This window comes from Pteropus medius, unplaced genomic scaffold, assembly GCF_902729225.1.
Source record: "Pteropus medius unplaced genomic scaffold, Ma_sr-lr_union100, whole genome shotgun sequence".
NCBI lineage: Eukaryota > Metazoa > Chordata > Mammalia > Chiroptera > Pteropodidae > Pteropus > Pteropus medius.
Window position 1 is genome coordinate 11,045,736 of NW_024340692.1, and position 144,179 is coordinate 11,189,914.

Sequence of the window (144,179 nt, forward strand, 5' to 3'; positions counted from 1 at the left end):
CAAAGTTATCATGAGCATGTCTTACTTTCAAACACAAAAATGTATGTAACAATAAAAATAAAAATCTAGTTTTGATCACTTTTCTGACATAATTTACTCAAATTTAACTAGTATTTAAACTGAGTTGGGAGAAGGAAGGAGGCCATACTTATGGGCCTTGGGTGGGTGCAGAGCATTTGTCTTTGCTATCAGGCAAGGCCGAGAGATGCAGTTGGCAAAAAAACCAGGAACCCTTTTTACATCAGACAGTTTCTTACATACATAGACAGCAATGGCAAGATCAGCAAAGGTGCCAGCTCCCTGTGTCTCAAAACAAAAAAAAGTCAGATAACAATGCAACACAGGAAATGGAAAGCTCTGATTCTGAGGGGCCAATTTCATACTAAGCTGTTTGAGTATTTCACGCTAAGCAGTTTTATATCATACAGTTATACTCCAAAGTGTGAGGAAGAAGAGTTTCGAGGCAGAAACCCTTACATCTCACTAGAATCCAGGAGGCAATGAGAAATTGTCTCATAACAGCTTCCAGGGAAGATAAAGAGGAGGGTGAGAAGTTGCCTTGTAGTAGTTCCTCACAAGCTTTCCTTTCTCTCAGAGGATTTGCGGGCATTTTACCCAGTCTTAGATCAGCTGAGGTTAAGTCTTGTCTATGTGGCCTGTATGGATACATGCAAGGACACCTGCACTAAGCATTATGCCTACAACTCTAGCTCCTAACCTTTTATATCTTCAATCAAGAGCTCGTTTTAGAAACATTTGATATCCTACTTCTACAAATACTTTCAATTTATCCTAGGCAATGCAGATACATTTAAATTAAGAGCAGTTGCTATACTCTGGGAATAGAATGAGGCTAAAGGAAATCAGATCAGGTTCACAAAGTTGATCTTATTCTGTTGTCTCCAGTGGAGGCTGTTAACTCCTGGAGTCAACAGCTACTGGGAGGTCTCTGAGAGTTCTTAGATTAAGATTCCCCATTGGCCAGTGATCAAGTTGGGGATGACAGTCTGCATTAAATTGGCCAGAAGTTCCACATCCCTACGGCCATTCTTCAGTAGTCAGGACTTAATCCAGTCTGCAGTTTCCTGACACTTTCAAATTTTGTGCTCTCGCTTCTGAGTCACTGGCACCTACATTTTATTAATGTATTTATTATTCAGACTTCAACAGATTTATTATTTTTTGAAAGGAATGCATTTTGAGGAGAAAAAACTTGGAACAGAGAGTGTGGTTTCTGTATCCTGAATGAACCTCAAATGATACATAACTTTGGAGAGCTGAGCCTCTATCAAACCCAGTTGTACTCCAGGAAAACAGGAGCGACGCCAGAAACATGGCAGAGTGAGAGATGTTCCTGGATCTCTCCCCTTGAAACAACAATAAGCTGAACATCTAAAACTCAACAAAAAACACCCAAACTGCACACCAGCACGTCTGAGCATGGGATCTGCTCATAAGAGCTACCACAGCCGGGCAGTGGACTGGGAGAAACAAAGAAGCTGACTTTCTCAGCTGCTGGAGCTCCCTGTAAGAGGAGGGGGAGGTGTGGTGAGTTCCCTGAACAGCCCTGACTGGGAGTACTGCGAGATCCACGCAGCCAGTGGCAAAGCCCAATCATCAGGGCAGGAGGCAGAGAAACAAGGACAACAGAGAAACGACAGTTGATTTTTACCAGCCGTGGCTGCAAAACGAAGGCTGAGCCACAGCCCCCATTCCCCAACCCATAGCGCCCCTCCCTCTATACCCTCCGAGACAGAATGCCATGGAGCCTCAGGGGAATCTGAACAAATGCTACCAAAACTGTCGCTAACACCAAACAGGAACTGAGATTGAGGGTAGCGAGCATGATTAAACATCTAGAAGAAAAGAAAAAGACATTATTAAGACTGTATATAAAGCAGAGATCCAAGAGGCTTAGATGCCACCTACTGGAAACCAAAAGAAAAACACCTTCTTTGCAACAGGCTAGGGACCATTATATAATAAATCTTCTTTCTGGAAAAACAATCAGAATACACTTCCATAATGCCCAGTCAGAGAAACAGTCCATTAAACACTATGAATAACCAAGGTGACAAGGCATCTCAGAAAGAAAGAGAAAAATCTCTAGAAAATAAGCTTACCGACATAGAAATATATGACTTAAATGACAGAGAATTCAGGATGGTACTTCTGGAAAAACTCAGTGAGATCTGAAATGAGTCATATCAACAATTTCAGGAACTGAAAAAACAACTAGATGAGCAGAATGAGTTCTTTAGCAAGGAAAATGAAACCCCCAAAAAGGACCGAATAGACCTTCTGGAGATAAAGAACAAACACACTGCAAGAACTGAAAACTGAAATAGCAGGCTTGGGAAATAGAGTTGACCAAATGGAGAAAAGGATCAGTGATATCGAAGACAGAAATCTAGAAATAAATCAGGAGAAGAGAGAAAAAGAAAAATGAAAAATAATGAAAGAGATATACAAGAACTAGCTGATACCATCAGGAGAGGAAACATAAGAATAATAGGCATTCTCGAAGGGGAGGAAAAGGAGCAGGGACTAGAAAACATTTTCAGATAAATAGCTGATGAGAATTTCACAAATCTAAGGAATGAGCTAGAGCTTGGAATTCAAGAAGTCAATAGAACACCCAATTATCTCAACCCAAAAAGGCCTTCGCCAAGACACATTGTATTAAAATGATCAAAAATCAATGACAAAGATAGAATTCTCAGGGCAGCCAGGGAAAGAAGACGGTAACCTATAAAAGAAAACCCATTAGATTATCATCAGACTTCTCAGCACAAACCTTACAAGCCAGAAAGGAGTGGAATCAAATATTCAAACTATTAAATGAAAGGAACTACTAACTAAGAATAATGTATCCGGCTAAGCTCTCCTTAGATATAAGGGAGAAATAAAGACCTTTCCAGACATACAAAAACTGAGGGAGTTCTCCACTATGAGGCCTGCACTACAGTAAATACTGAAAGGGATCAGCTTACCTAATACAAAATGACTAAAAACATTACATAATTAGGAGTAAAGTGACTAGTAGGCTGATAGAAGCAGAGGAGTGCAACCCTTACTAGGAATGGGGCATTATAAGCTTAAAAATAAGAAGAGATTTACTATAACAAGATTGTAATGAATGTTCAGCGTACATAGGGATAAATTGAGATAACAATGACTGAAAAGGGGAAGATTCAAAGATTCAAATTCTCAAAGGGGAATAGAGATAAGGCACACGCAGAAGAAAATGAATGACTGTATATATATATAACTATCCTTTACATATCCGTAATGGTAACCACACAAAAAGATTCAGAACCAAAGTGTATAACATAAAACAAGAAAGACCAGAGGGAAAACCTACAAAAGCCAACCAAAATAAAGAAAACAGAAATACATGGACAAGGAAGCAATGGAAACACCGAGCTACCAGAAAGCAAAAGATAAAATGGCTGTAAGAAGACCTCATATTTCAATAATCACCCTAAATGTAAATGGACTGAACTCATCAATAAAAAGGCACAGAGTAGTAGAATGGATCAAAAAACAAAACCCGACCATATGCTGCCTCCAGGAGACACATCTTCGTTCCAAAGACAAATGCAGACTCAAAGTGAAAGGGTAAAAAATGATATTTCAAGCAAATGGCATTCATAGAAAAGCAAGAGTAACGGTACTAATATCAAATGAAATAGACTTCAAAATAAAAAATGTAAAGAAAGATACTGAGAGACACTTCATAATGATAAAGGGAATCATGCACCAAGAAGACATAACATTTATTAATATCTATGCTCCCAATTAAGGAGCCCCAAAATATGTAAAGCAATTACTAACAGAACTGAAGGGAGAAACAGACCAAAACATATCATAGTAGGGAACCTAAATACCCTGCTGTTGGATATGGACAGATCATCCAAACAGAAAATCAATAAGGAAATAACATCCTCAAATGATACATTAGACCAACTGGACATAATTGACATTTACAGAGCCTTTCATCCCAAAAGAGCTGCTTATACATTCTTCTCTAGTGCACATGGAACATGCTCAAGGATTGACCACATACTAGGACACAGAGACAGCCTCAACAAATATAAGAGGGCTGAAATCATACCAACCATATTCTCTGATCATAATGCTTGAAACTAGAGATCTACTGCAAAAAGAAAGCAGGAAGAACCACAAAAACGTGGAGATTAAACAACATACTACTGAAGAATAACCGAGTCAGAGAAGAAATAAAAAGATCAAGAGATACATAGAAACGAATGATAATGATAGTACAACATATCAAAACTTTTGAGACACGGCAAAAGCGGTCATAAGAGGAAAGTTCACATCATTACAGGCCTACCTCCAAAAACAAGAACGAGCCCAAATAAACAACCTAACACTTCATCTTTAAAAACTAGAAAAGGAAGAACAAATGAAGCCTAAAGTCAGCAGAAGGAAAGAAATAATCAAAATTAGAGCAGAAATAAATGCAATTGAAAACAAACAAACAAACAAAACAATAGAAAAAATAAATGCAACAAAGAGCTGGTTCTTTGAAAAGGTTAATAAAATCAATAAACCCCTGGCTAGATTCACTAAAGAAAAAAGAGAAAGGACACAAATAAACAAAATCAGAGATGAAAGAGGGGAAATTACAACTGACATTACAGAAATACAAAAGATCATACAAGAATACTATGAAAAAGTATATAACACCAAATTAAATAACCAAGAAGAAATGGACCAGTACTTTGAAAAATACAATTTTCCTAGAGTGAATCAAGAAGAACTGGAAAATATAAATATTGATCAGCAGTATGGAAACCAAAACAATCATTAAACACCTACCAAAAAGTAAAGTCCAGGACCAGATGGGTTCACCAGTGAATTCTACCAAACATTCAAAGACAATTTAATACCTATTCTCCTCAAACTCTTCCCAAAAATTGAAGAGGAGGCAATACTTCCCAACTCATTTTATGAGGTCAATATTACTCTGATACCAAAACTTGGTAAAGATAACACAAAAAAGAAAAGTACAGACCAATATCTCTCATAAATACAGATGCAAAAATCCTAAGTAAGATACCAGCGAACTGAACACAGCAACATATTAGAAAGATTATACACTATGATCAAGTGGGCTTCATCCCAGAGGCACAGGGATGGTTCAACATACACAAATCTATTATGATATACCAGATAAATAAATTAAAAAATAAGAATCACATGATCATATCAATAGATGCACAAAAAGACTTCAACAAGATACAGCACCCATTTATGATCAAGACACTTAACAAAATTGGTATAGAAGAAAAATACCTTAATATAATAAAGGCCATATATGACAAGCCCTCAGCCAACATTATACTTAATGGTGAAAAACTAAAAACCTTCCAAGATCAGGAACAAGGCAAGGCTGTCCACTATCACCACTGTTATTCAATATAACATTGGAGGTCCTAACAAGTGCAGTCAGGTAAGAGAAAGATATAAAAGGCATCTAAATAGGAAACAAAGAAGTCAAACTGTTACTATCTGTGGATGACATGATTCTCTATATAGAAAACCCTAACGACTCCACAAGAATAATAAGCAAATACAGTAAAATTTCTGGATACAAAATCAATGTTCAAAATCCATTGAACATTTGAAAATCCAATGTTCAAAATCCAATGTTCAAAATCAATGTGCAAAATCATAACGAAGTGTCAAAAAAAGAAGTGGAAAAAATAATTCCTTTTGCAATTGCAACAAAAAGAATAAAATATCTAGGACTAAATCTAATGAAACATGTGAAGGACCTATATAATGAAAACTACAAGACCCTATTAAAAGAAATCAAAGAAGATACAAAGAAATGGAAAGATATTCCATGTTCTTGGATTGGAAGAATCAACATAGTTAAAATGACCTTATTACCTAAAGCATTATACAGATTTAATGCAAGCCCCATGAAAATTCGATTGGTATTTTTTAAAGAAATGTAACATTCCTAGGTGGCTGTGGAATGTTCGTTCCTTGCATGCCTGTACCACCCTAGAACACTTCCCATCTTCTGATATATGGGCAACACTAGGAGCACTTTAGAGTTGTCATTTCACATCCATGATCATTATCATCATTATCCATAATTACCAAAATCTAGCAAGCTTGGCTAAGCAGCAATAGAAACACAATATTAGAGTCTCTCATCCCCAGGCTCTTCATTGCTGCTTACAAACCCCAGTTGCCCATTTACATAACCTATCTGCCAAGACAAGCAGGTAGAGTGCCCTCGACTAAGTGCCCCCGAGTTCACTTGCTACTTGTCTATGTAGTTAGCACTCTTGGTCTTAAGTGATGAAATCACTAGAGTTATTTTTAGGCCCAGTCCTGACTTATAGATCAATTGCTATGCCCTGTAGTAGTGTACCCAGGTGGCTACGGTCCTTACCTGGGAAGTTCAGGTCAAATTAGCTTGAAGATTCCATTGATGTTTATCCACCAAGAGTCCTTTTCCATAGGCATCCACATGGGTCATAAACAGAGAGCACTGGTCTTGTGTAATCTTCTGCCAGGCACCAGATGATACCGCTAGCCCATGGCCCAATGCCACAAGTCAATGAAAATGGAACAAGGTACATTTAGGGTGGCATTTTTAGAGCAAGCACCACAAATCATAACTATGCCCAACGAGCAGTTATCCATTTACATTTTTATTTATTTTTAATTTTTTAAATTTCTTTTTAGGCCAGGCAACCCTTGGTTGACCTCAGAGATCGTAAGGACCTTGTCAGCTTACAATCCCTTATTTTTTACGCTTACAGCACCTGGTCTTCCTAGGTGGTCTTCCATCTAAATACTAGCCAGGCCCGACCCTGCTTAACTTCTGAGATCAGATAGGATCGGGCATGTTCAAGGTAGCATGGCCGTACACGCATTTATATTTTTAAACAATTTTTTTCTGTTTATATTTTTAAACAATTTTTTTAGAGTTGCACAGCTGCAGCATCCCAGTAGCTTCCCAAGACCACCCCCAAGATCCTGTGATTTACTAGGACGAACAACATTTGGCATATAGTTGCACTCATAGCTAAAATTACATCAAAAGGATACAAAACAAAGTGAGCAAAGGGAAAAGGCACATAGAGCAAAGTCTAGAGAAACCATGTAAAATGTCTACCAGGGAAGCTCATTAGAGACTCAGTGCCCAAGGTTTTTACAGGGGACTGGTCATGTAGATAGCCTCTGCCTAACACATACCAAAATTTCAGACTTCCAGGAGGAAAGCAGGTATTTGGAATAAACAACATCGGTTGTGCAGTTTAGGTATAATGAGCTACTCTTAACAGTTCTGTGAATTGTAGGAATGCTCCCCAAATTACAGTTCCCAGAATCCAGCCAAAGGCCAGTCTTGTAGGCAGAACTTTCTAAGGATAAGCAGGCTCTTGGACCTTGGCCAGGGCATCTTTACAGCAAAAATATTATCAGTAGGACCTCATGCAGCAGGCTGACAACATTCTGCAGTATTGATCTCAGCTATGCCCTTTAGGGGTCCTTTACTTGGTCAGTTAAAACAAATTCTATTAACTATACAGATTTAAGAAAGCTGGGTAGCTTTATTCTTAAGTTTCTGTATTAATATTTTGTTTGTTTTTTTGTTTTGTTTACCTGATCCAAGACAACAGTTAAGTTGAAGCTAACCAGAAAGTCTTCTAGGACTGAGGCACATAGTCAGGGCATACAGATGAGAAATGCGATCTCAAAGGTTACACATGGTACCCATAGAAACAAAGGGCTTACAATGGGCAGGACATACATTGGGCAGGCAGTACAGGTTGACAGGGCCCCCAGTGTGGCCTTCTGCTCTGGGGCCTCCCACCCTAGGTTCTCAGTCCAAATCATGCAGTTCAGGTCTTGGCTTCAGAGGGACCACCTGAGACAGTTTCAAAGAGTTTTGTCTATAACATCAGTTCAACAGTTTCACAAGTATGGAGACATCTGTAGGTGTTCTGCAGCAAAGTGCTAGTGTTGGGGTCACCCCCTGCCATCTCAGGGTCAATGCTGGTTAGGTTTGAGTCTAGCTCAGCAACCAGTTTGAATTCAAAGAGCTCACAGGTTGAACGGGCACACAGTGAGCTTTCCTTTAGGCAGAGGGCAAGGCTTCTAAGAATAGTTCTGAAATCAAAGATTATTAATGCCCTTTCCCCTCCCCTATTCTCAGGTGGTAGGGTTTTGTTTTTTTCCATCATTACAAAATCAGTTGTGTCCCACTCAGCAATCATAAGTTAACATTTTTTCAATCATCCCCTACTATCATCTAGACCTTTTGTCTAAAAGGGTTGTATGCAAGAGGCATAAAAGCATTTTCACTGAAAAAATTTTTTGTATAATTTAATTAGAAAGATAAATCATATTCAGAATTGGTCAGAATGAAATCTGAAATTTTAAAATAAATTTTAATGGATTTACATAACCTCCCATCCCTTTTGTCCTGATCATTTATCCAGAGAGCAGCCTAGAAAAGATCAATCCCTGTCTGAGGACTGCTGTGTTTAATAATCAGACTGCCTTACTAAGGTGTGTATACCAGGAAAAAGATGGAGGAAGAGTCAGGCCATCAGATCACTGTTGCAAACTGTAACTAAACTGGAAAACTAGACACAAGTCAACAATAGGGAGTCAGCCCTGAGATAGGGCCCAGAGTCTGAACTGTCAGCACCCCTTTGGAGGGGTCACACTCCCTATGATGTGCCTTTCCCCAACTTGCAAATTTTGCAGGAATCATAAGTTAGGACTACTGTCAGTCTCTGTATCAGAAATATACTGACAATCAGAAGCTCAATTTCAGACGGTCCCATCAGAAATTAGTCCTTTTCTGTTCTGTGGGCATTTGTTGGTGACTCAGATGGTCTAGCCAGCACCCATGATGTTTTCACAACTTGGCCCACAGAAAGATGTCCTAATTCTGCAATTGTCCTAGAGTCTGAGTTTTGTTTTTTGAGATTTTAGTTTAGCACAGCTAATGTTAAGGGTGAAATAGCCCATAACAGAAAGTATCAGCTTAACGTCAGGTCTAGCAATTAAAGATCAGGATTCCAAAAAAGCCAGTGGCTTTTCTTCAGCAGCAGCAAAGCCTAGATGCTGCAAGGCCAGACCGCCATGTTCCAAGTCCAACTGACAAGCAAGGCTTTTTAAAATCCTTTTTATCTTGTCAGTCTTAAACTTCAAATAGATCCACTCAAATATATGCACATCAGGCTGGCAAATCATTAGCCTTTATGGGTCAGACATCTGATTTTACAAAAGCTCATTAGCACCTAAAGTGTGTTTTGTAAAACTCTAAAAGTGTATTTCCATCTGGAGAATACCTCTTTTTTCATGCTGTTTCCTTTTTCCAGAGGTTCCAAAAGGCAAAAAGGATAACAAATGTCATAAGTTACAGAGATTTATTTTGTTTTTACACTCAAAAAATTTAAGTTTCAACCCACTTACCAGTGGCAAAAACTAATTATTTGTATGTCTCACTAAAACTTTTTCTTTGCAGCTTTCCATGATTGGGATGATCCCGTCAGCATTTATGAAGTTATAAGCATATAACATTTTACATTAATTTTTATCCTACATCCAAAAGGAATAGTCAAAAAACTCAAAGCCATTGCCCTTTCTCTGCCTTTTAAATGGAAATCCACTTGACCCTTTACCAATAAATTTAACACTTACAAGGTTAACGGTATAGCTACCAAGGAGGATGCTCAGCTGGAATGTAGGTGGGGGTGGGGTGGGGTGGGGTGGAGGTAGGGCTACTGTAGCAGTGATAGCAACTAGGCTGAAGAATGGTTGGAGTGGTTTTCTCCCCCTCCTTTTTCTCTCTGGTTTGCTTTGCTCCAGTCCTGGGAAGTGATCTAACATTCTTTCCCTCCACTTGGAGGAAAGAGCAATACAAACTTCTAATATTTTTGGCCCCCTCCAAGCTTACCTCTGGGGATTTTGGGGCCTTTCTATTTTCACTGGAGGAGAGAACAATACAAAAAGGCATCACAAGGCTGCACTTTCCCCCCTCACCTTAGCTGGTACCGCCAAAAACAGCCAGAAGATGCAGGAAGCCAACTCTCTGGGAGTTGGAGCTATCATTTTCAAATTCCATAGGTAACTTCTACCTCTCATAAAAGACTGCTTGTTTCATACCGGAGATGACTCCATAGCCAGCCAAGCACTAAAATTTTGTCATCCCTTACTCTTTCATCCTTACTTTTCCCAAGCAATGCTTTTGCCATATTTCAGTGAGTCACAGTTAGGCTAGCAAATCCCACTCTGACACTAACTGAGTGTTCAGTTGGCAGATAACACTTCTGAGACCAACTTAAGACCACCACCTGCCCCTAAGTTTGATGGTTCACTAGGGTGACAACATTCAGCATATAGTTGTACTCACAACCAAGATTTATTACACTGAAAAAATATAAAACAGACAAAAAAGTCACATGGGGCGAAGTCTGGAAGAAATCAGACAAAAGCTTCCAAAACTCCTCTCCCAATAGAGTCATACAGGACACAAGTTGTGACAACACATGGGAAAAGTTGTCTACCAAGGAAGCTCATTAGAGACTCAGTGCCCAAGGTTTTTACAGGGGACTGGCCATGTAGGTACCCTGTGCCTAACACATACCAAAATTCCAGACTCCCAAAAGAAAAGCAGGTATTCAGCATAAACTACACTGGCTGTGCAAACAGTTTAGGTACAATAAGCCACTCTTGTCAATTCTGTGAATGGTGGGAACTGTTCCCAAATCGCAGTTCCCACCAGCCAAAGGCCAGCCTCGTAAAGAGAACTTTCTAAGGATAAGCAAGCTCAGACCTGCTATGTTAATTCTTTCCTATACAACCCTACTGGCCTTTAATTTAGCTGGTACATCCATGAACCAGGTTCAGGAATCCTCAGTAACCTCAGTGTACCCAGGCCCCCAAGAAGCCTACAGTAATGGCATAGACTCTTCATCTGAAATAGCCACAGCTTAGTGGTGACTATATAGCTATGAGATTCCATTAAAGCCCAGTTTGGTAGATTGAATAAATAGTCCTCAGCTATTTCTAGGTTCTAATCCCTGTAACATGTGAATGTTACTTTATGTGGTAAGAGGGACTTTGAAGATGTGATTAAGTTAAGGATCTTGAAGTGGAGAGATTACCCTGGATTATTCATGTGGGCTCTTAACACAATCACAAGTGTCATTATAAGAAAGAGACCAGAGGGAGATTTGGCTATAGAAGGAGATGTAATGATGGAAGCAAGAGATCGGAATGATGTGGGGAAGTAGTCACAAACCAAGGAACAAGGAGCTCCTCCAGAAACTGGAAAGGCAAGGAAACTGATTCTCCCTTAGAGCCTCTGGAAGTAGTGCAGCCCTACCAAAACCTTGATTTCAGTCTATTGAACCCATTTTGGACTTCTGGATTTCAGAACTATAAGACAATAAATTTTTGTTGTTTCAAGCCACTAAGTTTGTGCTGATTTTTTACAGCAACATTAAGAAAGTAATACATCTAGGTTACTTCTTTCCTGAATATACCATTTCCATTTGATAATGCATGCTTGCTGGGAAATATCCACTTTGCTAGTGTTTTCATTTTTGACTCATTCCAGAATGGGCATGTCAGAGTATAACATCATGTGCTGTTAGTTAGTTAGCCTATCAGTGTCCAGCATTCAATAACAAGCCAATAATTACCCCTCATATGGAGTATACCAGGCAGTAATGTCAGGCAAACACTGTGTCCAAAATCCTAGTTGGCACCACTGCCTAGTGCCACAGGCTCCAGTCTACATAAATGTCAATCACTGACACTTATAGCTTAAAAGTCTCATTAGAACTAACTGCTCCAAATAGGAGGGCAGTTTGGATAGTTTCCTTACGTATCTTCTTTCTACTAGCTCTTTAATCAGTATAGTGATCTCCTCATCCTTTCTCCTCCCTTCACTTGGCTTCCTCTACTGTTCTACTGGTATCACATAACTGAGATGAAAGATCCAAGTGGGCTCCTAGTTATGTATTCATCCCACTGGGAACATTCCAACATTCCTTACAATCAAGAGAAGTATATTACACATACACATGAGTTCTCACAATATATTCAGAGGTATCAGTTACAACTGCTTGGGTATGTGAACTGCTCACCAAATAACATATAATACAGATAAGTTTCAAGGGCCACAATGGTATGACCTCTTTTACTGTAGATAAGCAGGTCAACTTTTTGCAGGAGTTACAAGTCTGTCAGGACATGGTAGCTTTGTAAGGAACACAGTCCTTTAGTTGGTAAGAGGCATCATTTTTTCTTTGACAGCTGGAAGGCTTCAGTGTGGTAAATTCATCCATAAAGTCTTCAACTTTACTTGGCAGGAAGACTCTGAATTTTGTCAGAGTTTATTAGTCATACCTGCTAGAAAGCATCTGATAACATCACAACTTTTGTCAACCAACAGACATTATTTACACAGCAAAAATGGACATCAAAAAATTTTGCTCTAACACTTTATAAGCATTCATATTACAAGAAAGTAATATACCATTTAAATTATACATTTTTCACAATGGTACATTTAACTGGTTCAAAGCTCTCACTCACTAGCTATTCTCTCTTTACTGTAAGTTTGGCTCAAACTCTATAAGCTGAATTCAGACACCTTTTAAAGAAACACAGACCAAGGAGTTTAACACAGGCACTTCAAGAGTTACAATAGCTGCCCAGAGACCATGTCATCTCCTCAGGGTGTTCAGGGCAGGGCAGAGGAAGTCAGCTGTAGCAGAAGAAAAGCTTCTTTTCTGAAAGCAGTAGAGGTCAGGGTAAGAGGGAGGGAGAGATCAGGGGGTATGGCAGGAGCAGCTCCACAACAGTAAGCAGAGGTTTGCACTTACTTTCAGATTTAAGTGGCTGTCTGTTCATTTTCCACAAACGAACAACTAAGGGCACAATTCAGGAAGCTGGCTTCAATCCTACCTCTATAAGCCTCCAAATATTCACTAACAAGAAACATACACAATCAGATCCCAGGGAGTCTTCTCATATCACTTAACTCAACCCACACAATTAACAGGTATGACAGTAGGAGAAGCCTACTTCCTCTTGTCCACCGCTTAGGTAAAAGCAGGCACTACCAGATACCAAGGATTCTTATCATAGCCTTTAACCTGGTTCATGTGGCTGTCCTTCTTCCAAAAAGACTTCCTAACCTTACCAGCTCCAGGTTGGATGCCAAATTTGTCAAGAAAGGCTGACAGAGTAACAAGGTATTAGGACATCAGGGAAATGGCATGGAACAGTGCCCCCACTGAACAGCAAAAATGAATTTTAATTTTTAATTTGATTTAAACATTGCTTTTAGTCTGATGACACCACCAATAGTGCAGAAAGTGCTCTGGAGGTATGTTTGAAGCAGTACTCACCTGCGCTCTTCTTCAGTTCTAGAGGCTCCAGGACAGCCAATAGTGCTTTGTCAACTACGTACTTTCTTTACATTTTTCCGTGTGAATGCAGAATGCTCCACATATTGGACAACCTTCCGGTCACAGACCAGCATTTCAGCAGTCTGTGGGGTGAGAGGTTTCACTGTGTCCTTGACAAGTTTCTGAGATCAATTTTGGTTTCAACAAACAAGTAGTCATCAAACAATGGTGAATTATCTCAGGTACCCACTTTTCTTTCACATTTTCAAATGAGGGCAGAAGACCACTAAAAAATAGACTATATCTGTATATAACTGAGGGCTTGTTTTATCAAATTTTTCTTGTTCTGCAGGATCAAAAAGTCCAAGAGTATATGGTTCTCACCAATAACTGGCTGCACAGTTGTCAGAAACCACTAAACATATTTCAGACATTAATTTGTTTGTTGTTTGTTGTATAGGATATCAAGACATATCTTACCAACAGCACCATCACTCACAATTATCTGCATTGCTGAAATATTTTTTAATCCACTTGAAATATTCCAAATTTAATTATGATTTCACCTTCACCACCTGACTTTAAGACCTGCACTGTGTCTTATCAGCCTGAAGAGTGCCTAGTAGAAAAGGAAGTGGAGGAAGGGTTTAGGCCTGGGAAGCTCTCATAGCAGAGAGAGTGGACCAAACTGAACCAATGATGGTGGTGGGTAGCACGTGCCAGGAATCACTGCAGAAAAAGTCTTATATAGCAGGAAGGGTAAAGGTGAGCTGGCAGCTCACTCCACCACACGGACAGTTGCAACAGGAATGGAGGACACGGGTGGAAACTGCTCTACTGGCCCCCGCCTTCCCTAGCTGCTGATGCCTCCAATATCCACTGTGGAAGAAGTGTCCTCAGACTGTCCCAAGGTTCTTCCTTAGGCCTCCACCCCACCCACCCGAATAGCGATTTTCTGGGTGGACATGTCAGGACCCCAGCTAAAAGATTAGTGGACTATTGTACAGGCAATGACAGACGGCTGTCAGTTACAAAAAACATTCCCCCTGGGAGTCAGCGGTCTCCGTGCGTCACATGAGTTTACAGAGGCCACAAAAGGTACAGAAGAGTGTATCACTTGACTGTCAACCGCTGCGACCCTGGACACTCGGAGCCACCTGTACCTCTATGGCGTAGAGGGTTCCAGTAATATTCCTCCCTCCAACTCCATCCTTTACACTTCACCTAAGCAAGCTCCACCTTCTCATAATTTTCCGCCCCGAGTCCTGGGAAGTCCAAGTTCTCGCACGGTGAGGAAAAGCCACGAGGAGAAGGGAGGAATGGAACTAAAGAGGGCTGTGGGACGAGCCTCCGGTTGGGCTGGACCTGACAAATCCACGTGGCTACCCAGGCCTATGGGAGTCCGGCAGCGTGGTGACATCAGAGACAGCGCCATCAGAGCTCACGCTGTGGGCGTAGTGCTGATGCGCAGTGGCGCAGGGTCCGACGCTGAGTATCTTTTCGTCCTATGGCGTCCTACAGGCTATCGTCTTACCCCTCTGGTCTGCTTCCTCTAGGTTCTGCCAACCCTTACCAGGGGCCTTGTAGCATCCGCCGCGCTTGTTTGTGAAATTGCCTTGTTTTTGTGGTACCTACGTGGTAGTGCAGAAGCATACGCTCTGCTCAGGTAGATGGCGCTTTTACATGGAGAACTGGACGAGGCTCGGATGGGAAATGGGGGCTGGAAGTTTGCCAGGAACACGGAGACTGGATGCCTGTCGGCCTGAATTGGCAGTACTAGATCTGTGGGTGCCTCCTGCTCCTAAATGATTTACCAGAGCCCGCTTTCAGCAACCTGTTGTAGCTGAACATTAAGCTCTGCCCATCTAAGGTGTCCAAAAGACCTGTACAGACCTTAAACTTTGGTGCTGACCAATGAATGGAAGAGTTCAGCAGGACTGAAAGAATTCTTTAAACAGTTTGCACTGTTGCAGCTTCATCTCCCTGGGGCTTTAACTTAAAGTAGTTCATGCTAAGAATATTAGATGACTTCATATATTAATCAGCGGATTTGGGCTGAGACTAATTGCTTAGTCATTTTAAGTTATGTTACACATCGATTGGTGTGTCCTTTTTCAGTGTTTCAATACTCTTGGTTTCAGCTTCTTTAGTAACTGAAGGCCTTGATGATCTCCAGTCCCAGGCAAGTGTTCTTAATAGTTTTTACATGTTTACTTTGTTGGAAGGACACTGTGGAAATAAAAATTAAGCCAAAGATAATTGGAATATTGGGAGTAAAAAGTAAGGTTTACTCTCTACTCTTCCCACACCTACAAAACTTCTGAGATGTGCCCTACCTGTGTGCTTAATTGGGTGTTTTATTAATAAGGTGTATGGAGACTTCCATCTTATTAGGAGTTAAGGTGATATGGTAGAATTGCTAACATTTATAGAGATTATTATTTGCCAAGCACTGTTCTAGGTGCTCTGCAGCTATTAGCATCTTTTATCCCCAGTGAAGTATTACCTAGTGAAGTAGGTACTATTTATGATTCCCATTTTACAGAAAAATTGTCCCATGGTGAGGTTAATTTACTCAAAGTTTCAGAGAGCTGGGGTCTGCCCTCTTAACTAGTATTTACTCTTGGTATAATGGGAGATTGGACTGGAAATTTGAAGGTCTACATTCCAGACCCATTTCTTGTATTTACCAGTTGTGTGATTTTTCTAAGTTAAAATTACTTAACAAAGTATAACTGAGTCTCAGTTTATTCACCTGAAAAATGAGGGTGCTATGCTAGTCCTGTTGACCTGAGTTGTTATACACATCGAATAGTGTTTTTTTAAATGAGAGCATTTCCAAAGGTGTAAAACACTATATGATATATAACAAATGTTATATTGTACTTGTTTCACAGTCTTGACGATTGAAGTAGGTGAATTAGGAGACTGACTAAATATGACCCAGACAACTGTATTATGTCCCCAAAGTAGAATTACCTTTAATTGTAATTAAAATTAACAATATTGTTGTCTGATAGAATGATTTATTTAGTTCTGATAATGAACTACAGTTGCAGGATAGCTGTGATCCTTCTGAAACCTATTATGTAGATGAATTACCTTTGAAATTACTTTAGGGACACTAACTACTTGTAAAAAATGAATTCCTCAGTTGCTGATAATAGTAATGATATAGCAAGTTACAGGTTCAAGTCCAATTTTCCTTTGCATTCTGGAAAATATAGACATTAAATAACTAATAATAAAAATAAATCATTAAAAAATGATTCCTTATTAAAAATATTTTGCATTTATGTAATCCAATAAATTCTTTTTCTTAAGCCAGTTTTTATTGGGGTTTCCATCTGTATCCAAAGGAGTTGTAACAGTTATACTGAACTATGTCTATGACCAGTCTCTGCTCTACCTAGCTTAGAATTGTGAATGCTAACCCCAGCTGACATGGAAAGTGCTCTGTATCTAGCAGATGCTCATTATTTTATTTTTTTAAGTTTACTGGGGTAACATTGGTTAATACAATTATAAAATTTTCAGGTGTACTATATAATTTGACATCTATATATTCTATTGTGTGATTACCAGAGTCCAGTTTCATTCAGCTACCATATATTTGATCTAGCAGGTACTCATTAAATGACAGCTGTTCACGAGCTAGGAAAGGTGTCTTCTTAGCATGCAAATACTTGTGTAAATTTTACAGGAGAGTAACAAATTTTAATATTCTGCCTTTAGTTAATATATTTTAACCTCATTAGATTCTTTGAAGAAATGACTCTGTAGATTTCCTCTTTTGCTCCTTTTTAGAGGCTGGCTGTTGTGTTTCTGAGCATATAGCTTTGTATTTCTTGTGTTCTGACGGATTCTGAGTAGGTATTACCATGGCAGGTTACAGTAATTTGGGCTGACTCACTATGTGAGACTGTGTGCTTCATATTTTATTATCAGCAAAAAAAAAAATAAATAAATAACTGCATATGACCTCTGGAAGAATGGTGGGGTACATGATGTAAAACATCACTATCTTCCTTTATATTACAATTTTGATTTTCCCTGTGTCTTCCCTTGATGATCAAGAGTAGAGATGATCAAGATTTTTTTCCCTGCTTTTATTGGGATGTTGGGGTAGTTAAGGAACCAAGATAGATTTTTAAAATTCTGCTTTTGATGTGAAGAGATTCTCTTCATTAGCTTCACAATATTGTACATACAATTATATTACAGAACCAGTGCCTTTAACTTCTAAATACATTCAAGGATCACTGTCAAAGTCCAACACATCATGATAGTTTTTGATGTTTTCAGAAAAATAGAACTCTTTGACACTCTTTGGTTTGGTAAAAATTTTTGCCTGTGAGGAATCTCCTTTCAGCCCCATTTAACCACTAGCTTCCATATTTTGGGGATATGATTCACTGAGGTTACTATTAGAACATTTTCATTGTAGTTATGCCAAGACAGACCAAACACTTAGCTGGAAATATTTTTTTAGTTCCAGGATATTTGTTTTCCAACTATATGCCAAAGCTCTTTTACTTTTTTCCATTAAGATATAATTGACATATAATAGTGTATCGATTTAAGGTATACAACATGATTTAATGTATGTATATATTATGAAATGATTACCTCACTTATTGTTATTGTTATTGTCAAGATGGTTTTCCATAATCCCACGGCATGCAAAATATGCTTGTTCATCCTTGTGAGTATGCAGGAATAAATGCTCAGAAATAACGACTATACTGTAGATACTGAGAAGAGTATTTTGTATATACCAAAACTTATTAATGAGGTTAAACGTTAAGACTAACATCTTAAATAAATGCATTTATGCGGGCTCATAAAAGCTCTATGAAGCTCAAGATTTTTTGTTTCCTATTCATATAAATAGTTTCTTAGGTGAACAGAAGTGCAATAAGAAATCCATAGAGCTCTATTTGCTCATGATCCAAATTATCCCTTAAAAACTGCTGCTTTGACTGTAAACTTCCATGTTCTTCATGATTTGAGTGATGACGAATTAAGCTGTATATTTAAAGTAACCCAATGATTTCAATTGGGGAAATTTAGGATTATTTATCAAGCCCTTTAAAATAGGAATACAAAAATTACCATGAATGAATGAGTCTGGTGAATCATAAAATCTTCTGAAATGTGTAATTCTTAATGTAAAAATTAAAGTTTTTTTAAGTATAATTTAATAAGTGTTAAGCATTTTTTATATGCTCTTGTATGATGGCTCTTCAAGTATTTAGATAATGTAAAAAAGCCTTTTTAAAACCAATCACCTACAACAGGTGATGGATAGCCATCTTTCTGCCACAAGAGACCTGTTTAATCTTTGGACCTAGCCACCCACTCTTCCTGGTATTTCCCAGCTCAATATTTATGCTTATATTGTCACTTTATCTTAATAGGTGTCTTCTTTGCTCCTCTTGCTGTCTAGAATGTCTACCTCAGGGGGATTCTATTAACATTCTTCCCTTTCTACCAGCTCTTGCTTACCATTCACTCTCTCTCCACTGCAACATACCAACTAATATTTGTTTTTCCCAAACCTCACTCATGTACATCTGGAAAAGGACTCCATTCTCTGAGGTGCAGAAGAAAGAAGGTCCCAATGACTGCCCTCCCAAGGCTGGCAGTTGGGGAAGCTTGGCCAGGGCTGTTGGCAAAGTTCTCAGTTCTCCATATGGGCTTATTTGGGCTTCTTTGCAGCAACAACTGACATCCAAGCAGGAGCATCCAGAGAACAGACTGAGGTAATCTTCAAATGCCAAACCTATTCTTTTGCTATAAAGATCAGATATGACTTGTTTGGTTCAGAAGTACATGATGCCAAGATAGCACAAAGAGAAAAATACTGTTTCATAAAATTGCTAAATCTAAACACCAAAGGAAAATTTATACCTGATTTGGGAACGTTTTAACAAAACAGAATGAGGAAAGAATGCTAACAAACCTCTACTTTGTAAAGGAGATGGTCAATTAGTTCCTTTGGACTTAAGAAGGATTGGTAATCAAAGACCACGAGGAAAGGACAGTCTGAGCTGGAGCACTAAAAGGTCTGAAAAAGATGGGGTCAGTTTAATGTGAACAGTCTTAAGGGCCAAAGGGACAATTCATTTTTACAGGTAGAAGGGTATGTAATACCTTAAGCCTGAGAGAGAGCCTACCATAAAGGAGAGGTGGAAAAAGGCACATAGGTTTCCACAAAGGAGGAAAGATCCTGAACCACCAGTTGGCGGTGTAGGTCCTCCTGGTGGTGAGATATTCTGGCTTGTGTATACTGTAGAAAGTACTGGCCCCAGGAGCTAAAAATGGAAAAGCTGACAGCAGAGCCTGGGGAACATCTTGCGGGAACTCTCTGGGGATGGTGATTTCTTAAAAAATAAATAAATAAATAAGGGGGGGTGCGTTTAGGGGTAAGGGACAGGGCTGGGTCTGGCACCTAGTGACTTCCGCAGACACCACCGCTGCGCTGGGCAGGATCGCCAACTCTGGTCCTCCAGAGAGCTGCGAGTCTGGGGATCAAAAATCCAGCAGAGCCGGGTGGGTTATGTGTCCGCAGTTTGCTCAACGTGACGGCGAGTATACCGCAAAGAACGCGAATATGTGAGAAAACGTCCTAGTCCCAGTGGTCTTGGGAGCTTTGGGCTGTCTGGTCCCAAACCCTCCACCAGCAAGCACTAGGCGCTGAAAAGTACGGTTATTTAGGCTCAAGTGTCCCAGTCTCAGAGCGGAAAGTAGAGGGACAAAGATAGCGCCATTTTAGAGGTTATCCCATCTAGCTGGCAGTCGATTGCCTGCGCAGGCGCACAAAGACATGGATGCCAACTATCTGATTGGTTTTTAGAACGTCACGTGACCCGCTGGGGTAAAGGCGCCTCATATTACTCTGCACACACCCGAGACAGTGAGCACCAGTAGGCTGAGCCCTAGCGAGTCATGTGGATCAAATGACTGGGGGTGACGTCTAGGTTCTTCCGGCCCAGTGAGCACCAGTAGGCTGGGCCCTAGCAAGTCACGTGTACCAAATGACTGTAGATATCTAGGTTCTTCTCCGGCCCAGTGAGGACCAGTAGGCTGGGCACTGGGGCAAGTGCGTTGCTGCGTGAATCAAATGACCTTGGGGGGGACACGTTCAGGGTTCTTCCGGGCCCAGTGAGCACCAGTAGGTTGGCACTAGCACACAAAATGTAAAATAAATACGAGTGACGCTCAGGTTCTTCCGGCCCAGTGAGACCAGTAGGCTGGCACCAGCAAGTCACGAATCAAATGACCTGGGGTGACGTCTGTAGGTTCTTCCGGCCCAGTGCGCACCAGTAGGCTGGGCCCTAGCAAGTCGCGTGTACCAAATGCCTGCGGGTGACGCTTAGGTTCTTCCGGTCCAGTGAGGACCAGTAGGCTGGGCCCTAACGAGCCACGCGAATCAAATGACTACGGGTGACGCCTAGGTTCTTCTGGCCCCACTCCGCGCAGCGCCTGAGCTAAAGCCACAGGTTCAAAGTTTCCTGCTGCTCTGAAGCTGGATTGATCCAGTCCCCACAGAACGCGGAGATATTTGGGCAGTCAGGAGGCACTGATGCCCAGTCACTGGCGGCATTCCTTTGTGGACGGACCTGCGGAGTCAGGGTGCTCCACTCGTTAATGGGTGTCCACGCCCAAGCACGGGGCTTTCCGGAGTGGTGATGTCAGAGGCGCGACCTTGGGCTGGCCTGGATCTAAGAGGTCGAGTCGTGTAGCAGGTCTCCCTCAACCTCGAGCCTCTGTAGCCTTCGTTAAGTGAGAAGGTCCTGGGTGGGCTTAAGTATACTTGTTTGGAACCCTTTCAAGGGGGCAGTGAAGCAATGACTGTTGTAAAATTCAGGGAGAACAAGTGTGGTGTTTTGGAGGCACCTGAGTGTGGCATGCTCTGTCCACGCAAGTGCAAACCTTCAAAAGGGGAAACAACAAAAACTTCCTGAGGAGCACTTGGACCAAGCCCATTTGGGGCTGAAATTGAGAAAATTGGAAATGCAGGTGCACCCTGGTTCCATTCACCATATCAAAGTCAGGTTGTTGCTGCCTTCGTTTTTACTCTTAAACATCAGGCTTTCAAAGTGTCAAATTTAGGTCTTTTGGTGCTGCCAGAGGTAGGCACAATGTGCAAATGTTCAGCAAAGGTAAAATGAATTTTGACTGCCTGAAAATGTCTCAATTGACACACCCCTCGGGACTTTCTTCTGTTGTTTACAACTAAGAAAAATAAGCCCAATCTTAATGCTAGTTATACTATATATTGGTGAAAAGACCTGATTTCAATGCTACGAAACTAATTTCAGTTTTTTTGGAAAACCTCTGTGGACTATAGTCCCAGATGTCTTATTGGTTTTGAGGGGGCACAATGAGGATAAAATGAACATGATATTTATTCATGGTTGTAAGGTAAAATACTCTTTACATACTCACAAAACTTTTGAATTTGCCCTATGCAAGCACACAATTGAGTATATTCTTAATAAACCTGTAAAATATCAGGCTTCTAATTTTCCTTAGGAGGCAAGGTGATATGAGTGATTACAATAAGAGCAATGAATAATAAACATAATGATCCGGCACGGATAAATTGTCTATAATTACTGTCTCAGTGACTCATCTCCCAATTTACCCTCAAAGCCATTTCACTAGGTTTTTCCCTCCATCAATTCATAAGATCACTTTCTTCTCCCTGGCATACTTTCTTTACTTGACTTCCAGGACACCTGTTCTCTTGGTTTTCTCCTACTTCACTTGCTGCTCTTTCTCAGTATTTTTTTCTTTTTTCTTTTGCTAATTCTAATATGCAGCTGTTCAGGTGTTCTGGTGATGGACTGTTGATGCTTGGAGAAGTAATAAAATTAAGACACATAATTCATAAGCTATTTTTTATTCCATATTCTTACCCCACTTAAGTAAAATTACTAATTATGTTGTTATAATTAAGATTTTAATACTATTTAGGTTCTATTGACAGTAATAATCTAAATCAGGTCAGCAGATTATAGCCAGGGGCCTCCAGATTTCCTTTTGGGATCGTCAAAAGAAGGGCAGAAATCGTCCCCTAATACCCCTTTATATATGACTACAAATATATTATAGTTTGTTAAATTAAAAATAAATGTGTTGTCTACGGCCATGCCACTCTGAACAAGCCCGATCCCACCTGATCTTGGAAGCTAAGTAGGGTCGGGCCTGGTTAGTACTTGGATGGGAGACCACCTAGGAATACCAGGTGCTCTAGGTGTAAAAAATAAAAAATAAGAGATTGTAAGCTAACAAGTTCCTTGCAATCTATGAGGTCAACCAAGTGTTGCCTCGCCTAAAAAAATGAAAAAAAAAAATGTGTTATGGGAGATGAACACACAATGTAAATATATATATGCCTTACTGTTAAAATGTACCGCTGAAACTTATCAGACTTTGTTAACCGATGTCATCATAAAAATAAATTAATTAAAAAAAATTTTTTTTAATTAAATGTGTTTAAGGTGTCAATAACTATTGCCCATTTGCCAACTTAAAGTATATATACACAGATATATCTATATACAGATACATTTTCAAAAGTGACATCATGAAACTTGAATTCATAAAAATGTATGAAATATGAAGAATTTGTTTCTGAACATTTTGCCTGAATATATTTGTGGAATGTTGCCACAAAGATAACTTGATGGTATGGTGTCTGATGCTGCATATTTTATGAATTAAATTATTTTAAAGTCAAGTTTAGAAAAGTACATTTTAGGATCAGAAAGAGAAATCTAACTCTGGGTTAATTAGAATAAACCACAGGCAAGGAATGGATATGAAGCTAAGCCCCAAAGCCAGACTTCCAAAGGGGAAAATATTAGGATTTCAGGATCTTACCAGCTTTGAAGGTGGTAGAGCAATAGACAGAAGCCTGGTTCCTTGAATGAATGCATGGTGCAGAGCCATCACCAATCCATGATAGACTGTGAAATGAACAATAAATAATAAACCTTTATTGTGTTGAGCCCCTTAAAATTTGGGATTATTTGCAACAGTAGTTTGCCTGAATATCACATAATTATTATAAACCTTACAGCATTATTGTGAGGATTAAAGAAAAATAATCTTGCCTAAGGAAAGAAGCTCGGGTTCTAAAAAGATGGGTATCAAATCAATGCCCTCTTTTTTTCCTTAAGTGATTCATTAATGAATCATATTGCTTCTCTAAAATATTTATTCCAAACCAGGGAATTTTGTTAAGTACTTGTCAAATTTCAAAAGGTGATTAAATACATTATATAATGAACCTAGGAAATGTAATATTTTGCTCTAATTAAAAAAATAATTGTTTTTTTCTGTAATAATGAATATAGTTTTTACACAAGGCAAAACTGGAATTTGGTGGGCATAGCATATTTAAGTGATTCCATGCAAGCATCTGGATTGCTGAAATAATATGGAATAGCTAAAGGTTTAAGTAAATGTAAAACATGGGGTTTCAGTTGAAATGTTTTACAACTGAAGTGAAAAACAATGTATTCTAAAATTGTGGGTTTTTTGGTAATCAAATTGTCTTAAAATTTGATACTAACAATAAAACATCAATAAAACCGGTCCTTGAAAAAGAGAACCACAGGAGTAGTAAGTCAGGAGGTATTCCCAGAAATGAATATGAGGTGGCAGATTTTTGACAAGATTGGGTCAATAACCACTTTTTTCCTCCCTCTCGTGACAAAACCCAAACCAAGTCTTTTCCAAAAGTGGAATCTCTTACCCAGGGCATTCTGCTTCCCCAGGGGCCCTCCCACTTGCCTCTAGTTTAGCAGTTACTAACCTAGAAAATGAAACATCTGTAAAGGCTTCTGGAGAGAGAAGATTAAATAAAAAATAGAAATAACAAACTAACATGCAAGCTTCTCACTCCATTATATGTTACTTTCCTTTTAAAAGAATAAACAGTGATTCCATCTTTGTAGTGATGAAGAGGGTGGAGCAGGGGGACTAAAGACCTCGTTACACTGTTCATAATAACAAAAGTTTTTTTCAGCCTTTTTTTCTTCTTTTTAAAAGATCTCTCTACTCTCTGCCTATTTTTCTTTCATTCATGCCTTCGACAAGCATTTACCAAGTGTACAACTTATTACATGTATCAGTCTGTCACTGAGGGTGGGAGATGAGAAAACGAATTTGGATAAGGTCAAAACACAGTCTCAGAGGGGAAATAAGACAGTGATGTAAATGTCAGAGCAAAGTACAATTTATGGCATGCACATTTTTGGTAGCACAGCACAAATGAAATCTTATCAAATGGCATTTTATCATCTTATATTGGGTTAAGCAGGAAAAGGAGGCAAACTAATGTATTTGAATGCTTACCATATGACAGGCAGCAGGATGGGTACTTTACAAAGCCTGTACCATAATAGGGTAGTTAATAGGTTTTACTCATTTTTTGAGATGAGGAATCTGTATTTTAGGAAGAAAAAAAGGCCAGGAGAATATGCATATTAGGTTACTGTTTGTGTAAAAAAAGAAAGTAGGAAAATAAGCCTATTTGTATTTCCTTGGTTACCAGTTGTCTTTGGAGTGCACTGGGAAATAAACAAAAAGGTTGCAAGGGTATGAGACAGATTTTTCAGTATATACTTTTTTACATTTCAAGTTTTGAATCATACGAATATAAAACCTTTTACCAAACTTCAGTTTAAAATAGATTGGATTTTTTAAAAATCACTAAAGCTCTTACCCTTAGTAGCAGAAGTTTTGAGAACAATTCCTTAAAATTAAGTTTGCTTAACTATGAAGGAAAAGCAGGAGGTCCATTTATAACAACTGATCATGTGATAAAGTGCATTGAATGCTTTATTCCATGGTTCAGAGTGAAAGCAGAACACTGTTTTGAACTGCAGACAAACAGCATTTGTAAAGGGCTACCAACATGTTCACTGGTCAGATAAATCATGTATTTGACCTTTAAACCTCAAATAGAGGTGCCATTCACTCATTCATTCATTCAATAAGAACGTATTCCAGAGTGTGCTAGACTGGTTCACAAAATGTTTTTTTCAACAAGTTAAACCTACATAAAAGACAAATAGGCAGCTATTTGTTTAAAAATTTTCTTAAAAGTATTACTTACTCATGACATTTGAAATGATCAAACAGCCTCATCTGTATTTGCTAAAACAGAAATTTCGCCGTTGCATGTCTGAAGTGAAGACAACTTCACTTTGAAATGGTCTTGCCGCTAATAAAAATATTCTTGTTCTTGTAAGGAGGATCACGTGTGAATTGTTTGGTTGAGAATGACAAGGTAGTACATGGAGAAAAATATGTCCTAATGAAACAGCGAACGTAGTAACCACAGAAAAATGTTTTTGTGATTTTTGAAGTATGTGTTTCAACAAGAGTAGCCAGGGAAAATTATGTCAAAAATGAGAGGAGCGGAGGGAGAATGCTAGATACAGAAGCAAGGGTCTAACAGCGATGGATAGTTTTACTACCCTGAGGTGGGGATGGAAATCAGGGACGAGGAGGAAAGTATTTCTTGAATTGGGTATTTCTTGAATTTATCTTTTATATTCCCATATAGACCATGGGGCAGGTCCAGCACCGGTGGAAGGTCAGTTTTGAGGTTAAGCCTGGGGTGGGGATGTACAGGCTACCAGGCAGAAATCCAGAAAGAAGTAGCATAAGGCCCCGAGAAACCTTAGCGGAGAGGGAGGCTATGATTTGCCTAAGGGTAGGAATACGCTTGTGGAATGCCTGAGGCGTCTGGGATGCAGGCTCACGCCCAAGAGGGCCTAAGGCAGAGGGAAGGTGATGGAAACTAGGCCGCATTGTGCGTCACTAGCATGCGCGCTCCTTACTCTACCTCCGGATCTCTCGAGAGCTTCAGACGAATTACTAAATCAGGTGTGCCGTCCGACCTGTGGCGCCCACCCTTCCTCCCACCCTCTGTGTGGCAAATGTGACAATCTCAGCAGATGTGAACGAAAAATTGTCCCGGCTACCCTGACCGCCAGTTCCGGGATTACCTTCTCCCTTAGAGCCCAAGAGAGGCAGACAGCTGGGCGCGAGTCTCTGCACCCCGGAGGAAAAAATGGAAGTGGGGTTTGGGAGACTTAATGCAGGATGCAGTCGTGTGTTGTACATGCTGTATCTGCACACGCCAAGGGACAGGGACCAAGGCGGTTAGGGAGGTAGAGCGGCAGTGAAAACACACACGCAACCGAGAATGATACCCTCAAGGGATAGGTCGCGCGCGACGCGCTAGTCACGTGACACCTCGGGGCGGGGCCTGGCGGAAGACTGTAGTAGTACTTAGTGAGTCATGTGAGCCTCTGATAAACTACAGGCCTGGGGACGGGTGCCATTATCCTTGTGGCACCTCGACTGGCGCCATTTTCTCGCATTTTCTTTTTCTCCGATACAGAGGGTAAAGGTGTTTGAACAGGCGGGAGGAACAGCAGCCCAGGGCACCTCCGCACAGATGCACTAGCCCCTGAGAGTATCCACGCGTGTCCTACAATGCAGTAGGCTCCGCTGAGGTCCTGTTGGGCGGTGCCACGTGGTACGTCCGAACACTGCTTCCGGGGGAAGGGGCTTTGGGGGGCCCGCTGCCCTCAGATTGCTGACGCCGCATATTCCCTGGCTAGTAGAGATCTTGTGGGCGTTTCTGTGCTCTGAGGCCTCTGCAGTCCGATTCCTGGCGTGGAGAAATCTAGGGAAATTAAAAAACAAAATAATTTAAAAACAAATTGAAAGAGTGAGTAGAACAACTTTTCATAAAGAAAACACGTACTATGTGCTTTGAACTATTACTTTGAACAACTTTTCATAAAGAAAACACGTACTATGTACTATTGCTTTGAACATAAGATAGCAGATATAAGTCCTTGATCTCATGGAGCTCACCGCCAATCCAAAGAGCTAGATTTTCAAGAATAACCAAAGAGCTATTATTTAACTGAAATCGTGCTAAGTGCAGGCATGACAAAGTACAGGGTGTTAGGAAAGCATAAAACGTAAGACCTAACTTAGTTTGGAAAGTTTGGGTAGGTTTCAGAGAATAAATCACAAATTAATCAGAGACCTGAAGGATAAGAAGGAATTGCTCAGGTGAAAAGTGGAGTAAACCTTGTGAGCAAAGAGGACATTATGCACAAAGGGCAAAGGTCCTGGGAACAAAGCTCTGCGATTTGTAGGAACTGGAAAACAAAAACAAAACTGCTACTGCAGCATTATGAGCAAGAGGAGAGTTGCCAAGATGAGTCTGGAGAGACAGACAAAACCCAGGTCATACAGGCTTCGTGGGCAACGTTAAAGAGTCATAACTTCATCTTAATATTAAGGAGAATTATTAGAAGTTTTTAAGATAGAGATTTTACCTTATTTTTGTTTTTATAATGGAGTATCACATTAGCTGCAAATGGAAGATGAATATGGGCACAAGTAGAAATGAAGATTCCAGTTGGGAGATGATTGTAGAAGTCCAACAAAAGACGAAGGCATTTTGAACTATAGTATGATAGCAGAGACATAAAAAAAGCATATACATTCACAAAACACTCAGGAAATAGGAACCTTGGGATGTGGAGATGGCTTAGATGTAGTAAGTAGATTGATAGAACTGCTCAGCTTTTCTGAAGAAATCTAAGGTTCTTCTTCTCCCAGGAAAACAAAGCTTTATATTCTCTTTTTGGAATAAAGCTTTACTCTTCAGAAGGTGGTATACATTGAAAGTTTGGTCAGTATGAAACTTTACAGAGGCAAACCCAGAGAGTTAAGGGGGAGAGGGAAATTTCTGTAAAAGGAGCTAAGTAAAAACTGTCTAGTTTTGGAGGTTCTTAGGTAAACTAGAGAAGTTCCATTTGGAGACCTGCTTCCTGGACTGAGCCCCTAGCTGTGCTCTCACATGGCTTACCTTGCCCTTCACTAACTTCAAGTGTCACCCTGGTTTCTGGGATCTAGCCTCCCATGGTATGGACTTCACATGAGCCAGACACTTCCCTTCCTTTGGATTGAGCTCTATCTAGTTCTGGCCTCTGAGTCTAAAGCATGGTGCATGCTCTCCCATGATTAGACAAGATTTTGTTTCTTGATTAATAGCTGCCAATTCTTGAACATCCACTCCTTGACATCCACTTTACTTTGCATAGAAGCTACATTATTTCATTTAACCCTAACAACTCTGAGGAAGAAGCATTATCACCTTTTCCACCTTAAAAATGAGTAAAATGTAGAAAGTGAGGGTCAAGTAGTTTAAATGCCAAGCCCATGTTCACAATTCCTGTAATTGGAAGATCTGGGTTTCCAACACTGGCTCGCCCCACTCCAGAACCCTGACTTTTGTGAGGTGCTGTCTTTGGTTTAGTTTCTTTGCTTCATTTCAGATTCTTACTTCTGCCTGTGTTTGGAAGCCCAGTCTTGAAATATTCGTTGGTCTTATAATGGTTTCCTTTCTATAAGCATGTGGTTTGTCATTCTTTACTTTAGACTCCATCTGATTCTTTCTAACTTTGCCATAATGGTACACAGAAAGGGCCAGAGCCCCACCTCTGAGAAAGCAATTTCTGTCAACTTCATTTGGAACATTGAGGACAAGAGGATTAATTCTAGGACAACTTTGGTGCTTAGTAAAATCAATCATTTGTTCTTTCCCTGTTACTTCTTTGGCTGCACTCCTTGTTTTCTGCAAGACTCTTGATTAAAGTCACTTTCCATTTTCTCTGCTTATCTTCCTTTGAATGTTAAACACAGAGATATATGTTAAGTTTAAGTATGCAGTTGTTTACCCAGCATTATCTTGTATTGGTAAAAATCTGAAACACAATGTCCATATTGAGTCTGGTTAAATAAAATATGATTGTCCATAAAATGGAACTTAATGCAACCATTAAAAAATTACAGAACAATAATTCTGTCATGTAAAACTGTTACCAATATATCTCGGTTTAAAAAAAAAAACTGCATGTTTAGTTGCTGCTTTAAAAATTATATACACATGCTTTCAAATATACATTTAAAACTTTAGATATACATCAAATATTAAGAAAGTTTGATTAGATTTTAGAGATCATTCTCACTTTTTAATTGTTTCCCCTTTTTCAAAAAACTTTCAACATTGAACACAAACTTATTTTTTAATTAAAAGTTATTAAAAATAACACCTCCATGATTTCTACAACAATGTAGACTATTATTTGGTTTTAATTCTCATAAAGACAAGGATGTAGGGTGCTTTTGGGTAGGTTAGTATTTTATTTATTGACCATTTCTCTTTAAATCGCTATCATCTAGTTCAGTTCTTAAAAGCTGAATCAGTTGATTTGCACTTAGCATCTATTGTTTCTAACTTAGATATTTGAAAGTAGTCATTCAGGTCTCAATGGTACAATTTATTTCAAGAACATTAATATGCAGAGGGTGTGGTGTTTATTTAGTGTAGTGGTTCTCAAGCAGGGACACCGTAGGAGTTTATGAGGATATTAACCAGAATTTGTGGGCTGTTTCTAGGATTTTCAAAAATTAACAGGTACTGGGATATAGATGAAAAAGCACAGTTTGACATTGATAGACATGAGTTTAAATTGTGATTCCTTTCTCAAAAAAGAAGACAGGTTAAAATGTCTAGGCCTCCATCTTATCTTTGAGATAGGAATAACAGTATTAGCTCTCCAGTTCCACAGTTACCACCAAAAGTTCTCTGTATTTTTGGTTATCAAAATTTCCCCAAACCTGGGATCCAATAACAAAACAGTATTAAAATGGTCTTTGATGAGAGGAAGTATGTGATTGGTCTGTTAGGACAGGTCTAGCTTTATAAAGTAAACACTAGATGGCAACATTCTGGCGGGATTTTCTGTATCAGCCCAATTGGGATTTTCCCGCCTCCCTGACAGAACAAAAACCCAGAGATCTCCCTGCTTGTCTCAGCTCAAACAACAATTTGGGGACCGTATTTGACAGTATTTGCCAGTGACCAAACTAAAAGAAGTACACTTGGGAGGGGAGGGGAATAATAGTGAAAGCTTACATAGTATTTACTTTTGATAGGCCCTGTTCTAATTACTTTAATATAGTAAAACAAAGAGTAAATAAATTAACAAAATCCTAGCCCACAAAACCCCTAGATATATGTATTAAACTTATTAGAAAAAATAAACAAAAAGTGATTTCATCCTTAACGTTGTGGATGAGGAGGTAGACTATTTTTCAATTTCTTCCTGTTTTCCTTTCCTCCATTATTATTTTCATTCATGCTTTCAACAAAACAAGTATTTTTAAAGTATGTACTGTGTTCAAGATACCAAGTGGATCAGTTTAGGGCCATGATGGTAAAATAATTCACATAAAGTTAAGTCTCTAAACTTTAAGGGCACTACAAATTGAAGAGGGCAGAAGACATGCATGTTAATGCTATAGGACAAGGTAGGCCATATGATGTGCTCATCTTGTTCTCACAATAGTTTTATTGTACAGCAAAGGCAGTATGAATCATTTTATGTTGCAATGAGCAGAGAAAGAGAGAAAGGGAACTGACATTTATTGAAAGCTGACAATACGTAAGGACCCTACTAGGTAGGCACTTTACATACAGCATTTCACCTATGAAAATGTATTACTTATTTTTAATTTATGTTAGGTGGTTTTTAATATTCCCATTTTCAGGTGAGGAATTCAATCTTAAGGAGGATAAGTAACCTATGCACAGGTACATATATAGAAAGGGATAGAATAAGGCGTTGTGGACGGGTAAAAATTGCTGCTCTTTGTTTCAGCGTGAAAGGAAAATACAGATATAGTTTTAGGATATCAAATAATAGAAGTGCATTACAGGATGATAGAGTTTTGATATAAGCCAGATGGAAGTAGAAAAGAGGTCTGGGCACAGCATGAACAAAGACACAGAGGCCAGAGGAATGTGTGTAAGTCTGACAGGAATGTGTGTAAACAGTTTTTTTTTTTAAGGGGAAAAGGACCGAGTTTAAAAATCTGCCCAGAGGTGCAAGATACTAGTGAAGTAGCTAATGAGGAGAGTTCTCCATCTGACCCAACAGCCGCTATCAGTTTAGTTCCTGTTTGTGTTTTCCTGTTGCCTTCAATTTCTGATCTTATCTACAGAACTCAGATTGGTAAGGGACATCAAGTTCTGGTCCCCCACACTTGAATAGTTTTGACTTTTTTACTTCAACACACATTTTATGACTCTAAAGCTAATGATATGCCAAACACTGGACAGTAAGGTGAATGTGCAGATGCCAGTTATATCGGGTCCTTGCTTCTGGTTTCTTCCCTCCAAATTCATGTTGAATTGGCCATTCTAAGGGGATAGGAGTGGATGTGTAGTCCACTTCCTTTATATTTCTTGCACATATAGAGTGGTTAAGCATGACTTTAGAGTCAGACACACATTTGATGAGATGGGGTAAGAGAAAAATGAAAATCCTAGCAGTGGGGCCCAGATTCTGAAAAGCAAGTGCTCAGGTTAACAGCAATGCTGTGCTGACACTTTCCCAGTCTCTGTGTTTTAATAAGTATGCGGGCCTGGCCTCAGGCTGCTAAAGCCCCTAAAGATACATGGTAGTGTCTGGGATGTCTTCAGCCTCTGACTGATGCCTGACCCCTCCTGACCATGAGATTTTTGACCCTCAAACAGTCTACTTTCATGCTGGGTTGACTAACATAGGGCAGAGTTGGTTAAAAGGAAGACTGTATGCTCTGGGTAAGGGAGTCATGAAGTAATTAGCAATGAAAATGTTACGGGAGCAGGACTCTGCAGGGGAGGGAATGAAATCAGTCTGCACTGAAGTGGAAATTGTAATTAAAAAGAGAAGATGTGATCTGCAGTGTGGGGCTCCTGGTCACCCTTGTCCTCAGGTCAGAAGGTAACACTCATGGTGTTTCTGCGGAGAGAAGACTGTCGGGGAGCTACTTTTGGAAACTTTGTCAGTTCTTCTTAAGACCTACTTATTACTCCTTAGAACTAAGAGGGAGAGAACCCAGGCTAGACCCAGTTCTTCTCCAACCCTGCATCTGCCCTTAGGACCCATTGCCTAGAACTGGAGGAGAATCTTTCTCCTGGATTGAGGTCAGAATCAGCGACCAAGGAGTGCCAAGGATTCCCAACTGGATGTTGAAAAGCCAGAATGCCACAGTGGAATAGCCCACGTTGATTCCACATGAGGAGTTGTGATATAATAAGAAATATATTTCGTCTTTGTCCCCAGTTCTTGGCACAAAGTTCCTAAACCCTTGTAAGTTTCTGAGTGATAGGAGTGTCTTTTTTTTTTTTTTACTCATAAGAAGCCCCTTTTGAGCCCTCTTGAATTTATTCTGATGAAGCCTGGGGCCCCTAGATTGCCTCAAAATGGGCTTGGTCACCAGAAAGACCTAGAGATTAGAGGGTTGGAACTTTCAACCCTACCCACTGACTCCAGGATGAGGAAGGGTTGGGGATGGCTGCAGATTAAGCTCTATGAAAACTCTTGAATAACAAGATTTGATGAACTTTTGGGTTGGTGAATGCAAGGAAGATGAGCTCACCCCAGTTCCACTGGGACAGAAGCGCCTGCATTCAGGACCCTATGTACCATTTTATTTTGGTATTTATCTAATCTTTTATAATAACCTTTATAACAAACTGGTAAACAGGAGGACGTTCTGTGAGCCACTCCAGCAAATATATCAAACCTGAAAAGGGGATTGTGGGAACCTCCAAGTGGTAGCTGATTACTCAGATGTACAGGTGACAACATGGACTTACAACTGACATCTAGAGTGGGAGATGGGGAAGGGCAGTCATGTGGGAATCCTTAGCATGTGGGATCTGATACTATCTCCAAGTAGATAGTGTCAGAGTTGAGTTAAATTGTAGAACACCCAGTTGGTGTCCCCTGAAAATTGGGAGAGAAAGATTCTTTCCTCTACCCTCAAGGTTTTTTTGGCTGGTCTTATAACTAAATCTACATGAAGCAGATTAAGAAAAGAAAATAACCAAATTTCATTTCATATGTTTGCATGGGAACCCCAAATATGTGAGAGGTCAGGGAAAGTTAATATGAGGTATATACAGCATTCCGAACTAAATAAGGTGAGGTATCTTGGGACTTCAACGGGTCATTGCAGGATAATAAGAGCAGGTGTGCAGTAATTAGTAATTTGCCTTGCTATATAGATAGGCCAAAAAAATTATGTAGGTAATTAAAGAGGGGTAGGCAGAAATTTCTCTTAAACCTGCAAGTTGTTGGTTGCCTTTAGCTCAAAATAATCCACATACAACAGAGGCACATATTGAGATGACTCGTTCTGAACTCCTGCAATTGCTTGGTGGTATTGGAAAACACTCTAGGATTTAGTGCCCAAGGCTAAGTCAGTGCCCACATGGCTTTGGCAATGATTGACCTGGTTCTGGCCCGAAATCTCTCTTACTTCTTCCTTTGCTGCAGGCCTTGACCTACCCCAGACTGAGAGTAATCCACTACCCTGTTCTCTAAGCAGGATAAATACTTAAGGGCTTAGTTTTTCTGTTTAGCCCGGGGTGGGGATGGGTAATAATCCACCTGCACCTAATAACTGAGATTTTGCCTGGACTTTTAGTAATGGGCATTTTGTACCATTCAATGACTGCCACACAAATTATTTTAAGTTTCAACTGGGTTTTCTATTACTCCGGTGTCTCTAGGTCCTTACAGTATTGAAGTTTATCCTCAAATTCAAGTGGCTGGACCTTTCTTTGGAGTTATTGTGTGCTAGAACCTCTGCCTACTATAGCTTAAAAAATTTTTTTTAAAAAAAGGTTCCTTGAGGCGAAACTCTGACTGCTGGTAGTGAAAGATCTACCCACCCTACAATGGCTGAACTTCCCAGATTCCAACATCCTGAAGGATCTCGACTCCCACCCTTATGCCACACCCTGAACTGTGAACTGGCCTCATGACCCTTCCTATCTCGCAGGCTCTGCAGTCCCCTCCCCAGGAGGTACCACCACCAACAACAACCAGTACCAGCTTGATAAAGTCAGAGATTTTCACCTTATGTGTGCTTTCATCTCCGTTCTGCTCAGCCCCTGGGGGCTCCAACTTCCCCAGACATGTGGGTGAGCTGTTCACTTTCTGATGCAGTGTCTCTATATCTAATATGCTTTCTTTTCAAAATGGACAGAGGAGGTTCTACATGCTATTCCAGAGTCCATTTTTGTAGAGATAATGGGATTTGAGGGAAAAAACACCCATGGACTGTTTGCTCTTTTCACAAGCTAGCCACTGAGTGAACTTTGGAATTGACTCTGATACTTGTTGGTGTAAAACTCTGGTGAGGGAGTGCTGGATTACACCCCTGTGGCCAGCACCATCCAGGAAATCCTACATGGAAAGACATCAGAAGAGCTGACCCATGTGACTGTATCACACAATGCCACAAGGGTCAGGGTCAGCCCACTTTGAAAACTCTCTGTCACTATTCCCTTGAGCCACCAAGGGATTTTCGCCCCTCACCGAGACTCTGAGAGGGGAGAAAATGTCAAACACAGGTGTGGACACCGTGCCCAGATTCCCCAGAGAGGTCAGAAGAAATGGAAACTAAAAAGAATTCTTTGGAGTTTGTGCAGAGGAGAACCCTGTGACCTCTGAGAGAACAATTATCTCAGGTCTAGAACCTGTTATGAAAGGCTAGAGTTGAGAGAGTGGTAAGGGGAGGCATGCAACACGTTCTAGTCATCAGCTTGAGATGTCTGGTGACGAAAGAAGGGGGTGCTTCTTAATCTGACTATAAGGGTGTCCCAACTTCCTTCTCCTTAGTTTATCTACAAATACATAGAAAAGTGGGACCTTCCCACCATGCAGAAGTGGCTATGAGACTGAGTATGACCAATGGGATTCAAGAGAAAGTTTGCTGCTGATTCATCCATTATATGAGGCTTTATATATATGATGACTCGATTTCTTAATCCAATTTTTACATTTTCTTTTTTTAAAGTTGAGATAGAATTGGCATGTAACATTTTATTAGTTTTAGATGTATAACATAATGATTTGATATATGTATACATTGCAAAATGATCACCACAAAAGTTAGTTCATATTCATCACCACACATTATTTTTTTTATTGTGATGAGAACTTTTAGATCTACTCTCTTAGCAACTTTCAAATATATAACACAGTACTAATTTTAGTCACCCTGCTGTGCATCACATTCCCAGGACTTATTTGTCTAATAACTGGAAGTTTGTACATTTTGACCACTAACACTCATTTTGCCTACTCCCGTCCTCCACCTTTGGCAACCACCAATCTGTTCTTTTTATCTATGAGTTCATTTTTTTTAAAAAAGGATTTTACATATAAGTGAGATCATACAGTATTTGTCTTTATTTTACTATTTCACTCAGTAATGACAACAAGGTTTATCCATGTTGTCATAAATGGCAGGATTTTCTTTTTTTTATGGTTGCATAATGTTCCATTGTGTATATATATACATTTTCTTTATCAATTCATCTTTCAATGTGCACTTAGGTTGTTTCACTTATATTTTTTTTATTAAAGATACAGAATAATTTCCCCCACGGAGACAGCACTTCAGCAATGTTCTCAGGGTGGCTTACATTTTGATCTCTCTTCAGGCCAGAGATATGATTTTACCACCTGCATATCTCCAGGGATTTTGTAGAGAGGAAGTGACAAAACAGAGTCCCATGGGTGCAGAAAGCAGATTGGTGGTTTCTAAGGCATGTGGGGGAGGTAGGAAGGAGAAATAACCGATTAATGGGTATAAAGTTTCTTTTTGTACTTATGAAAATGTTTTGGAACTAGATGGTGGTGGGGTTTGTATACATTGTGAATGTGCTGTCACCAAATTGTTTACTTTAAAATGGTTAATTTCATGTTATATGAACTTCACCTCAACTAAAAAAAATGTGTCCCATTTATAGAAGCATCATCCTTCCCTACTCATTCTTCCCAGGAAGAGGAGGGATGGGGAACTGTGTGGTAGCAGCAGCATGTAGGTACATGGGTCACAAACTGATGAGGACCAAGAATTCTCCACCTTATTTCATTCTCCTCTCCCATGTTTTACTCAGGGGTATTGACTGTGAAATAAATGGACTAGACTCTCGTCAGACCCAAGACAAAGGAAAGAAGTTTGTAGTAACTTAGAAAAAGTACGTCATAAAAATATTTCCATTATTATGAAGACAGACATAAAATATATGTGAACAAAGTTATTTGATACAAACATAAAGCTCATTATTATTATTATTATTATTATTATTATTTTATTATATTTGTTTATTTTTTACACCTACAGCACCTGGTCTTCTTCCTAGGTGGTCTCCCATCCAAGTAATAACCAGGCCCAACCCTGCTTAGCTTCTGAGATCAGACGAGATCAGGCACATTCAGGGTGGCATGGCCGTAGTAAAGCTCATTATTATATAATTGTTTTTTTATTATTAAAAATAGAGTTCCCAAATAATGTTCTGGCTTGCGTAATTCTGAGACAGGATTCAGCGATTCAACCAGAAAAATCACTGCCATGATTGCTTTCTTTTTGTTCACACCATTGAGACCACTCTCTGAAGCCCTCAACTTGAATCATTGTAAAGACTCAACTGTTCTCCAGATCATTTCCTTTCACCAAGAGACTGTTTGCAAAATGTCCCTTCAGGCTGAAAGAAAGGTCCCAACTGAACTAAAACTTTTGGAACTCTTCTCGCTGTAGCTGGGACCAGCCACCCTGTACCCACAGCCTCAGCCTGAGTTCTTCAAACATTAGGTAGGCAGGACCTGTCTGATATGTGATGGCATCTCACTCAAGCTAATAATTTGGAGTTCCTTTTGATATTTTTTTTCAACATTTATGTAATGGGAGCTGCAGTGGTGCTTTTAGGCAGTATTTATTGTTAGTATTCTTTCCATTTTCTCTCAAGGGGGTGGAACCGGTTGGGTTTTGGCAAGTATGTAAGTGGTACCTATGGAAACCTGCATGAAAGGGTACCCTGGTGCTGGCTTATTCCTGATGGCTCAGTTCCTTAGGACTGGTGCTCAGGCCATGACTTGAGTGGCCTGTCCCCAATCTGAATCTTGCAAGAGGAGTTTGGGGACACTTTACATTTTGTTCAGTGCTTAAGAGACTCGGCAGCAAATCAGCAAATCAGCTCTAAGGCTGCCCATCCATGGTATTTGACAATGAAGACATGTATTAGGGAGTGGGGGCGTGTGTGTGACTAAAGCACCCAAATATCTTACCAATGTCTCCCTGACATCTATTATCCTATCCTGTACCTAACATTACTCTGAATTTATCATATTCTCAGGTCTTTTGAATGATATGGCTTTTGCCATTTTGGATCCTGTTGGCACGTATGACAAAATTTCCTCCCAGCAAATGCCCCAAGGGGTCTTATTCCTATTGCATCGTGTTGTTACCAAAGTTAGGAAATTATGATGCAAGCCCTAAAAATAACAATCTCTTTAAATATTTATGTTTGTGAAGATTAATACTTTGGCAGTACAAGAAGAGGAAAGGAAAACGAAAATTTCATTTATGTATAATTAACAATGATTGTATTTTACTAATGTGAAATAGAGGCGGAAAAGGTTAAGATCTGCTACAGCATAGAGGTAGAGTCAGGGCTCAGCCGGATTGCCATCAGAGAGCTGAGTTTCTGTTCCCCACTCACCACAAATGGTTATTTGCTTAAGGTGGCTCTCTTGCTTGCCCAGAGCACTAGTGTCTCCTGTGTGATATTTTTTCCATTACAAAACACATTGCATTAAAAAAGTTTTATTAAAAACAATTAATTTCAAAGAGAAGCGACATAACAAGAAAAGTCTATTTTTCTATTGGATTTACAGAAAGAGCAGTACTTATTTATGCAATGAAATTTACAATCTGAGTGATTCCATTTGGGGCCAACTGCTTATATCGAGCTGGTGGCCAGTTCTGCACTGAAATCCTATTATGTATTCAAGAACAGTTTAGGTCTGGAAACAAATGCTGTGTGCACATTGCCTGTCCTTAAAAGTGAATTATTGCTTTTCTGGGCTTTATATCAGTTAGTCTTTTGCTTTTTGTCCTTCTATACTGATGTGTTGGCCAATGAGAAAGACTTGAAGGATGATCCTCTTCCAATGTGTTTTCTCTACCATCCATTGCCACAGTCATCTTTCTGAATCTGCCTTCCATCTTCAATGATAATAAATGGAGACATGAATCCACTTCATAAATTTGCTCTTTGGTAAATCCAAGGACTCATAGATAGACATTTGTAGGGCCTCAACTGACAGGTAAGTGGATTGTCTGTTTAAAAGAATTCACACTGAGTTGTTAATGAGGCTTGGCATGACAGTAATTGCTTTAAAGGAGAAAGTGGTTAACACAAATTTATCTCTAATTGGTGTATAGTGGGAAGGGATATTTTTGGACAGAGGCCACTGGTATTTCTGCTTCCTGTTCCTCCATCCCACTCTTAGTCAGCTGGGGAGGAAAACTGAAGTACCAAGCTTGCATCTAAATTCCTCTACAATTCTGCTTCTCTCGGAAAACAAAGCATCACCTGGGAGCCAGGCCTGCTTGGCTCTCTTACTGGGAATGTAGAATCCATATATACCTTAATTCTATCTTAAGTAAAAAAGCCCGTGGGTTCACAGCATAGCATTAAACCTAGTACTAAAATGCTAGCATTCATAGTGCCAATATCTAGAACCCGTTTGGATAAGAAGAAATACACTACTGTTATTTCAGGTTTTCTGTCACTCATAACCTAACCTAATCCTAACTCATAAAGTCTGTATATTTGCAAAGGCAGGAATTTGGGTAATGAGTCCTTAAAGTAATACAACTAGTTCCTGCGATTTCCATTGAAATAAGATATTAGATGCTAAATTGGGGTGTCATTTAGTTCTGGTTGCAGAGTGAATCCTGAACATGGATCCAAGCATGTCATATTTGTAGGACTAAGCTACTGTAGGGCTTGAAGGATGTTTATGAAATGTTGATTGTGTGCCAAGCTCTGTGCTAGGCATGTCAAAGATACTGCTCTTCATTTATTCTGCTTTGTGATTTCTGTGGGTTGGATAACAAAGCATAATGCAGTGGAGGAGAGGGGGAAATATTTCAGAGCATTTTCTCAGATGCTTTTTTTTAACCCCCCCCAAGTATATTCCTTTTTAGTTCTACACGGATGCTCACAGATTGATATACCAGTTAATAATGATCTGACTGACAAGGACCCATTTTTGTGGGGATTACACATCTTTCAAGGTTTCTCCTCCCAATCACAAAGCGACTGTGGGCACAGAAATGCTCAAAAGAGACACATTGCTCTTTCCTCCCCAGCCTTTATTCCTAACTCAGTTACACAAAGCACTGCCAAATAATAGCAGTTCTGCATTTCTCAGAATATCTCCCTCATGTTTTAGAAATTAGTTTCATCAACTGCTCTACTTGCAGTATCTCATTTACTCCTCACAGTAATTGTATGAACTGAGTACTATTCTCATCGCTGCTTTATAGTTGAAGAGTCTAGGGTTTAAATTCATCCCAGGTCACCAAGCTAGTGTGCAGTGGAGGCAGGATTTGAATTTGGGCAACATGACTCCAAAATGTATATTTGACCACTAAGCTTTATTACCTCCCTAATGTAAGTGCTGAATTACCGTTAATATATACCTTTATGTCTAAGCACTACCATATTATTCGGTTTGGAAGATACTAAAGGACCATGAAATACATGAGATTTTTCATAAGAAACATTTTTAGTGAGAAAGGGAGAGAGAGATGGGAGGGAGTTTGGTTCACAGTTAAAAGCGTTCCTGCTTTCAGGTATGGCTGGGTCCAGGTTCTCAAATGATGTCATTAGGACTGGATATTTCTTTTTCTTAGTCTTTTCCTCTGTGATTAAGCCACTTTTGGGGAGGTTGTCATGTGCATTGAATCTAATCCTATCTGATGGGCAATCTCAATTCTCTCAGGAGTTCTAGTCAAAGTCCTGGGCTGAATGGGCTTGGCTTGATTAGCTGATGTGTAATGGACACCAATGAACATGGCCAGGGGGTCCACCACTCTTCCCTGCAGAGCCTGTCTCTCATACCCACACCTGTGGCCTGGAGTGCAGTCAGCTCATCCAAACACAGCCTGATAATGTGGGAGAAATGGTTTCCCAAAGGAAACCATTGTGATATTACAAGAAGAACACAGGAAGAATGGTTAAAATAGGAACTTCAGATATTCATTGCAGCAATTAAACGATCTTCTCTATTTATAAGATTCGATAAGCTATTTTAATGATCAAGCTCACTGCTCTAATAGGGAAGGACTTGGAGTTAGGACCAGAAGACCTATGTTCTAGCCCTGCTTCTACTGAAACAAATGATCCAAAAGTCAACTCTGACTTCAGTAAATTCTATAAAACAAGAGATTTGAATAAATCATTTCAAGGATCCCACTCAACTTTTATAAAGTCCTATACCATTTTAAACATCTTTTCTCCTATCTCCCTCACTATGCTCCAGGCATATTAGTCTTTCAGTTGATCATTTATGGCCATTCTTTCCTATTATTAAACATTTGCCCTTGTTGTTTCTTCTACCTAGAAAATGCTTTCCTCCCTACTTGTCATCTGATTTGATATTTGGATTTCAGCTTAAATATCACTTCCTTAGCAAAGCGTTCTATGCATCTTCTATCTAAATTAGGTTGCCCTTGTTATTATCTCTCATAGCACCTGTTTTTTTCCTTTAGATTGATTACCAGAATTTGTATAGTATAGTATAGTATAGTATAGTATAGTATAGTATAGTATAGTATAGTATAGTATAGTATAATAAATACAATACAATACAATACAATACAATACAATACAATACAATACAATACAATTTAATGTATTATGTCAAGCACATACTAGGAATCAGGAAGCATTCTAGGGTTTGGGGATACAACAGTGAAAAGGCAGTTGTTTCTGACCTCGTGGAGCTTAAGGGAGACAGTTGGAAAATAAACATAAGATCATGTCAAGTAAACATATAAGTGTGATGAAGAACACTTAAAGCAAGGAAGGGGATATAGCATGACTTGTTTTAGTGCTATTTTAGATTAGGTGGCAAGGACAGGTCTCCTTGATGGTGTGACATTAAAGCTGAATGAATTGAGAGAACAAGCCATATCAGGAGAAGAATATTCCAGGCAGAGAAAACAGCAAGTATAAATAAAGAAAGCTGGAACCAAAGGATCTGAGAGATGCATATCTACAAATAGGAAAATGGCTAAATGAATTATGTTATATATTAGAATGTTATAGAGCTATTATTTATTACTATTACATATATTTACTTTTTCCCGTTATTTTAACATATACAAGGCATTTCCCCTCCTAGAGATTAAATAGACACCTCTTTATTATTTTTGCTTGTGTAGCTATATTTCTATATTTCTTTTATTTAACCAATTTAGTTTATGTAAAGTGAAATTCTGCCTTGAGCATTTTCTCAAATCCTTCCTTTTTTAAATTATTTAAGTTTTTAGATATACTAGAATATATCTTGGCATCTTGGTTCCATTCATCTAACTATCGTGTTTTGGGCCAGTGTCCCACTGCTTCCTCTCCACTGCTCCCATTTTATTACAAGATTCCAAACAAACAAATAATGCCTGTTGCCTTGATTATATACCATTTGCCATTTTTGCTTTATATGGCTCTTTTGAATTTCTTTACCACTTCAGAATAAGTTGCAGATATAACCTCTCCCCCTAAATACTTCATACACATCTTCTAATAGAAGTTGTAGATTATATAGAACACTGTTCTACATAATCATTAGACAATTGAGATAATTAATAAAAATTCCTTAATGTCAGGTAATACCCAGCCTTGTCTTTTATAGTTAGTGTTTTGAGCCAGAATTGAATTCGGGTTCTTGTGTATATCACATTGTTGTAATTTTTAAATTTCTATCCTCATTAATCTTTATAGTTAAAAAAAAGTTCTAATTCTTGTTTATTATTTCAAATAAAACTTAGACCTATTTTGTAAAGTTCCAAAAATTACTATTAGATTTTTATGATACTTCGATTAAATCTACACATTATTTTGTGTAGAAGTGATTTTTACTATATTTAGGTTTTCCTTATAGGATCGTCTTATGTCTTAATATTTACTAATATATTACTTAATGTCTCTTAGTAAAGGTTTATGTTTTTATAATATAAATCTTGAATATTTAGTGTTAAGATTATTCCCCGAAATTTTATCATTATGTTGCTATTATGAATACAATTTTTTCTCATTGTATTTTCTAAGTGGTCATTGCTGATGTAGAGGAAACTATTGAAATTCATATATATTCAGAGAGAGAGAGAATGAGGAAGAGAATCTGCACCAACGGGCTAGCAAGCTGAAGACGCAGAGAAGAGCCAGTGTTGCAGTTTGAATCCAAAGGCTGCTGAATTCCTCCTTGCCCAGGGGAGATCAGTCTTCTGTTCTATTCAGGCCTTCTACTGATTGGATGAGGTCCACTCACTTTATGGAGAGCAGTCAGCTTTATTTAGTCTGCTAATTTAAATGTTAACCTCATCCAAAATCGTTCTCACAGAAACATCCAGAATAATGTTTGACCACATATCTGGTCACTGTGGCCCAGAAAATTAATATAAAATTAACCATCACACTTGGTAAATGGCCACAGGTATCTTATATGTGTGTATATTTATAGCAGGGTCATAATAAGATCTCTTCTCAAGGATTCTTCCTTAAGGTCCCTTCATCTGAGAGGCTCTGGGTCTATGAACCAGCTAAAGTAAGAGAACTGATTGAGAGACTGGGTCTCTCCATTTGGGTGACATAATCAAATTTTGGTTCAACGGATTAAGATTTTCATAGGCTGCTCATTAGTTAGTGAGCATCAAAGATCCCTGTGGATGAAGCCTGATTATTTCTCTCTCTGACTCTGCTGTCCGTTACAACAACCTTGCCCACTTTTCTCTCTTTCTAATGCTGCTACGGACCTCCATCACTCTGGAACTTCATCACTACCACTGAAATCAAGAAGCCATTTCAACAGTGGCATCTTCTACTATCACCTTACATGCGCCAACACAAAAAGTACAAGAATACTGCTGCTCCTCTCTGAATTTCTTGATGTTTAGGTGAAGTGATTGTCCTCTGCGCTCCTAAGGGATACACTGAGAGGGCTGAAGAGTATGTTGCACATGATGAATCCATTACAATATTTCTATCTCACCAAGCCTTCGATTCCTTTCTTCTCTATTATACCAAGAAAGTTCTAGTATCTTAACTTAATACTAATTTAATGAAGGCTATCATTGAGCCTGGTTTCAGTTAACCAACTCTGCAAATCCTTAGAGCCAGTCCTGGCTGAATAAGCTAATACACTAAATCCAGAATACCTGGTGCTACAAACGTATCAATAATTTTAATATTATATTCCTTCTTCCTTGGTCTAGAACTCACTCCTACACAGAAATCTCCCATGCCACTATACATTAGCAATACTTTGCAATTCTTTCCCTGTGTAAGCTTCTCTTCTGGTGTCAGATGCCTTATCTATCTTCCTGGGGTATGCAGAGATCTGATTCTGGTTGTTGATCTAGAGGTAAAGAAACACTGGCGTACCTTTACAAAGTTAATGCTTTAGTGAGCCATTACAGGATCTTCAAGCAAGGGATGGCTAGCATCTCAAACAGAGGAAGAGGGACTGCTTCAGCTGGCAAGGGGAACTCAGTGGGATTTGGAGGTTGAAGATAATAAAATTCAACCCAAGCTACCAAAATGTCCCCATTTCAAGTCTTAGGATTTTAAATTAATCCCCAAACTTTCACACTTGAGACCTAATAAGGCTGTGAATTCAATTTGTGTGATAATTTGGCAATCTGCAAAATCGAACATTGGGTCTGATTTGTAAATACCTTCTTTCTGCAGCTACAGAAGAGATTCTTTTAGAGCACTGGAGCTTTCTAGTTCTCCGAGCTATCATTTTATTCTGTAAACTCTCCAGGGCATTCAGAAGCCACTAGTCCTCTCAATGGTCCTTGTAGGCATCCTCCCCACCAGAAAGGTCTACCCTAGCAAAGATCTGATTTCAATAGGCACTTTGCTCCCCACTGATAATTTAAATAATTGTTTCCACTTCATGCCTAAGACCATCATGACCTCATTTTCCACTAGCAATAATGTTATCATTGACTTCAAACAGAACCAGGTTAGATAGCTAGTCTTGGATTCCTATCTTTGGGGGTTAGTTTCCTAAAGCAACTTTTGGCCTCAGTTACAGTCTCTGTTAAGGTTTATTTAGGAAAATAAACAAAAGGCTCGTAGTATTTCAAGCAGAGGAAGATTAAAATTCCAGGAATAGGTGCATATAAAGCAATTGGAAGAATTAGGAGAGCAAAAGACAAGACAGAAAGACCACCACTATCTTCAGATCAACTACTGAAGGTGTAGTCCAAGACAGTGAGAAATTCTTGCTGCCTCCTACGTTGGAAAACCACAGGACATTTCCAAGGAGAGACACGGCTTCCCTGTTGTACCAATGTGAGTGCTGGTAAGGAAGCACTTTGTCTGCCGCCACCCACGCATCTGTCAGATGCTATCAGAGAAATAGCAAATGGTTTCTGCTTTTATTTTCCAGTTCTCACACATGTGTATCTTGTCGACAGAAGACAAATAACATCCAGAACCCTGGAACCAAAGGAATCTGGGAATTATATAGTTCTCTGGCTTCTAGTCTCTGTGATACATAGAAAGAGTATAGACAGCAATGGGGATAAATGCAGGTTGCTCCCCTAACATGGTGTCTAGCACTGAGGGTATCTTCCAACTTTTATGAAGGCTGTAATTTCTATTCCAAATCAATGAAAACACTGTTTGTTCATTCAGCCTAGCCCTTCTAGCTCACCACCCGCTCTGCCTGCCACACACACTGACACATACATTTTGCCTATTCTTTGTTTTACACTTTTTGCCCCTCTGCTAGTCTCTGTGCCTGTTAACTACAGAACCCAGTGTGCAGGGCATGTATGAAGGAAGAAGCTTAGCGGAGAAGAAAGAGGACAGGTTCTCTTTTTCTCTAGTCGAGGTACAAGTGATGTTCTGATGACTGCTGTCCTCTCTTCCTCATATTAGGACAACTGGAATTTTCCAAGTTCATTCTTTTGATAAAAAGCTCAAGAGATAGCTAGAGAGCTTAGATTTACAAAATATCTGGGTATACATAATTTTCCAACTAAGACGATAGTGAAAAATGTATAACAATATCTTTTACATTTTTAGAGAGAGAGGAGAGAAGAGAAGAGAGGAGAGGAAAGGAGCGAGAGGAAGTCTGTTATGATGGCCGTGCTTTCAATATATAATCTCTTTTTAAATCCCATTAAGCTCTGTGAGATGCGAAAACTGAAGCTCAGAGGTTTGGGTAACTTGCCCAGGATCCTACAACTGTAAAAGAACTCTCTCGTCTGCTCATATTGGTTTCCATGAGATATGACAGGGAAAGATACTCTAGAATTAATGAATGGAGACTAACCAACTCGAAGTGTCTGGCCTCGCGGTCAGAATCTTCTTCCACCCCCGCTGGGTTCCCCAAGCACTTCGCCTGCAGCCATCCACCCGGATCCCGCACCAAGTGAGGTCCCAGACTGGCGTCGGGCGCATGGTGCGCCCTGGCCTCTGCATCAGCCAGAGATGGAGTAGGAGTAACTGAGGATGCCGGGAGCAGCAGGATTCCACGGGGCCCCAAGAAGGGGGTAGGGAGAGGGGGCGGGGGCCCGGGTCTGCCCCGCTCCCGCCCCTCCTTTCACTCCCATTGGCCAAGCATTTGCTCTGTTCACTCCCATTTGCTGGCCCCATCCCACCGCCCGCCCCCAGGGCGACACTTAAAGTGTGCCGAGCAGGTGCCTCGCGTGGAGCAACAACTTTGCGCGGGGTGAGCGCGGTGCCCAGGGTGAGCGCGGTGCCCATTCATTGCGCCGGAGCATCCATCCATCTGTCGCACCAGTTGTCCCGTGGGAAGGGGCTCCAGGCCGGAGGCGGCCGCCACCCCGGGGGTCCGCGACCGGAGAGGGGCCGAGAGCGCAACTGACTCTCGCGGGCTGGGGCAGGGGACTGTGGCCGCGACCATGCAGACGTACGCCAAGGCCTGCGGGCTGCGTCTGGGCTGTGGAGTCGGGGGCAGCCGCCGCCTGGCTGGTGGTGCGGGGCAGCATTGGGCGCTGCGAAGCCGTGACAGCAGTAACGGCGGTGGGGACAACGGCGCGGCCGGGGCCTTCCGCCTCCTCGAGCGTCTTCTGCCCAGACACGACGACTTCGCTCGGAGGCACATCGGACCTGGGGACAAAGACCAGAGGGACATGTTACAGGCCCTGGGGCTGGCGGTAAGGACCCTCACCCGGGCCTCCGGGCCGCCCCGCCCCGCCCCGTCCCGCCCGGGTTCTGCTGACGCGGCCTCCCCGCCCCAGCCCCGAGCTCTGCTGCGCTCCGCGTGGACCCCGCGCCTCGATCCTGGGCCTGGCGTGGACGCGAACCTGCGCGCTCGGTCCCCGCGCCCCAGTCCTCTCCTGCCCTCGTACTCTCTCCTCCTCCCGCTCTTCGCTCCTCAAAACCGTTTGTTTTTCAACTCAAGTCACCTTGCTTGCTGATGAGCTCTAACTTTGCTAGAGGAGGACCTCGTGGTTTATCCGATTATCTCCGGTTGCCGATTGAAATTCAACCCGGAGTGGGTGGATCACGACCCCGCTTCATTATTTTCTTCCCTCCAAGTGATTTCCAATCTGATCAAAGTTATTCTTTTTCTTTTAAAAAAGAAACCCTAATTAGGCGACTTAAATGAGGTTCCCACAAGTCTTTGTAGATGCAAAACACAGAGGTGACTATTTTCACTCAGAACTTTACTCACACTTTCGTGTTCACCGAATTGCGTTTTAATTTTAGAGCATCGATGAACTGATGGAGAAGACTGTCCCCGCCAGCATTCGTTTGAAAAGACCCTTGAAAATGGAAGACCCTATTTGTAAGTGGCCGGGAGGGCTCCTTAGACGCCGCTTGCTTTGGCCTATTCGTTTTCTGCGGTTTCTGAAAGCCTAGCTCTGTGTTAGGATTGCTCAGGACTGCGAATGAATATGTTTATTAAAATAAAATGGCGGGTACCTCAAGGGGCGGGAGACGGTGGAATGTTTAGTTTCATGAGCAATCAGGTTTGTACCCTAGACTGGAGTCTTGCAGCGCCTTTCTAGGTTTTTCTTTCAGGGTTCCGGGAGGTGCCAGCAAATTTCTGCGGGGTAAGTCAGTGCACAAACACGTGTGGAGAATGCCCCACTTTTCAGGCACCCATCTGCCCCACAGTTCTCTCATCTTTTGAGTTGGGAGGTGTCATCACCTCTTTGCAGATCCGAATACTCAGAAGGGAAAAAGGAATTACCTACGGTGATACAACCAGGGAAGTGACAAAAATGAGGAGACCCAGACATCTGGCCTTCAAGCCCAAGGTTACCACAATAGCTTCTAATTGTTCTTCTATCTCACATTCAAGTTTTATTTATACCTACTGAAAGGCAGCAGTACTTTTCAAGTCTGGATGATTTTTATGAAAAAAGAAATGAGATTAATGCTTGGTTCAGAGAGCTTAGTTTACTCATAGACTTTCCAAGAGTTTTGTTTTATATTTAAAATGTTTTTACTGGTCTGACTGCCTTTCAGGGATCTTCCAGGACTGAGGCAAGAATCCACAAGTCAAGGGACCAGGCGGAGCTGAAGAGCCCCCTCCCCCTTTTTGTTTTTAAACAGGAAAGAATTCTCATGGGGTTATCTGGTTTTGAATACTGTAATCTCTTTTACTTAAGGAGTCAAGTGAAGAGAAGTCAGTTGGTTCATTTTAGGTTTTAGGACAGGATACATGGAAAGCAAGCTTTGTTTTAAAGTAGACACCTTGAAACAGGAAGCCAGTACAGCTCCTAGTGTAACTCGAGCTATGCCGAAAACTACTCCCATTGTTGATTTCAAATCTGAACCCATTCACTTCATGGCTTATAGAGAACCTTGCTTATAGAAGGGACCTTGCTTATAGAAGAAAATCTGCACGTTGTGTTCTGTTGAACTTGTTGAGACCTAGGGATAGCTAGAAGACTTATTTATTTCAATTTCAGAAAATCAGAATCTTGATTCATTGGATGTTTAAAGAGTGAAGAGTTGTATATTTTTAAAGCAAGACTTAGGTGACTATTTGAACAAATAAATTCCTTTCTGAGACTTTCAGAGTCAGAGAATGTTTAGCTCAGCCCTTTTTACAATATAATCTAAAATAAGATTCTCTACGAGCATTAATGCCTAGGAAATGTGTCAAAGTTGTCTATCCTTTTTTCAGTTCAGCTACTTGTTTCCATCTGAATAATTTGAACATTGGAGAATTCCATTTCTTCTCTCTTGGAAGCTTGCCCCTGCTAAGTAATTTGCAGATTAAGTGTAAACTTTAACTCCAGCAGCTTTCGTGAGATTTGGGGCTGGTTCTATCTGGTTAGTCTGAGGTGACTCAGAAAGTACTGCACAGTTAAAAGCCCCCCCTTGCCCTGAAGTGGACTGGCTCTCCGGCAAAGAGCGAGCTGGGGGCAGGGGAGCAGAATGCATCAGAAAGGCATCAATATTTTACTCTGTAGTGGGCATATGTCATGGTTAATTAACATTCTCCACAAACGGAGAGCAAGTTTGTACGTGTAACCTCCAGTACTAGCATTTCCATTTAATAGTGAGACAGTGTTATCCAAACTTTCACGTGAGTGCTTGTGTTCTATTGTAGTCAGAGAAGAATTCTGAACCAAATATTTTTTTGCCATGTATAGAGAAAACTAATAAGAACTAATTAGTCATATGAGTCTTTAGTGCCCTCATAGCTGAGTAAAAAGATTGTGAGAACTATGAACAACATGTAGATACTTGGGTTAGTTCTTATGCATAATAATCTCAAGAGTTTATGTAGTGCTTACCATGTCCCAGGCACTTTATAAAGTACTTTTCATGTGTTAGTTCAATCCTTATTACAACTCTATGAGGTAAGTACCATTATCACTTCCGTTTTAAAGATGAAGAAACCATAGCATACAGAGGATATGTCATTTGCCCAAGGTCATAGCTGGTAAGCGGTGAAGACAATTCAACCCAGACAATCCAGCTCCACTGTCCACACTCCAGCTACCAGTCTACACTGTCTTCATTGTGTCCTCTGCAAGGGAGTGGGTGTACAGAGTAGAAAACTCCTGTTCTGACTCTTCTGAAGTATCCAGTTTATAGATGTGCACAAATTCAATCACACTGGAATGACTGCCATTTGCCAGTTGCCCTAGTGGAAATGCAGCAGCATGGTAAGAGCACAGGTATGGAAGCACCCCGCTTGCTGCCAGTGTGCAGGACTATGGCTGGGTATTGAAGAATGAGTAGTGACGCTCTGTGGGACAGGCTGGGGGAGGCCGCTGCAGGCAAAGGGACCAGCATGTACAGGACAGACTGGCTGGACAGGATTGGACGTAGAGATGATTCACCTGTCGTGCAGGACGCTCCCCCTCTCCTTGGACACTTCAGGAAGTGTCTTGGAAAAATACCTTGATTACCACTTAGCTTCTCAATAAGTCATACTTCAGAGAAATAAGCAAAGCTATTCAGTTCAAAATTCTTATCAGTTTCATCCTAATAAGTGAATCACCCCTCCCTCATCCACATATACAACCAAAAAAGATTGGAAGGATGTATGACAGTGGGAACATTTGTTTTTCTGGGTGGTGCCATTATGGATGATTTTAGCTTCTTGTTACTTTTCCCAGATTTTTTACAATAACTTTTTTTCATTTTGTAATTAATACAACATTTGGAAGTGCTTTAAAGATGAAGCCAATCACTTTTAGCTATGGTATGCCTCAGAGTGTATTATTTTCAGGAAAGTCAGCTCAAGTTAACCAGACTGAACTTGTCCATAATTTTACAGAAGCTGCATGGTTTAAGGTTTACACAAAATTGCACATTGCTAATTGTGAACATGCTTAGGAAGAGAGAGGAGGAACTAAACTTCTTAATGTTCAAATTGGTTAACCGGAACTGAGCAGCTGAGCTGTTAGAATGAGTCCTGATGGACTTGTGAGAACTTAATGTTCCGAGCTACATCGCTTAGAGTGATTTTAATAAATGGTTAATGTAGGTCTGTGAGCAGAGGGGAGAGGTGTTGTGTTACACAGCTGTAGGTGGTGACTCTGTCACTCAATGAGGTTGGGCACTCCCCTGAACTAACCCCAAGGACGCCTAGATAGGGCAGCTGTTCCCAGGCTGTGGACGTCAGTTTTCTTCTAGCCGCATGGTGTCTGTCAAGTCCTGCCTGTGGACTCCTCAGCCTCTGACAAGGAGGCTCTCCCTTGGCCGTTCCTGGCTCCTTTAGTTCCCAGATTAAATGAATTGTATTTCATCTTTAACTAGGATGATTCCAATGGATTTTCATTGTACAGTTGGGGAAATAAACGAAGACCACCCAAGTGAGGAAAGTCAACACTATTCTGAACTTGCTGAAGAGTTAGCCTTTTGTTTTGGCAGAGAAGCGGAAAGCTTCATGATGGAATAAAGGAAAGGCTTTCAGGTGTTGGAGGCTGTTGGCATGAAGAAGCTGTAGGTAGGCTAATCATGTGATTGGTTAGGGGTGCATATTTAGCTTTATCTGGTTGGTCCTGAATTGCAAGTGGGGACCAAAATTAAGGAAGCTATCAGTTATTAATCAAGTCCTGTCCATTTTGGACCTATCGTTACAGAAGTTATTGCGCAGATTGTCACTGGAGATAACAATTTGGCTTTCTGTAAGTCTAACTCATAGCAGGCTGGCTTCTTTGGTGGTTTATTGTAGGTAAGGGGGTTGGTTTTCTAAGCAGGTTGCTGCAGGTCGTGGGTGAAAGTTACATATGGTCTGGCCACTGTGTGTATATTCAATCTCTCATCACAGTCTGTCCTACACTTATATATTTTTGTCATTAATTCTTATTGGGCAGACCACTGCATATCTGTGGAAAGTCAACCTATTGCCTATATTGTTAAATATTTATTGCCCATTTACTGTGTGCAAGTCATTGTGAGGATAAATATATGAACAGACGTAAATACTATCCTCAAGGAGTTTACATCTTACCTTCTTAATATAAATTAAGTTAGAAAGTTAAAAAGTCTCAAGTACCATGAATAAAATGCTGCAAGTGTTTAGAAATTATGTGAAATTGGATAGAAAAACAGAGATTTGTGAAATAACAAAGTTTAAATATATCTTCCATTAGAAGCAAAGACAATGTCTTTACATTGTTTTTTTTTTATGTGTGTAAATATGTTATTGTAACATACTTACAAGACAGTACCTTCACCAAGAAAAAGAAAATGGCAAAATACAACTTGCAAAGCATAATTAGGGAAATATTTGAGTATTGTTGCAGTCTCATCCTTGATGGAATCTTATCAGAATAATTATGCTGTCAATCATTTTGGGATTCTGGGGTGTTTTTCAATATCTCTAAGCTATTCTTCAATTCACAAGGGACACCAACTTGGTGCCCTAAGATTTAACGCAATTCTGACACTACCTGAAGATAGCATCAGATCTCATAGATTAAGGGTTCAGTCCCCAAGACTGCCCCCACTTCAGATGCTAGTAGCAAGCCTCAGTTGTTGCTTGTGCTTCTGACAAGCTATAAGTTGAAGGTTTTCATGACCCACTCCTTGGGTTTGATTAATTTGCTGGAGGGGCTCACAGTTTATTATAAAGGATACTATAAAAGGTACAGGGGAACACTCAAATTAAGAAGTAAGTAGGACGAGGTCCGGAAGGGTCCTGAGCACAGCAGCTTCTATCCCTGTGGAACTGAGTTGGGTTACTGTCCCAGAACAGGGATGCATTAGCCATCCCAGAAGCTCACCAAATTTGTTGTTCAAGAGTTTGTAGAGCTTATCTGCACTTCCTTCCCAGAGGTCTGTGGGTGGGGCCGAAAGTTCCAACCTTCTAATCACTTGGTTTTTCTGGTGACTAGCCCTATCCTGAGGCTACTAAGGATCCAACCCTAAGTCATTTCATTAAGCTCAAGTGTAATCAAAAGGGCTTATTTTGAATAACAAAAGACTCCTACTCAGGAAGATTCAAAGACAAAGACCAAATATAAACTTACTGTACCATAGGGATATTTCAGCTAGATATATAGTGCCGTATCCTGATAGAAGTGGAGAGGCGAAAATATCTTAAAAGAGATGAGTCTGAAAATAAATTAAATCAGATTGTCTCCCTTTTAAATTTAGAACACCAGACTAGAAATCTCAGTCTTTATAAAGTATCATTTTTATCATTAAAATATTTTGGATTGTCAACCTAAATAAGCTCAAGTTACCCCAAATTTGAGTTTATCTGAGAATAGAAGAAGAATTGCAGTTCAGAAAACATGCTGTATCTAGCTACAGGCAAGTCCAGTTCGTTGAGTGTTTGGGACAGGCTGTATTATGGGCAAGGAGTGCAAAGAGGGGCAGTCAAGCCAAAGTGTAAGCAGTAAGTTCATTGGCTTGAGGATGGGAAGGGATTCTTTGTAAATGTTCATTGATCAAGAAGTATCTTCTATCCAGCAGGCATTTATGGGAAATCAGTCTCTCAGTTCTTAAGTTCTGTTCTTCTGAGTCAGCATGCATGAGAGTCTCCATTTCATATACTCTGATTCCATTTTAGATTGAAATTTAGAACACCAGTCCTTTCACAGAGCTTATTTTTTGATGTACAAAGGATACAAACATGCTGACATATGGTGATGAGGGAGCAAATAGGTCATGTGATTGGGACAAAGAACATAAAAGGTAAAACAACTTTTTCCTCTTATTTTCATCTGTTAAAAGATCATGGAATTCATCCAGCATTATCAAAGATATTTTATATAAACAAAATTATTTCTTTAACAATATTTTTTAAATTGGCTTTTTTTTTTTTTTTTTTAGAAAAGGCAGTATATCAGTTATCTGCTATATAAGAAATTACTCCAAACTCAGTGGCTTAAACCAATCATGAACATTTATTATCCTCCCAGTTTCTGTGGGTCAGGAATCCAGGAGCAGCCAAGTGGGGCTGGTTCTGGCTTGGAGTTTTTCCTGAAGGCACAGTCATACATTGGTGGATGCTCAGCTGGGGCTGGAGGAGCCACTTGCTCGGTGGCTCACTCACATTGCTGGCAAGCTAGTGCTGGCTGTTAGTTGGTGGCCTTAGTGCCTCCTCACATGGGTCTCTCCACAGGCTGCTTGAGTGTCCTCACAATGTGGCTATTGGATTTCCCCCAGAGCCAGTGACTGAAGGAAGAAGGAAAGCCAGGCAGAAGCTATCCTTTTCACAACCTAGTCTTGGAAGTCCTATAGCATCACTTACACCATATTCTACTGATGAGAGTGAGTCACTAAGTCTGATCCAAATTCAAGAGGAGGGCAATTAGTAATATAAACAAAATTGCAGATATTTTTAATAGACTTTATTTTTTAGAGCAAATTTGAGGGGACGATATAGAGAGTTTCCAGTACCCCTCACCCCCATATATACATAGCTTCCCTCATTATCAACATCCCCCACCAGAGTGATGCATTTGTTACAACTGATCAACCTACATTGACATGTCATTATCACTGAAAGTCCATAGTTTACATTAGGGTTCACCCTTGGGTTTATACATTCTATGGGTTTGAGAAAATTATAATGAATTGTATCGAACTTTTAAAAAATATTCATTGCTATCAAAATTAAATGAATTATACTGTGTTGTAAATATAATGTTACTCTTGAGGACTGTTAAGGTACATAGGACCTTTTGCCCATATACTAAATTCCCAAGCCTATTCACTTTTGTCACCATTGAGTTATAAGCCACTATATCACCAAATCTACTTCTACAGCTTTCCCCATTTGCTTTCATTCTTCATTTATTGAGAGGCACTTATGGAAGATAAGATACTGTTTTAGCCATTGAGGGTACAGTAGTCATGAGGTAAAAGATGATAAAGATATGATCCCTGAGTATAGGTTACAACTGATAGGGAGGTAGATATTTAATAGCTCTATGGGTCTGCAAATAAAATGAATGCTTTGGCTGAGGTTATGGCATGAGCAGAAGCATGGAAGTATGGCTGTAACATGGTTATTTGAGGGACGGCGAGTAGACTGTGTGTAGAACAATAGGCTACAGAAAGGCATGAGAAGCAAAGTATGGAGGACTTAGAGCCATGATAAGAGGAGACATTAACAGTCACTACAGAGACAAGTGACATGACTGAACATGTGTTTTGCAGAGTGCCTCTGAGATCAGAGGCAAGGAGGCAAACAAGCTGGGAGGTTGCTGGAGAGTTTAGAGGTGAGGTGTTAAATGTGTATTAGTTTAGGTCTACCGTGAAGTAGTCACCAAGATGATATTAGATATGTGAGAAATTCATTGGTGGTGGGAACTCCAGAAGGTAGGGGAACCTTTAGACTGTGATGCAGTTTTGACTCTGATGGAAGGGGAGAGACAAATGGAAGTTTTAGATAGGAAGGATTTTACATTGTAGCACAGATCTAAGAAAGTTTGGTCAGTCCAAAATGGGAGTCCTTGAGCCAGAGTCGCCCATGGGAGGAGTGCCACATCATGCAGGAATGGATCTGCATTAGTTCTGGGAGCAGCCTGTGGGAAATAGTGTTTTGGTACAAATATGATGGTTGATCCAGAGGGGCAGCAGGTGGGGCTGTCACTCATATTCTAGGCTGAGTGTCCTGGTGGGTGATGATAATGTCATTAACAGGAGAAGTAGACGGTCCTGGAAGAAGGCAAGATCAGGAGTCTTGTTTGAGCAGAATTGTTTGAGGTGCTTGTGGACCATGAATTTGGCAACGTTGAAGCAATAGGTGGAAATATGAGTCTAGAGCTCGAGGGAGAGAGATAAGAGATAGTGTTGCAGATGTAGTGAGTCTACTGAATTAATTTGGTGAGTAAGATTTCCTAGGGATGGAGGAATAAAGTGGAAGCTAGGATGTTGGGAAATGGAGCATGTATAGGGAGGGAGACAGCAGTCTGAGATGAAGTAATCCAAGAGGCTGGATGATAAAATTTCAGGCAGGGGGTTGCGGGCCTCATTGTTATATTTCTGGACCGTTATTAGGCATAAGAAGCAAGAAAATTCACTTGAAAACATAAGGACACTCTGAGGTGGGAGGAGTTGAGGGACTGCCTGTCTGCTGAGTGAGAGGCAGGAAGGGTGAAACTGAGCATTAGAGGAAAGTGCAAAAGTTCCTTAAGAGCTATTGTGAACATCTGGGTAGTGAGGAATCCATATCAGCGTACTTGGCTTGAACTGTAAGGTCTATTAGGGTCCCCACACCCCAGCATCATTTAGTGATCTGGGAGGAGGAACAGAGAAATGTGGTGACTAAATTTTGCTGAGGTTGAGGACTGGCAAAGTCAAGAGATCAAGGACTTCAAGGCCCACTAGTTAGCACAGGCCAGTTGGGGTGGGAAAGGGGCGAGACAGTCCCCACAGCCCACTGGGATGGAAGCTCAGTGACCACCTCATGAGACTGAGAGTTGGAGCTGCTTACCTCCGGGTTGATTCAGGAGCTTTGGGGCAGATGCTGGACTCTGGAGGTTGTGAGCTGCTTGCAGGCATGTCTGTGTTTTGACTTACATTTATGTACTTTTTCCACTATACCTTGATTTAATAAGTCTCCATCATGTGATGTGTGAAAAACTGATCTCATGTTGACTGAGATCACTTTTTTTTTTTTACTTATTAAACCCAAAGTATTTTTATAAAAATGCAGACTGATAATTTTAGTAAAAATTTTCAGTATCTCTCATTAACATACTAATTTATTAAACAATAATGAAACAGAACTTTGGAAAATCTGATATTGTAGACACTGCATTATTGCATAGGACTTGCTTAATAGCTGTCAGTTTCCATTTATAAATGTTTCTCTGAAGCCCATGCTTTCAGATATGAGAACAATTTGTGCATTGGTTTGTCATCATGGATTCTGTGATGGGCGAGTTATTGTGAATATTGAGCTAGCTGTTTGGGAGTTTGGGTAAATTTCATTGCAACCTTGATTCACATGTATTTTCTGAGCATCTTCTATGTGCCTAACAACCCACTATGCCCCTGCCCACAAAGAGATTATAATTTAGTTGGCGAGATTCTGGGATGGACTACAAATTTTTCCATATGCCTATTCCTTTGATCATAAAAAATTATTTTTCCTGCAAGCATGTTAAATTGCTTGAGTTGGACTCTTAGAACATATCCTCCTCTTTTTGTTCTTGCTCTGCTTGCCATAACAATGTACCCACAGAACAGCAAAGAAGAAAAAAAATATTCTAGAATTTTCACCCTGATTCTCATTTCAAACTGACCATTTGACCAGATTACTTAGGTCAACTGTTGTTCCAGATAAATATTATGATTTGTAATGTTTCTCTGTATGTTTCTCTAGAAAATATTTATAGACTAACTGAAGAGAGGCGGTGGAGGAGACCTCCCATAGAAAGCGACTCACATTCAAAGTGTAAATAGCATACATGGCTCCCCTTGTTCCTGCTTCCCTGCCGTGGGGAGCCGTTCTGGTTTTCCTACAGCTGTCATGAAGATCTTGAACTTGTATCTTTTGGCAGAGCAGAAGGAGCTGTAGGAACTGTACATTTTTTTGGAGATGAGGGACGAAAGAGCCATCAGAAACACAGATTGGACATGCGTCAGCTCCTTTCAGCTAGAGGTGACCATTGGAGAGGTCTAATCCCTGAGGGTCATGAGGGGGTGGGTGAGGTGGAGCGTTATTTGGCTGAACAAGAAGACGAGGAAAAGCCTGGCAGGATTAGGGCGAGGGGGTCAGGCAGGCATGCGTGATGCTGTCCCGACCACATCCTGTCATATGGGGTGGATATCCCCTCTGCTAGTCTCGAAGGGCTTTCAAAGAGTTACCATGTCATTATTCTACACTACACAGAGCTTATGGATTGGTTTGCTTCCTGGAATGAAGGAATTCTGTGATTCACAGACTTTGGTTTTGAAACCCTCCTTTATTGGAGAGGAAACTTGAGGGAGTAGGGCTTATGCTCTGTGTAAGCGAGTTTAAGACAGACCGTTCAGTGGGAGAGAGAGGGGTACTGATTAGGCGATGTTACAAAAAGCCTTTACGTTAGGATGGAATATGTACACAAGTTCTGGCTTCCATTTAGAAAAATCAGAAAACCCTGATACATGCTATCATTCATGGTCCGTTTATTTTGAGACCCTCAGCCCCATTCCGTGGTTTCCCGAGCAGCTCTGAAGCCAAGGATCTACATGTTAGCAAGAAAAATAGTAGGCCCTGTCCTCACATTCTGGCTCCAGCTTCCCCCGTAAGCCACTGGCAGAAAAAAAGCCTTTCTGGGGAAATCCAAATATGAGTGTATTGGTTTCCAGTCCCAATGATTTCCTTAGAGACCTTTTTCTTAGTATCTTGCCAAGCACACCTAGGGCAGGGAGCGGGAGAAGCTCTGACAGTGTGCTAGGTGCTACTGGGATGTCCAGAAAATGCTGTTTGAACTGCCAGCCACTGTGAGTACTGAAAGGTGTCTGCACCCATATATTTCACAAGGAGGATTTTGTTCTGGGCATAACCTTTCAATTTAATTTAAAATTTTGAATAAATAGCATAGGCACATTGTCCAAAATTCAAAAACACAAAAAGATGTACAGGGAAAAACAAGACTCCTTCCCAATTACCAGTTTCTTGAGAATCATCTCAGAGATAGTCTATTAATATACAGCATATGCATATATATTTATTCTTTTTAAAATGGAAATGGCAGAATAATATATGCTCTCTGTGGAAACCTAGGCATAATTTTTTTAGATTGTCAAAAAAGCAAAAGTAAAGCATAGATACATTTTTCCATATAACTGAGTTGAAAAAAATCATAGGGTTGTATGTTTGGGGTAATGGGTTAAAGGTGGGGAACAACGTGTATCCGTGTGTGTTTAGGTATAGCAGGCATCTCGACTCTACAGCCTGCCTGTCCATTCTACTGACATTTTTCTAGGCCCAGCAGTGCGTACAGTATTTAACAGCTGAATCGGCTTATTCCTATTGCAAAGTATTTATGTAGCATAGTAGTTGGTCCAAAGTTCTCCTTGATATTTTAAGTGCAGGTGACAAGAGAGTTAGTGTTGGAAAGGCTCTTATGTGGAATTATGTAAGGAAGGAGAGTGCTTATGCTGAATTCTGAGAAGCAGGAGAAGTGTGAGACCCACCTGCGATTCCTATGGAGTGGTGTCATTGAACTCTGTTCTTGGTACATTAGAACCAGGGGTATTATGCAATGCTCCGAGGCAGAAGAATAAATAAGGTCAGAAGCAGGCATTTCTGTCCTCTGGAAAAGAACTTACTGGTGAGATTCCTGAAGGCGAGCTTGAGGATTTTCATGGCTGGGAGTGTGCAGTAATGCACAGCGTCTGGCTCCTCCTCCAGGCTTGCCAGGCAGGCATCTAGAGAATGACAGATTTTCTCCAAGTTTTTTAAAATGGACACTTCCTTTCTCACTCTGTCTCATTTTCCCCCTGATGAGTTTTCTTGCCATTCACATTAAGGAAGAAAGTTACTGGAATTGGGCACCTTTACAGGAGGAAGCTGTTTTTGTTCAATGGGAGGGGAAAGTGTGAGGAATGTGCACTCTTGTGGGGTTTGCCCTGGGGGCAGTCTGAACTCTTCTCTGCTTGGTCCACACAGCTTTCTGGCGTCGTGCTGTCCAGGGTTTGGATGGCACAATTGCCTTTTTATAATGCTTCTCTTACCAGGTAGGGACAAAAAGGCTGTCATCTGGAATTCAGGATCTTATTTTCTCTGGAGAAGAATTATTTTCCAAAGGAGAAAGGACTCTAAATGTACTGTAAAGTCCACTAGCGGACACTGCATGGCTAGGATTTGTGCTTCTATTTAGACCAATCATGCCCCCAAAATTTGCTCTTAGAGACTGATTCTGCTATGTTCCATCTCAGGTAGGTTCAGCAGGTAGTTCTCTGATTGCGGGCTTTTCTCTCTTCTCTCCTCTCCTCCATGCCTATTGCATCTGGGCATCATTTAACATGGTAACTCAAGCTCTGGGCTCTTCTGTTAATTGGGCCAGAAGTGAGATTTCATTAGTGTTCTGAGAAGTGGCGTCCAGTGAACAAACATTTGAAACAATTCAGACACTCACTAAGCTGTGTTTGGGAAATGTTTTTTGTAATATGTAATTGGTAAAGCCTGAAGTCTTTATCACAGTAAGAAGCAGCTTAACTCTGTTCTTCAAGTCGCAGACTGTCCTGGCTTCTATCTGGGAAGTTTGGTCATGATGAGCAATGAATGAGTGAATGAGAAAGGATTCTCACACCATTCTTACTTTCAGAAGCATGTCCAAGTACCCATCCTACTCTCGATAACTCAGCAGTATCCATTAGCTTGGTGTACAGAGGACTGCTTGTTCTAGTAACTCAGTTCTCAGTGGAAGATAAAATTAGTTGTAAAGACCAAGCTAAGATGAGGGCCAGTCCTGGGATATTCGTATTGGCCCCAGGCTGGGTAAGGGTAGAGCCTGCAAGTGCTTGGGAAGTTTGGTCTTGTAGGGACAAGAGTGTATGCGTTATAGGATATAAACTTCTGTGTCTCCAGTTTGACCATTTTTATGCTCCTGAGTCTTATCTATAGTTGACTGTTTTGCTCTTTATGCTAATTGGTCTTTAAATTTTTTCAAGTGTTTCATTCAAGTGTGTAAGATATAGTGGCAGCTGTGAGGAATGCTGGTATGTATGTGGGGACCCTGAACTGATGTGGAAGGTGCCAGTGGGTTCCTGGCTGGTCTGGGTTGGTGTCTTCTCTTCCTTACTATTGAAGGCATATGTGCAGAACAGGACCAGAGCCTGGGTGGCAAGAGGCTACTGAAGAAAGGAGAGAGAGAACTGGTTTTAGTCGAGGCTCTCACTGGGCTTCTTCCTGGACAACCCTGCTGGGAGCTATGAGAGAAATGGGTTCTCTTGAAAAGGAAAAATCAGATCTCTTCCTGATTCTAGTTGAGAGTTTAGAGTCTCCAGATACATATCAGCATTCCCCTTGTAACAGCCACTTGTTTTATGTACTTGAATGAAACACCTGAAATTTTTAAAAGGCCAAATTGGCATAAGTGAAGAACATAATAATTAATGATAGATAATAACTAGAAGCATAAAAATGATCAAGTGAGACACAGATGTTTCTAGCCAGGGGGAAGAAGATCTTAGGAGCAGAGGGGCAATACTGAGTCTACTGCAGCCATCTCCTTATGCCTCTGGGGTTCCTCTTTCTGCAGTTCCCATTAACTCACTTGCCACAGTCCAACTTTTTAAGGGGAAAAAATAAAAAATGTTTTTAAAAGTGTATTTTTTATTAAAACATAGTTGACATACAATATATTAGTTTCAGGTGTACAATATAGTGATTCGACCTTTATCTACCTTACGAAGTGATCACCACAATAAGTCTAGTAACCATCTGTTACCTTACAAAGTTATTACAATATTATTGACTATTTTCTCTACGCTATAGGTTATGTGCCTGTGACTTATTTTATACAAAAATAAAAACCTTTTAATCACTAAAAAAAATCACGACAGAAAAAAGTCAAGCTTGAGGAGCAAGGCTTATTGATCCTGCAATATTTCTGTCATCCCACGGTGCTCTCCTGTGCTGTGTGTCCAAGTTTCCCCTTCCTTAAAGGACTTAGTGCCAACTCTAACACAGCAGGACTTCATCTTGATTAAATCAGTAAAACTCTTTCCAAATAAGGTCATATTCACAGGTACCTGGGTTTAGAGGACATAGTTCAGTTCACAACACTCCTTTGCTCTGTGCTGGCCTCTTACCATATTTCCCTGTTTCCAGGATCTCCGCTCTGACTTATCCACACTCCCAATAGAATTAACTTTCTAAAATGTAGGAAAAAAACACATTATTCTATACTCCCTGACTCCCAAAGGTTAAAGTCCTGATTTGACAAAGCCTCTCACAGACTCTTCTCATTTGAGAGCTGAACCTTTTGTCCCCAGGGCATAATATGAAACAAGGACCTGTCCCTCTTACACAGGATCTTAATTGAAGCTGGTCTTGCTGAATCATGTGCCTGCCAGGAACTGCTAATTAATCTCCCCTCCTGCTGGGCTTCTCAATCACTCTGCCCTAAGACGACTTTGAGAAGCGATTGGATTTCTTGCATGATTGTTCCTAAGGACACTGTACTTGCATATCTCCTCAGATATTGGTTTATTATACTTTCATGTATTTCCTACATTTTCAATAGAAGAAGACAAGGTTATCATAAGGAAGTTATATTATATTTACTCATGAAACATACTTACAAAATTGTCTTCTTTCTTTAACACAGTCTGGCAAAATGGCACATCTCATGAATTTATTTCCTGTGAAAGCATGTGGAGTGGGAGGCTGGGGTGGAAGGTGAAAGTGTTTTCAGTGAGGATAAAGGAAGATTAATGAGAATAATATTCACATAGAGTTCAGTAGGGTTGAAACAACGTGAAGCATCTTTCTAGCCAGTTTGCCATCTTAGAGATTGCTCTACCCAGATTCTTCTCTGATATAGTAACAATGAAGTCAATTAATTTCAAGATTGAAGTGACTGAGCCCCTAAGACGATCTTAAAGGAGCAAGTAGTTAAATCTTAGTAGTTAAGTTTTAGCAGGATGATCTATCTTTATGCAGAGGGGCAGAGAAAGAACCACTTGTATCCAGAAAGTATTTCAGTCTAACTGCTGTTCATATGGCAGGTCTGAACCTGACCCAGTGGGAAAAGTGGAATATGAAGTTAGAAAGACTGAGTTGTAACACTTTCATTTAAAGCAGTACAGCCTTAGGCGAGTGATCCTCTTCAAGCCTGTTTCCTGAGCTGCACGAAAAGCATCTGGGACAATTCCCGGCAAAGCGTAAATACTCTAAGTGTCAGATGCTATTATTGTTTTATTGTTATTATATGAATGACTCGAAATAGTGTGTCACCTGCATTCAAGAACTGGCCCTAATGAGAATGCTGGTTAAAATTGCATGCGTCTTTTATTAAAACTGGTATTTTATATTGTTGGGTGAAGGGTTTTTGTAAGTAGTTTTTTCATTGACAAAGGGAAAAGTGTTAGAGGTAGAAGAGTAATTTTACAGAGACATATTAGGGCATGTACTGTTTAAGACATATCAACTATTGGTATAAGGCAATTTAAAAAGAGAAACTATTTTACTAAGATAAAGAAGAATTTTTATTTGGTGTAAGTACAAAAGAAATGTAAAGGGGAAAGAAGAAACCTGGAATGAGACAAGTGTTAAAATAAGGCAATTCGGTCGTACAAAGCCAAAAAAGAAGAGCACCTCACCCCGCCTCCACACCACGCCCCCTCAAAAATTGTGAGGAACCCACCTTGAGTAGTAGTTGAGTGCTTTTTTTGGGATTTTTCAGATTTCTGCATACAGTGCTTAGTGTTGTGGTGGAGGGATGATTCTTATATTTCCTGTATAGCTGTTCTCTTTATAAACATTCAAACAAAAAAGAGGGTTTTGAAACTATAATTAGAGCTCTCTTTTGAGACATTTTCTCTCTGTAACATTTCTCTTTTCCTACAATCAGGTGAAAATGAAATCCTTGCAACCCTACGTGCAATTTCCAGCAAAAACCAGATCTGGAGATCGTATATTGGTATGGGCTATTACAACTGCTCAGTGCCGCAAACAATTTTGCGGAACTTACTGGAGAACTCAGGATGGTAATGTATTACTTAATTAAAAACAAGAGTACTGTAATTTGATTTGCATGATTCTCCCCATCTTCCCATACTCCTCCCCCTTAGAGCCTCAGAACTTATCCACCAACACTTACACTCCCATGATGTTTCTAACCTCCAGGAACCTACCTGGCTATCTCTTGTTTGGGAAATGTCCTTACTCAAATGTAGAGGAAACAGAAGCTTCTTCCCACTTTTATTTCCATAAAACATTCCAGAGCTCTAAAAACTGTTGATGCTGGTAATCTCTCTCTCTCTCTCTGACTTAATATCTCTTCTATCTTTGTAAGCATATTCGAGCAAGATGTTAAACCTGCAGGAGGGCAGATGCAGGGCCTTATTCTTTAGAGACACTGCGATTTTAGGTGATGTCCGAACTTAATGAGTCAGAATCTTTGTTCATTGTCTTCTGTCAGGTAAGTGAAGATCAAAACATCAGCGGTATTACTTACTTAGCACTTCGTAGAGAACAAGAACTTGCGTATTCTGTGAACAGTCTCTTACAGAAACGATAAAAGAAGGTGCTGAGCTGTACATGCTCGGTTGCTTGTTAAGTTCTCACCTCACCTATCAGGTAGCTCATTCCTAGTCCTCTAGGGGTATGTGTGTGTGCGTGTGTGCGTGTGTGTGTTTGTCCTTGCCTACTTTGGCTGCCACTGACTGCACAATACTAAAAGTGTTTCTACCACACTTGAGGAAAACTTCCCCCAAGTCCACTTCCATGCTATTTGGTTATTTAACATTGCTGTTTGTTGTCCAGCACAGTCTACAGCCATGCTACCCTGAACAAGCCAAATCCCGTCTGATCTCAGAAGCTAATAAGTAGGGTCGGGCCTGGTTAGTACTTGGATGGGATACCAAGTGCTGTAGGCGTAAAAAATAAAAAAAAATAAGGGATTGTAAGCTGACAAGATCCTTGCAATCTGTGAAGTCAACCAAGGGTTGCCTCCACCAAAAAAATAAATAAAGAAAAAATTCTACCTCAGAAACAAACCACGTGTTGGGAGGCAATGATAAGTCCTAGTTGTTGTTTTTAATTAGTTAGTGTCTGAGGTAATTTTAATTTCTAGTAGGACTGTTATGTAAGGAAAGAATGAGTATTTACCTTTGCAATTGAAAGGCATGTATAGCAAGATGCAGAGATCGTCTTTTAGTTTAGCATATATTAAAAAATCAATGTAAGTAAAAGGAAGATGGGTTTCCCTATGGGAAATCGTGGAATTGCCCCACATGAGCTTTTGAAATATCAAGGACATGCTTCAGAGAAATAAATCTTAAACATTTGCTGAACACTTTGCATCTTTTTAAAAAATGGGTTTTATTTAATAACATTTTTTCAGAATTAATTAGAATTCTGAGTGACCAGAATTCTCATTGTGGTATAATTGTCTCATGAAAGAATCTTTCCACCCACCATCCTAGGACAGACTACTGAGACAGCCATTAGTTCATTTTTTTCACCTTAAAAACAGAAATAAGTGCCTGCCTGAGAAAATTCTAACTTGCCAAAAAATTTTACTGTTTATTATAACACCAGTCAACTCCTGAAGTTAGGTCCCTGTCTCCCAGCCTCTGGGAGAGTAGAAGTCTAACTTTTATAAGTATTAGTTAACGAACCCACATGGGTTTCCCATGGACCAGCCCCTTCTTCCTTGTTTTTGTACTTTTTCATTTCTCTGACTCTATGAGCCTCTGCTAATTCCCCAACTCATTTCCTTATTCTGTCTTTAAACCATTCAGTAACCTCTAAATCACACACACACGTGTGCACGCACACGCACACACACACACACACACACACACACAGATGTAGATCCGTCTAAGAATAAAAATTTTGACATTTGGAAAAGTGAACCTGTTACCCTACTTAATTTTAAACCCTGTGCAAAGAGTTCTTAATACTAGGAATAGGCGTGCTGTGGCGACTACTTATGACACATGAACTTATACTCTTCCCCCTTATCACCCACAAACAAAACTGGTTTCTTTGGTGTGTTTCAGTCTCTGAGTGGCTTTGTCGCTTGGCCATCAGCACAGCCAGTCCCCAGCTGCTGCCTCAAGTCCATACTTGCAGTTCTGAGAACCAAAGCATTTGTTTAGCTGGGGAGGAACACAGCACTTTTGCATCTTTCATCTTCTTTTGCATAAGTGCAGAGGTATTTCTGGTTGGTGAGAGTCCTAGATGTAGTTACTTGTTTCCCATCACTATAGGATCCAGATCTGTTGGCATGATCACATCTGCTTTGCCATCCCTGTTCAGAGTTCTTAGTTAAGATATGCTCCATTTCTTCATTAATAAAGGGGGGAAAGAACCTTCATAGAACTTGTTTTTCTGCTTTTGGTATGTGTGTGAATTTATTTGCATTGCTGAGGGCTCCTTTCCACCGTGGTATTGGTAAAAGTTTGAATGGTAAACTCCAAGTTTGGTTTCAAAAGCAAATGGCCTGTCTTTCTTCCCCATTACAAAATAAGCTGCAAAAGTACATGAATGGGCTGAAGCATAACAGCCGTCTGAATACTGGCCAGTGGGCTTCACTCTTGGTGGCCATGCAGAATGTTCACCATATCGCTTCCTGGCTGTGAGCTGATGTGTTAATTTTCTTTAGGAGTCGCCAGCAATTTGAGAGGGAAACAATGCTGTTCTTTGCTTTTCAGTCCTGGTTTTTGGGTGCATTTTAAGTCTTGTTCCTTTCTGTTCTCTGAAAGCAGATCTGAACCAGAGGGTGCTACTGCACCTTGCCAGTGCTGATAGGGAGAGCTGTGCACATGAGGGTGGTAGTCTTCACATTATCACCCGTCTGAATGGTTTCCATAGAGATGGAACCAACAAATTCCGGTGACGTGAGGTGAAAATAAATGGACTACATAGCCTTGAAAGAATACAAACATTTGGGCTTTTATAAGAAAATTTATATGAGGTCTAGAATTTATTTTATGGGGTCGTCTATTCCAAATTTTTGACTGTCGATAACATCAGTAACTAATATCAAAAAATCTACATTCTCTTTGTGGCTGTTTCTGTTGTGTGTAACTTTGGCACTGGAATTAAAATGAAGAATCTCATGAATATTTGTCTTACTGCAAAACCCCCCACTACCACCCTCTTTCTCAATTACAAAAGGAAGTCACAGCCTCAATCATAGAGAATACTGATTATTTTGGAATAAATGTTAATGCCATGTTGAATAGATCAAGCATTCTTTTTCAATAGGACAAAATGCCTTCTTGGATATACAGACACTTCTTATTTTTTTTATATTAAAATACACCTAGAAACACAAATTAATTGAATTAGTCAGTTGAAACATAGTCATTGTAGATCACAGACACGTTTTCTTAATCACTATGTTTTGCCTGAGGCAACTAAACCCTTTTAAGCAGGATGGTAGGGTCTGTATTAGCCTTATTTTCCTAAAATGAGGGTTTATTTAGTATCTCCAGGCTTGAGACTCGCTGATCTAAGAGTCCTTTAATAGATGATTGTGAAAAGCATTCATGCCTGTTTCAGTAGTTTAAAAACCTGTGAATTACAAAAGAAGTTTATAAGTAAAAGAAGTGGGCTCATATGTATCATCTTTGCGAGAAAACAATTTTCAGGCTCTCTGTCTTAAGCAGTTGTAATAAGCATCAACCAAAGTTTGGACTTACAGAAAGGTTAAGCAGGGAAGGAAAGGCTGAGCAAGGGAGGTGGTAATATTAAGTCCCAAAAGCTGCAATAGAAGGAACGCAACATGGTCTCAGGACTATGCTTGAGAGTTTGTGGCCTTCTCCTGCAGGTAATGGGGACCTATCTGCATTTGAGCATGAGAATCAGATATACACGCTCATACCATAGATATTCAATAATTTTCTATTTTAAGCATTGCTCTGGCTAGGATGGCAACAAAGAAGAAAAGGGTGGATATAAGACATCAGAAGGAAGACTACGGCAATTGGTCATTATTTGGGGCTAAAAAAATCTAGAGTTTCTTCCCTAAGAAGTGGCAGAATAGTGGTACCTTTACAGGAATAAGAATATTCAGGAAGAGAAACTAGTTTGTTTGGGGATCTATCTAGTTGGATTAAGACAAGGGAATGTGACACCAGATGGGATGTGATGAATTTCCAGCAAAAAATATTTTCTAAGTAGAAATATCTAATAATAATATCTTAATAGGTCTATGAGTAAATTCTTTTTAAATTTTTTTAAAGACCAAAATGGAGGGCAAAAACAACTTTTTAAAACAACTAACATTCGGACAGGATTTTACCATTTCCAAATGTGTTATATATATTAATCTAATTTGAGTGCTAAGAAAATATGATATAGGTGATGTTAACTCCATTTACCACCAAGAGAAATTGACAGAGAGCATTTTAGTTACTTGTCACAGTTCATAGGTAGCAAGTTAAAGAATTAAGGTTGAAACCCAGAGTTTAATACTTAGTATTGTGAAGATGCAGGGAAACCTGTGAAGCACTAAACTACTTAAGGGAGTACAGACCAGAATGATCTTTATGGAGAGGAACATGGCAGTATATACTAAGAGCCTTAAAATTAATTATCACATATGATTCAAAATTCCTCTTCTAGGAATTTAGCCTAAGAAAATAAGACAAAGATGAAGCTGTTCACTGTTATGCTATTTCTAACATTTAAAACCAAAAGTAATGTTCAACTTGAGGGAACTTATTAAATAAATTATGATCAACAAAATGATCTAATACCACATAACAATGAAAATTAAATTGTCAAATAATATTTAAAGTTATTAGAAACTGCCCATGGAATAATATTAATGGAAAAAAGATATTAAATTTTATATAGAGTATAATCTTAGTTTAAATAAATATGATTATGTTGTAGAAAAGAGTGTTGTAATCACTTCAGAATATATGTATATCAACTCATCATGATGTGTACTTATGTACAATTTTATTTGTCAATTATAATTGACAAATATAGTTATAACTCAGTTATAACTCAGTGAAGCTGGAGAAAAAAAGAATGTATAAAGAAAAGCCACAAATCAAGAAGAAGAGTGATACATAACACAATAGGAAAACAGGCAGTACACTGAGTGTGCTCATCACAAGACTGAAAAGAAATGCACCTAAATATTTACTGTTGTTATCTTGGAGTTTTGGGATTATGGGTGATTTATTTTCTTGATAGCTGAGTTTTCCAACTTTTTACAATAAGCATGTAGAAGATGATCATAAAAAAGGTTGTGAATATGTTCCTGATACATAGAAGATGGTTAATAAATGGTAGCTGATGTCTTTAACATTTAAAACATACAATAAAAAGAAAGTAAAAATTACAGTTAATCTCACCACCCAGAGAAAACCATTATTTATGTTTTCATTGACTTGTTTTTTTACACTTACAAAAATGGTATCTACATTTAACTTTTAAAATTAATATAGCATGAACATCTTCCATGTCAGGAAACATATTCTTTTATATGTCATTTTCAATGAATGCATAGTATTATATGCAATCATCTATTTAATCATTCTTTAGTGGACAATTAGTTTGTTGCTGATTATTCAGTGCTGTGATAAATTCTTTGGAGTAGTATCCTCTCTCTTTCTATTTTATATTCTATATCTACCTTTATGAATATATTGAGTCTTTCCCATTTATTAGATGGACTCGCTGGTATGTATGTGTGCATGCATGTGTGCATGTTTGCATCTGTCTGTATGTCAAATAATGACTCTGAGTAACATGAAGGTTTCATGCTAGCCAAGCAATGTAAACATATGTCTTCATGGTGGCTAGCCCTGCTTTGTGTGCAAGTTTTACCTGATCTGAGGTCACAGTTGCCCCTTGTCTATGCCTCTGTGTGACTCCATTTCTGCTCAGATTCCCTTTCTACTTTGTCTGCATCCTGTATTGTGTGCCTCATTCATTCCAGTTCACCACCCACTTAGAATTTGCCAAACTGATTTACAGTTGCTAAGCCAGGCTGTTCAAGGAGTTAACTGAAGCAAAAATTTCCTCTGCTGTGCGTGTACATGCGCATAAACACACACACTACCATATTAATAAAAGTTTCAGGAAAATCAGTTCAGTCTACACATTGTATTGTTTGGTAAGGCAAGCTTCCCTACCCCTCTCTCCCGAAAGGTAAGAAGACATTGATTTCTTTTTTTTGACATTGATTTCAAAGCCTTCAAAAAAGAAGGAAAAAAAGAGAGATGGATGGAAATATCATGAATGTGATTACCATAACAGGAGAAAAAGGAAAAGGGCTTGAGGAAATCAAAACAAAAAGACCTAAAATTTTTTCCACATACTTTTCTGGCTTGGAAAGACGAAAAATAGAGATATGAAACAATGTCAGTCACATACGGGAGCACAGACCTCAATTTGACCTTGTTTGATTGTAGTCAGAGTGGATTCTTGATGAAGAGATAATAGCTCTGTCATAAGTCCTCAGTCACCCTCTATCCTATCACTTTATTTTATTTTCTTTAAAATATTTATCACTCTGAAATAATTTTATTGTTTCTTTTGCCCCATTACAATATCTTCTCCCCAAGATCAGGGACTTATTATGATGTGTCACTAAAACCTATTATAGTTCTTGACACTTTGTAGGAATGTGGTAATTATTTGTAGAATGAGTAAATGAAGGAATGAAAATGGGATGAAGACACTGAGTGGGTTAACTCATATACCTTAAGACACATTTTTAGCTAATAACTGGAGAATATAAGATTAGAATGCTACCTTCTAACCATTTTACCCTTGACTTTTGATAGCTATGGAGTTAACTTCCATAAACTCTTAACTGGATAGTGAGAATTCTTAAATAGACCTCTATTAATTTCTTAGGAGCACATAAAACTTCTGATTTGTATAAAACAAAGATTCTCCCCTCCCCCAAACAAGTTTTGAATATTAGATATTGGATTATTGGATACTGTCCTATTGTGAACTGTGAATGGGGTGAGCTTTTTAGCTAGAAGAAAGATAATAGGAAGCAAAATTTCTGTTTATGTTATCATAGGTAGTCTCAAGTGGATTTTAAGAGCCAGCTTACAAGAGAACATGCACGTACAGCAAGATCATTAAAATAGAAATGTAAAATTAAATAATAACTTAGAGGGATAGAAAAGTACGTGCTGAAATCCAAACAAAGAATATTATTGTGATTTAATTTTGAGCTTCCTTACTTACATAAGCCAAAAGGGAAGCTTACTGATCTGTTATATAATTCTCAAGAGGCAAATTTAAAATTTTCAGGTATTGAATTCTAAAATGAAGACATTTCGTGAACTTTCCTGAATGGTGGAGTCACAGTTTGGACCTGACCTTTTGTGTCCTTCACAGGATCACCCAGTATACTCCATACCAGCCAGAGGTGTCTCAGGGGAGACTAGAGAGTTTACTGAATTACCAGACCATGGTGTGTGACATGACAGGCATGGACATAGCCAACGCTTCCCTGCTGGATGAGGCGACCGCGGCTGCAGAGGCGATGCAGCTATGCTACAGGTGAGAGGCCCAGCATGAGATTCCGTCAGGGTAAGGGACATCTTCCAGTCTTTTTCCTGCTTTGTCAAAAGTCCTGAGGATGCATTTCTGTAAGTAGAATTGCTGGGTCACAGTGAAGAGTTAACGATTTTTCTCCAGTTCCTCACTTTCCTTCCTTCCTTCTCTGCCTTGTGAGTACATTTGAGCTTACTTTCCTGGTAGAATTCTCATGCAGATAGTCATCGAGGTTGGGAAATCTGCCCACACTCACGGAGTATGTGTCTGAGGTTTTGTGCCTCTGGCCTTGTTGCCCAGGTAAGTCTCTTTCTTAGCTTCCACAGATTGGAGGAGTGGTGAGCTCCAAACTCGCTCAGCAGGTATGGAGGCCTCTAAGTTCCAGCCACCCTCTGCTTTCCAAGTAGCCCTGGAGTGTAGGGTCAGCCTTCCCCCTACCATGGATGGATGGCTTCAAAAGAATGCTGCCCACCCACCCCTCTGGTTATTTTTCTTAGCTTTTCATTCATTTTCATCTCATCTCTTCCTTATTCATCTAGCTACTCTTCATTCACCACCACTGATTTTGCTAAATAGAGTAGGAATGGGAATGGGATTTCAGTGGAAATCTATTCAGTAAAGGCCATTATGAGTCATTAATGACTATTTTTTTATATTGTTTGACATAAGAAATATCCAGACCTACAGAGAACTTTTATAAGAGTTTATTTGAGCCAAATCGACATAGGCTAGGGGGCAAGATCTCAAATGATCTGGAGAATGACAGGTTTGCAGCTTCTTTTATGCATTTGTAATTAAGGAGAGACTGTAAGAAGGATTATATGGAGGTGGGGAAAAAGCAAGTTGGGGATTGGATTACAGGATAGATGAGATTATGTGCTTTCTTGGGGTTAGGATTTATTTCAAAAGTATATCAATTTAGATACAAAGAAACAATAGACAGGGCTTGCTTAAGGCAAAGATAAGCCCTTTACTGAAGAGGTTATATGCCTTGGCTTATATGTGTCACTATAACCTATTATAGTTCTTGACACTTTGTAGGAATGTGTAGTGACTCACCAGGACCTGCCCAGTTAGGAGTTTATGATCAGATTACCCTGTGAGGTTACTTTCCATTGGGTCTCCTTTTTCCGTCCACAGTTCTATGCTCAGACTTTCCTAAATGCAATCTTTGTTTTTGCATTCTTAGAAGGTACTCTGATTTCTTTAATGTTTATCTTTGAATGTGACTTTCCTTTTCGACAGACACAACAAGAGGAAGACATTTTTCGTTGACCGCCGTTGCCACCCACAGACAATAGCTGTCATCCAGACTCGAGCCAAGTAATTAATTTTATTCATCTTTTGAACTAAGAGATAATATCATGCTCATCTCAGCTGATTTTCTTGCTTACTTCCAAACTGATTGGAAGTGAATATGGTTTAAATTGGGGTTGTTGAGTTTTACTTTCCCTCCCACTTCCTTCCCAGGATCTTGCAAGTAAGTAAAATGTATCAGAGTTGAGGAGAAAAGTCATTGTGGCTTTAGTTGTCTTTGCTTTCTATTAAGTTATCACGATGTTTTGTTTTCTTTTTGTAAAAAGAAAAATTAAAACATTAAAAATTGCAACAGTGTTGCCAAAACTTTAAAAAGCAGAGGGAGGAAATGGAACTCTCACACAACTGTTAATATTTTGCCCTACTCCTGCAAACAGAGTCACAGTCTGTTGTAGGTATAACATATTGTATTTATTGAGTGCTTCAATTGGATAGAACAAACACAGCACAACTACCACTTGTGGGTATGTTTATTTGCTTTCTCCTTGAAAAGCTGGGTAATTCTTCCTCTCCGCCCATACCACCATCCATCCCTTCAGAAGGGGTTTCTCACAGATGTTTAATTAGATGGTTTCAGGAACCTAACGAAGTTCTTCTGGTCTTACTGATGGTTTCCCATTCACCTAACACTGATCCAGCGTGAAGTGGCAATGGCTCTGTTAAAGATATTCGTTCTTTAGCCCAAGGAAGCGATGTTTTTGGTCTTCTCAGGAGCTGGTTCTGATAGGAAACGGGGAATGGTAAGGGTGGAAAAGAAAGAAGCTGAGCTATTGAGTGCATTTGGGTTGGTGTGAAGCACGGTCACCACCGAAGGGCCAGGTGTGGGATGGGGGTGTGTGCGTGTTGGGATGGGGTCTTGGGTGGGCATCGAGGAAGGACACAGAATATGAATGCTGTATTATGGAAAAGAAACTGTAGGTAATTTGATTTTCCCTTGTAAACCAAAACCATGATTGTTCTTTGTCTTTTCTGTTTCCAGATATGCTGGAGTCCTCATTGAGCTGAAGTTACCCCATGAGATGGACTTTAGTGGAAAAGATGTCAGTGGGGTGCTGTTCCAGTACCCAGACACTGAGGGGAAGGTGGAAGACTTTACGGAACTTGTGGAGAGAGCGCATCAGGCTGGGGTAGGTAAACCTCTCCTTGTGGGGATCCATGGAGGTGTGTCTCCACTTTGAATTATTATTATTATTTTTGGTGTGTCTTGGTTTCCATACCTTTATCACCTGGAATAGTAAAACAGTCTCCTTCCTACCTCCACTCTTCAAGTTTATTTTGTTCATTGATTCCTGGCACTTGGTAGGCATTCACTAGATATTGTAAATGAATGAACGAGTAAATGAAGTTCACATGATATGAGCCGACTCTGCCAGTCTGCTTCTGTCATGGAGATAATTGGATACTCTCCCAGTACTCTTAGGGAAGGGGATAACCTAGTCCGTTTCCTCTTGTTTCTTTTCTAGAGCTTGGCTTGCTGCGCAACTGACCTTTTAGCTTTGTGTATCTTGAAGCCTCCTGGAGAATTTGGGGTAGACATTGCCCTGGGCAGCTCACAGAGATTTGGGGTGCCCCTGGGCTATGGTGGACCACATGCAGCCTTTTTTGCTGTCAGAGAAAGCTTGGTGAGGATGATGCCTGGAAGAATGGTGGGAGTAACAAGGTAAAACAGCTCATGTTTCTCCCCTTTTATTGTGGTTATGGTTTGTCCTGCTCCTTCTCTTGATCACGAAAGTTGTCAGATGCTCTTTAAACGCAACTGGCTCATTTTGTGTTGACTGAAGAAATGTACGACATAGATTCAGCAGAGAGAACCTGGAGTATGAACTAGTTAGTACCTCTTCTCAAACACCATATGTGTTTAATTCATAACATATTTGTACTGAAGTCATATAAGTGAATTTATTTAGGTTAATGAAAGCCTAGAGAGATCGAGTATTTTAAGTGTGTTTTATATTAAGTTTCCTTCTTGAAAGTATTACCATGTGACACGGTTATATAAAGACAAGTGCAGCGAGAAGTTACCATGCACACATCAAGTGTGAGTCACATTTCCTAGAGGCCTGCCACTTGGCCACTGGAGTTATTTCCAGATACATTTTCTCAAGTGCTTCTCACTGGTGAAGATTCTCAGATTGAGAGTTTAGGTGAATGCCATGAATGTTGGGAAATTTGGCATGATCTTTTTGACTTTTCATAAAAGCCGATCTATAAATATAAGTGAATAGTCTGAAGTAGTGAATGATGGGATGGTGCTCTGAAGTTTTAAAAGGACTCAGTTTGCCACAGGATATCACAAGGTGCTATGCTCGTTAGTGTAAAAATAACAGTTTCTTCAAGTATTTTTACATTACCTTCTTTCAGTGATATCTCTTCACCAGATAAGATGAGGCAGAAGGCTTTCTAATTCAAAAAATTTAATATATTAATTATTACCTGATGATTTTTACATTGAACTTTTTACATCTTTGGAAGATGGGCCCCAGAGCTTGATGAAATAAAAGATAAGACTTTTAAATCTTTGTGTTTATCCAAGTTTTTAATTGTATTAGGAAGGGAAAAATTTTTATTAGAGACAAGTTGATTAACATCATTTTTACTTATAGCCATGTCGTACAGAAATGCTATTTCCTTTGCCAGTTATTTCTCTTTCTCCTGAGTCTGCCAAGAAGCTCAGAGTGAAAGTTAATCCTCAATCACTGTCATTATATTAGGCTGGGTAATTTCTAGAAAAGTTCGTTTTAAGGTTTCCAGCCTTGTTATATATATCTCGGTGCCTCAAATCCTCAAAGTACAAACTGAAAATTAGTAGTCCTATTTAGAAAAGGATAGTTTGGGAATTGTTTCTTTATGGCCTTGTGCCCAGATAAATTTGCTACATTCACTTCAAACTAGGAAGGAAAGAAACAGGTACATTTATGACAACTTCTGGTGCTATGATTATCTGTGCTAAAAGGATGTTTATTCTTGGCCCAGAGATGCCACTGGAAAAGAAGTGTATCGTCTTGCTCTTCAAACCAGGGAGCAACACATCCGGAGAGACAAGGCTACCAGCAACATCTGTACAGCTCAGGTAGATCACATACCTGACCTGCCCCCTGAATGCCTTATAATCTACAGAAATGAGCTACTCATTTGTTCACTCAGTTCACCACCTACTGAGCAGTGTGCGTGCCAGAAATGTTAAGCTCTTATTGGTAGAGAGGCCTTGTGGTCTTGTCAGAACCAAAATACAGTATATTGTACTGGTGCTCTGTGTATGCATACACTTCACACTTCAGGGTCCCTAGCATTCTTATCCATAGAGCAGGTTCATTATAGGTGGTGATTGGGTACCTTCTCTTCGGACTGAGATGGAAGCCCTCCAGGATGGGGTGAAGAAGGCAAAGTGAGAATGCTTAAGGTGACTGTACTTGAGGGGATGGTCCAGATTGGCGAGCTGGTGGTGGTCATGGTGTACTCTTACTGAGAACTCATGATAGGCATTCCTGAAATGGATGCGATAAGATGAGTTATCTGGAAGTTGCCCAAGGGCTGCTCAGGTCAGAGGGAGCAGTATTTTCTGATATCCAGCCAATTCTTAGGATGAGGTGGAGGGCCACTGCTGTGCATATGATCTATTCTGGGTCCGTCTCTCATTCAGGGTCAGAGAAGGAGTGAGATCTCACAGATACCTCAACGGGCAACACAGTGTTCTTTTCCCTCAGGGCATTGCCTCAGGGTACCATCAGGTTTGAGAAAGCCTCTCCCAAAAGGCAGTAGATGATAAGGTCTTCTTACAGTTGGTTGGTTCTATAGGCATTGGTCTTTAGAGCAGTTTCTTCAGTTGGTTTTCTTGTATTATTTTTTGCCTCATGAAGGTGGCTCTTGCTTTTCAAGTAAGAGCTCTTCTAGTATCATAGAAAGGAGCCAGTTGTCATGGGCTTTTCTACTGTTGACAGTAAATAGGTCTTTATATGATGCCTTCACTTCCTGTAGTTTACCCTCCATTTGTTGAATTCTCTGTTTACACATTTTTCCCTTCCTCTGCAGCTGACTGCTCCTGCTTGTCCTTTCTGCTCATGTTCTTCCAGAGGTGTCTGATCATAAGTGCTTGAAGGGTTTTCTAATTTTCCAGGGGAACTTGGGCTGTCTACAGTGAACAAAAGTTGTGTTTGTACTTTTTTTATTTCTTCCAGTTCATGTATAGCTGATATTTCAGTTTTAACTTGGATTATAAAAGGTCTCTATCTTATTCAGCAATTATTCAGGTGATGTTTGCCCTGGAGACAACCATACTCTGTCTTCTTTGATTTTCACCTTCTCATTCTGGAGATCTTCTGACTCTTTATTATCTATTTCATTTCAGGCATTGCTTTTTCATAATTGGTTGCATAAAACAATTGCTCATAACTCCAGGGTCATTCTCTTTGCAAATTAGAAATTATTGTTGTTTTTTTTTTTTTTAAAGATGACTTATATCTTTTGAGTTGTTCCTTGAACACTCTGTGTCTTTGACTCCAGCCTCCTACTTCTTGCTCAGTTACTACAAAGGCTGCCCCTTTCCTCTTGAGCATGATAGGGTCTACACTGGGATTTTCTCAGTTTTGCATCATTGATGGTACAGAGCTATTTAAAAAAAAAAACTTAGAAATTTAAAATTTACTGAACCAATGAGATGGAAGGGTCTGTGGGAGAATCAAGTGGACTGGGCAGGTAAGGAGTCTGAGATTTGAGTTTGGACAAGTCACCTAAGATGATACTATATGGTTAGAAGGCTATATAGTATCAGGATCTACGGTGAAAAGACAGTTGAGGGATGGGGCCAAGAGGAGAAGAAGCAGTAAGTAAGCCTCCATCACTTTCCCCCAAGTCGACACTCATTTTGGTTTCTCGCCCTAGCTATCTTCTTCTTGTCCTCTTCCTCATCCCAAGGTGTCATCACAGTGGTCCCTTCCTTGCTCCGCATACAGGAATCCCTCACTGCAGCATCCCTGGGCTGTCTGTGTCCCTTATCTCTGAGAGATTCCAATGCCATTCCTTTCTGTTTTCTGTCATACTAGAACATACACTTCCCTGTAAATATTTTCATGAAACCTAAATCCAATAGTCAAGAGAGATATCTTTACCTAAGTAAGTGACCTTTCTGTCGGCAGAGAATAAGCCGCTTTGTTCTGTTTTTTATTTGTTTGTTTGTTTGTTTTTTAATGTATCTCTTGCCAACTCATTTTGGTTTTATTCCCCTGCCTCCTACATTTTCATCTTTGGTAGTTCTTTGCCATAGAGTTTCCATTCATCTCTTTGGTTGTTGAAATCCAGCTTCTAGTGATTTACTTAAGGCCTTCGCAGAATTGTATTTCTTGAGTTCTTCTGTTTTTGAAAATTTTTTTTGTTTTTAACCATGAAGAACTGTTTGATTGAATATAAAATTCCCTCCCAAGGCTATTATTGCTCTGCTGTCTTCCAACATTAAATTTTGGTTCTGGATGTCTGATGACAGTCATCTTCCCTTTTATGGATGACATGATTATGTTGCATGGATGGAATCCCTTGATAATGGTCACATTTGAAGGTTTAGTATAGTGACTCCATGGTGTCTTGGATGCTGAGTTTCCCCCTCAGGTGTTCAGGCATGTTATAAATGGTACCCAGCTATCATAGAGAATGCAAGAAATCTGATCATTTTGCTTTGTCCGTATTTTCAATTTTGGTATCTCAAGTCAAAATAATAGTCCCTTCTACTAATCATCTTTCACATTGTTGAACATGATTCTTTAAATGTTCTTTGTTTTAGGCTCTCTTGGCGAATATGGCCGCCATGTTTGCAATCTACCACGGTTCCCGTGGGCTGGAGCATATTGCTAAGAGGGTACATAATGCCACTTTGATTTTGTCTGAAGGTGAGTCAAATATCAGTTTTAAAACTTTTGGGCATAATAAGACTGATAAACATGAGTAAGTTAAATTGAAAACTCACTGTATGTTTAATACTGTATGCAGAATTAAATGTCTAATATAAAACTGGGAAGAATATATTCAACTTCTATGCTAGGCTGAGTTTTTAATATATAGAGCTCTTACTCACTCTCCTCATCTCATACATAAGAAAGATGAATACCCTGAGAGAAAAATGGGCAAAGGACATTATATGTAATTGTAAAAGAAGTAAGTATACAAATAAATGGTCAGTGAACATAATTTCAACCTCACTTTTACTCAAAAAAATGTAAATTGAAACAATAAAACAATTTTTCTCTCGTTACACTGGCAATGATTAAAAAGAAAGAGGATATTGGCATGACTTTATGAGGGCACTTAAACAATATGATCAAAAGCTTTTAAAATGTGTGGACAATTTGATCCAGACATTCTACTTCTAGGACTATATCCAAAGGAAATAATCAGATCGGAGTGTAAAAAGTGTCCATCGAAACACTGTTTACTATAGCACAATCTTAGAAATAGTCTAAATGTTCAATAATAAGTAATTAGTTAAATTATGGGACATTTGTAAGTTTAAGCACGTACAGCCATTAAAAATGATACGGGCTTTGATTTGTAGAAAGACAAAATGTTCATGGTATATTAAATTTTTTTTTAAAAGGGTAAAGAAATAAATGTGTGATCATTCACACACACACTCACTCCACTTCTGGAGGAATATATACCAAAATGTAACCACTAGTTATTTCTGGATGGTGATTATGGTGATTCCCACCCCTCCTCCCTTGCTCCCCTTTTATATATATCTCACAATTTTCTATGGCATAGTAATAAACATTTAATTTTTTTTTGAAGCAGCCACCAAAACATTGGGTAGGGCAGGGACAGACTGCGTGATAGTAGGATTTACCTCTTTATTTCTCTGAAATGTCAGTGGCAGAAGAGCAGGTCTCTTGGTTGGAAATTGGTGAATCTCCTGTCTTGTCTAGGTCTCAAGCGAGCAGGGCATCAACTGCAGCATGACTTGTTCTTTGACACTTTAAAGATTCAATGTGGCTGCTCAGTGAAGGAGGTCTTAGGCAGGGCTGCCCAGCGGCAAATCAATTTTCGGCTTTTTGAGGATGGCACAGTAAGTCAAACTTTCCATTATTTTTTTCCTTTTCTTTTTTTTTACAAATTCTCTAAATTTTCATAGCTTTCTTTTTTATTTTTGAAAAATCAATTTTGGAACATTGGGCACAATCTTTTTTTTTTTATAAACAATTGTCATTTCCAATTTGGAACATTCATTCTCAGCTTTCCTTAAAACTTTGTGTTTTCATACATGAGGCTCTTAGGCACACATTTTGCTCATAATACTCCTCTCTTCACAATACGACTGTTCAAGGTAAAGGTTATGATAAGTGATGCGATAAAGTAAGTTAAGGAAGAAAACGGTGAGCGTATCTAGTACCAATAGGAGTGCCCTGCAGCCATGGATTATGAGAGTCCTGCGAAGTCTGGGGCTGATCTAGTCTCCTTTGCCTAAGGGCCAACTTAAATATAATCAAACCCTGATGTTTTAGAATGACTGGGACTTTTGTCCAGCTCCTTCTCCCCTTACCTCTGTTGAGATTTCTCCACCAGTGTTAGTGTTTAAAGCTGATGTTTTCTCTTTTGTTTTCACTTCTGTAGCTTGGTATTTCTCTTGATGAAACTGTCAGTGAAAAAGATCTGGATGACTTGCTGTGGATCTTTGGCTGTGAGTCATCTGCGGTAAGTGAAATAAACACATGTATTCCTTCATGACTGTTTGAGATGGTGTCAAAGATGGCATTTGCCTCTTGTGGGCCTGAGTGTGAGGGAGAGGGTTCCGGTGTGACATTGGGTGGGCTGCTGTTAAAATTATACCACTGACTGTCCTTTACTACTGTGACTACTAGTAGTTAGAGGTCACTGCTGTGGGCCCCAGCGAGGACCACGTACCCAAGTTAGTTGTAAGGCTTATTAATGGTGTTTAATAGAAACTGTTTCTAATATGGAGATTCATGACATTGGCATCTTGGTTATATCGATTCTGGGAAAATTATGCAACAAATATTTATTGAAGACCCGATATGTGTCAGGTACTATGGTAGGCCCTGTGGGTCATGGCGAATTAGACACGATTCCTGAGCTCATGGAGCTTATAGCCTAATGAGGATTCAAACAAACGCAAGATTGCAATCCAGGTGATGTGTTGTGATGGGCGACATCTGAAGATGCTCTTGGAGCACGGAAGAGAGGCTCCTCACCAAGACTTGGAATAAATTATCCTAAGCTGAGTTCTGAGAGATGAGTAGGGGTTTTCAGGACTAAGATGGCACAGTTGAGGAGGGGAATGGGGCCAGAGGTGTTTCAGACACTGGAGAAAGCAGCCACAAAGGCTAGAAGGAAAGAGAATACATGAGAATCAGAAGCAGTTCAGTGTGACTGAGTTGGTTTCTAAAACAATGAAATAGCAGGGACATGTGAGGAAAAAGGTTACCATTCCATGGAATGAGAATGAGAAAGAAGCTACCTGGACCTGTGGCAAGGTGTTAATCACAACACTCTGCACGGCCTGGTGCATAGGAAGTACTTAGTAGATATTTGTTGAATGAATCAATGAAAAGAAGCATTTGCTAAAGAAGTTGAAATAGGTTCTGGAGTGTTGAATGGTTCTGTCCTGGCTCTCTTTGTCCTCTTTGAGAGAAGACTTTAGTATCAGATGACAAATGTAAATCATCAAAGAAGTATCACACTGTTCTTTTTAAACTTTAATAAACAAGACAAAATAATCATCTTCCCTCTAGTCTTCTGTGCTAAACTTCATTGTAGGCATTTGTTCCACGCATTTGAGGAATATTTATGGAGCTCCCGCTGATGCTTCTAGATGGCCATACTACCAGCCTGGGTCAGAATGAGGAGCAAGTCATCTATTTAATTATACATTCTGTATGTTAAACACTTTTAAGATATGAGATTTGCAGATTTTTTCCCCCATTCTGTGGGTTGTCTGTTAACTCTTCATAGTTTTTGATGTGCAAAAGTTTTTAATTTTAATGGGTCTATTTTTATGTTGTTATTGTTGCTTATGTTTTTGGTGTCAGATTTAAGAAACCATTGCCAAATCCGAGGTCATACAGGTTTGCCCCTTTGTTTTCTACTAAGAGTTTTATAGTTATAGCTTTTAAATGTAGGTCCTTAATCCATTTTGAGTTAGTTTTTGTATATGGTGTGAGGATCCAACTTTATTCCTTTGCATGTACATATCCAGTTTTCTCACCACAATTGGCTGAAGAGATTGTTCTTTCCCCCATTGTATGGTCCTGTCATTTGTATTTTATTAGAATTGTTCTCAAAGATAAAAGAGCAATGTCAGGTGAGAATACTTACATGAGTGATATAGTAATTTTTTTTGATAGCCTTTTAAAATAATTTACTGGGACTTGCTTCATTATTCAAGGAACATGCAGGAGATGTCAGCTTTTTGTTTTTGTTTTTGTTTTTTTTTTGCAGTTAAAATTATACAATTTTTCTTATTTTCTGTGGTTGAATTCAACAGAACTTAAAAACAGTGCTCTGGAGAATTGCCGCAATTCATGACTCCTGACACTTGTCACCATGCCATGCCAGATTCCAGGGGGTAGGGTGGGGAGGTGGGTGGTGAGTGAGTAGTGGGTGTGGTAGGGGATTTCTGGTGCTCTGTTAGGATACATTTCGGGTCCTCTGTTAGACCACAGGCCTGAGTGTCCACATGTGGTTCTTGGCACAATTTTTGCCCTTTAGTTTCTGTGGTCTCTCTGTGCAGGAGCTGGTTGCTGAAAGCATGGGCGAGGAGCAGAGAGGTATTCCAGGGTCTGCCTTCAAGAGGACCAGCCCATTCCTCACAAATCAAGTGTTCAACAGGTTTGTGTAGCTAGTGTGACTTCTGCATTGTGTGTCGTGGCTTGGGAGCACAGTAGAGAGTGGCTTCTGACTCTGACTGTATTATGGCTGGGTAATGGTGGCTCACCAATAAATCATCTCTGTAAGGATCATATTCCTGAAAGTGCATGTTATTTCCTGGTGGCCCTACATCCTTGGCACTGTAAGCCCTAATTCTACTCGTTGGGAAGAGGGAGGTTTGGATGCATAGTTGCTAGGCTGAAGAGCATACCCAGGAAGTCAGCATCCTCTTCTTCCCAATCTTCCTCTTATGCCCACAGGCAGCTTCTTGTCTTTGGGCATCATCTGAGGTTTGTGGGGTTCTGTGCCTTTTCTCTGATGCTTTCTTGGCTTGTCCATGACCCAATTTGATCTCTACACTGAAGGGAGATCTCAGTGTGTCTTATCTTTCAGGAGGACGTGTATGAATTCTTATCTATCTAATTATATTGGCCCAAATCATGTGTTCTATCTTCACAGCTATCACTCAGAAACAAATATTGTTCGATATATGAAGAAATTGGAAAACAAAGACATTTCCCTTGTTCACAGCATGATTCCACTGGTAATTATTGCTTTTATTCCCACTTCCAACCCCACCCTAATCCCACGTCTTTGGGTCACATCTAATATGCTGCAGGAAGGATGAAAGGGTGCCCAAAAAACCATGCGGGGGCATCAGTGGGCTGATCAGATGGACCATAGAAAATCACTAATGTGATACATTTTGGCTGTATCTTCTTCAAGGGGTCCTGCACCATGAAGCTCAACAGTTCCTCTGAACTCACAGTAAGTAGGTCACTTCTATTAAGGGGGAACTTGTTCTGGCTTGTACATAAGCAGATCACTAGAGAAAGCTGCTACTGGGACTGTGATTTAATAACTACTTTCATAATCAGCAATCTTGGCAGAAACCTTAATTTTACTACAACTTGATCATTTAAATTTATGAGTAAAATTATTTTCAAATATTAAAGTAATTAAACATATATTATTTATACCCTTCTATCCTCCCATTTCCCAATCCTTTTTTAAAATCTGCCATGTTAAAAGCTTTTATTTTTATCAATTTGTAGTTGTTAAGCTTAGGTAGAATTAAGAACCTTAAGCCTTCTTTCTAGAGATCCATTCACAGTGACAGAAGGGTAGAAATTTGAGGTTTTAATTTATTTCTTGTGTCAACAGATTTGTTACCTGCTGTTGTGTTGGTAAGTATCTCTACTAGGCTAAGATCAATTTTAGCAAAGCTGTCTTGTTCCTTCTGTCTCATAGGATTGTTCTGATGTGACAAATCACACCAGGCAAAGGAAAGCATTTGATATATTGATAGGAAGATTTCCCCCATTTGCTTTTCCTGTGTTTTGTTCAGCTTAATGAAGAGAATAATATATGTGCTATATAAGACTATGAATAAACTATGCTTGAAACAGTTCATTGGGTTTCATGGATATAAATTTATTTTGAGGCCTTTTTGTTTCTAAAAAGATAGAAAAAGATTATATTTTTGTATAAGTTCTCTTTCTGGGACTCTGCGACCCGCTTGTTAAATAAAGACAGTAATAGTACTTACCTCGTAAGATTGTGGTGACTTAATATTCTTAAAGTGCTGAGAACAGTTTCTGGTGCATAGTACACATTCTTTGCGTTATCTGTTGCTATCATCATCATCATCATTAAAGTTAGTATTGTTACTGCTATTTCAATATGTACATATACATATGTTTTTCTCTTCTTGCTCCAGCCAATCACATGGAGTGAATTTGCAAATATCCACCCCTTTGTGCCACTGGAGCAAGCTCAAGGGTACCAGCAGCTTTTCCAAGAGCTGGAGAAGGATTTGTGTGAGCTCACGGGCTATGACAAAATCTGTTTACAGCCTAACAGGTAAGGGGGTGTCCTCTCCTGCTGTGTTTATCTCTTGAGGTATAATACTCACTCCAAAACTTAGGGGTGTGAAACAATAATTGTTTTGTATTATTCTGAGAGTTGAGTGGACAGTTACACTCCACGGGGGTGGAGTACTAGAAGGTCCAAAGTGGCTTCATTCATGAAGCTGGGAAGTTAGTGATGGGCTGTTGGTTGTGGCCTCAGTTGAGAATGTTGACCTGGGCCTTGGTTCATCTCCATGTGGACTTTTCCACATGGCTGCTTGAACTTCCTAATGGAATGATGTCTGGTCCAAAGTAGAATTTTCCAAGATGAAAAGATGTGGAAGCTGCAAAACTCTTAAGGCCCAGCCTCTGAAGTTACACAGCCTCACTTCCAGAGCATTCAGTCTGTTAAAGCAAGTTACAGGGCCAGCCCAGGCTGAATATGGGAGTGGGCAACACACAGATGTGAATATTGAGTTTTATTGTGGGCCATCTTTGGAAACTAGTTACTAGACTCATCAAAGACACAGCATAAGAATTAAAACCAAGCACACATGTTAACTCCTAACAAGTAGCAATGAACCTGGATCCTGGTTTGTTCTGTCACTGACTTCGAAAGTTCCCTTTCTGTCTTCTGGCCTTGGTCTCTTTGTAAAGTAAAAACTTTGAAGGACAACAGATTTCAAAAGCTCAGTGCTTTGGCACATCTTCTGGATGCTTGCTAAAAATACAAATTCTTGAGCTCCACTCCAGACCTACTGAATCTTTAGGGGTTGAGAGTAAGAATATTTTTCAGAAGCAGCCAAGTGACTCTGATATACAGCCAATTTGGAATCCATTGGGTTGTGATCTTTCTGTCTTCATGGAAATAGGTAGACAGACAGACAGACATGTTATCAGTGTGTGAGTTAACACTTTAGGCCAGCGGTCCCCAACTATTTTGGCACCAGGGACCGGTGCTCCTATGAGATTCTAATGCCTGATGATCTGAGGTAGAGCTGAGGTGGTGATGATAGCACTGGGGAGCAGCTGTAAATACAGATGAAGCTTCACTCACAGGCCTGCCGCTCACCTCCTGCTTTGTGGCTGGGTTCTTAACAAGCCAAGGACCCTACCGATCGGCAGCCCGGGGGGTTGGGGCCTCCTGCATTAGGATATCTTCAGAAGAGGAGTTGGTATTGGCCCCTAGGTTCTCTACCTTGCACTACTCAAAAGTGTAATTCTCCTCTGGCAGCCTCAGCATCGGCATCACCTAGGAGCTTATTAGAAATGCATAATTTTGATTTCAAGATGCAAAAATCAAATGATTTTTAAACTGAGACTTTATTTTCACTTTCTGAAACAGAAAGTAATCAGATCTTAATCAGATATAATTGAGCCCTACCTCATGTTTGGTAACATAGGCTACACAGCAAAGCCATGCATTTTGTAAAAACAATATAGTATAAAGCACAAACCCTTTAAGAAGAAGGTATATGGCAAATGAAAGGATATAGAGCTCTTTTAATAATAACCCTGAAACTCTCATTTCATAAATAAGGAGGAACTGACATCCACAAAAGTTAGGCTTTAGTATACTTTTATTAAAATGTAATCATTCAACTTTTTTTTAAGTATGGAAGGAACCTGATTGAATTAACCTGAGGCAAAAATACTTTATTAAATGTTGAAAATAAGGAAACTTCGCCCTCTAGTGATGGAATATGACCACATCTTCAGTGTCATATGGGAGAGCAATTTTTCATGACTAAGTCATTAGCTCTTGCAGTAAATTGAGCTCCCAGCCAGAGTCCCCAGAAGGATGACCTAAGGATGAAGAAACTGGCCTTCCCTTATAGCAGCAATTCCCAACCCTGGCTGTAAATTAGACTCATGGTGAATTTATAAAAATTCTGGTGTCCAGATCGCTATCCAGATTAAATCATAATCTCAATGGGGAAAGACAGAAGTGAGGGAAGGGAATCAGGCATGAGTATTTCTTTAAAGCTCCCCACCTGATTCCAACCTGCAAATGAGGCTAAGAACCACTATCTCAGAAGTTTCTCTATTGTTTTCTGTAGTATACCTGATGTTCTTTCTTTGTTCTACTCTCCACATTTGTATGATTGACAGAGAGATTCAGTACCCCATCTTAGACTTGCAGGAAGGAAAGAGATCTCTATCAGGTTGTAGTTCCTGAAAGTGATGGCTTCTTCAGCTCCAGAGATTCCCAGATAGAACACCCACTTCCAAGAGCCGATTTGAGAATGACAGGCTATGCATAAAATTGAGGCTTAGATGAGTGATATTTCTGGTCCTGAGCAGAGGCTGCTGTGACAGATGGGGAAATGCCCTCTTCTTTGGGGGAGATACAGGGGCATTCTTCCAGCAAGTAGAGTGATTTGATGTCATGCTTTGGAGAAAAGAGGAAGGAATGGGCCACATATTCTGTATGTGAGTGAGATTTTATTTTTAGCTTGTTACAACTCTCTTGGCTTATTTTTGCTAATCTTCTCTCCACGAGTGGGTTAGAAATTCCAAGTCTTAGAATTATTCTATATTCCAAGTCTTATAATTTGTCTACCACAGGGCTACACAGTAGGAGGTGAGCTGTGTGCGAGCGAGCAAAGCTTCATCTGTGTTTGCAGCCACTCCCCAGCACTAGCATCACCGCCTCAGCTCCACCTCAGATCATCAGGCATTAGATTCTCATAGGAGCACTGGTCCCTGCTGCCAACAAAGTTGGGGACCACTGTGCTATGTTATTGATTTGATTGAGATTTAATTGAAGAATGGCCGATAAATGTGGATGATAACCACAAATTGTGTCATGAAAACGTCAGTTAATGTAGCCAAGACTTAACTTGGTCTTTCTATTTTCTGGGATAGTTAGATCCCAAAAGTTTTTAAAGGACTTGCAACAAAAGGGTCAAAAAGCTTGTCCCTATTTTTCTTTCCTATTTATTTGCTCAATACACAAACCCAGAGAGCATTTCCAGCTCTGTGGAGAACATAGTTAAACAATATTTAATTACCTTTCCATTTCCTGCTGTGCCCAGCTTGTTCCCACAACACTTGACACGCTTGAATTCATTCCGCAGCTCACGCACTCTAGGAATCGCTTGATTAGACTTACATATAATGTAATGTTTAGGGCGACAGAAATGGTACTTAACACTTTCCAAGGATATCTAAAATGAAAGACAAACTGAAATTAGTATTAGCTCACTTGGCTTATAAGAATGAGGAAGTTGTTTTTATCTTTCAAAAACAACTGTAATCTTGAATGTTGATGGACCTGGCAGTTGCTTTTCCACCATCTTCTCCCAGGAAGATTTTTAAAGGAAGGTATGAACAGAGCATAATCAATGGCCCTCAAACTTTATTGTGTCTGAGAATCATCCGGGGGGCTTGTTATGTAACTTAAACCCCTCCACCAGTTTCTGATTCAGTAGCCTGGGTTAGGGCCTGATAATTTACATTTCTTACAAATTTCCTGGTGAGGCTGATGTGCCGGTTTGGTTATCACACTGTGAGAACCACTGGGGCTGCAGGGGTTCTCAGTTGAGGTTGTGTATTAGAATTACGTGGGGAGCCTTGAAAAATATGGATGCCCTTCCCACCCCACAAACTAGTTACATCAGAATCTCCTTGGGGCTGGAGCCCAGGTAACACAGCTTCCCAGGTGTTTCTCATGTGCATCATTGGGTTGGAGAGCGTATTGACCTGGAGGAATACCAAAGAGGGAGGTTTAGTTAGATGACTAATGTCTAACAGCAGAATGAACCTTGAAACTAGTTTTTGAAGCCACCACCATTCCTATGCATAGTTTACAGCAGAGAGTCAAAACAAACAAACAAACAAACAAACAAAAAACCTGTTAACTGCCATCTCTGTCTCCTCCTTCTCCTGAGCTCATGATTGATGTTATTGATCACTTCTGATACACTTGCCAAGTGCAGCTTCAGAATCCTCCCCTCCAGTGAGCTCTAGGAGGCCAGATATCAGGGACTTCTGATCAGGGACTGATTTCCCAAAGGAACACCCAGAATGCCAAGAAGAGAGAGAAAGATGAAGGATGAAGAGTCCTTCTGGGGTAAATATAAGGCAATGGACAGAAGAGCTTTTCCTCCCCCATTTCCTTAACTCTCAAAGTATAATTTTATGTGTACCGTGTGTAGGGCTCTAGAGCTGCGGTTCTCACACTTGGCTGCATCCCCCAGAGTTTCTGATTCAGCCTGACTAAGGTGGGAGCCAAGAATTTGCATTTCTAACAAGTTCCCAGTGGTGCTGATGCTATTGTTTGGGGATCTCCAGTTTGAGAACTATCTCTTTGAAAGATAATCTTCCGGCACCAGAAAGGTTAGAGCAGCTATCAAGATGTTTCTTGACCAGAATTCAAAGATTATAAGTATAGAATTTAGCTCATGTCAGATTAGATACAGATTGATAAAAACATTTCAGGATGGCATATTGAGGGGATTTTATTTTAAGCTCATAGAAGTAGAGACCCAGGTAAGGTTTAGTGTACTTAAGGTAGGCAATGGTTTGATTAAAATCCTTTGCTTTCAGGGTTTGCGTACTGGAAAATCATCAGTCACTGTTTATCTGGCCTGTAAGATATCAGTCGGGCACCAGTCTTTACCTTATTTTCTTGGGAGTGGTCTTATAAAGTTGTCATGAACTGAAGCGGGTCATTTCAACACAGTGGCTGTTTGGATCATTTTATTTCTATCAGTTTTACTATAGTGTCAGTTTTTTAGTTCTTTCACAAAGATCAGTTTTGTTCCTGACCACTTGATGGTGGTATTTTTAAAGTAAAAACAGCTTGGATGAGGGGATTGAGAATGGGAAGAATGGGAGGGGTCGCTCTTTTTTTTGCCTTAAGCTTCGTACTCTTCTGCACTGATACAAATTTTTAAATTACATGTATTACTTTCATAATAAAATATTTAAATTCACTTGTGAAGTAGGTGGCATATTCCCATGTGATAGATGAGGCAACTGAGATCCAGAGGAGTGATTTGCTTAGGGCCAAACTGCTTGAAAAGGGATGGTAAATCTAGGAAGGCTTTGGTATTAGAGCAGGAGAAACTCCAGATGGCCACAGTACCATCTCTTTGTTAGACCTGGAATGAGTGACTTTAAGATGCTGTGTTGTAGGAGAGATCTTATAATACCTCCACAGAAGGGTTTCTGGTTACAAACAACAGAAAATGGCTAGGGCTAACTTAAGCAGAAAGGCAGTTTATAGGGAAGATATTGGGTGCTTCACAGAACTGATGGAAAAGCGGGGTATTGGGGCTTCACAAACGAGCAAGACTCAAGGGAGGCTGGCAGCAGAAAACAAATCAGGGTCACTGTAGGGGAAGAGCCCCCACCACCACTGTGGAAAACCTGCGACTGTCCATTCCTTGGTTGACTGCCTCTAAATTAATGAGGTCGCAGGCTGGTGTATCCTATGAGCTGCGACTAGGTCACATGTCCAGCACCTTGTTAACGGGTAGTGATTGGGAGTATTTGGTCCCTTTCCACTTCCACAGGGGGATTTAGGACCCAGCCTTTACCCCAGGCTCACCAAAAAGGGGGAAATTTCCCCAAATAATAAGAGAATGAAAGGCTATGTATTCCCACATGCACACCCATAAAAGCAGCAACAGTGAAAACCCAGCAAATTTCCAACAACCTAATGTAATCTTTCCTTTATATTTCTAAGCATATTCACATTTGGTGGTCCCAGCACCATTTTCTAATTGCGTTGTCTTTGTTCTTTACTGTTTGTTGGATATATAGTTCATAGATATTTTCTTCCAGTCTGTAGCTTGCCTTTTCGTCCTTTTAACAAGGTTTTTTTGCAGAGCAGAAGTTTTTAATTTTGATGAAGTGCTATTGATCAGTTTTTCCTTTTATGAATTGTGCTTTTGATTTCAAGTGTAAGGACTCTTTGCCTAGCCCTAGATTCCAAAGATGTTCTTCTGTTTATTCTTAAGAGTTTTATACATTATATTTAAATCTATGATCTATTTTGAGATAATTTTTGTATGAGGTGTGAGACTTAGGTTGACATAGATGTCTAATTTCTCTAGCACTGTTTGTTGAAAAGCCATGTCTTTTTAAATGTAGTTAAAATTTTTGAAAAGCATACTATAAAAATCTTCTCAGGAAGTTCAAATATTATTAGAAATAAATAGACCCATTAACTTGTAAACAGCTTAAAACTTCTGAAATCACACATTAAATGTGACCGTCAGTGTGTATACCATAATGATGTGTTAAAAACTATGAAACTATTTTTAGAAGATTAGAGAAAATTGAAACAAGAATAGATCTGTTAAGCTTGAATAGTTAATAATTTTTTAAAATGTATAACTCTTAAACTACTACACCAAAATCTTAAAATGTTACGATCAGTAACATGATCATTTTCTCTGGGGAAAAATTTTAACACCTTTTGACTTGTATTAATACAACATTGTACTTGAGAACACAAATACTCTTTCTTCGGTACAATTAAAATAAAATCCAGCAGTAGTTTTGATGACAGCTGGGATTCACCTTAAATCATGAATAGTTGTATATTCTGCAATCTGGCAAAATAGGTTCTGATACTTTTTCATAACTATAAAAAACACACAGAAATCTTTCTTTTTAAAAACAGCAATTATAATAATCTATATCCAACTATTCTAATGCAGCCAACTTCTGAGAAAATTTTATGGTGTCTATAAAGTCAGCCACCATATTCTTTAGGCAGAATAAGGAGATTGTTTCATGATTGGTCAGGATGACTTCTGCAGTGTGTACATCAGTGACAAATGTACACAGTAATTGACCAAAATGCCTTTACAGGATACAATTCATTTATAATCTTAATCCATCTGAAGTTTTATGCTTAAGAAGCACTGTACTTTCTGCCTATGACTGCTGGCCATACATATTCTGCAAAATCATCTATAAGAGCAGGCCACTTTCTTTCTTTATTATAGATAGACATATCACCTATGTCTAAAATCATTGTTCTAAAATCTAGCAGAAGGTTCCAGTGTCCCTTGGGATTGATCTCATGTGATGGCCTAATAAAAATTTGTTCCAAAGATCTAAAAATTTAACCCTTTCAGATAGAATAAATAGATGTCAGAAATTCACTATTCTAGCTGCCCTTCCACATGGAGTGGTAATCTGGGTTATGCAGAGCAACACTTGTTTTTCATAATACTTTTCCACCAACAGGTGGCACTAATATTTCCCCTTAATTTAATAGTTCTCTGGTAGTAAACGGTGTGTGACATTTAGAACTTATCTTTTGCACTTTTTGAGTTGAAAAGTAGCTGATTTTAAGAGTGTCTCGGGCAAAAAACAAAAAAACAAAAAACAAAAAAGCATGCAGCATTTCTGATCAAGTCTTTAGCTTATTTTCTTTCTCTTAGATTACCGGCTCATAGGTCTAGTCTCTCTTATTCCTAGTCTAAACACCTTGATTGGTCTTCTAACAAAACAAGATGACTAGAAGTCATGAAAATACAAAATCCATTTGTTGAGGCTCCTTTCCTTGCGGGGGAAGGACAACACTAATTGTTGACTTCCTGGGCTGGAGAAGGGAACTCAATTTTGAACAAATTTACTAAATATTTATTGCAGAGCTACTCCATGCAGGGTACTGTTCTGTATTTTCTCTGTGAGGCAATATATAGAACTCTAAGACCTAGATCCTCCTCTCAGAGCTTATACTCTAATTGAGATAAAACAAGCACACAAAGTAAATGTGAGACCTATAATAATTTCCAATGTACAGTACATGTATAGGATGATATTATCAAAAGAACGAGTAAAATGCTATGAAAGTTTAGAGGAGGTAAAGAATCATTCATTCATTCATTCAATATTTATAAATATTTATAAATATTTATTGAACATCCTGTATGTCAATGTTCTTGGCATAGAGAATACAGTGTTGGTCAAGACACATAAGATTTCTGCCTTTAGGGACGGCCTCTCTGAGGAGGTGCCATTTGAGCTGAGGCCTAAATATAGAATAAGAAGCCAGAGTAGTTTTGCATGCAGAAGGACTATCTAGTGCAAAAGCTCCAAGATAGAAACTGGTTGAAAGTTTCAGAGAAAGGAGAAGGCCTGGGTGGCTGGAGGGTAGCGGCAGGGAGAGGAATGGCAGAAGATGTGTGTAGAGGTGGGTAGAAGACACGGATCATATGGAGATTTGTAGACCTCCATGAGGAGCTGAATTTGTGACTTTCGGGAAGGCTTAGTGGAAGAAGTGGAACCTGAGTTGGGACTAGTTGAAGAATGGGTAGAATTCGGCTGGCAGGAGGGGAAAGAGGGCAAACCAGGTTGAGGGTTTTGGAAGTGCTCATTCAAATGCTTCCATGACCCATCCACAGTGCCTGAGTTGCAGAGCAGTCAGGGTTGCTGCATCACTGAGGATGATGATGACGATGATGATGATGACAATGACAGTGATAATAGTGAGGAGAGTGCCAGTACTTAATAAGTGTTTACCTTGTGCCAGGCACTGTGATAAGCACCTTACCGTGGATCATCTCATCACTCATCACAGCTGCCATTTGAGACTGGTGCAGTTATTACCTCCATTTCAGAGACGAGAACAGAGAGGCACAGAGAGCCTAAGTAACTAGTGGTGTGAGTGGTTTGCTGAAGTGCGACGTATCATTTTTCTGTTCTGAAAATAAGAAACAGCAAATGAGCTAGAACTTGTTTGTCAGAAGCCAGAACACCAGTGTTTGCCTCTCTCCCTGGAAGACAGCAGAGAGAGGCAAAGCTTACCAAACGAGTGACAAGGAACTGCATGCCCCAGGCTTTATGGGGTCAGGCCTTTTTTAATGTGTTGCTAAACCTCCTAGTTCCATCAGTCAAACAAGGGTTCTGTGAAGGGAAACCCAGGTTTGTTCCCACAACTCTCTTTGAGAAGGATAGCATGCTGAGAGGAGCTGCACGGCTCATGAGGGAAGCACGAGGCTCCTTGAGACAAGCCGACTTCCACTGAAGTCGTTGTCTGTCACTGTTGGTTGGTCATGCATATGACATTCTGATTTCAGTTTCTTCATGTGCAAAATATGGGTGATGGTACCTACCTTATGGGGATGTTGGGAGGATTCAATGGGATGGTGCAAAATGCTTGGTGGCAACAACAGTAGCCACCATTTACCTGTGCTTACTCCTTGCAGAGTGCCTGGTAAAAAGGAAGTGCTTAAGTAATAGAGCAATTTGTATTTTCTGTTATTAATATTATTATTTCTTAGCTCATCTAGCCTCTTCTATTGCTCTGTGGTATGCCCATGCTGTGGAAATCATCACTTTTTTTTTCTTTTCTCCAGCCAGTCTCAAAGCCCTTCACCTCCAAATGTTTCCCTGTTCTCCATCCTCTCTTCATGCTGAGCCCTAAATCATCAATTCTGCCATCTCCTGACACCAAACCATCAATGCCCCTACACTAATTTGCAAACATTTTAAATCCATCTGGTTCCATGCCAGTGTACTCTCTCAAAAGAAAAAAAAAAAAATTCCAATGCTCAAAATTTTAGCTTTTAGTTAAGAAATAAAAGAAAGTTTATCTAATTTATTTTTAAGCCTTAATTTAGAGTATGATCTCAATATTACCAGGCGATCAGAAGGGATGAATGCCAAAACCACTGGGTCTTCCACAGAGTCAAAAGATGGTGTAATTTTGTAAAATGGAGGAAATATGTATTTTGAATGGGATTAAAAAACCTCTTACTCACTTCCCTTTCCTTCCTGAAGAGAGTACTGAGATCATTAAGCGACAGTTTATGATTGACTCAGCATTGCTCACTGGAATGTTAATCATTAAGCGAGCTCTAAAAGTGGTGCCTTAAGGACTGTTTTGGTGGGTATGGCCAGGCACTAGCAGCCATGTGCATGTGGAGTCTGGGAAAGCAGACCCTGAGACTGACGAGAATGGTGCCGTATTCATAGTACATAGTTCCTTTGGGGCTGTCTGATCATTGACTAAATATTCGATGATATTAAGAAATCATTGTTCATGATTTTAGATGTAGTAATTGTAGTTGCATTTTAAAAAATAATTCTTTGAAAGATATATATTGGAGTTTGAATTGGAGAAATGATATGAGTGGTAGGTACGTGGCGGTTCCTTATATTCTTCTCTCTATTTTTGTATGATTTTGAAATTTTTCATCATAAAAAAGATCTTTTAGGTTCATGTTCCTCAGCAAGGGTTGAGCAGCCAGTCTCCGAGCAGGAGTGGGTGAGCTTTAGTGCACAGACCAGGTGCTGTTCAGGTCAGTTAGGCTCATGCAAAGATCCCAGGTGAGCTTTCCATGGTGTCCCAGGAGTGCCTTTGTGTCACAGATTGGTGAACACGTGGCCCATGTCTGATGAATATAGAATGAGTAAACGAAAGCGAAAAGGCCCCAAATGCTGATCCTTCTCTTTTTGTCTTTTCAGTGGAGCCCAGGGGGAATATGCAGGGCTGGCTACTATCCGAGCTTACTTAGAAGGGAGAGGAGAGGGACACAGAACGGTGAGTATGGACAGGTGGTGCTTGCTCAGCATTGTGTGGCAGCTGGTCTAGCTCCCAGTGTCCCTTTCATTTTGTGGGACGCTTTCTCCAACCCTTTTTGAAAGCAGCTGCCAGAACATATGATCAAGAAACAAATTTCTGTGAACTGGCCATTATGATCCTTGCCTCTAAGATACTTCACTGGGAAAACATTTGGAGATAAAAGCCTTTTGCTCTAACCCTGTCTGTAAAATTCAACCAGTTGGCTGTGGAGCTGCTTTCCCAGGGGACAAGAGGTGGGAAGGGGGGCAGGAATGTTGCCGTTCCAAGCCTCCTTTCCTTGGCTCAGCCCTGGCCCTAGGCCTGGGCAAAGGGCAGAGACCGAACTTCGATTCTTCTGTAACTCCTACTGTGCCTAAGCACAGTTCTTGTCATATGTTTGCTCAAAAAATATTTATTGAGTCAATAAATGCCCTGTTAAATGTCTGTCAGCTCTAAGCAACAAAAGAAGATGTGGAGTTGAGTTCATGGTTCTTCATTGTTTGCTTTGTGTCTGAGAATCTTAGTCTCTGGGGTCCAAACTGCTCTTGGGGGCCATTGTAGGGACCAACAGGTGCTAATGGGTTTGACAGGACCCCACAGATCCCCAGAGACAGTGCCCTTAGCATTTGAGCTGACATAGACCTCAAATTGTGGCTGAAGGTATCTGTGTTCCTGGGGCCTTCATTTTGGTGATGACCAGCACTAAGCTAGAACTTCCCTGAGCTTGGAGGTGGGGTTCTTAGAGGGAGCAGTTGGTGGGAGTCAGGAGCAGGACAACAGTGTCTGCCCACCCAGGGGGCGTTAGAGAAGAGGATGCTGGGTGGTTCTGGCTGCCCGAGTGAGTGGGGTGCAGTGGCCCAATCTCAGTCCATTCTTGTTTTTATCAAAACTGGGATTGTTTATGGCTAGTCGCCTAGATTTTGCAATGAGAGAATCTAAAAACTGTTTCACTTACCTTTCAAAAAAAAGAGGTGGGGGAGAGCATTTTCTCTTTCATTCCCTTGTTTACTCATGTGTTTTCCCAGGCCTTTGTCGTGGTTGGGGAAAACAATTGATTTTCAAAGACCTTTGAAAAACAAGACATTCACTAATTTAAGAAACTACTGAATACTGGCCACATACAAGGCACCATCTATGCCAGTCCAGAGGCAGTCCCTGACATTCCAACTTGGTTACTTTTCACTTCGGTTTTCTAAGGGAGGGTTAGTTTAGAACTATATAATTGATTTTTGGAGTACAGAGTCTCAGCACTGTCAGAGATGCATATGGAAAATGTCGAAGCTCCAGTGAAAGAATAGCAGATGACTGACATTAAAAGTTCCTTCTTCTGTTTCCCTCCTTGGCCTCCATGTACTGAGGTAGCCTTTGGAGCTCCTCGTCATCACACTCTTTAACCACTAGCTGTCTGGGCATCCTGGGAAGGCATCCTTCCATCCTGTGTGGCCAGCTCCATGTGCCACCTTCCCTCCCCCTTATGGAGAGGCCTCTAAGATCCACATTGTAGTGCTCATGGTAGACTAGCAAAGAGCTAATAACAAAGGGCCAGCTAACCTAGGTTCCATCCACTCTGTGGTGCTTCCCACCCCTCATTGTTTCCCAGTTCTCCAGTCTGACACCCAGAAGCATCCATGAATGTTAAGGAGTTGGGGACCAAACCAGAAAGGTCAAGGAGAAGGGATGAGAGACCTTTTGATTGGGCCTGTGACTCTGAGATTCTTTCTGGCTCCTTTTCCCTCTAGGTTTTTTAGTCCTGGCATCTCTCCCCGTCCCCTTGTGTGTGACGTTTCTTCTGGCACCATTGTCCACACTACTATCACTGAAGTGTTGTGAGACGCTATTTCATTCTCAAGGATACAGGGGAGCTGGACACTGCATTTTAGGGAGAGGAGATGGAGGGAAGGCAGGGAAGGCCACCCAGTCCCTGAGCTGGTAGAAATACGCAAATCTTAAGTTTGGAAACGTTGGCATTCTTTCTAGATTAAAGATTTTTAATTAAAGCCAACTTTTTTAGTTAGAGAAGAAGAAAATGACATATTATTCAAATAATCAGGGAGGATTTTTCCACGTCAGAGAAGTCTGAGACAGCTGCTTCTGCACAATAGACTCTAATAGAATCCAGTAAAATATACGCTTTTTTGAAAAGAAGTGTGAGGACATCGTGTGCTACAGAGCCACCCGGGTTCCTGATGGTTCTGTTGTTTCCAGCTGTTTTTGGAAGTTATTTTCACTTTGCCTTTAGGTTAAATTTCAGAGGTTCCTAAAATGCAACTGCCAAGTTCTTGATTTACCAGTTTAATTTGAGAGGATACATTCTTATGTAGCAGTTACCATGGGTCAGGCACTGTCTTACACACTTTATAGTAACTCAGTTTGCTAGTCAAAAATGAACTCAGGTTTGCTGATCGAAGACTGAGTTTCCTATGTAAAGGGAAAGCACTGACCAAAAATCCTTCAAAAAACAACCCCCCAAAACCTGTATGTATTTTTCCTTCCCAAATGCCCAAGTCAAAGTAATGGCCTTTGGCTGTTCGTTTTTTACCAGCAGTAAGAAATGGATTTCTCTTACAAAGGAACATTCTTCCTGAATCCTTCGAGGATGAGCTGTGTTGGGTCTATGCCAGGCACACTGGGGAGCTAGAAAATCACGGCATCCCTAAATGAGCATAAATGCACCAAAATAGATTAGTTTTAGATAAAGCATCAAATCTGCGTGCTGGTTTTTCCATGTCCCTTATAACACCACAACTCTAAAGTATAGAAAAAGTAACATTAAAAAAAATAACTAACGTTTCCTAAATCTATATAGAAAGCCAGAAATGTCTGACAGTAACATATAAATGAATCATTGACAGAACCACTGAAACTGTTTTTTCTTTCCACTACTACTTTTTATATAGGAATGTGTATTAGTTTCCAGTAGCTGCTATAACTAACACAAACTTAGTGGCTTAAAATAATGCAAATTTATTTTCTCACAGTTAATGGTGGGAGGCCAAAAGTCTAAGGTTGATTTCACTTGGCCAAAGTCAAGGTGTTGGCAGGGCTGGGTTTTTTTCTCAAGGATCCAGGAGCGAATCTCTTTCTTTGCCTTCTTTTCTACTTTCTGGAGGCCTCCTGCATTCCTTGGCTCATGGCCCCTGCCCACCATCACTCCAAACTCTTGTTCAGTTCAGTCATCACATCTCCTACTTCCCTTAGTCAGATCTCCCTCTGCCTCCCTCTGATGAGAACACTTGTGAATACATTTAGGGTCCTATCTATAATCCAGATTTCAAGATCCCATCTCAAGATCCTTAATCCCTCATCTCAAAATCCTTAACTTAATCACACCAGCAAAGTCCCTTTTGCCACATAAGATAACAGATTCTAGGGATAAGGATGTGGACATCTTTGGGGGCGCATTATTCATTTTTAGCTTGAATGTTTTTTGTTTCAGCAGAATTTCCCTGCTGTGAATTCTTAACTTAGGCCTTTAACAAGTACTTTGTATTCATTTCTAACATTCACCTTTCGCTTCTTTAATCATTTTGTCCAAAGGGATCCTTTTTTCCAAAGATCCTTTGATAGAGTAAAAATACCTAGTAAGAAAGGACAAGTGACCCTAGCTTTGGGCCTGAGAAATTAAAGAAAAAAATTCTTTAATTTTTTTAATTAAAAAGTGGGAGGCAAAACAAGAAAAAGGATTTGAGGACAACGCAGCATGACCAGCATGAGACCAGCAGCCATTCCAAAGAGGCACACACTTGCTGTCAGCAGAAGAATGACAAAGTAATTTCGTGCGTGCCTACGGTTTACAGTTCTCTTTTTGTACACATGTATTTTTACTAAGTAGATGACTTTGATGACTTTGCTGTTTTTGAGGAAATAGCTGTAAGCTAAGTTTTCCCTTTGTAAGCCCATTTTATAATGCTCATTCCTTTCTCTTCAAGGGGTTAGAGTATTGGTTCTGGGATAAAAAAAAAAAGAAAGAAAGAAAGAAAGGATTATTTTCAGGGTGATCATTGCTTCTCGTTGTTTTTTGTCAGGAAAACTCTGATGCACTTTCTTGTAGTGGGGCATTATCAGATCTACCAGAGCATCTGTGTTTGCCTGTGTTCATATGATTTGGAGGGAGGAAATGAAAATGATTTAAATCTGGGAATTCTAACATTGCACCCACTGTCCACCTTCCATAAAGAATTCAGTACATCTTTAAGCTCTAGTGTAAGCTCTAGCTCTTGAGATACTTTCTCTTGATCTCTTCAGCTTGCAGCAAAACCTTATTCTGAGTTCCTACAGCGCCTGTGGGCGCTAGACATTCATCTATACACATGCCAGAGTTGTCAATGAATGAGTTCTATGCGCACAGAGCAGAGATTGACCATTTTTGTGCTTAGTTAACGATTGTCGTGGGAACTAAGGATTCACTGCACAGAATAAACATCCAACAAATGGTGACATAATTGGTGTCCTGGCACTGGGAGGCCTCAGCATTATGTCTGCCATTATTGTCTCTTCTGGATCTCAGATCCAAGCAGAGTTCTGATGCCGTGATTTGAGCATTTGAGTCTTAAAGTTGAAATTTCAATCTCATGTTCTTATAAGATGCTTTCTGCTAATTATAACTGAGACGAGGTTAGAATAAGCCCAGGCTTATTTTTGATGTGCTGGGTTAGGCAAGGAGAGTACTCATGTTCTGAGTCTTTAGGGAACGATGTTTGGGGATTCAAACTTCTCTTTTGGACATTGTTTTGCAATATAGTAATAATGAAATTGTAGCAGATTTCAAGGTCAATTTTATTTTATTTATTTATTTTATTTTTTATTTATTTATTTTTTCCTCTTTTTAATTACTCCCACCCCCACTTCCACCCCGACCTATGGATGCTGCGGTCTCCCCTTAAGAACTGGATCTCTGAAGGCGGGGCTTCTCCCCCCACGTGCTCATGGTGCGCACCCAGTGGGCCTGGCACACCCTGGGTATGGTCCGTGGCTCCACCTGGGGCGCAAAGCCAGAACCTTCTGCGTGTAAAGCAGACATGCTAACCTCTACACTATGGAGCCACGCCCACTAGTGGTCAGTTTTAATAAAAGATGCGGAGCCTATTTAGTATTTGCTCGAAACATATTGTAGGTCTTTATTGTCATTATGAAGAGCCTGGTGATTATTTTCTTCTCCTTCCTTTCTTCCTTCCTTTCATTCCATTCCTAAGGTTTGCCTCATCCCGAAATCAGCTCATGGGACCAATCCCGCAAGTGCCCACATGGCAGGCATGAAGATTCAGCCCGTGGAGGTGGATAAATGCGGAAATATTGACATAGCTCACCTCAAGGCCATGGTACTTGTCTTATGCTTAACAGAAGAGAGATGTCTGGGTTGGGAAGAGGTGGTGGGGTCAGGGACTGGATGGTTTATATCAATGTTATATTCTTTTGCATTCTAATTAAAGGACTGCAATTCCTCCTCTGAATGGATCTGGGGCAAATGGCGTAAAATCAGAAAACCTAACTATCCACATAAAAACAATAAAAAGCAACAGTCACATTTTTGGTCCAGAATAAAGCTGACCATAGTCTACTTTACCACTTCCTTCGCCAACAGGGAGAAGGTTCTTTAAATTGAAATCCCATTCTCTAATTCATGCATGTGTAAGAAAGTGAATGAATTATTCATGGTGGTAGTAAGGATATTTCTTGCAAGATCTGCCTATTCCTGCCCACCATCCCTCCTTCCCCCATTAATAATCAAACTGCGGTCACAGTTTTTCTCAATCTTTGTGTTGGAAACTAAAACATAAATGTAGATTTTGCAAATGTCTTGGCCACCCCAGCCATTACTTGCTGAATTTCAGGCAGCGTTCCACCTTCCTTCCTGAAACACCGACCCCCACTCCCAACCTCCCAACCTCCAGGAAGAGGTTGCCTAGCAACCATATCTGCTTTCCACTGGTGGACTGGAGGCTGCATCTTAAGAGGGAAGGAAATCAGTTGAATAGCAATGTGATTTTGTCAGGGTTATTAGGCATGGAGTCTGAGAACTTCAAGTAACTGCTTTCAAGGGAAGTGGAAAATACACAACTACTCATCACTCTCATCCATCCCGACTCTTCAATCCCCCCACAAAGTTTTTACCAACAAATATTCTGGGCCAGTAGTTGTAATTATTAAGTCTCTCCAATATAGGTTATGACCTTAATTTTTTTTTACATTTCTTCACAAGCCTGCTTGGACTTGCTGGTCAAAAAAACAGAAATGTGCCCTTTATATATGTTTGCCTTCTGTCAAAAGAAAAAACGAGGGAGATTTTAAAAAATCAGAACAGGAACACTCCTTATGGGAATTCCAATTTCAACAGAAAGAGGGGGAAAGGAAAGAAGGGTAGATATGGCAAAATGAGCAGAGAGAGATTAACTATGAGAATAGATACGTCTGGAACCAAAAAGATCCGAAATAATTGCTGAGATGACTTAAACCGAAGGAAAACAGCTTTAGAGAGAGCCCAAAATATCCAAAAATCTCTGAATAAGTCTTGTTGGTCTTGACAATGGAGACCTAGCCTGAAGGGATCTTATTACTGTTTTGGAATGACCGATGAAGGGAATAATGGCTGTGGATCTTTTATTGTTGTCATCATACTTTGAGACAGTTTCAGACATGAAAAGACCAAGGCTTCATCTCTCTTAATCCTTTAATATAAACAGCAAGGGTTTGACTAAGAAAGTAATGTTCTCCCTTTGTCTCCCTCTGCCCTTTTCTACACTACAGGTAGATAAACACAAGGAGAACCTGGCAGCAATCATGATTACGTACCCATCCACCAATGGATTGTTTGAAGAGAACATCAGCGACGTATGTGACCTGATCCACCAACATGGAGGCCAGGTCTACCTAGATGGGGCAAATATGAATGCTCAGGTGGGCAACATGAGAAGGGCTCCCTGAGAAAACCGTTAAGAGAAATTTTTTTCCTCTTACTTCTTGACAGTTGTCTTAAAGCATGACATCGAATTCAGAACAGAGGCTGACTTTCCTTATAGGCAATTTCAAACAAAGTACCCCAATTTCACTGAGATTATAGATCCTAGATGAAGTGATGGGAGATGCTGGGGAAGAAGCAAAAAGGTTGAAAGGAAGTAGAGAAGGAGCTGAATGTCTTTAGCTTGCCAGAGGGTACTGTCCCTCTGGGGGTGCAACAGGCAAAAAGTCTACTTGACTCCATTCCTTAGGGAATTCAGACCCAAATTCTGGCCACTTGTGAATGTTGGTCTCCCACGGCCTCGGACAAGCCATTAACCTGGCTTCAGCTTCATCGGTGTGCAACAGCTGAATAGTTCTGTCTCTGAAGGGCTGATCCTGATTAATTGTTGGGGATGGGCTAGGGGTTCCTCAGCACCCCTGAGGAAGTGCTGTAGGGAGCCACTGGAGCAGAGGAGTATCATCATGTCTTTCAGGGTCTTCTTAACTTCTTGGTCATTGTTTGTTGTTTGTTTCACTATTTCAGACTCTTTCTGCTCTTTTTTGCTTTCTGTCTGATTCCCTTTGTAAGTGTGGTTTAGGGATTGCCTATTGCTTCAGTAACATAAATGCTTTCTTTATCATTGGCCACATTCAAAATCAGCCCGAAAGTGGCAGGGATGCCTGTTGTGTTGTGGTTGGCATCAGCATGGTCTCAGGAAAACTGTCGGCCTCCCTTCCTCTCCCCGGGCTCAGCGTTCTCTTGGGCCACCCTCCAGCCAACTCTGTTGGGGTGCCCAGAGGGGCCCTTTGTTAAAGTGCATGATACCCAAAGCCAGCCATGCTGGGGGAAGCAGGACTGCTGGGGTGAAAGTTGCCTGTTTCAAAAGCAAGGAGTACATCCTTTTTTGTGCTAGGGGTGCTTCCTCTCCTCCCTCTTGGGGCGAATAATTAGAAGTGGACTATATATTTGAATCTGTATTTTAAAATTGAAGTTAAGCTATATGGTTGATTGCTGTTTCCACAGAAACCACAAGCCTTGCTGCCTATGGAATGCCAGGCTTTGCCTGCAGAACTCAACCAGTGTTGGGGACATGTCTGTGAACCATTCTGCCTGCCTTTCCTCTGAGGGGAAAGGCTGCAGCAAACAGCATGGCCGCCTCTCCAGAGCACCTTTTCAAGCTCTTGACTTTTGCGTTTTGCTCTTTCCCTCTGTGGTAGGTGGGAATTTGTCGTCCTGGAGATTTTGGGTCTGATGTCTCACACCTAAATCTTCACAAGACCTTCTGCATTCCCCACGGAGGAGGTGGCCCTGGCATGGGGCCCATCGGAGTGTGAGTTCTGCACCGCTGATTTCAGAATGGCTTTGGAGAATGAAACAATATCCCCAAACTTGTTATTCTTCCCATCGAGGTTTTCAGGTGTCAGGCATACTTCATATGCAGTATGTCTGTAGGAGCCGGGGGAGGAGCAGTGAAAGGGGTGCTTTTAGGGTATGTCCAAAGAGGAGCATAGTTAGTGTTTATTAACCACAGTTTTGATTGGCCACAGTAAGCTCCCATTCAGGCACAGACAGGGCAGGTTTATTAACAGAATAACGAAGAGAGGGGCGGCTTTCCTGGAATGTTATAAATCAGAACTGAAATATTAACACTTGGAAGCACCTTTCAGACTTTAACTTAGACTTCCAAGCAGGTTTTCTTTCTTTCTTTCTTTTTAAAACCGGCCGTTGGTTATATTGAAAGTGAATTATCTAACGACAACAACAACAAAAATAACTCACAGTAGAAGAGCAGCCGCCAGGACCTGTGGGGCAGGGGGCATAGGGAGAGGCTGGTAAAATAAACTTTCAGCTATAAGATGAATAATGTCTGAGGATCTAATGTATAGATAGTACGGTGACTATAGTTCATCACATTGTATATTGTAATTGAAATTTGCTAAGAGAGTAGAACACATTCTTACCCCACCCCACAAAAATGAATTGGATGTAAAGTGTTATTGCAGCCTGAATTCTTATTGCACCTGACTAAAGCAATACCTTGTAGTTGTCGATAACTTTTTATGTTGTGAAATTGAATCGTCTTATGAAAATGATGCTGAGCAGCCATTTCTTGAGCTTCCAAAAATGTGCCCAATGGGCCAGTCTTTGGGGTTGCTGGAATCCCTTTTGCTTTTTTCTACTTTTCTTTTTGATTATGACTATTTATTGTAAGTGGAGGAGCCCCAGTGCCTCAGCTGTGAAGGTGGGGTGGATGATGGTCACATACTGGTCTCAATGAGTAGCCCATAGACTTCTCAGTGGCACCCTTTTATACCCCTTAGATGCCTCAGGAAAGTGTGGGGCATGGAGCTGGGAGGGAGGGGACACAGGACTGGGATGCCCCCACATCCTAGTGAGCCCATGGCTCTGCATGCTAGTCCATGGCCGCCTGCCTCTGTCAAATCCCTCGCTACAGTTCTTGGGCGAGCCACTGGGATGCTGATGGCTAGTGAGCCATGCTTCCAGGGAAGGAGGAAGGAAGGAACACTTCCTGAACATCTGCCTCTTAGCAGGTGTCAGGTCCCTTCCACTGTCAGACTTCCTCTACTAAGAATAGAGCTTCCTGAGAGGGCCCAGGACTTGCCTGTTTGGTTGGAGTTGATCTTTTTACATCTTTCGAATTTGTACTTAAAAAAATACAGGAAGAAGCATCTTGCCCCTTTTCTGCCCAGTCATCCCATAATTTCAGTAAAGCCAGATGAGGATGCCTGGCCTGTGGGTACCGTCAGCGCGGCCCCGTGGGGCTCCAGTTCCATCTTGCCCATTTCATGGGCTTACATTAAGGTGAGGCCTGTGAATGTGTATTAGGCGGGTGGGGAATCGATGTGTGGGTGGGGGACTGCAGACTTCCTTCTTAACGTAAAGTTGAAAAAAATCCATGATCTGAGATGTGGTTAGTGAAGATCGCTGATGACTTGGGATCAAGAAACCTTCCTGCCGAGATCAGCTAAAAGTCATTTCATCTCATCTTCATTATGCTATTTCTTTTGGGTTCTCATAGTGCATTTAACATCAGAGAAATTAACACACTAGATATATTTTTTCAGACAGAGGTAAGTTCTATGAGTCATATGGATGTTCTGGCCACGTCATTTGGTTTCCTGTAGGATTTGTATGGTCCCTTGCAAGTGAAAAACAGTGTGTATACTAATTTTTACACTCCGTTGAGATCCTGGGATAAATTTTAGGAATACATCTCACTTCCCTTTATGTTTCTTGGGACTGGAGGAAAGGTAGCAGCAATTTGCTTATGTTGTGGGTTCCCAAAGTTCTTTGCGCTTTATGGCCTGTGGAACTGTACTGTCGCAGGTAATTAGACTTTGTCAGAGAGCAGGCTTCCTTCCTTTGTGTTTCTCCAAAAAAAACACCAGGCCAGAGTTTATACAGCTCTCATTCAGTCTGGCCTGCCTGCCACTTGGGCTGATAGGACTGCGCATTGCACAGGAATACTTGCTCATCTGCTATTAGAGCAGCTTTCCCAACTGGCTCCCCTCCTTAAAGGAAGGGTATCTTTTGGTGAAATAAAACCTCAGAACTCAGCTATGCATGCCATGCCGGATGACTCTCTAGGGCTGGCTGCTACTCTTGAATAGTGTGGCGTTTATGATTCTTAAGGAAAACTTTCTGGGTAGTCGAAATAACAATTCTCAGAGACTACTAAAACCTGTTTTTGAAAACGACACTCAAGTTGTTCTGCAAATAGTAACAACAAAAACAATAATAATAAAAGTCTACTTCTTTGCAAACAGAATCTAATTCCCAGCGTCCTTTTGGTCCCTTGGTCCTGTAAACCTCGGTTATTTGTTATGGACGTATTTGCGTTAAAGATGGTTTCCTACATATAAAAAATAAATGCCCCAAGGCTAGTTTGGCCATATGCCAGGAACACCAGACAGAGCCTCGATTTAAAAATAAAATAAAGTAGGGATTAGGCTACCCCTTTGGCTTTGGTCCCTCTCTTTATTTCAGGCCATTGTTAGTTATCACCTGGACTCTAGAACTACCTGTCCTCTCCCTGCCTCAGTCCACCTCGGACACTCTCTAAGGAATTGCTAGATTTTTCCCTAAGGTCCTCAAATTTTCCCCTTGCTTCCCTTTGCCATCACTGCTGGGTCTTACTAGCCTGCATAGAATTCTTAGGGAATTTTTCCAAAATGCACATGCCCAAGTCCCATCTCAGGAAGAATCAAATTTAGCATACGTGGGGTAGGGTTTGAGCCATCCAGCTGCTTCATAACTCTGAAGCACGAGTCAAGAGCCAGTGGCTGGCTGAACCGAGTCCAAGTTCCTAGCAAAGGTTTGAGGATTTCAAGAGGTAGTCACAATTCACCAGATGTGACAGTAACTCTCACACTGCAGCTATGTGCCTTCCCTTCCACAGCTTGGTTTTTGCCATCCTTCTCATCTGGAGTGCCTTCCCCTTTCTCTTTGTCTAAATTCTACCGATTTTTAAGTTTCCACTCAAGTTCTAACTCTTATTTTAGGAGCCCTTCTTTGACCAGCCTGGCAAGTATGTCTTCTCCTTACTGTTGTTTTCTTTAATGCTGTCTAATGTGCTTTACATTAGTTATGTATTTAATGCATATCAAATCTCCAATGTACATGTTGTATTCTGGGAAGAAAATCGGCAATAAAAATTGGTGCAATCTTGACTTTAAGTTCTTTGCTGGTGATGATGTTCACACCAGATAATCACAGGGAATTAGGAATCACCAAGAAAGGAGAAGATTGAGTATGGCAGTTGTTAAACATAAATGACTTTGACTATGGACAGTTGGAAGACGAACCACACAGAACTGATTCGGGGGGCGGGGGGGGGGTTGGTCAAGATCCCATGGGATTCTTGGCAATTATCAAGACGTCTCAAATTCATATTAAAGGAAAATTCCCCCAAATGAGTATAACCTAAAAACAATTCTTTTTCCTTTTTAGATGACACAATAGTCAGCAGTCAGTTTTGCTCTGCTATGAGCTTTGTTACTACAATAAGAATGTAAAATGACTGTTCAGAAGAGAAAACCAAAATTTATTTCAGGCCAAGAGAGGACTGACAGATGTCCTTGTTAGGGTTTTCCACTCATCTGCAATTTATAGAGTGATGGTGGGCTGACTTCCTCTGTGGAGGGATTTCTCTGGAGGTGTCTTTGGTTAGTGTCTCTCTGGTTTATCTGTTCCATGATTGATGGCTCCTTTCCCCTCTGTTGCAGATGATGGGAGCCAATGGCCTAAAACAAGCCACGGAAATTGCTATATTAAATGCCAACTACATGGCCAAGCGATTGGAAAAACACTACAGAGTCCTTTTCCGGGGTGCAAGAGGCAAGTATTAACTTTAGTCTACCCTCGCCTTGGTTTTTTTTCTTGGCCAAACCAAGTTGGACCTAGTAGATGTTTTCTGTCGTGGGCGGGAAACTTGTGTTTCTTAGCATATACCAGAGAAAAGCACAGAGTTATTGGAAATAACTTCAATTTAGTGAACAATTCAGGGGTATCAGTATTTGCAAGGCCCTGCGATGAACTTAGTCTACACAGCTCAGGTTAAGAAGGAGCCCACACCGCCGAGAGATGTATACATAAATACTACGAGCTTATTATTACCACAAAGTGCTATGGGAGTGCCCCGAAAGAGAAGAGTAATTCAGACTGGGCAGAGGCATGATGGGATAGTTGGGAGAGCCTTAAGGAAGGAGCCACTGAGTTGAGCCTGGAAGGAAGAGTAGCAGAAGCCCAGTAAACAGAATTATAGGAGGAAGCCGTAGAAAAAGGAGATGTCTGGGTGTCAGGAGTGTTGGGCGGGTTGAAGCACGGTGGGATAGGATGAGAGAGAGCAGATGAGAATGAGGCCGGAGAGGTAGCATTGGGCCTTGAAGGTCTTGGAAGGCTCTGGACTTTACACTTGAGCCTGAAAGATTTTTGAGCAGAGGAAAGACAGGATTAAGAGAATATGAAAATTATTAAAACAGTGGCAGGGGATGAACATGCTGCTAGAATTAGAATCAGTAGGACTTAATTTCTTATGAGTTGAGTGTGAAAGGAAATTTTAGGGATGCCTCTTAGGCTAGTTATAGAGCGAATAATAGATGGAGGAGCAAAGTTACCTTGGAAGTGATGGGAGGCGAGGAAAGCAGATGGACATGCAGAGATTTAGCTATGGTCACAGAATCTGAGAGCAGACTCTTGGAAATGGTGAGACCAAGGAAAGAATATTGAAAACCAGAGCTAAACCCCTCAAGTAGATGGCTATGTTAAGTGGGATGCAGAAGAAGGGGTGCTGGTGATGGGGGACTCCATTCTGGAGGTGGCTTTAGAGCCCCCACAGCACTGGTCACAGCACCTCTCCCCAGAAGCCCCTGTTTGTCCTTACTGCCTTTGTTCTGACCCCATCTCCCCGCTGGAGCCTCCCTTTCTGGGTGGAGAGAACTACCCCTCCTCTTGGCTTGCCCCCACCCTCCACCCCTTCCCACCCTGAGGCTTTCTCTGTCAACCCTGAACTCCTGCAGGGTGGGGACTGTGCCTGCTGCAGTTCTCGAGCTCCCATACCTGGCATCACGCCTGGCACTGTATGAGTGATCAACAAACTGCTTGTGTGTTGCCCAACAGGGAGAAACAGGCTAGAGTACGTGGCTGGTCTTATGATAGGAGTCTTAAAAAGCATCTTTGCCTTTAACAGTCAGGAAACCTTTGGCCACCGCTGAAAGCAGTTAGGGCAAAAAGGTGAGGCTGATGCCAGATGGAAACAGGCTTAGAAGTGGACTCGGGTTAGGGAGAAGAAGAGGAGGCATTCGTCGTTTAAGGGAGTTTGGTAGTGAAGGGAGTGGGAGCTACTTCAGTAGGATGCAATTTTGTTTTGTTTCTAAATAAGGAAACATGATTTTAAGCTGGCAGGGAAACGGCTGTGGAGACTGGAGAGTGAAGCTACAATAGAGGGAATAATAGACGGAGGAACAAAGTCACCCTGAAGGCGATGGGAGGGGATGGAGCTAAGAGCCAGGTAGACAATGCAACGTATTGCATGTGGGCACAGAACCCTAGAGTAGGGACAGAGAGGACTTGGAGCAGAGGGACAGCAGTCAGCATGCAGCCTGCCCAGACCTCGGGGGCCCCAGCAACGAAGCCCCTTTTTTTCTGCTCTCGGTTTCCCAGCCCAGGCGGAGTGTACATCTACCACGTCTGCATCTGTGATCTTTCGTTTAAAGACTGGTCTTGCCTTATAAATATGTATCCAAAAGGGTGTTTCTGAAGTTTGAAAATAGAAAAAACTAAATAACCAGCAGCTCTGGGTAGGAATGCTCCCCAGAGAGTAGGAAAGAAAGTTGCGAGCAATATGTCTCTAAGCAACACAATAAAATGCTTCTGAAGTGGGAATTAAAGAAGCAGCAAGAGCTGCTAATTAATTCAAGTATAGCTCCTGCGCTGTGAAATGTATCCTGCTTCTGTAGTGGCCTTCAGGACCAGCTTAAGTATTTGTTTGCTGTGGTTATAGAAGTAATGTATAGATGCTCAAAATGGAAAATTTGGAAAATAGAAAAGTCTGAGGCAGAAAATGTGAATGATCCATGGTTCCGTCAAGCAGACGTAGTAACCACTAGAAACATTTTACTGTAATCCCTTTCATCTTACTTTTAGGCAGTTGAGATCATATTACACAGTTTATATCCTATTTTTTTAACTTTATCTAATATTGTGATCATGTTCCCATGTCATTAAATGTTCTTTGAAACTGGATACATCCATTCTATTGTATGGATATACCGTGATTTAAGCAATTCTATTGGGTCTCCTCCCTACCGAGCTGTTTGCATTTGTAACAATACTGCAATGAATATTCTTTATTTAGATATTTTTTAAAAAACATCTCTGGTTAGAATTGTAGAAGAGACATTATTATCTTAGAGGATACAAATTCATTTAAGCTCTTGATACATATGGCGTAGTTGTCTTCCTAGAGAGTTTGTACTAATTTATTGCACACTGTTAGCATATGAGAGTGACTATCATGGCAGGGCCTAGTGAGCATGAAAAAGCAACACAAACCAAAACTAAAATATCTTGGCCAGTTCGATGAGTGAAAAATGATATTTTTGCTTTAATTTACAAGATTTTTGGTTTTTTTCTCTAACAACTTTTTTTATATATATTGAAAGCTTCCTAAAGATAAACTCTGGCAACTTCATTGTGATAGAATTCACATGCCGTACAAATTACCCATTTAAAACGTACAATTCAGTGATTTTCAGTATGTGCACAGAGTTGCACGATGTAAAGTTTAGTTCTTTAAAGCAAGAATGAATGTGATGTGGGGAAGCGGGCAGCATTCTGGGAGAGAAGGAAGTGAACAAGCCAGTGTGCCTTAGTGCCTGCCAGGCTGCCAGGTGCTTAGCATTTAAATGACAGCTTTGGGCAGAGCCGGGACCAGTCCTAGGGGATTTGCAGCTCAGAAAGATAGATGACATTTCCATTTGTTTTGACATTTTACCCCAGAATTAAATAATGAATACTATTTCTCATCCTAAGCAGAAATAGATCAGTGATTATAGACTTTATTAACCAATCCCAAAGTTCATGAAACCAAAAATTGTCTCATGTTTGGTCTGGTAAACACATTCATTATATAATTTGAGGCTTAGCATTTTAAGGCCTAGAAAAGAATTATCACTGTACCTCCCGAGGGCCCCAAATAGAAATGTTTTTAAACGCATTGTATTCCAAAATGGTAATGGCAATATTTTAAGACTGTTATTCATCTTAATCCTATTTACTAGCTCTAAATAAGACTTTGGAATTGTGGATGACTATGAGGCAATAATTTTAATGAATTCCAGGCTTCCCTTTATGGGCCATTTCTCTGAGAGATTTGAAAATACCAGCTAAACTGTTGAGGCTTACGGTTTTGCTAAGCGAGGAAGTGACGGGCAAGAATTGAGATGGGGGAGCCGCACTAGTATTTATTCTGCTAGACTAGGAAAGAAAGGAATTACTTTAGGTAAAATACATTTTTCAAGGAGGAACTTAAAAAATTCACAGATGTCTTCTCTTGTGGGGGGAGGCTAAGCTCACTTTTTGCTCTAAATGCAGTTCCTGTCAGTGGAGTAGACAACTTTGTTAGTATCTCAATGTTTTATTTATGTTTTAAATTCTTAAATGCCTGTCCCTTTTTGACCTTGGATAAACCTAACTCTGGAAATTCCTGAGAAGGGGTTTCCTCGTGGCCTTTATGGGCGGACATGGGTGTCAGGCTGGGCCCTCACATCCCGGCAGGGCGGTGACCCCCTGAGGCCAGGGGCCCTGTTTACCTGACCTCAATCCCAGTCAGGAGTTTCAACTCTTGTTAGTTGTGGTCCCTGGATTGCAACTGAAGAGGTTGACTGAGTGTTGTCGATTGCCCGTCCAAGCCCGTGAGGTCCATTTATTTCTATGCAGCCACTCTGAGGATGCGGGATAAGTAAGGTCTGGACCCTGCTTTCAAGGGGAGTTTTGAGAAGTCTTATTTTTCCATAGCGTGTTCCCATGTCATCTTCAGCCTCGGAAGAGAATTAACATCGGAGGGTGGGGGGTGTTCCAAGCAGAGAGCCAAGCCACCTGTATTTTGCTTTTTCACCATCCTACCCTGTCTCTTCCTTGCTCCCTTGACTTGGCATATTTTCAGATTCTGTTGTAGTCACGGTTCGACCCAGTGGAAACAACTACTCAGTAAAAATTAAAACTTGCACTGGTCAGTTTATACAATTTCTACTTCAGAGTGCCCTGACTCACCATATGCCATAGAAGGTTGTGTATCTTTTTGTATATCTTTTCTCCTTAAAAACTGCAAACAAAGATGAACAACTTGGGATCTGGCCTTCAACAGCCACCAAGTTTAAATTTCACCCCTTTCAGCGGTCAAGTAAGAGAGAGAGAGGGCTCGAACGAGCAGTGCTGAAATTCCACTAGTTTCCATTCGAACGCATTAGAATATGGATTTAGAAAATAACATCTGAACCTCATTTGAAAATGGAGCTCTTCCCAAACCACTTGGTTGTGGTAGGGGCCTCTGCAGATGAAGTCCTGGTATTAGCCGCGTTGGGCTGGGCTGGGCTTGATGGGGCCTTAAGACTCTGCTCTCTGCCCACCAGCAAGAGCAACTCCCCTCTGCTGTCATGTGTCCCTCTCCCCCTCCCCGCCTGCTGGCTGAGCGTCCTTCAGAGCAGTGAGCTTTTTCCTTGTGTCATTGTCACAATGCTAGGGGTAGCTGCCAGAGGCTCAGAGAAGAGAGGTTAAAGATTGGGGTTCCAAAATGGGGTAGGTCATCGAGGATTCCTGGAGTTAATTGTTGATAAGAATTTAATCTCATGATTTTTTTCCCTGAACATTCCAGCTGGTTATTCCTTTTGGCACTTTCCCCGCCAAGTTTACCTACTTGTGAATACAGCTTTCTACTTTTGAATCACACTCCTCACAAATTTAATCCCTATCATTGTTAGAAAGCGTGTTTTAAAAATAAATATGCAGTGACAGTATATTCAAAGTCTCAGGCTCTCCTACTTTCATTTTCAGACAAAACCAATCCTTTCATGTGTATTCATTACATAAGAAGCAGAGCAGTCCATAGACTATCTCCGTTAATGACTGGAGCTATTCTTCGCAGGCCTGAGCTGTCCGCTCCAAGTGTCTGTAAATAGATTCATTGTTTGCTGAAAGTCAGGAAAGCAGGTTAAGAAGGAGTGCATTATTGTCTAATGCTAAGATACTTTCCTCGAAGGAAAGTCATCAGTCGCACGGGCCATGGAATTTGGGAAGCCCCCCCAGGAGTGCTGATCTATTATGAAAATGCTGACTTATACTCTGTGGTTTATTGTTGATGATGGATGGGTGGCCAACAGCTCACGCTGGGAAGATGGCAGTCTGGGCATAGAGAGGCAATCAGTTTATGAACTAGAACAAAGTGAACTGACCCCCACAGAGGCTTTGGCCTCATCGACTCCTTGCCACTGGTGGTGTGCTGTTTGACAGCCTCTATTTCTAATTCTTGGTGTGAAACCTAAACTTCAAAAGCCCTTTTGAAGACTTCTGTAAAATTCTGTGTGTCTTATGCTTAGTATATATTTACTACACACAGAAGAAACAGTTATTTGATGTCGAGGGCAAAGTTACTGAAAAGAGTGTCAGTGCATCTTCAGCTTTAGAAGTATTTTGTAGAAAAGGATCAGGTCTGTGATGATTGGTAGATTTTAGGTCCTCGGCGTTAGAAATAATCTCATCCACAGGAATCTCTGTTGAATGTTCCACCAGTGCCCTGTCTCCGAAGTCCCACCTCCCGTTAGCTTCCTGGAGCCTGGGCGAGTTACACACTGAGGATCGGACTCATTGGCCTGAAATTTAAAAATTTTTATTTGTAATAAGAACAGATGAAGTCTTTGTTTCCAAATATAAATTTACCAAGTGCCCACGCATTTTCATGTGCATTATAAAGCTGATTTATTTGCTCATTTCCTTGGGTTCAACAATAAACTGATGCTAATCTTGAGATGAAACCATTTTCCTGAACAGGTTATGTGGCTCATGAATTTATTTTGGATACAAGACCCTTCAAAAAGTCTGCAAATATTGAGGCTGTGGATGTGGCCAAGAGGCTTCAGGATTATGGTGAGTAGCCCCATGTGATCCACCCTTTGTAGGGTAACTCGGGCTTTTGACATTTATGCAGCTGCCTGCGCTGGCTGTGGACCATTTCCTGGAGGGCACAAACCAAATGTGCAGGCACCATAGGAAACTGATCCATAGGCTAAGTGGAGAGCCCAGGGTTCTAGGCAACCCTTAAAGTGATAGAGAAAAAACTCCCATATGACTGCATTTGTGCTGCCCTTGAAAAGATATTACATCATGCATCTTGAATCCATGCAGCCAAGAAAAGTAGTCTACATAGTTAAAATTAAAAATCCCAAAGAAAATGATTGTTGCTCTCTTCCCATGTTTCTGGTAAATTCTTACTCCTGTCCCACTCTTGATAAACAGAGAAGTCTCTGAAGAGGTAAGTTGGTGTAATGAGGGAGGAAGTGGAGCAGGTAACCTGTAGAAGTGTTAAGAGACGAATGGCTTTTTAGATTTACAACCATCTCAGTTACGGCATAGCTGTTTCAGCTGCTTCTGGAGATGAAAGGATAGGCACATGTTTTCACAGAGATGATGCAATTTTCTTTGAAGGATTTTAAGAGACACGGGCTCTTTGTGTATCTGTGGATGTTCATTCAGCACAATCCTTATTAAAATACATTTTCTTAGTGACATTATAATAATATCAAAGACTCTTCAATTCTCAGAAAGGCTAAGTGGGGGAGAACTTTGCCTTTCAATGGATATGGAGTCCTATCTAAATTTTAATGATGATTTGAATGATTTCTTTTAATAAGTGAAAGCTTTAGTAATTTAATAGTTTCACAACTGCATCATCATGGGAGTCCCACATGTGTGACTCATTCTCTCTTCAATGAATGATCTTAATGATCATTATTATCAGTTTTACTGATAATAAATGGAAAAACCGGAGAAAGGTTTCATTAATGAAATTAGCAATTACCTTCTCAGTATCTCCTTGGCTGTTCCTATAACCTGACTCAGCCTCCCAGCTAATGGCTGAGTGATGGTCGATTCAGGATAAATCTTCCCTTTGGGGATGCATTGTCTGTATCATACAGCTGGCTGTAGCAGCATTTGCAAGGAGAGAGGGGGGTGCTAAGAAGAAGGTGGTGGTTGAAGTTATCACCCAGTATTCCCAAGTCCTTTGCTATCTCTAACCTGGACATTATTTTGATGTTTGATAGAGCGATTGTCAGCACAGAATTCTCCAGAAGCCTGGGACATAGTGGGTACTCAGAACAAGTGTTTAATAATTGAAAGAATGAATGAATGCATGAATGAATGGCTAAGTTAAAAAACAATGAAAATGATGACACAGATTCTGGATTTTAATCACACCTACTGAATCAGAATTTCCACGGGTAAAGGCCTGGTAATCTGTATATTTAACAAGCACCCCATGGATCAGTCTTACCAGACAAGTATGGGGCACAGGACAGAGGTTTCCAAACATAACTAATGATTGAAATCACCTGGGGTTTTTAACACTCAGATTTCTGAGCCCTCCCTTGGACTTTTTGAATCAGGGTCGAGTTTCAGGAATTTGTGTTTCCAAGACAATTCAGATGTGTGAATTTGCTCACACATGGATTTGTGGTCAGACTTAAGGAGACCAGCTTTTTTTTCTTTTTTTCTTTTTTAAATCCCTTTCTGGTTTGGATGACAGTTTTATGTATATGTCAAAACTCATTAAATGGTACACTTAAGATTTGTGCATTTCACTGTATGTCAATTTTGTCACAAAAACATGTGAACTGATATCGAATTCTCGTTAATGATATGCATGCTGAAGTGTTTAAGGGAGAAGTGTATTTATGATTGCAACATAACTTGCATCGAAAATAAGGTGGATGGATGAATAGATATGTGATAAAGCAAACGGCATCATCGTAGAATCTAGGTGGAAGGTATGTGGGTATTCACTCCTTTTAACTTATGGTATGTTTGAAAATTCCTATAATAAAATGTTGAGGAGAGAGAGTCCTTTAAAGTATGTAGGCATGACTCTAAAACACCCATGTAATGATGCACCAGAATTGGGAACCATTGCATTCTAGGGCAAATGTAGCTGACAGGTATACCAACATAGAAGCTGTTCTTCATCTTTTAAAGTTTCACAGAAAAGGTATAGGAAATAGCAAAAGTTGTTTTTGGCTTTTGTCCAGGAAATCTCTTTCTTGACCGTGGGTCTTGTTGATTCATCTTACATGTGAAAACTTATGAAAATGTAGAAACACCTTCAGCCTGTATTCAATGCAAAGGTTTTCTACATACTGGCCAAGTCTCAGTTTTCCTATCTGTAAGATGGGACAATAACACTCACTCCAGGTTCCTTACTGCTTGTTACATTATTTAGCTTTTGATAGGCTTTAATATTTTAATTTCTCTTAATTACAATTAATACATGAGTATTATAGAAAGATTCTAAAACACAAAGTGAAATAAAAATCCCAGTCTCATTTTCTGGATATAACCCCAGAAAAGTGTTCTTCAGTATTTATTCTTTAGTATTTTTTTAGTATTTATTCTTATTTAAAATATTCATTAGTACTTATTCTTCAAAGCATCTTCCCTCATAAAATATACACATATAAAAATACTTTGTCATTTTTTAATAAATTGGGATGTCATTATATAGCTTGCTTTTTTCACTTAATATTTTTGAATATTTACCCAATTTAATATTAATTTACACACTTTTAATGATTGCATATTTATTATATGGGTAACCAGTAAAATTTGCTTAACTGATCCTTGTTGCTGGCTGTTAGATTATTTCCTAAGATTTTCTTCCATAAACATGCTGAGATACATATATTAGTAAACCTGTCTCCCTTGCAGGATTTCATGCCCCTACCATGTCTTGGCCGGTGGCAGGGACTCTCATGATTGAGCCCACCGAGTCAGAAGATAAGGCAGAGCTGGATAGATTCTGTGATGCCATGATCAACATCAGGCAGGAAATCGCTGACATTGAGGAGGGCCGTATTGACCCACAGGTCAATCCATTGAAGGTATGTAGGCACTAGTACTTTATTTGGTATATCCCCTAGAGTAGAAAATGGTGTCCCGTCAGAGTGCCAGCAACCCCTGAAGGCTCATTAGAAGGTGATATTCTTGTCTAAGTCCATTCTTCTGAGAAGATGATGCATTCATTACTTGAAAGTTTAGCTTCTTGAACATAGCGGCAGTTACTCAAGTATAACATGTATGTTTCCTGATGTGCTTTGACTTTGTGTAATGGTTTTGGGCTGTGGGAGTTATCCCCGCTCCGCACCCACCCACCCACACATACACCCAACTGTGTACCAAAGGAGGGAGTAGAGGCTGAAGGACTGTAAGAACTGATCTTTATGCAGAGTTAGTGAGGCTGAAGGGCTCTATTTAGTTGAGGAAATCTTATCCTTCTGTGTATCTGTTTGATGCACTTACTAGGGATTATTTACCTCACTAATTCTGGATAAAGATCAGTTCTTATATGAGAGCAGTTACCTCTTAGAACAGTTACCAGGTTGGTACTTGGCCTGAATGCTTTACAATGTTTATGGCTTATGCTGGAGAAAAATTTGTTAGGCATTACCTTGCCTCTTTCAAAACATGTTCAGTTTATATCTGGTCAGAGCCCTAAGTTTCTTGTTAGGTCTGGATGTTATTAAGCCATGGAATCATGAACTGAGAATAATGTGTTGGGTTATGGCTTCAAGGCAGATAACAGGTCTCAGATGCTCAGGCAAGTTCCAAAACTGCCTGGCTGAAGGTGGAGTACAGGCTCCTTACTGAGTGTGAGTTTGACAGGGTAATGAATGGCGACAATACCATTGTTTTTAATGTCATTATCATTTTTCTTTACTCTGGATACTGCTGACTGTTTTAGGATTTAGGCTATTTTTAAAAATGACAGACATCTAAAGAACATAATACTGAGTTACAAAAGCAAGTGGAGAATAACACTCATAAGATACAAGGTTTTAAAATTGTACCAAACTATGCTATATGATGTTTATTAATATATGCAGTAACAATATAAAAACATGAGAATGGTGAACACCAAATTCAAGATAGTGGTTATCACTGGGGAGGAGAGCAAACAATGAGATGGAGAGGAGATATATAGACAGCTTCAATTACATCTGTTTTTTATTTTTAAAGATTAAGCAAATATGGCAAAATAGTGGTTTATGTTAAGTGGTAGATGTGCTTATTATATTACCATAACTTTCTGATAGTTGAAATATTTCACAATAAAAAAATTTTCTACCAAAATTTCCTTCCCCTTAAATTGAATCAAAACAACAGCCTTCTCTGTCCGCGGGCTTCTGTTAGAAGCTCACTGGTTGTGGTGAAGTATAGAGAAGGTGGTGTTCTGCTCTGATCTGCCTCTCATCCCTGTCTGTCTCAGATGTCTCCACACTCCCTGACCTGTGTCACATCCTCCCACTGGGGTCGGCCGTATTCCAGAGAGGTGGCGGCATTCCCACTCGTAAGTTCTCCTCTGAAGGTGACTGTGCTAGCTGGTGGTGTTCACGTGAGTACGAGAGGCCATTGCCTGCTCTGAGGGGCTCCTACTCTGTAGTCTCTTTATTATAGTAACTCTCTGTGAGACACCTTGTGAAATGCGGGTCATGACGAGGAGTGCAGAGCACAGGAATTGACTTTCGGAGCTCTGAAGTCAGACCAAATAGGGGTCCCTGTCAAGTAGATGTTTTCTACCATCATCCAGCAGGGAGATGGCCCCAATGCAATCTTTCTTTCCTTTCTGATTCTTTTTTGAAGGAGAAGATGCTCGGCAGTCTGTTTGATGTGGTGGGGACAAGTGTCAAAAGTTGGATTTTTTTTGACTAGTAATGAGGTTGGCTTTGGCTTCTTGTACTTCCTGAAGACTTGGGCTTGTGGTGTCGTAGGCTTTGGGGGATATCATTGCAATCTCTTCTACCAAGAGAAACCTCTCAAAATATCCCAGATCATTTCCATCTTCTATCCCTTGTAGCCCTTTGTGAAACCGGAGAACAAATTCTGGCCAACCGTTGCCCGGATTGATGACATCTATGGAGATCAGCACCTGGTTTGTACCTGCCCACCCATGGAAGTTTACGAGTCTCCATTTTCTGAACAGAAGCGGGCCTCTTCTTAGTCTTCTCTCCCTAAGTTCAAGTGACTGATTTGATGCCTCTCTCTTGAGCATTTGATAAGCAAGAAATATTTCATCTTCCACCCCAGACTCAACTGGGGGTTTTATATACTCTTTTTATATTTTTGTAATCTCTGTCAAGGTAACTGTTTATACAGTTAGCATAGTGAATGGAAGCTCATCATTTGAACATCGATTTGCTTTGGTGCCTCTGCTTCCACATATAACAATTGATGTTTAAGTTGCCTTGATTGGGAGCCATTTTTAGTTTTGTTTTTTTTTTGCATAGAAAATTTTGAGTGTGCTAAGAACTTTAACTTTCAATGTTACAAATTTGCATAGGAAATTTTGAGTGTGCTAGGAACTTTAACTTTCAATGTTACAAATTTGCAGACGCTGTACTAGAGAATCAATAGACATATTTTTGTTCCAAATAAGTCCTTACAGACTATGCCATCTGTGGGAAATCCCAGGGCAAATGTTTACATTTTGTATGCGCTGCAGAAATCTTTTTACTCTAATTTGCCTAATCCATAATAGCATTTCTGAGTGTTTTCCTCTTTTTTTCATGTGTGGTGGGTTTTTTTGTTTGTTTTTGTTTTTTTTGTATCTGCAATTATTAGTATTCTAATAAAAGCATTTCAATTTGAAGAATGCCTTCTTGGTCCATTTTTCAGCCTTATTCCTATGTACAGTTTCAGAAGGATTTTAAGGGTAATGAGAACACCTAATCCAAAGGCCAGACACATTATCAATTTCATCTTTGACTAAAAAAAAGTGTGTATGTCTTGGTTAGCAGTGAATGCCACTTTGGCCCTTTTTATTAGAATTGCTGTTAGGCCACATGTAATTGAAGCCCAACTACAAAAGTTTAATCAAACAGTTTATTTTTGGTCATTTAACAGTAAGTCCAGAGGTAAGAAGCCAAGGGCCAGTGCTCCTTTCACCTTTCTGTTCTGCCTTCCTTGCAAATGGTCTTCATCCTTACAGTCTTGGGTGGCTATTGTATATCCAGTCATCACATGCCCATTCTAGGTAGAAAAAAAAGGAAGGAAAAAAACAAAAGACAAAGGCAGATTCCAAAAGTCGGCTTCTTTTGAAATGCCTTTCCAGAGGTTCCACCCAGTAATTTCTGCTTACTTTTAACTGGGCACTCTTAAATGCAAGGTGTTATGGGGAGGTCTTTTACCTGGGCATGTTACTGCCCCAAAGAAAATCGGGAGTTGGTTAATTAAAGCAAAGGGGAAGACTAGGCAGGCAACCAGCATACCTGTGCCACAAACAACTTTCCCCTAGAAATAGCGAATGCTTGATATTCTTCCCTGATAGCTACTGAGCACTTGCTCTAGCTCTATTTAGTTTCTTATGCGACAGCTTACTCAACTATTATTCAAGCTATTATGATAGTGATCTGGACAAAAGTTCTGAGTACTCTACTGAATGCTCTGCAAGTGATCCACTTATTCTCACACTTAAAAAGTTTGTAGAACAATTTATTTCAGCCTAACTAGGCAGTAGAGAAGTGATGGGATCCATGGTTCTTTTTTAACATAAGTGATTAATACCTACTGAGTATGTCTCAGGTGTCTGGTACTATTCTAAATGTTTGAAATATATTATCTCATAACATTCCACTTTTATACATGAGGGGGATGGTATGGAGAGATGCCCCATACCAAGGTCACACAGCTGGTGAGAAAAGAGCCAGAACTTGAACCCAGGCTGAACAGTTCCAGTGCCCACTGGTCAAAGCAGGCTACCTCACTGCCATGGTTGCTGCCCTTTCTGAGCTGCAAACCAGGCTCTCAAAACAGGCTAGACACCAGGGCATGGAGGAGCCCCTTCTGCAGAAGGATAAACATGAAAACAAATCATCGCGGTAAACAGCAGTTCTTTTCTTCTTTCTTCATCAGACTGTAAAGTGTTAGTGGTTAAGTGCCAAAGCTGTTTCCACACTGAATCATCCATTGTTTGACCTTCGAATATATCGGAGGCAAATACAGGTGATTAAGAGAGTCAAAGTAAACTTTCTCCCTCACTGTTAAGTCTCTTGTGTTTACCAGATGCCTGTGCCTGACTGTCCCACCTCTGGGGCTTTGCCCCTGTGTTATCCTCCACCTAGAACACTCCCTGCCCTTTGCCGGCTCCTGCTTGTTTTTCATCTTTCAGCATCTCCTCAACATCTTCCACGTAGCTCCGTGAAATGAGCTCTGTTATTTTCTATCTGGGCACTCAGTTGGCTTCCTGTGCCCTCAGCACAATTAGTAATAATTCTGTTCACTTTGCTTTTGCCTCACTAGACCAACCAAGTTCCCTGAGAGCAGGGCCCATGTCTTGTCCATCACTGGATTCCCAATACTGAGCCAGGGTCTCGCTCACAGTACGTGGTCAACAAACAGAATTATGAGTCAAATAAAGGAATGATCCTTGATCTCAAAGAGGGACACTGTCACGGAGACAGTGTTTCCGATGGCTTCTGTGAGTTTTGATAGCACTTAGTACAAAATGCCAGGCCTTGAGGACAGGGCCTCTGCATAAGGTGCTTCCCTCCTTTTTTCTTGACAAAATATACATAACATCTATAACTTTTTTAAATTCTACAGTTAGGTACCTTCACAAAGCTGTACAGAATGTGCCTTTTGAGCAGTTTTGAAGATGAGGGTCTGAGGTAGATGCGCGCACACATCGCTACGACTTGGGCATCCCCTCTGCCTCCTCACAGCCCTGGGACAGGCCACAGGCCACTCCTGGAGCAATCCTCACCTCGCAGGCGTGTGTGAGAGAGGGCAGGGCCCCATCTGGGAACCTCATAAAACCTCTGGATACATACAGGGGCCACGCTTTTCTAAGGACAAAACAGGTGCCTTTCATCCAAGTAAAGGGTGGTAGGTGTCACTTTGGGTACAAGAAGCCATCTGGGACCAGCAGTTTGGAAGCTGAGATGTTAGCGCTTTTAGAGGCCCCCAGGGCTCCGGGATAGATGTTTTGGCTCAGATGTCGTGCAGGTTCAGGGATGCTTCCTAGAGCAGTGGTTTTCAAACCTTAGTGTGTCTAGATCACCAGGAGGGCTTGTGAGAACAGAATGCTGGGCCCTGGCCCAAGAGTTTCTGATTCAGTAGGTTTCTATCAAGCTTGAGGTATTGCTTCTCAGTTTTCTTCATTCACATTTCAGGGAAATTTTCAGAACTCTAAGCCTTTAATGGCTGGTAGGGGTGAGAAAGAGCCTGGACTTACTCAACCTTGTATTTTTTATGCAAATCTTACCATTTTGAGAGAAAACCCCTTTCCCAGCTCGGGCCAAGTCTCTGATGGCTGTAGGAGACTGTCCCAAAGCTGGCACGCGTCACTTGTGGTTTGGCCTCACTCCCTGATCTGCTAGGCTCACTCCAGCCAGCACTGTATCGAGGCAGTTTTTTTGGAGATCAAAAAATGTCAGCTTTATTGGAGACTGGTTTTGGATCTCTAGCCAGAAGGGCTTGCTCTCCATTTTTGCCCTTGATGCTTCACCAGTCTAAGCCTGGGGACACCCCACCCAAGGAAAAGTCTGAGTCTGCATAGCAGATACACCGACACAGAAATGCTATTGCATGTAGATCCCAGGTGAAGAAGGAAGATAAAAAAGGGGGTTTTTCCCCAGTCCTGGTGATATAATGCGGATGGAAGTCATCGTCAATCAACTATGAAGAGCAGTGAGAGGTGGACCAGAGGCAGAAGTGTTACATTAGCTGAGATCATTCCACAAAGAAAACAAGAATCCAGCAAGTGGGAGTTAGCGCCCAACATGAAGCATACCAGACTCATGAATCTGGTTATTTTCTTGATGGGGGGAGTGCAGGATACATTCACAGTACTTGCTCTGTAGTCAGACTGCCTGAGCTTATATCTCAGATCCCCCATATCCTAGCTGTATGATCTTGGAGAAGATAATTAACATCTCTGAGCCCCAGTTTCCTTACCTGTAAAATGATATCACTTACCACTCCTAGGTGAGAACTTCAATATATTGTTCTGAACAGTGTCTGGCACGAAGTAAATGCTCATGAGTTAGCTCTTATTATTTTCATCTTCACTGAGGATCTTGTTTCCTGTACTGTACATTCCTGCTCCTGGTCCCAGGCACAGGAGCCCCAATCCAAATTTGACTTACCTTGCATTCAGATCCATCTCCCTTTCCCTTGCTTCCCATTCCTAAAGGCCCTTTTCCTCTGGACAGCCAGAGAATGTGGAAGGAACATGGGCTGCAACTTGATATAGATCTGGATTAATTTCTCAGATATCCAATTATTTTGAGATAAGGGGCAAATTTACTTATCCTTTCTGCACTTCAGTTTAAGTTATAAAATAGCAATAATAAAGGTACTTACCCGAATCAAGCTTGTTGTAAGGATTAAATGAGATAACAAAGTGAGCATAGTGTCTGGCACCTAGAAATCACTTTATTCAGAAAACACTGGCTGAGCCATTATGTACCAGGCACTGTTCTAAATGATACAAGGTGAACTAGAAAGATAAGGCCTTTCATGGAGCATCAATTCTAGACGGACAAACAGGCAACAAATTAAGATTTCACAATGTTAAATGTTCTTTAGAAAAACTAGTATGGTATCTGTGTGTGTGTGTGTGTGTGTGTGTGTCGGGGGAGTCGGGGTGGGAATTCTTTATATTGGGTAGGCAGGGAAGGATTCTTCGAAAAATGACTTTTAGGATACAATCTGAACAAAAAGAAGCCAGCCATGATGAGATGTGGGGAGGTGTTCAGGAGGAAGAGAAACACGAGACATCTTAGTATCTGTACTCTCCAATTTAGCATTTTTTTTTCAATCTCATATGTTTTAAAGGGTTTTAAAAATCCTTTGGACATAGGGAGAGAAGAAAGATGAGGAATAAAAGCTGGGTTTGGGGAAAGGTGTATGACTCTTGCTGGGAGTCAGAAATGGGGAGGTGGGCTTTGAGCCTGGAGTCACAATCACAGAGAATGAAAATAGAGTCCAGAGAAGAAAGAAAACCTGACTCAGGTAAAGGGCTTTGAGGGGAAAAATGAAGGAAAAAAAAGTGTGTGTGTGTGTAGGTCCTGGTCAGTAGAGGAGGGAAGGATTTGTAATGGGGAGGGAGAGAGGAGTGAAAGTGGAAGATGCGGGTTAGGAACAGGAAAGAAAGAGGGGAGGGGTGGATAAGGGCCAATGGAGGGAGTAAGGATTAAGATGTGCAAGTGGCAAAAAACACCATCAGCTCAATGAGGGCGGGTGAAAGAAGAGTCAGGAGGTGGGGGGAGAAAAGCCAGAGATATTGGGAGAAGGCTCTCCAGGGTGAGAAGAGAAGGGAGTCGAGAGCATGAGCGATAAGGCCCAGGTCAGGAGGTGGGAGAGGACTCCCTAAAACTAGGAAGAGAGAAATCAAGAAGAGAATGGGGAAGGGCGACGATTAAAGTCGGCTTAAGATGGCAAAGGGAAAGGGAGGAGGACAGGAGGCAGCCTCAGGGAAGGGGAGGAGGACAGGAGGCAGCCTCGAGTTTAGCAGCAGGACGAGCCGGCAGAAAGCAGGAGAGGAGAGGGGCAGTAATGCAGGGAGGGGCACCAGGAGTCGAGAGCAAAGGTAGTGGGGTGGGAAAGCCTCTCTGTAAAGGGGTAGACGTAAGACTCCATGATTAGGAGAGAAAGGTATGTGGGAGGGGAGGATTCTTCCTTTTTGAAAGAGCGAAGTCTTTTTTTGCAAATCAAGAGACAGCAAGATTGTTGAATGAAGGAACCAAGTGGGAGGCAGGGGAGAGAATGTCCCACGGGTTTTAGAATATCTGCGAAGTTGAACCGAGTCCCTACAGCGCCAAGCCCTGAGGACACGGCTGGAGGATGCACTGTTCATCACTGGCTATGTCGTAGGTCCAACCCTACTTAACCTGACATGTGTGTGTGCCTGGGTATGATGGTTTTTCCTACTGCTGCCTTTTTATTCTTTCTCCCATTCATATGTCATTCTCATCGCTGGCTTCACTGAGTACTTGATCTCACCGTGTCCCCTCTGCCCCAGAGTCCCTCCTCTAGTCCTCTCAGTTCAGGGGCGCCTCCCAGCTGTTGCTTTACTTTCAGGTTCTAACTGCCCAGCCTTCATACCATACCCATGGTTCATCTAGAGCTTTTCCCACGTCTTCTCCCCACCTCTCATACATGCAACTCCCTGGGGATGGTGAGAAGTCCCTGCTGTCAGATCACCCATCTCAAAGTTTCTTTGGAAATGTAGTCAGTTTGGGGAAAGATGAGGTCTCTGGTGCCTGGAACTGGCCACGGTTATCGGACGCCTTTTCTGTAAAAGCAGTATGCTGTTAGATTACGGTTTAATAGGCTTTACAGGCCAACCTGGAAAAATAGCCCTTTCCTCTATATCATTGTTCCTATGGAAACTATTTATACAAATTTGTACAAAAGATTATTTCACTTTCAACCTACATCAAGTCAAAGATCATGGCTGTCATTCTTTTACAAATTAACTTCTGAAATGCAAGTTGGAGATTGTAATTCTTCTGAATTCAACAAAATCAATGGAGGGTTAAGAAAAAACCAACTACCATTCATTTTAATGGGCCTACAGGACTTCCTGGGTGTCTGGACCACTCTTACAGTGATTAAGGTTTTCAGAACTGATGCAAGAGAAATTTTAGGGTACTTTTGATCTGTTTGTTGCATTGTACTTTAACCTCACCAGTAAAAGTGTTTGTATAGTTTGGGTGTGACATTTTAAATTTCCTACAAAAGCACTTCTGAAGATCATTTGTAAAAACAAAAAAGGCTTGGTGTGAGACTCAGAAGATTTACATACTTTAAGTAACAGCCAAACTGCCAGAAAACAGGGTGGAATCCAACGGCACCAGGAGTGATGTCAGTCATCCTAAAAAAATGCAGACTTTCCCCCAATGGTGCTGCCACTGGGAACTTGATCCAAAAGTGCTACTCACTGCAGCAGGAGCAGCCCAAGTAGAATTAGATGCAAACAGATCCTTTCTTAAAAGTCTGGCATAAAGAATAGAGAGGAAAAAAAGATAACTCGCCTGTGCTCAAGTCATTTTATCCACTGTGAACTACACAGGAATATTAAAGTTCTCCAAAATAGAACTAGATGTTTTTATTGGTTAAAAGGAGCTGCTTCAAATACATTCCAAAAGACAATGAGGAAAATACTTTCCATGGAAGGAGACAGTTGGGTAGGCTGTTAAATAAACTTGCAAATAGCAAAGGAGTGAGTGTAGTATGTGGTGCCAGCCATGTCGGGAGGGGCGGGGGAGGAGTGTGGAGGGTTAGCACTATTTCTGTATTTTGTCCAAAAAAAAAAAAAAAAAAAAAAGAGAGCCTTTCGTCTGGGACAGTGTCTGCCATTCAGAGAAATGCTGTCAATCTTGTGCTACTGGGCATGAGGCGGTTGTGGAAGGAGAGACTGAAAGGTGCCACAGTGAAGCAGGTTCAATACAATCCTTAAACAAGTTCACTATTTCCCCCCAATTTAAGAATAAAGCCCATGTTTTCTATAGTATATAAACAAGAAGTCTCTAAAAGAAATACTGTCATACGAAAACCATTCAGATATTTCTAGATGAAATCCAGTCAGGTTACATGTTTTCTTTGAAATAGTGTCCAAACCCGGTTTTCAAAGGACAAAAGGATGTGATATAAATTAAAAATAAATAACACAGTGAAGCAGAAAAAGTAGTGGAAAGTAACACACAGGCTTGAGTTTAAATTCAAGTCTGCTGTTCACCATTTACAATAGTCATTATACAGAAGTAACCTAGGTATCCATTGAGAGATGAATGGATAAAAACATGGGGAATATTACTCAGCCATAAAAAAGAATGAAATCTTGCCATTTGTGACAACATAGGTGGACCAAGGTTATCATGCTAAGTGACATGGTCAGAGAGAGACAGAAAGACAAATACTGTATCATTTCACTTACATGTGGAATCTAGAACACTGAACAAACGAACAAAATCGACTCAGATACAGAAAACAAACTGATAGTTGCCAGAGGATGGCGTGGTGGGTGGAATGTGCAAAAAAGGTGAAGGGGATAAGAGGTGTACATTTATAACATAAATAAGTCACGGAGATGTAATGTACAGCACAGGAAATACAATCAATACCACAGTAACTTTGTACAGTTACAGATGGTTCTTAGACTTCTTGTGGTGATCCCTTTGTAAGGTATATAAATGTCAAATCACTACATGTACACCTGAAACTAATATTGTATGTCAACTCTAATAAAGACCTTTATATTCCAGAATTAAAAAAAAAAAAAAATCTAAGTCTGTTGCTGACTATCTGTGACTTAGGGTGAGTAATTCACTCTCTGGAACCACCATCTTATCTGTAAAATGGAGAAAATGCCACTTACTTCACAGCTTGTGTAGGTACTACTAGTAAGTGAAGTAATGCATGAAACATACTGACAGCACTCACTTCTTTTTGGAAGTGAACAGATATGGGAACTATTGCCATCCCTGCTCCAAAAACATAGACATGCTGGTAAAACACTCCTCTTCCCCTCATTAAAACAAAACAAAACAAACAAAAAACACACAGAAAAACAGGTTTTCGAAGTAGGAACAGAAACCTCCAGGTGGCAGAAATGCAGAAGAAATCCATAGGAAGGACCTGAAACCACATGGGCCATGAAAGTGGCTGTACTAGACACGCATCTTAGGAAGTAGGGTTTCAGTGATGTCAGGGAATAGATGTTAGGAATTGAGGCTACAGTTATAATGGACAGTAAGAAGCATGTTCAGAACTGGGAAAGCTCCTGTTCCAATATGAGGACTGAAAAATCGGTATCTACTAAACCCAGGGACAGAGTAGGAAACAAGCTTTCCCTCTCATGCAGTAGCCAAATTCATACCAGTCGCATCATGGGGTTCCATTCAACAAAATTAGCAAAATAACTGGTTCAGTTTCAGGAAAACATATAGGGCCCCAGATGAAACGAGCTAAACATTTCTCCAAAGGAAGCAATTGTGTCCACAACAAAGCCATAAACAAAACCCTGAAAAGAAAATGCCACAGAAGATGAACTCATACATTGACAAAACAAATGAAAATAGATGTTAAGCAGCAATGAATGGCAGAATTCTCACTTTAAGAAACAGAAATGTGAGAAAGATTAAAAGGACTTGGAAATAAGCATGTTTTAAATGCTCACATAGATAACGGAAGAACAGAAATCCATAAATTAGTATAGGAGATTATGAAACTCGAACAGATAAACTTTAAAACAAAATTAGAAGAAAATAGTTCTTGAAATAAAATAATTTACTTAAGTGGGTTAAACAGTAGACTAACGTCAAAGAGAAAATTCAATGAATTGGAAAAAAGATATGAGGAAAACACCTAGAACATAGCACAGAGAGGGTAAAGAGATAAAAGATATAAGATGTTAAAGAATGGAGGATAGACTGCTACAGACTTCTAGTAGGTCCAGAAGGAGATAGAGAATGTGGGAGAGAAGCAATATTTTTAAAAGAAAATAAAAAATTTCTACAACTGAAGATATGCATTTTCAATGTAAAGGAGTACAATGGGTCCCAAAGCAAATAGAAATTAATCCACACCTAGACAGACTTCAGTGAAACTCAGAAGCTAATAATAAACAGATATCTTTCAAAGAAATGACAAGTTGACATTCAACTTTTTTCAGCAACAACAGCCTCCAGAACAAAATGAACACCTACAAGATGCTGAAGAAAGATAACTAGCAACCTAGAATTCAAAACGCAGTCAATTTATCTATCTAAAATCAATGTGAAAAATAAACTCATGTTCAAACTTGCAAAGATAGAGAAAATGTACTGTTCATAGACCTTCTGGTCTGTGGTACAAAAACATCTTGAAGTATTCAGTAAGAAACAGCAAACAAAGAGACGAAACTTGTCAATAAATCAGCAAGTCACAGATTTTTAAAAAATAACTTGGGTTTTAAAGAGGGTATAACTAAAATAGTAAATGTTAACATGGAAAATAGGTTAGAAAAGATAATAGCAAGGGAAATAAAAATAAGGTGAGATAATCAGGAAAAAAACTAAAGTATTGATCATTTTATAAATATTAATACGCTCTAAAGCATAGGTATGTTAAAAGTTTAAGAATGACCACTAAATAACAGAAGCTGATTGAATAACTGAGTAACTTTTAGTCCAGTGCAAGGGTGGGAGAGGGTGAGAGGAGAGATCAATTCCTTTATAACAAGGAAAAAAAAGAAAGAAAAAGTACCCCTGCCCTTTTATGATAAAAACAAAATGAGGACCCCAAAATATAGATGAATGAAAAAAGTTGTAAAATATATCATTTGTATAAATTTTAACATGTGAAATACTAGATTTTGTTTATGAATACCTATATATAAACACATAAACTGAAAAGGCAACATGAAATTCATGATAATTTCTTGGGTGGGGAGGGAAATGGGCAGGGTGATGAAAGCACATGTCAGCTTCATTTAATTTATTTAAGAAAAACTAATATGTTAATAATGATCAACACTGGCTAGTCTGTACACAAAGTATTTGCTATAGTTTCTCCATAATTGTTTGTATTTTAAAAACAAATAACTCGCCCAACAGACATAGAGCATGGCCCTAGCCAACCATAAAGAGGCTATGATGTACAATCCTAACATGTGAACTTGAGAGCCAGAAATAGCTGGTGAACAGTACAATAAATCGACTATCACCCAACTCCTGTTTTATACAGAAACTACGTACCCTTTAGAATGGTTACATTGAAAAGAAAATGAAGCCTTAGTAACAATGTGCGATAACCAGAACTCTCATACACTACTGGCGGGAATATAAAAAGATATAAACTATTTTGGAAATACCTCTTCATTTTTCTTAAGTAACTATTAATGAAATTGATGTGTATGGTAAGCACATATTTGATTTTGTTAAGAAATTATCAAACTATTTCCCAAAGACTTACACACAAAGGTAGCAGCTTTATTTATAATAGCAAAATCCTGGAAACAACCCAAATATCCATCAGCAGATGAAGAGATAAACATATTGTGGCATATCCATATATAACGGATTACTCAGTGTATGTTCAAAGTTTTGGCAGTGTCCATTCTGTTTTGTCTGTTACATTTTTTTTCCCCCACGACTATGTTTACTTCTAAGAATTTTAATTTCAAATTACTCTTCACACAGCAGCTTGTTCTTCCATCAATGCAATGAAATTTCATACTTGAGATAGTAGTAAAACTTCTTTCATTCATTTTTTTCAATAGTAGTCATTTAATCATCCTGCTTAGTTTCTCTAGTTTTTGATTCCTTATGTCCAGTGACTAGTATTTAATTTTTTCTTTCCTGTGTAGTAGCTTAATCTAGGTTATTAAATATCAATTCCTTTAAGGATTTAAAGTTCTGGTATGGGGACTAGTCAGCAGACAGTGGACAAGCAAGAATAGCTCTGTCCAAATTGAGATGGTGGCAAGTGGGTCATCAAGTTCAATTCCCTCAAATTTAGTGGACAGCCATGAGCTCCATCTTTTAGGGTGTCCAGAAGAAGAATGGGGGAAAGTTTGGTCTCAAGTAAGCAAAGAAAGAAAGAGCAGATAGTAGGCAAGTCAGAGCAGACTTCTACACAGCTCTTGTAAGTAGGATCTATATCAAAATCTAAGGCTTTAAGTTATATAGGCAGGGCCCGCTTTTGTTAGCCAAACTGTCACAACAATTTGCTGTGAGAGAGCTAAGGGTGTTTTAGACGGCTAGCTTCCAAAAAATTACCTAATATCCTTAAACATACTAGCATGCACCTATTTGGTAAATGAACCATACTATTTAGAAGTTAGTTCTAAAACTAGAAGTACTGCCTACTCTAATTAGAAAAAAATTAAAGAAAAATATTCTACCTATATGAAAGTGGCTGAGTACTTAATAGTAATCACTGTAACCTACCAAATGTAAAGAATCCAGTGAAAAGCTCAGTGAAACTTAAGCCTAAGAGGCAACCAGATACCACATATCACCTGAAGGATGACCACACCACTTCTGAAGTCTTGAAAGAAAAAAAAAAAAAATCTGAATCTGGTCATGTTTGAATTCTAACTACCAATTTACAGAAAATAAAGGGAAACCGGTTAAACCATTCCACTCTCAGAAAAATCTATGTTGTCAGAAAGACTCTAAAACAATTTCAACACACAAATTGTAAAAGGTAAGGAAAAAAATAAACAGATTGAGAAGCTATATACAGATTAAAAGATACTTAAGAGACAGTAATATAACAATGGAAGATTTGGATCCCGATTCAAACAAACTAACTTAAATAAAATATCCATGTATGACATTTGAGACAAAATAAATTTGAACATTTACTAGATATTTGACATAATTACCATTAAATTTTTTACATATGTGACAAGGGTATTTGTTTTCTAAAAGTCTGTATCTTTCAGATAAAAACTGGAATATTTATGTAAAATAAACCAAAGTCTTCAAAAAAAGTTTAAGACTAACATAAAATTGCTTAGCTTTGGGCCATACTTGACAGTGACTTGACTGAACATGTTAAGCTGTAATCAGCATTCTTTCCTAGTCTGTCATGTTATAGCAAAGTTAAGACAACATATAGCCTAATTGTGGGGATCACCTATTTTATTAATAAAAGTGGTAGAACTGAACTAGTTCAAGTAGATGAAACTGAGAGATATTCCCCACCCTTCTTCATGCAGAGAGATGGCCAATGCAGGAGGGAATTATAACACAAGGTAATGCAATTTAATGATTCATTTTCGATCTAAGAAGGTCCTATTTAAATTTGATTCTTCAAAATAAAAATGATTCCAATGTTTATAACTAATTCTACATGACAATAGCTTCAATTACCAGAATCTGGTTTTCAATTTAATGTAGAAAAAACATTGAAACTAGTTTAGCTTATACTCAAATGTGAGAGCCTATATAGCGCAGAAGTAAAGATTGCTGGTTCTAGACTTGAGTGCCTAAATTCATAGTACAGTTCTGCTACTTCCTTGGTGTATGATTTTGGCAAGTTTCTTAACCTTTCTGTGCCTTTGATATTCAACCATAAGAAGAGATAACAGCACCTGCCTCTTAGGATTGTCAATCAGATTAAATGAATACACATCAAAACATACAAATGACTAGTGTAAAGCAAATATTCAATAAATACTAGCTATATATATGGCTCTAAATTCAGGGGCAGGAAAATTAATTCAATCAAATTAAAATTTTTCTCTGATGAAAATATAACAAGAGTTTCAGAGACTAGAACTATGTTTTAGAATATTCTTGTGTCTGTGAAATAAGAAGTAGCACTAATTATGCTAAAATTGAACATAAAACTGAAGTTCTTATATTGAAAAAATTTTCCCATTTAGTAAAATTAAACGAGCAAACAATCAAACAAACAAACACTCAAACCCAGGGTGAAATCTGTCCTTAGTACTTAAAATTTCATACTAGTTCTCATTACCAAAAATCAAGGGTAAAAAATTGCACGAAATGTCTGTTTCAATAAAAATGTACTATGAAACACTCTGGAAGTGACTGATTCTTAAAAATATGTACTATAAGACAGACAAATGTAAAACAGTGAAACAAGATGAGTTATTTTGCTGGTCATAAAATATTTATTAAGGTATACTTTAGGGAGTATAGTGAATATAAAATTTAAGATCACAATATGAAGCAATTTCAGTCCTCTCAAAAGTCAGCCCAGTCCTCATTGCTCTGCAGATGTAAAACCACTGGTGAGACTCACTAAAAGCAGTTTGACTAGTACAGAAGAGGCTTTTCATAAACATTTACAATTAGAGCTTCTGAACACCTCTTTTTAAGTGCAAAACCACACCACATTACACTAATGCAGCAACAATGCATTCATATTGTTCTCATTAGTCATTAGTAGTCAACTTGCATAAAACACCAGAAAAAAGCACAATGGAGTTCACAAAATGGGCTAAAAAATGAACCTGTCCTTGCAAAACACACATTGTAATGGAAGAAGACATTAAAAATATATTATGCACACTACAGAAGCTGCGTTCATTCCAACAATCTCAAGTGTCATTTCCTTTTCTGTAAAATCAAATTACATGAACCAGGCACAACTAATATTTGGGAGGCAGTGTGTAGCTAAAATTTCATTTAACTAATTATTCAATGATTTAAAAAATCCCCATAAATCTTTTCTGTCCTGAGGTAGTTGCAAAATAAATCATAACTTGGATATCAACTAGAGCTGAGGCTTTGACTTTTACTCATTACAACTAGTTGTTACTGACAGGAACTACCTTTTGATATTTAAAAGACAGTTGAGAAATGGGCCTCTTACTACACACACAAGATGATGGCTATGTAGGAAAGAGGATTAGCTGCTTCAGAACATGAGAAATATGGTCCACCATTGCTTTCACCCCCACCCACCCCAACCATTTTAGATTCTTTATTGTCCAAAGAAATCACCAGGAACAACACAGTAGATGTAGACAGATCATCGTCCTTTGCTGTAGCCAGGGAAGAAAAGGTCAAGTAGAGTCTGCAGAATCTCATTGGGAATCATGATGTAATTCTGGCCAAGATCATGCCGGCAAGCAGGGCAGGAGAAAACCTGAGCCTTAAAGGAGCGCTGTAAGCAATCCTAAGGCAAAACACAAGAAGACAAACCCAAAAAACACATCCAACTTCATCTGAGGGTAAAGCATGTAGAAAAGTACTCAACAACTTACGCTTTTAAATACGAACTAGAAACTTATTGTTTGGCAACAAGAAAAACATAAAAGATGAAAACCTGTAATGCCCTGAATCTGCACTATGAAAACCCGTTTATAGACGTGGTTTTTGTTCCACCTCTAGCATATACTGTGAGACTTCAGGTAAATGACTTAACTTTTGCGTGCTTTAATTTTCTCATCCAGTAAAAAATGAGGGTGTAACAGATTATGTATGGTTCCCACTAACCCATTTTCTAGGTTATGCTTTAATCCTGTTCTTTCCTGACAGAACATTAAAGAAAAAAAAATCAGGATTTCCATGCTTAGAACTAAATTATATATTTTATTAAATCACTTGACATATACTGTGTCATCCAAAAATGTATAAATAGGTACAAAATATATTACAGACTTAACTAATTCAAAGTCAGGCACAAACACAGATATGGAAGGTTTGTTTCCATTTTACAAGAGAAACAAACTAAAGTTTAGAAGTTAGCTCAGGATACATAACCGCCAAGCGGTAGAGCAAGATTCCAACCTTGGTTTTACTAAAAATCAAATTTTCCTTTCACACTACACTGATAGCACATATCAAACTCCTCTGGGCATGTTGCCAGACAGAATCTTTTTAGATTCCATTAAGTGCATGGAATTACTTCAGTTTGGGCTGTACTGTGTGAACCATACCAAAACTATAAGAGAAAACAGCAATGAAAATGACACCTTACTTTCTCTTTTCCATTTCAACTCCTCAACAATGCCAAACATGATTGAATATCTCAACTATATATATTTGAATTACTATTACTATCGAATTAAAACATGCATCTACCACCAAGATGTAATTAAATGCTTCTGAACTGGCAAGGTTCCATAACTATCCTGTTTTATGAAAAAATGCTTCACATGCTAAAAACAGGTTTGGAGGTTAGTGTGCCTTCTGGCTTAATAAGGGAAAATGAGAAAGGAATTCTACTTACTTTACAGACATTGTGGAGGCAATCTGTTGTCACAGGCTGGTAAACTAGCTCCTGGCAGCAGACACACATAAAAGATTGCTCCAATTTTTTCAGGAAATTCTAGATGGTACCCAAAAGGAAGGGAAAAGAAAAGGTTAGCATTTCATGAAACATTAGTAAAATTCAAAGTGATTTAAAAAAGTGTCTTGGTCCCATGTAATACATTTTTTTTATTTTAAAAAATCCATAGTGATTGTAAGGACTAGCAAACACATAATTGAAACTGGAAAAAAAAAAAAAAAAAACCATTCCATAAGATATATACATCAGTTTTAAATATTAGGATTGGGTTGAAAAGGTTGCAAAGGCAAAGCATTAAAAAGAAAATACTCCCCTAAAACTCATATCCGGTGTACAATTTTTCAATTAAAAAATCATGGACAATTTATCTCAAGGTCATTACATACAGTTTTTAAAAAGCTGCATGGTATTCCAGTACATGAATAAGCATTATTTATTCAATATTTTGCTATAAAACTTGAATATTTTTTAACCTTAAAAAAAAAACAAACAAAAAACAGCACTGGGCAATAATACTCTGTAATATCTAAGACCCCAACGAATCAACATATTTATTTTCCTAAGATTATCTTCTGTGATATTTTGTTGGAATCTAAAAATTCCATATTTTCTTGATACTAATGTTTACTCAAATTGGGACTAAGTTATAAGAGATAGAGCTGTCTAAAGCAAACATAATCAAATGTGTACTCTATGCTCTTCAAAACCATTATTGATTCCCCATTTGTTCTTTTAAACTAAAAAGATAAGTAGATTTTTGAATAGTCACAAGGATAATCCTCTATTCAGTTATTTTGGTAGTAGGAGAGTATATATATATTTTTTCTTTATATTAATAGAAAACGTAGAATTTACAAGAATGTCAAGTAAAAATAAAAAACCAAAGATTCCCAAAGTGTAAGATAAACATAGTATGATCTAATTTCTATGGAAACTTAAAAAAAACAAAAAAAAAAAACAAAAAAAAAACAAAAAACAAAAAACAAAACAAAACAAAAAAACCCCAACCTCATAGATACAGAGAACAGACTGGTGGTTGCTGGGGGTCAGAATTGGGGTACAAAATGTGTGCAAGGATTCAAAAGGTACAAACTTCCAGTTATAAAGTAAGTAGGTCATGGGGATGTAATGTACAGCATGATGACTATACTTATATGACAGTTACTAAGAGAGTATATTTTAAAAGTTCTCATTATAAGAAAAAAAGTTTTGTAACTATGTATGGTGGCAAATGTAGGCTTATTGTGGTGATCATTTTGCAATATACAGAAATATCAAATCATTATGTTGTACACCTAAAACTAATACAATGTAGTATGTTAATTATACCTCAATTAAAGAAAAAATCAAAGATCCTATTTCAAAGTTATGTCTTGATACTAATTTATAAACATGGATTATGAAAGTCAAGTGAGTTATCAACAAAGTATTATGCAACACATCAAAAGAATATACCAATTAGGGGAAGATGGGGAAAAAGCTATAAATTTAGTACTTGAAAATTTCCTTGTTAATGACTAATATTTCCCCGGTACCACCATGGTGCCTATAATACGAGTATACGTCATATAGGTATTTGGAGTTGCTACGATGTGCTAGGCAGTCATCTAAGCAGTGATGATAGAAAAGGCAAAGTCTCTGCTCTAAGGAACTTTATATTCCTTTAGGCAAGCAGACTGAAAAAAAAAAAATTCAATTTCAGATAGTAATAACTGAGAAAACAAAGCAAATTAAAACAACAGAATAAAGAGTGGCTATTTTAGAAAGGGTAGTTAGGGAAGTCCTCTCTGAGTAGTGTAATACTATTGCAGAAACTTACAGGATATGAAGGAGTAAGAGAATTCCAGTCAGAGAAATACTATGTGTATAAAGGCCTAGCAGCAGGAGTGAGTTGAATATGTTAAATAACAGAGATCACTGTAGCCAAAGCAGTACGGGCCTGAGAGAGTAGCGAAAGGAGTCTGCAGAGGTAGGTAGGGATGACAGATCACATAGGACCTTGGGAAGGTGTCTGGATATAAACACATATATTATATGTACATTTATTTAAAAGTCACCACTGGCCAACAGCTGATTTTTCTGGCTTAATAAATGTGTTCCTGGCTTATCTGAAGAAAATGGTCACAAAACCTGCCTAGGGCACCAATAGTACATAAACGTTCAGAGTAATCATTAGCAGCAACATCACATCACCTGACTTAGGCACTTAAGATCCTGCCACCAGAGGGCAGGATTATTTTTCAGTCTTTTTTTTGGTTTAAGAACTGTCAACTGGTGACTTGATTTCATATGAAAATTACATTGAAAGAAGGGGTTGAAAAGTCAGGTATACTTGATTTGAACATCCTTGCCAAGTCTCACAGGATTCAATCATTTTGATAATTTTTTAAAATTCATAAACAGGATATACATAATAAAAGATTCACACGAAGCCCAATACACATGTCCAGTACAGACAACAGATGTGCAAATGAATTTCACTGTGCACTCAGGGGGCTTTTTCCTTCACTGATATTTGCTTTGTCCCCTGCCCACACCCACAGCTAGAACTCCCTCAAGTTATCACTAATCAGCTGTATCCTCTCCAACCAGAGAATAATTAGACTGTGATCAACAACTGCTTGCTGTATCTTACTTGCTCTAAGTGAAAATGAGCCTGACCTGCCTGGGTCTCTTACCTAAAAATCAAGTAACACTTCTCACAGATCTAAATTACTTTACTTCTGTCTTTCAAACATGTAAGCCTCCTTCTATCAAGGATAACTCAACATATCACATTTTTAGGCAAAGGAAATTATGACTTCAATATAAATCCAAAGAGTATTTAATAAATCTTACCCATTTCTAAAAGTTTAAAAATTATATCAGGAATATTCTTCCTTAATATAATATTTCTCAAACAAAGAGCAATACAGAAACTCTATGAGAATTTCCTTTAAATGTAGATAAAAGCACACGCGCGCACACACACACACATTTCATTAACCCTATTTCAGGCAAACAAGAAGTTCTGGCTAATGCAGAGGGAAATAAAAGGAACATTGGCAAGAAGAAATTACTAAAAGATGACCAGATGGAATTTCAAGACAGGATACTAGAGCTCACCAACAATAGCTGCACATCACAATACTTTGGAAGGAAACAGATGAGAAGGGGGTTATTATCTAATAAAACATTAGATAATAACATTAATTAATATTATTAGATAATAATATTATCTAATATCAATTAATATTATTAGATAATAATATTATCTAATAAAACATAAGAGATTTGAATTTGTAAGCAAAATTCAAGACAATAAAAGCAAGGGACAATTTGACAATTCATATTTGAAACCTCTAGTTGGGGATCTGATAAGAAAGCTTTGTTTGCAAAACGCAGCTAATACAAAATCCATGCATTAGTTAACCTTGTAATTCCTTTTTACTTTGAAATTTTATGATTACCAAAAAATGGAAAAAAATTAAAAACATATGAAGTATTTAAATAAATATGCTAGTTTATCCCTAGGATGATCACTTAGGCATTGAAAATTGTGCTGAATTGCTTAAGATTTATGCCATCGGGTAACTGTGAAGTATAAAAAGTTTCCTGATGAGTTTTAGATTAAGTTGAGTGTGTGCCACAACCGAAAATTCTTCCCATGAACAGCACCTCAACATAAATTAAGTTCAGGCACAGAGAGGTCAAAAACCAACATCTAAGAGGTCTAAAATAAATTTAAGAGCATTTATGTACTGCTTCAGATTGTTTCTGAAAGCTAGTGACACTAGATGAGATTGGATAAAAGGAGCAAGTTTTGACTGACTTGTGAAAATGATACTTCATAGGAAAACTATTTTTTTATCATTTGTTATCAAAACATTACTATTTTAAAAATATTTTTATTTTTTTAATTAAGTTTATTGGAGTATTTTAAAAATCTTCTCATGATAACTATATATGATGACAGATGGTTACTAGACTTATCGTGATGATCACGTTCATTAGGTATATACAAGTCTAATCACTTAAAACTAATGTAATATTGTATGCAAACTATAATTAAAAAATAAATTAAAAAATGAAAAGGCATGGAATCATAATGAAAAAAAGTCTTTACATACTGGTCCTTCCACAAGAGATGCAAGCACTTCGTCCCATAGCTTCTGGTTTTGATGATCTTCTCTGATTAGATGTTGTTGTTGAGGGGTTAGCTGGAAAGCCTCAACAGCTTCTGCTGAATCTGATGCTTTGAACACTTTGGAGGCACTTGGACAATCATCTAGATTTATTTAAAAATATATCAGCAGACTTACAAGTGATTCTAAGCAGAACTATGAAATAAAAGAGTTAACTGGCACCAGTAATGTTTAGCATGAAGATACCTGCATAAACCAGCATCTAACTTCCCCTGGAGTTTGGGATACTATATTTGCTGCTGTTTTGGTTCTGACACTATTAAAATATAAAAAAGCACCCACCTATCCGAAAACAAACAAACTCCCCCCGCTTCACTTGCTTTTAATTTCTGATGAGTTTCTCAGTTTATTCTCTTAATATTTCTCTCTTTAGAAACTGTAATATTAGAATTGATTTTTTATAATCATTACCTACCATTATCTGGAGTCGGCCTTTTTGAGGCTCCACTGGCCTGCTTCTTTGTCTGTCCTTTAGTCTTCTTCCCTTCCTTATCTGAAGGGTAACCTACTGGATACTGATGGGGGAAAAAAGTAAATGTAGACTTAAAATTCACAGAGAAGGGGAGTTTTTGATCCTGGTGAGAAATTTTAAAAGGGGAGGGAGAAGTAGTCTATATTTTCCCTGAACTGAAAAAACTTTATATAAAGGAAAAAGACATTTAAAGAACAAAATTCAAAAGACAGAAGACTATTAAAATCCCAAATTCAGTATAAAACTATGTAGTTTTGATTAAGATATTCTGTTTTATAATACAATGATCTTAAGTTTCAGATCTAAACAGTAAAGTTTTCAGGAGTTGTGACTAGGTGGCTTGAAAATTTTGAGGTAGAAAGGAAAGTGGAATCTAGATATGAAGGTAAATGAAGAACAACTACAGAGTACAAAAGATGGTACTAATATAAACGGGATTACACTAAACTGTGGAGCCAATCTAAAAAAAAAAAACCAAACCACAAAAAAACCACCAAAATGTTAAGGATCAAATTTCTTATCTCTCAAAATTAGGGGGAAAAATAAAAGCTTTTAAGAGACCTAAAGCCATTAAATTACTGAATTCTTTTTTTAAAGGTTAGACTTTAAGGAATAAATTCTACCTATTATCCTTGCAGTTTTACTACATTTTTTTTTTTGACATGCTTGTGATAACACTCATGTTTAAAGCTGAATATGTTTCAAGACTCATAAATGATACATTTGCTCATCATAGTAGATGGGCTTACATGCTTCTGCTCACAGTTTCATATCTAACCTATCTAGAACATTCTCTGATGAACAGTGGATCTGAAAAAAACTTCTGAAAATGGGTTTAACAATAGGTTTTTAAATATCATTTATAAAAAGTATTATAGTTGATCCTTGAAGAACATAGGTTTGAACAACTTGGTTCCACTTACATGTGAACTTTTTTTCAATAAGTATATTGGAAAAATTTTCGGAGATTTCCTTATTACTATGAAACAATCACATCAACTACACTAGGCTACCATAAAGCTTTTTTTTTTATCAATCTATGAATTGTTATACCTATAAATATGAATTTCTTTTTCACATTATCTATTCATTTTTAATGTCTAATGTTAGAACTACATATAACATCTACGGTGTGTTGTATCATATAAGACAATATTGATGTAGGTACTGACAGACGATTCATCTTGTAAACAGATGACGTAAACTTACAGTATCAATACAGTACAATACTACAAATGTATTAACTTAAGATTTTCTTTTCTCTAGTTTACTTTACTGTAAGACTACCGTATACAACACATACAACATACAAAATATGTGTCAATTGGCTGTTTCTGTTATCAGTAAGGCTTCCAGTCAACAGGTTATTAAGGTTTTGCAGAGTCAAAAGCTATGTGTGGATTTTTCGACTGTGCTGGGGTCAATGCCTCTAATCTCCTTCATTTTTCAAGGGTCAACTGTATTTGGCAGTTATTTCGGCAGCTCATGGGGCTCATTTAAACAATCAATTTTATGAGTTTAAAGAGAAAACAAAAACAGGAACAGATTTGCACTAAAAGACACACACTCACCTGGCTGGGTGGTCAGACACTTGCCCATAGTTCAGCCCCTACACATGCAGTGTGGGCAGAGCCAGGGAAAATGACAAAGCTGGTAGTCTTTACAGGAAGCACAATGATGGGAAATGATGGAGGATAAACTCAAACCATGCTCTGAAGTCAGTGTCAGGGACAAAGTCTAGGGTGTATAGGAAGTGGAGGGGGAATGTAGCCATACCATCCACTATGCACACAAAACCAACAAAGTCTTATATGGGGTAACAGCTAAGCATGGGCAAAGGGAAAAAAAAGGCACAGCACTAAAGGTGGTGACAGGACAGGGAAGCAGCTTTGAGGGGGAAGAGAGAAAAGGGGTGAGGAAAAGTGAGAAGGGTAGGAAGCAGACCACTCTTACAAGTCACCTCCCCCCTTCCCTTACCAGAGACACACCCCCTATGCCCTCTAGGATAAACTTCCCTTCTCGAGGCCTCCTATACCTAAATTTTATGTATCCCTTTCCCTCATACTTCAAGTCATTTCCAAATTTAATTGGAAATATTTTACTTTTCAATGACCAGCCCAACTTTTTCTAAGCACGATTCTTGGTCTTAGGGCTGTTTGACACCTAGGATGCTACTTCTTTACTTCTCTTCTTTCTGTATACTTGCATGATCTCATTCCTCACCCCTTACAGTCCACTGATCAATTGCTGTGGGTTACATCTAGTGTTAAGACATGTTGATAGTATAGTACAGAGGTATATATTTTTATCAATACACAAGTAGCCTAGACAAATGTAATCTAACCTGTAAACGTAGGCATAATCTCCTTGACCGTTCTATTCCTTCTGAGGTCCAAGGAGCAGGTTCAACATCGTCTCTTCTTAAAAGATAGCGCCAAACCAAGAATCCATGGCTTGATGAAATCTCTGGCCAGTATTTCACCACCTAAATCATAATATTTCAGTACTAGTTTGAGATTCAAAGTTTAAACTTATTATTCATAATGTCATCATATTAGTGGTTTAAACTTGCCCAAACTAAGTGCAACTTCAGGAGGTACTTGCTTTGCTGTAATAGTAAATGAATTAAGAAAATTCACTAAAATATTATTTTGACCTTATTTCCTATTAAGATAGTTCTCATATAGGTATAGATTGCTATAAATTTGAAATACTAACAAAATTATGCTTATTAATATTTTGTGCATAACAGTATATAAAAAGTGGCAGTAGATGCCTGTTTTTTAAACAAAGAATATAACCTATTTTAAAAATTATAATGTGCTCTGCTTTGAAAATCTATTATAATTAAAATCATTTTGAAAGATATATGTCAAAGTCCACAATGGCAAAGTTATTTAAATGGTTTTATCATACAGAATATACTTATTAAAAGCTTAACCCAAAATATAACTCTGCCTTTACAAACTTAAAACTAGCCTTAAAAGTATTGAAGAGTTCACTAGGTGCAGCTGTTATATTTCCAGAAAAAGCAGACTACCAACTAAGATGGTCTAATGTTTCCTCCAACCCACCCACAGTAGAGCAGTTCCCTGTGGTAACCCTGTCCTGAAAGCCCAGGAAGAATGACTAACAAGAGGTCATGCCAGATAGAGCACCTTATAAATGCCATCATATCTGTTGCCTTCTTCAGGAGCATATTTGCTGATCTTCCTCCCTTTAAAACTGCGTATCACTCTGACTGGCTTACCAGCTCTCCAATTCCGAGACTCTGCTCCAATTTTATCATCCAATGGAGCATCACAGTTTAGGGCCAATGCCCTAAAAAATAAAACAAAGTCTTTATACCAAGTAATCTTTCTTCAAGTATATAATCGCATCATTAGCTCAATTAAAAGGTGAATTATGCCTTACCTGATGGTTAAGATTCTATGATTCTTTCCATATTATTCCAGATAATAGGATTATGCTTTCCCCCACCAGCAGAGAAGACAAATCAGTTTTCTGATGTCACCCCCAAGCCAGGGGATTGGTTCTCAGATAGCCTGTAGGGTTCTTCTGAAAGTAATAACATCTGTGCCACGTATAATAGAAAACAACTAGAAATACATGGAATTTTCTTTAAATAACGTTTGTTGAGGGAAGGGAGAAAGTTGGGAAACTAAAGCAAGTGATTGTTTTAATAGTTATTTTTGATAAGGGAGTGAGGTAAATTGCTGGAATAATGTAGAAAGAAATCCAGAAAAATAAATTTGTCAGCAAGGTACAAATGACCTTTCTAGGTCCACTTTCCACATTCCAGAAAACAGAGATTCCTCAAAGTTTAGAAGATATTAAGAACAAGCTCAATATGAGAATATTCTTTAAAGACCTCCAGTAAAAAGATAAGTTTAAATAAAACTGAAGCATTCAAATGGCTGTGCTAAATCATGACAATAAAGACTTTTGGCTGTTTGAGACCACTACATTTTACTGATGACATATGAACAGGAAGAAAACTGAGCTGGAAGCAGCACCTGATTTAGCTGAAGCTTCCTTAGTATGCGTACTCACTTAGTAGTAATTAATCAGTAAGGTTATTAGATGTTAGAAGACCTTTCTTGGGAGAACTTAGTCCTGCCAAAAAAAGAAAAACCAAGCTAGAATCTATTTAAAAGTAGTATTTTTTCCTCTAAGACACCTACTTCCTAACTTAGGTGAAAAGAAACCACTGAGAACATGTATGGTCAAAAATACACACACACACACACACACACACACACACACACACACACATACACACACAAAATCTAGTGAAATCATATATGATACGAAATCTTATTCAGGGTATATAGTTCTTTTTATACAGGCTCAAATAAAAAAAAAATAGACCTTAAGACTAAATGACTAATCTACTAAAATATCTTGATCACGGTTATATTGTTAAAATAAGTGAACTTAAGAAAATGTTTCTTTAAAAAAAAATTTACAAAAAATTAAAAAAAAATTTAAAAATTTATAAATGCAGTCAAAGGTTAAAGCTTACCAAGTTATCTTTATCTCAAAGGGAAGTGCACTAAAATCCTGAGAGGTAGAAGAAAATTGACTATAGGGCTATTTATGGAATATCTATTGAGATATACATACTCCATCTTCTTAAAGAGCTAGGATAAGGATAAATATTATCTTCATGTTAATGAAGATAATGCTTTGGTGCTCACAGGTACCTTCAGTCATAATGACTGCCACCATTAACTGGCACTAATTCCCTTCTAGCTTCATGAAAATATTCAGGCTGTTCAAGTATGTGAAAAGAGTCCCAGAGGATGAAACTAGCCACAACAATAAGGCTCTTCCATTACTCTATCCACATCTCAACAGGTTGCCTCTAACTGCCCTGATAAAGGACAGCCAGATTACCCTGCTACCCTCTTCAGCTTCATAAAGTAAAAGAGCTGAGAAGAGATAGGAACAAACTTCTTAAAGCAAGAAGCAGGTGTCAAACTACCTCTTAACAGAGAAGCAAAAATGAATTGGACCATATACTAGTCAGGAAAGAGTATACTGCAGGTAAGAGCTAAGGGCCTTTCACCACAGCTTTCATGTTTATAACACAAATAAGCACCTTTGCCTAAGAGGTCTTTACAATTAATCGTACTCACAGCTTAATGTATAAATTAATTGAACGGATGTCAAAGTCTATGATATGTCAATCTTAAATTGTTTTTGAGTTACTATTTCATTTTCATTATCTTATTTTTAATACAAACATTTTTACTACTTGTCAATTATTTTCTAACGAGACTGTTAACATAAGGTAAACAGGGTATACTTATTAGATTCTTCAAAAGCTTGAAAAGAATTTACCATGTACATTACAAGTGCAGGTGATTATGAAAGAAGTTTCATTCAAGCAAAATAATCTATTATTATTAAAGAGAAAAATATAATTTTCAGATTCAACAACTTCAAAAAGCCTTTTGCAAATTCTAGATACATTTTCGATGACAAAAGCACATCAAAAGATTTGTAACTCCTTTTAAGATCATTCTTCCTAAAGAACTGCTATCTTGATAGGAAAAGACTAGCTAGGGACTGGACTCCTGCCTCAGGAATGTTTTCACCAGCAAATCTGACCTGTCTCCTCTGCTGGTTCAGTAAAATAATCCTACTGTCAGAAATAATATAGAAGACATAAAAACAGATTCTATATAACCTGGTATGCAACAAAGTCTTTAACCCATATTGGTATATTCT

The 144,179-nt window shown here is 39.6% G+C and overlaps 3 protein-coding genes, 1 long non-coding RNA gene and 3 pseudogenes across 11 annotated transcripts in view; 2 read left to right on the forward strand and 5 right to left on the reverse strand.

The window, feature by feature from the left end:
• KDM4C (lysine demethylase 4C) overlaps positions 1-14,810 on the reverse strand; it is a 363,396-nt gene extending 348,586 nt beyond the window's left edge. For 2 of the 6 annotated variants that reach the window (XM_039880004.1, XM_039880090.1), the window contains exons 1-2: positions 13,428-13,609; positions 6,437-6,576 (exon numbers count right to left, since the gene is read on the reverse strand). The gene's annotated coding sequence lies outside the window, so the exon portion shown is untranslated. Of the gene's footprint in view, positions 1-6,436; positions 6,577-13,427; positions 13,610-14,590 lie in introns of those variants that run through there. The other 4 variants (XM_039879403.1, XM_039879513.1, XM_039879490.1 and 1 more) reach the window with 4 other exon arrangements.
• Positions 6,801-6,919, reverse strand: LOC120592369 (uncharacterized; annotated as a pseudogene).
• A 7,766-nt stretch (positions 14,811-22,576) lies between the features above and the next one.
• Positions 22,577-22,695, forward strand: LOC120591831 (uncharacterized; annotated as a pseudogene).
• On the reverse strand, positions 22,691-27,191 carry LOC120616732 (uncharacterized). Of its 2 annotated transcripts, XR_005656700.1 has the most exons (4): positions 25,564-27,191; positions 24,801-24,890; positions 23,322-23,407; positions 22,691-22,770 (listed from the first exon to the last, which is right to left on the reverse strand). It is a non-coding gene; the product is annotated as an uncharacterized LOC120616732 (long non-coding RNA). The 2 variants fall into 2 exon arrangements; XR_005656677.1 differs by lacking the exon at positions 22,691-22,770 and having other exon boundaries at positions 22,779-23,407.
• Positions 27,192-36,728: 9,537 nt separating this feature from the next.
• LOC120599695 (uncharacterized) lies at positions 36,729-36,850 on the reverse strand (annotated as a pseudogene).
• Positions 36,851-46,317: 9,467 nt separating this feature from the next.
• Positions 46,318-118,680, forward strand: GLDC (glycine decarboxylase). Of its 2 annotated transcripts, none has more exons than XM_039880222.1 (25): positions 46,318-46,817; positions 47,374-47,452; positions 63,108-63,243; positions 70,586-70,750; positions 71,990-72,067; positions 73,041-73,188; positions 73,525-73,721; positions 75,035-75,131; positions 77,832-77,937; positions 78,970-79,109; positions 79,655-79,735; positions 81,792-81,889; positions 82,388-82,472; positions 82,655-82,696; positions 83,649-83,791; positions 94,216-94,291; positions 99,505-99,630; positions 101,057-101,206; positions 102,467-102,579; positions 103,931-104,072; positions 106,496-106,607; positions 112,815-112,910; positions 115,743-115,915; positions 117,301-117,426; positions 117,889-118,680. In XM_039880222.1, exons 1-25 carry the CDS (start codon positions 46,563-46,565, stop codon positions 118,030-118,032), a joined length of 3,108 nt encoding a protein of 1,035 aa, XP_039736156.1. In that variant the 5' UTR covers positions 46,318-46,562; the 3' UTR covers positions 118,033-118,680. The 2 variants fall into 2 exon arrangements, with proteins under 2 accessions (XP_039736156.1, XP_039736243.1); XM_039880309.1 differs by having other exon boundaries at positions 46,379-46,817; positions 117,301-117,381; positions 117,889-118,124.
• Positions 118,681-131,638: 12,958 nt separating this feature from the next.
• The window catches only part of UHRF2 (ubiquitin like with PHD and ring finger domains 2), a 68,032-nt gene continuing 55,491 nt past the window's right edge, over positions 131,639-144,179 (reverse strand). Inside the window, exons 11-16 of the mRNA XM_039880422.1 lie at positions 141,602-141,764; positions 140,788-140,928; positions 138,387-138,486; positions 137,897-138,054; positions 133,728-133,826; positions 131,639-132,671 (exon numbers count right to left, since the gene is read on the reverse strand). Of these exons, the coding sequence (XP_039736356.1) occupies positions 132,525-132,671; positions 133,728-133,826; positions 137,897-138,054; positions 138,387-138,486; positions 140,788-140,928; positions 141,602-141,764 (808 nt within the window). The 3' untranslated portion in view covers positions 131,639-132,524. The remainder of the gene's footprint in view (positions 132,672-133,727; positions 133,827-137,896; positions 138,055-138,386; positions 138,487-140,787; positions 140,929-141,601; positions 141,765-144,179) is intronic.

What these genes read in the sequence shown, in the direction of transcription:
- GLDC (XM_039880222.1), top strand. Translation starts at nt 46,563, where the DNA reads ATGCAGACGTACGCCAAGGCCTGCGGGCTGCGTCTGGGCTGTGGAGTC. An exon ending in GAAAATGGAAGACCCTATTT is followed by an intron (nt 47,453 to 63,107) that starts GTAAGTGGCCGG and finishes TCCTACAATCAG; the next exon opens with GTGAAAATGAAATCCTTGCA. An exon ending in TTTCATGGGCTTACATTAAG is followed by an intron (nt 104,073 to 106,495) that starts GTGAGGCCTGTG and finishes CCTCTGTTGCAG; the next exon opens with ATGATGGGAGCCAATGGCCT.